A 144,179-nucleotide genomic window follows, 5' to 3' on the forward strand; every position below is an offset into this window, starting at 1 on the left:
CCAAAAAATTGACAACTGCGTGGTGGGAAGAGTATTCGAGACCCTGAATGGATCTGATTATGTGAGTAATGGAGCATCACCTAGATGCCCCCTTCATCAAAGCTGGACTGGTTATTATGTTGGCGCAGCCATGCCTTGTGTAAGAGCTGCAGTAGCCGGTAAAACGGAGGAAAAACATCACACTGAGCCGACATTACTTTCGGCCTGCATGCTCTTACACAAGGCATGGCTGCGCCAACAGGTTATGGGCCCAGTAAAGAGTTGGGGAGCCGATGGAATTGTTTATGTTTTGACGGAGATGAAAAGAATTATGAACTGTGGGAAACAAAGTTCCTGGCACATTTGCGTCTGCTGGACCTGAAAGCCACCATCCTGGGTGCAGCTCCCGTTGCAGATGCAGACGGTGCTGAAGAAGACACCAGGAAAAATGAAGAGGCGTACGCAGTTCTAATTCAGCTGTTGGATGACAAAAGTTTATCTCTTGTAATGAGAGACGCTGCCGATGATGGCAGGAAAGCGCTGCAGATCCTGCGCGATCATTACGCAGGGAAGGGGAAGCCGCCCATAATCAGTTTGTACACGGAGCTGACTTCTCTCCAAAAAGGTGTGAATGAGAGCATCACAGACTATATAATCCGTGCAGAGACTGCCATCACAGCGCTGCTTAATGCAGGAGAGACACTGAGTGACGGTTTGTTGACCGCAATGATTTTAAAAGGCCTGCCTGATGTATTCAAACCATTCTCTGTTCACGTTACGCAGAGTGATGAAACACTGACATTTGCCGAGTTTAAAACCAAACTCAGGAGCTATGTGTTACGGGGGGGAGCTGGGGAACCCAAGCGCAGACTCACAGAAACTGACAGACGAATGAATAACTGAAAGAGATTTATTTCACAAAATAACTAATCAATACAGGAACACAGAACTGAACTGGGGGGGAGAACCAAACCAAAACTACTAAACTCTAACAACAAACTCTATGACTATAAAAACGGAAATCTACAAACTGAACCGACTAAACAAAACTAAGCTAAAGAGGGATACTCACAAAATGGGGAAACTGATAACCGAGGGGAAAACAGACTAAACCAAACCACTAACAAACACTATGAATTTGAGAACAGAAGATCACGAAACTAGAACAAACAAAACTAAGCAAAGGAGGGATACTCACAAAAATGGGGGAACTGAACAGAAGGGGTAGGGAAGCAGGCTCGGGGAATCTGGGGTGAACGGAGATGAGACTGGAGCTACTGGCTGGGGACAAAACAGGGCTAGCAAGAATCCAAAAGAACTGCTGAGTCCAAGTGAGGGAAATCCAGAGGAGGGGAAAAACAGAGTCCAAAAACAGAGTGCAAAAACAGAGTCCAAGAACAGAGGGTCGTGGGTCATGTGGGTCGATGATCCGGCAGGGAGTGAATGAACGGGCAGAGCTTAAATAGGTGGAGGTGAGGTGGAGAACAGGTGAATGGTGTGAACTGATTGCTGCAGCTGAAACTCATTGAAGCAATCAGCAAGACAGAGTGCAGGCAGGTGAAGCAGGTGAAGCAGGAGGGTGAGAGACAGGGAGAGAGAGAGACACATGAGGGAGAGGTGACAGACAGACAGAGGGAGCCAAAGAGAGACAGGTCAACACAGAAACAAATCATGACTCAGGGGAGAAAGGAGGAAAGAGAGGAAAAAGGGAAAGAAGGGCAGGGGCTAGAGCAGGATCCTAACACTATGAAAGTACAGAGAAGTTTGGTGCTTCTTGCTCAGGAGAAGACAGCGTGATGAAGGTGAAAGGAAGAGACAACTGAAGCGCGAAACTCACCTGTTTCACCTGCGGGCTGAAGGGGCACAAAGCCGCTGAGTGCGCGTCAGCTGTAGAGCGCAGGGAGCAGAGACAGCGGTGTAGCCTTTGTAAAAGCGTCACGCACAAGGATGCAAACTGTCGGCGGAGAAAACGGGACAAGGTGAAGCAAGCGGTGGACGAGGAGGACCACACGTTCGCATTCAAGGTGCAGTTGGATGCCGCCGCCCCGGTTAGCGCAGTGAGGATTAAGGGCCTCATGGTCGACTCTGGAGCGACGAAGCATATTATCACGGACATGGAGAGGTTCGAGGAGTTTGACCCAAGCTTTCAGCCGCAAAGCCATATTCTGGAGTTGGCTGATGGAGAACGTGCAAGCAGGATTGCGCTGAAGAAGGGCACCGCCAAAGTGCGCATGAGAGACAGTAAAGGCCGCGACGTGGTTCTGATGCTGAAGGAGGCGCTCTACGTCCCATCATTTCATCAGGACATCTTTTCCGTCAAAGCGGCAACAGCACAAGGAACGACTGTCATCTTCAAAGAGGGACAGAACCGACTCATCCATAAAAACGGTACGACTTTTGATATTAACACACAAGACAGACTGTTTTATTTAAGTACTCTGGAAAGTGACACTGATCAATGTAGTGTGTGTTATGATGTTCAGACGTGGCATGAAATATTGGGTCACTGTAATTATGATGACGTGTTAAAGCTGGAAAGTGTCACAGAAGGTATGAAAATCAAAGGGAAAGATGAGAAGTCCAATCTGAAATGTGAAGTGTGTATCAAAGGTAAATTTGCACAGAGCAGAAATACGGCACCAGATGAAAAAGCTAAAGAGGTTCTCGAGCTTGTTCATACAGACCTGGCTGGGCCGATAGAGCCAGCTGGTAAAGATGGTATCAGATTTGCTATTGCATTTACAGATGATTATTCTGGAGCTATTTTCACATATTTCCTAAAAGCTAAGAGTGATACTGTTAAAGCCACAGAGAGATTCATTGCTGATGTTGCACCTTATGGAAAAATCAAATGCATAAGGTCGGATAATGGAACAGAGTTCATATCATCAGCGTTTCAGTCACTACTCTGTCAAAATGCCATCAGACATGAAACCTCAGCTCCTTGCTCGCCCCATCAAAATGGGACAGCTGAAAGAGCATGGAGGACCTTGTTTGAAATGGCAAGATGTATGTTGATAGAGAGCAAATTACCAAAACAGTTGTGGCCATATGCAGTACAGACTGCTGCTATAGTCAGAAATAGGTGTTACAACAGAAGGCTTGAACAAACCCCCTATTACTTGTTAACTGGGAAGAAACCTGACATGTCCAAAATGAGAGCATTTGGCTCAGAATGTTTTGCATACAAATATGACAAGAAAAAGTTGGACACACGTTGTGAAAAAGGAATCTTTGTTGGTTACGACAAAAACAGTCCTGCATTTTTAGTGTTTTATCCAGACACTGGTAAAGTAATGAAAAACAGGCTTGTAAAGTTCGTGACAAAGAGAACAAATGAATGTGACACTCAGACAGATAAAGATGTACGATATTTTTGAACATAGGAAAAGAGCTGAGATTCAGCCATCTAAACCGGATGTGACTAATGTGATCCCTCAAGAAGTTAAACTAGAAGTGTGTCAATCTAATACCAACTTACAAAGTAAAGATGAGAGTTGCCGTAGTGCTTGTTACCCAAAAAGAGAGAGGAAACCCCCACAGTATTATACTGATTGTGATTATGAACTGAAATTTGAGGAAGACCAATCATTGACTAATATTGACTATTGCTATCGTTTGACTTGTGATGTTCCCCTGACACTGCAGGAAGCTTTGAGCTCTTCAAAATCAGAGCAGTGGGCTAAAGCTATGAAGGACGAGATTGACTCTCTGATAGAGAATGATACCTTCATATTAACACCCTTAACTGAAGGCAATCATGCAGTGGTGGGCAGATGGGTCTACGCAGTCAAAGAAAATCCAGTTGAGACAATTTACAAAGCAAGATATGTGGCAAAAGGTTATAGTCAAGTGGCTGGTATTGATTATAATGAAACTTTCTCACCTACTGCTGATATGACTTCTGTACGTATACTAATGCAGCTTGCAGCTCAGTACGATTTAGAGCTACATCAGATGGATGTTAAAACTGCATATTTACATGCTCCTATAGATTGTGAAATTTATATGGAGCAGCCTGAAGGGTTTGAGATGAAGTCGAAAACAGGAGAGAAATTGGTGTGTAGGCTCAACAAGTCACTATATGGTCTGAAGCAGTCAGGACGAAATTGGAATAAGATGCTCCATGATTTCCTAATTGAAAATGGTTTTGTCCAGAATACAGCAGACTATTGTGCTTACAGTAAGCATTCAGAAAGTGAAAGCATCATATTGATCATTTGGGTTGATGACCTCATTCTTGCAGCGAGTCATGGTCAAATACTCAAAAGTGTGAAGGAAATGTTGGGTGCAAAATTCAAAATTAAAGATCTTGGGAAACTAAGGCATTTCCTTGGCATTGATTTTGCCCAGACAAAAGGGGAATTAAAAATGAATCAAAAGAGATACATAACCAAAATTTTGGAAAGATTTGAAATGACTCATTGCAAACCAAGAGTGACACCATGTGAAATGAAAATGAAATTTGACAGCGAGGGTGAATCTACTGATCCGAAGAAGTATCGTGAAGTGGTTGGCAGTTTAATCTATCTAATGACATCAACTCAACCAGATTTGAGTTTTGTTGTTAGTAAATTGTCACAGTACCTTTCTGAACCGAAACAACAACATTGGGTTGCAGCTAAGCATGTGTTAAGATATTTAAAAGGCACTGTGGACTAGGAATTGTGTTACAGGAAACAAGAAAATCTTGCACTTTTGGCTTATTCTGATGCAGACTGGGCAGCTGACCAGAATGACTGGCGCAGTGTGACTGGTTACTGCTTTACTTTGTCTGAGAGTGGGCCTGTTATTTCCTGGAAGTCAAAGAAGCAGCCCACAGTAGCTTTATCCACATGTGAAGCTGAATACATGGCTTTGTCAGCTACAGCGCAGGAGAGTCTATACCTTGTACATTTGTTGGCAGGAATGGACAATGAGATGAACTATACTCCTGTTACTGTTTTTGAAGACAATCAAGGTGCTATTGCCCTTTCAAAGAACCCGGTATGTCGCCAACGTTGCAAGCACATTGATATTCGATATCATTTTGTCAGATCTGTTGTTGGTGATGGCAAAATTACTCTTCAATACTGTCCTACAGATAGAATGGTGGCAGACATTTTTACGAAACCTGTAACTAAAATAAGAATGGATAAATTTGTACCTTTTCTATTTGGTGTATAAAGATGTGGTATTGTAAACGGAATTTGTATTGTATATGGATTTGATGCACTGTAATGTACCCTAGTCAATTAAGGAACAAGTGGGGGTGTTGTGATGTTGATCTGTTTGTCCTCAATTGACCTACTTTTGGGTGTGGGCGGGGTTACACACCGGTGCGCAATTTTCAATAAATGGCTGCAGCTCATTCACGAAATCGGAGCATGCAGGCCAAAAGTAATGTCGGCTCAGTGTGATGTTTTTCCTCCGTTTTACCGGATACTCCAGCTCAAGGCATGGCTGCGCCAACATATTATGGCGTGTGGACATATAACTGCGATGAGCTGAAGGCCAACATGACAGTGAAAGGGATTTTACAAGCCTGGAGAGAGGAACATATACGCGGAGCGAGAGCTCCACTTGGTGGGGGCTGCAGAAACAAGAAATTATGGACTGGGTCATCCCGTGCCTGGGGGAAACTAGCGATTATTGGGTGAAGTATCAATATTTGGCTACAGTTTACTCCAAGGACCGAGACATCTGGCCTGGCATGTGGAGCAGACCAGACCCCTACGTCAGCCCGCGACCATGGAGTATGGTGTGTGACAGAGCTAACACCACATGTGTGGTCAGTTTGGCACGGAGACACTGCGGAGAGGTGTCAGGCTGGCCTGAACACTGCCAGCAGCATTATGGTGAGGAATATGGGATGCATGGGCTGGAGGTAAGATGGGTGAGAGGTGGCAGAGACGGCATATGGAGGAGATCGATGCCAGCGCAGGTTGGATGTACTAAAGCTATTTTGGGACATCAGATGAAAGGAAGAAAGGATGTAAACGGGGAAATAATCCCCTATGTGGCCGACCCTACTATTTTTTTAGCAGAAGGACATGCTTTTAGACAAAGCCTCTGTGAAGGAAAAGAAACCACAGGGTTTGAGTGGGTGGGCCCAAATCGGATTTACAATAACGAGACCTGCCATTCACCTCCAGAGCACTGGATGCGCTGTGGGACCGGTGAGAAGAAACATGAATGCCGCTGGTATGAGATAGCAGGGACTGTGGTGGCTGGGACCTTCATTACAGCAGTGACCGGGGTGACGGAGAGTATTGAAGAAGGATTTTTTGTACTAGGCGGCTGGATGAAGAACTTGTTCGCCTGGTTGTGGCCATATTTTCTGATGATACTCCGAGTAATCATTACAGCAGTGATGGGCTATGCTGTAGTGAAAGCGGGGGCACGAGCAACCTTTGGTTCCTGCGCCAGGGGCAGGATCTATAAACCCCCTTTTCGACCGGGCTGGAGCCCGTTCGCAGTTGGAGCCGGCGCCCGACTTGGCGCCGGTTTTTTGTATTTCGACCACCGGAGCTGCGGCTCCGGGCTCCAAAAACTGGGGCCGTTTCGGGCACCAACTCGTTGCTGGGCCAGAGGTGGCCAGAGTTGAGAGCCGAGCACGTCACGGGCAGAGGGCGGGGTGACATCTAAAAACATCTAAAAAGATAAACATAGATATGATCATCAACTTATTGCGTGTGTTTAACCGCTAAGTAATCAATGCAAGCGTAGTCGAAGCTAAGTAGCTAAGCTAACGCTAGCACGTTTACTGTTAAGTATCCAAACGTCTTTGATAATTACCTTTCTTCTCAAACGTGATCGCCGGGCATTGGAACGGCGACGCCGATGAGTAACCCCTAACAGAAGGTTTTGCTGTTCAGCGATGGCGAGACACACTAGCAAAGCCATGAACACCACTCCAATGAAGTCCTCCATTGTTATTGTGTGGGTTTCCGTACGGCGTGAACGCTGTAAAACGGCTACGTATGCAGTATGTACACACGTTTTGTGGTGGCGCAATGACGCAGCTCCAACTTTGCTCCTTGAGTGGAAACACAAACCCGTTCTGGGGCGGCACGAGATTTGAACCAAAAAAAGCACTGGCTCTCAACTTTAAACCAACCTAGCACCTGGTGCTCTTTGGTCGAAAAGGGGCTTAAGAGGAAGAGGGAGGAGCGCCTCCTCCCCCCCAGCCTCCCGGGAGGGAGGTTACTGGAGTTATAAAAATAAAACGTTCACCGGAGCGCCCTGAGCATCTAATCGGCCTGGGGGTCCTGAAGCAAGAGCATCACTTAAAGAACATTGGAGAAGAGGGGAAAATTATTGTTATTTTTTTCCCCTTTTTTCCTCTACAGCCATGACTACTGAGGCATACCAGAACCCAGATTCAACTCGATATAATGTGAGTATGTCAAACTCCACCTGTTATCCTGTTGTTATATGCTACAGAAGGGCAGTGAGAGAGTGTGTGGAGTTTTGGGCGATTGAGGTGACCTGGTTCATCTACTGCTGTGTGGGGGACTGGGCCCTTGACCAGCCGCTGAGAATCCTCTCACTCCTCCTGGGATGTGTGGAGACCACCGTTGAGAATATCTACTGCGGGCGGGGGGAGAGAACCATGTCCATGTTTATGACTTACCTCCTGGGGCGCACACAGATTCGCTGTGACCGAGAAGGGATCCTGAAGGGGGCAGCAATAATTGTGTGGATGGGATTAAGTTTTTCCACGCTGTTTTGGGAAAGGATGATTTGGATTAATGCTGTTTACGAGGGGACATTGGTCATCTTCCTCCTGGGTTACCTGATATCACTGGCTCTGACAAAGATGAGGATCTCTTCGCATGAGGGAAAGAATGGCTGCCGGTGATCTCAAGCAGGGGGTGTCAAAGATCATAGAGGTATGAGATCCCTGAGTCAGCCATAGGTGCGGGCTTCTGGCAGAATAACAGATAAATGAGGGGGCACAGTATGATATTATAACCTGTGATTTACCATTAATTAATGCTCTAACATAATAAATGTGTGTAAACTAACCAAATGCCTATATTTTTATATATATACGATCTTTATTTGAAACAGCGTAGAAATCAGAAGAGTATCTCACTGTGAAAGATGATGAGTTGATTATTTTTTGAATGTCTTTTTTATACAATCTTTATTTGAAACAGCGTAGAAATCAGAAGCGTACCTCACCGGGAACAGTGGTGAGTTGATTATTTTTGAATATGTCTCATTTTTACAATCTTTATTTTGAATAGTGTAAAAATCAGAGGAGTGGGGAGTTGATTATTTTAATACTTGTCTTTTATAATGTTGGTATAGGAAGTAACCACATGGGGCAGCAACTCACTGTAGGAAGTGAGGCCTAGGGTTACCAAAAGAAATGTGTTAAGGTTTTTTATTACTGTGAAAATGGAAATGCTTTTAAGGTTTTGATTACTACGAAATAGAGATGTTTACAGAAGAGTTTGATCACCCTGTGAAACTGGGAGGTTGTTGACTTGAAGGTGAAGCGAGAAGACGAGACAAACTTGGGCCACCGCACAAGTTAATAAGCTGTTTATATTTTGGGGGTTTTAGCGTAAGTCTGTGCTCACTGTGCAGAGATGTACAGTGTGGTGTCAGTGATTATTAGGCGCTGACATCAGCTTCTCCTGTTCCCTGACCGGAGGTCTGCTCTTAGCTGTGGATGGAACAAATACAGTAATAGAAAGTTGAGACTGGGTGAAGGGGCCAAACAGTCCAAGCAGGTGGTTTTGGTTCCTCCAGAGCACGCAGAGGCCATGAGGTCGGTGGATGGGAGCAGTGCACAAGTAAACAGGGGGATGAACGCTGTCACCACGTATGTAAATTAAGAGTACTGTCATCACGTATGCAAACTGGATGCTGACATCGCATATGTAAATTCTGGAGAGAGAGGTTATGCTATAAAATGCACCTGCTGGAAAGAATTGTTGGGAGAGTTACGAGGTAGTCGCTGGATGCAAGCCAGGCAGCAATGCTCTGAGCATGGGGGATTTTACCACGTAACTTGGAAGAGAATTCAACACGATCTGTAAAGGAATAACTTTTCCACGGGAATTATGGATTTAAGGACTGCTCCTTCTGCACTGTTTGAGGATTACGAAAGACTGTGATCTAAAAATAACGCTGACTGAAGGAATATTACTGAACTCTATGATTTCCAAAGGATTAACTCCAGAGTGGATTATAAAAAAGTTTTTATTGGGCCAAACAACATAAAGGATACCAGCAGATCTAAATCGGGACTGAACTCTCTCTCTACCTCCTCCCTGGAGCAGAGCCCAGTGGCTCGTCGGTCTTCAGGTGAGCAGCCGGTGAGGCCACACTCTCTGCTCTCCCCCTCCAAATTACATAGTCTGGGTTATTATTGCTCTTCTTAGATAAAAGCATAGTTCCAGTTAGGAGTCATATTAGAGGATTTTTATAAGAATTAATGTTTAATTGGTTGTCTGATGGGCTATTGCTATTTCACTGCTGAAATTTTATAATAAAGCATTTATCCTGCAATTAAAGTTAACAGATTGGAAATTCTATTTATTTTCATCATGATGATGAATTAACCACATATATCTTCTCAGTTTGTAAAAAGTCAGGTTATTGTGTGCATTACATCTAAACAGGTTCTGTCAGATTACCTAGTTGTTGGGGCCGAGGGTGGCCTTTTTTAAACTTATCCTTGGGGTTATCCGTTCCTTAACCTCTAAATTTAAACCTAGCAATTTACCAAGTGCAGAATCCGATGAGAGAAAAGCTGCCGTTAACAGACGTGACTGGTAATTAATTTGACCATTCGAAAGTGGCTACTCAGTTGAGTTAGTTATCAGAGGAAGCAGGATAGGCGTCTGGAGGGAGGCAGTTAGAAGCTAGGCGAATTTTCTCGCTTACCAGCTTAAACGTTCCTCAGATCCCATCTGGGTTGTACCATATGGGCCGCGGGAACCGGACCCGTTAGATGGAGAGCTGGTCCAGTAATTCTCTGATAGTTAATTAATTAATTTAATTAATTTAGGAGGTTACTGGCCCTAGGATTCAACACAATACAATAAAAGAAATAAGATAAATATAAATTAACAGTACAATAAAAATAAATAAATAAAAATTAACAATACCATAAAAAGAAATAAAATAAATAAAAATTAACAATACAATAAAAAAGAAATAAAATGAATAGAAATTAGCGATACAATAAAAATTACTAAAATAAATAAAATTAACAACACAATAAAAATTAACTCAATAATGTTTTTCCTCAACAACATCTCCATGACTTAAACACATTGTGACCAGAACGTTCCACCTTTGTTAATATTTCATATTAGATGAACATTTTATAAAAATCACCAAAGGCCTCACTCACAATTGGAAAACACTCTTTAAATGTAGTTTTGAGAACGTTCCTACTTTGTAATCATAGAACATAATCTGTGTTCCTGACTACATCTTCTGAATGTTGACGCTAAAAGAATCATATTAACTTTACAGGAACATTACTTCTAATGAAAATATTTGTAAAACTTAGTTTAAACATTAGACTAAAACATGATTAGAACCTGCAGCTAATGTTATCCAGAGTGGTGGGAACGTTCTCCTGTGGAGCTTCAGTACTTCACCCTCCACTATGTTTCATGTTTCAGAATGGGAAGCGCCTTTATAGAAGTGGCAGGAAGTGGATTCAGGCTGATCCTGGTTCTGGAGAGACCGGTTCCCTCCGGAGGGCAGCGGAGGTTTGCCGGAGGGCAGCGGAGGTTTGCTGGAGGAGGCGGAGGCCAAAGTAGGCTGTTGGGAGAATCCTGTTTCTGAGGTTTTAGTTTAACTCACAGTAGAAAATTCTGAACTGTTTATCACAAGTTTACAAAACCTCACGTCCTCGCTAATGTTAGAAGTATACATGGTACCATCATCTTCCTAAGTCTGAGCACACTCATGCAGGCTTTGAAAAATGAAGGAACTTACATTAAGCAAACTCACTTGTATAAAGTAAAGTTTTAAAATACACGTCGACCTGTCATCGACCCGAGTCTGCACAGAGTCTGGTGACTTCAAAATGACTACATTTAGGGACTCGCATCTCTCCAAGGCTGCATTAACTCCACAGACTTGAGGAGATCACGAAGTTTCAGTTGGACCCTCATGTATTCGCCGATGCAGAAAGAACAAGTCTTCTTCCCAAGTCTGTTCAAAGTCTTGTACACTTTGGCAGGTGATGAAATTTACGAATTCTTAAGTACTCACCGATGTTGAAGGTATACGTCGTACTGTCATCTTACCAAGTCTGCACAAACTCTGGTAGACTTCGGAAAATGCCGAACGTTACATTAAATGGACTCATTTATACTCGTAGACGCAGGAAGTGTACATCCTATCGTCCTCTCCCAAAGTCTGTACAAACTCTTAAAATCTGGACGGTACGACTTCAATTGTCTGCATCACTGAGTACGAGGAAATCCATGTAACATAACTTTCGGCATTTTTTAAAGTGATAAAATTTCCCTTCATCCAAGATGTATTTCCATCTTCTGAAGTCTGCACAGATTCTGGTAGGCTTGAGAAGTTTACGAAACATTCAAAACCTAACATACGTGCCGACGTTGAACGTATGTGTCGTACCATCATCTTCCCAAACTCTTGTGGACTTCTTGAAAGTCTGTCAGAATAACGGTCATCATTTTCCACTTAATGCTGCTCTGATGCTGTTTTCTGTCAAACCACAAGAACTCATGTTGTTTTTTTCTTCCTTCTCTCCTGCAGCCTCCATCCAGCCGTCCATGGAAAGGGGATCTCTCTTTGAATTGCCTTTCCTGAGGTTTCTCCCAATCTTCCATGGGGAGTTTTTTCTCGTCTTCATAGAGAGGTTGGGCTCTTACATTTTTTTAACCAAACTGTATTGAACAAATTTATACACAACGGCACAAAGTCATTTCAAAAAGACATTTTCCAGCAATAACACAGGTTGAACATCCTCAGATGTTATTACATTAGGTATTATACACATTATATACATTAACATGTTATACACGTTGCAGACCACAGACGTAATCAGACTGGGTCAAGACGTGATCGTCTGTCAATAAAACTTGTAATATCTCAAACTATGAGATGACTTTGTATTATGGGAGATGCTAAATTATTAATTGCCATTTTTCATTATATTTAATCAAATTTAGCCCTCAAAGGAAATACAAAGAACTATAAAGACTTGAACAAAAAATACACATTTTTAGTGATGAAAGGACTCAAAAAACAAAAAATGAAAATATGTGATATTCTATATTTAAATTTATACCTGTTCTTATCTTTCTGTTCCATGTTGAGTAGAATAAAGCAGATGAATAATAAACAGCTGATATAATGTATGTTTGTAAAGAAGAACTCAGAGTCAGGATTTTTAGCCACAGCCCTTTATTCTTCTCCATCACACACAAGATGAAGGAAGTTCTCATTTCATCACTACAACAGGACTTAAACACTCAAATCAGGATCAAGTCTGGCTGCACAAAAACCTGATTTTCACTGGACAATAATGTGTAAAAGTCTGTCAGCAGTTTGTAGATTCACTGCTTCCTCTCTCATTTCACACTTTGTGCAGCTCAAATGCTTTTAGTTCAAGTGAGCATCAGAGGAACACCACATCCTGATTTTCACTCTCAACATTTGACTGGAAAAAGACGCAAACACCACATTTGGCTCCTGAAATAATCACAACTTCCATCTTTGAAGCGGAACAAGTTTACAAGGAATCATTTAGAAGGATTTCACAAAGAAACACATTTAATCCATGAATGTGAAAACATGTTTCTGAGGGACAGACTCATGGAGAGACTCAACTATCTGTTTAACACTGTTTCTCTACCAGGAGGAGACTCTGGAGACTCAACTCAGCACAGAAACACTGAGGAACCAGACAGCCAGGAGGAGAACCAGAATCCAGGATAGAGAGGTTGAGTGAATGTGGTGTTGAAGGTGTGGAGGTGGATCAGAGAGTCAGAGGAGACTCTGTAGAAGGACAGAGTTCCAGCAGGAACGTCCACATAAACTGAAACTCTGTGAGAGTCTGAGGAGGAGCTGATGGATGTTTGACTGTCATTGTGCCAGACAGAGTAACCAACATCAGAGTAACCATAACGATCAGAACAGCTCAGACTCCAGGACTGATCATTATTTCCAAACCCACAGTCAACACTGCGTCCTTTCCTTCTGATTTCTCTGTAACTCACTGATATATGAACCTTTCCTCTCCACTCCACCTCCCAGTAACAACGACCAGTCAGACCAGTTGTACACAGCAGCTGAGGCCAGTAGTCAAACCTGTCTGGATGATCAGGATACGACTGATCCTCCTCCACAAATGTCACCTTCCTGTTGTCAGACAGTTTGAGGTTTCTGTGTACTGTGTTTGTGTCGACTGTGAGTTGACAGGAATCTGATGGAGAGAACAAACACAACACAGCTGCAGTTATTGATGGATCATGTGATCAGTATTAAACCTTTGATGATGACCTCAGAGATGTGACACTTTGAAGATGCTTGAATGTGCTGCTTTGTTTCCATCAATCCATTAAAACACACTTACACTTCCTCAGACCTGGTGTCAACCATCGGACTCCAGCAGGCGTTACCCTGAAAGGAGGAGGACAGTCAGAGCAGCAGCGACTCTTTCAGCAGCACACATGGACGTTACATGGCTCTCACACTGTTCCACTGATAAAGGACCAGTCAAACATGGAGACACAGACACCTGAATGCAGCATCTCTAAAGTCCTGTCCTGTGCTCATCATGTTCCAACTCAGTTTACACTCATTATTCAGCTTTACTCATTTATGCTTCCTCTTTTCATGGAGCTATGCTAACAGTTTACCCTGCTTCCTGTCTTTCAGCTAAGCTAGGCTAACAGTTTATCCTCCTTCCTGTCTTTGAGCCAGGCTAGGCTAACAGTTTATCCCGCTTCCTGTCTTTCTGCAAAGCTAGGCTAACAGTTTTCCCTGCTTCCTGTCTTTGAGCTAAGCTAGGCTAACAGTTTCCTCTGCTTCAGTCTTTGTGCTAAGCTAGGCTAACAGTTTATCCTGCTTCCTGTCTTTGAGCTAAGCTAGGCTAACAGTTTATTCTGCTTCCTGTCTTTGAGCTAAGCTAGGCTAACAGTTTACCCTGCTTCCTGTCTTTGAACTAAGCTAATCTAACAGTTTATCCTGCTTCCTGTCTTTGAGCTAAGCTAGGCTAACAGTTTATCCTGCTTCCTGTCTTTGAACTAAGCTAGGCTAACAGTTTATCCTGCTTCCTGTCTTTCTGTGAAGCTAGGCTAACAGTTTTCCCTGCTTCCTGTCTTTGAGCTAAGCTAGGCTAACAGTTTCCTCTGCTTCCAGTCTTTGTGCTAAGCTAGTGTTATCGACCCAGTTCCATCAGCTTCTGAACCGTAGTTGGACAGCCTCGGGTAAACGCTAGCTCACTTAGATTAGCATGAATCGCTGTTGGTAACAAATTGTATTCAGAGTCCAGACCAACTCTGCGGTGGAGAACGAGGAACTTTATTCAAGCTCTGCAGCACACTGTACACACACTCAGCTTCTCCAGAACACACTTGGATCTACTTCCTGTTTGGACCATAACATGCGCTGTGACTGCAGCTGACCCGTACACATCACCCTTCTTCAGCTTCACTGTTCTTCTTCCTTCCTACCGCTGCAGCACTTCCTCTGACGTCTCACACACCCTGAAACCTACCGATGGAAAGGGGCAGGCTTGGCCTGCAACACTAGGATGATAGTTTGAGAGTGTCTGTCTGTCTGTACCTGAGAGTGTCTATCTGTCTGTACCTGAGAGTGTCTGTCTGTCTGTACCTGAGAATTTCCAGTCTACAGTCTGGATCTTCCACTTTAGCCCTCAGCTTCTTCTCTCCTGAGTCTCCTGGATGGTTGTAGCTCAGGTCTAGCTCTCTCAGATTTGAGGTCTTGAAGCTCAGAGCTGAGGCCAGAGAAGCACAGCCTTCTTCTGTGACCAGACAGCCTGACAGCCTGCACACACAAAACAACACAAACCTGACGGACAACACTTGGCTGGATGTTTCTCACTCTTTCTTTTCTTCTTTGTCTTTCAGCTACATTTTGCTGCACATTTCATGCGTCTCATGCAAATCAACAATCTCAACAATGATTAGTGGGATTTAATCATGTCAAAAATAAACCCTGACAAAGTCCTGCACAAGTTCAGTAAAAGCTCATTTGATGAATCCCATCAGCAGAAATGATTCTACTCAGGTTAGCTGTTTATCCACTGATAGAAATCACATCAGTTTCAAAGTGTGAGTCCTGACCTGAGAGCTTCCAATTTACAGTGTGGACTCTCCAGTCCAGCAGAAAGACTCTCCACTCCTGAATCCTGCAGGTTGTTGTTACTCAGGTCCAGCTCTGTCACACTGGAGGACTGGGAGCTGAGGACTGAGGACAGAGCTCCACAGCTTCTCTCTGACAGATTACAACCACTCAGTCTGAAGAGGCCAAGAGAAGAAAAGAAGTAATACATTAAGTACAGTATGTTCTGTCCTGTTGAAAAGACAGCAGTGAATTCAACAACAAATACATCCCACTATGTCCAGAATACAGCAGCGCTGAGGACAGTCCTCTGCAATATTATTTAAATGTGAAAATAATCCAAAGTGTAGCACATTACAGTAATCAGATTACTTTGAAGCTCAGCAGTAAAGTATTTGATCTGATTAAAAAACAAACTGACAGTTTAGATTTACTAAATGAAGAACACAGGCCAAACATCAAGAAATGAATCCAATAAAGGTCAGTACATCTTTCATTACTGTCATTAGAATGTTGGATTTTTTCACTACTTTCTATGTCCACCTTTATTTCTGATGACACATTTAATCCTTCTCAAATAGTCAACTTGATGCTGATGGCAGCGATTAAATCACTGTCAGACTTGGTTACATCTCGTATGTTGTTGCAGAACAAATGTCTTCTGATCTCCAGTCCTTGTTCTTCAGGTTCCTTCACTTCGACTTGTGTTGCTGAGACTCATGCTTTGCTTTTCACTGACACATGAATCCCACTGGAACCAAACTAAGGATCTCCAAACTCGTGTTTAAACTGTTTATCTCCACTCTTGATGAAGTCTGGACTCCTCATAGTGTCACTGAGCTGGACTCTTCATTCTCTCTCAGTCTCAGGAGACACTCTGCTGCCCAGTGATTGGCTCTCAGTCCCTACAGTCTAAAAGGAACCAACAACCTTTTAACAGCCTCACATCTGAAAAGGGTCTTAGGATCCCTATGAGGGTGTTGCTCCTCTTCAGGGAGAGCAGAGAGACCATGAACCTCACCACAGGTGGGATGGATGTCCTATCCTTCACCAACACTTCAGCTGATGGGACTCAGCTGCAGGAAGACTGAACTAACCTTACCCACAGACCAGAGGACATGAGGCAACTGCTTATCAACAGTCACGATGACTGTCCTCACCTACAGGGCTGCTGCTGCTTCACTCCATCATTTCTGACAGACCTGGAGTCCTGGAAGCTGCTGTTCCAGGAAGTCTTTCCAAAAATCTTCAGCCAGTATCTGAGTATGTTGTCATGTTCTTCAACCCAAAATCTCAGTTCCTCATAAACCACCTGAGGTAGGGACGTGTCCTGCCGCCCAATGAAGACAGAGTTGAGAGCGATGGGATCAGGGTCCATAACGTCTGAGGAGGTGAACCCAAGAGGATCTGAACTGAGGATTCCTTTGATCTCAGTGAAGACAGAAGGCAACACTGCTTCAGTGGCTGTTTGGGCTCCAAAGGTGAGAAGGAATTGGACCTGAACCTCAAACAAGAATGGACCTGAACCTCAAACAAGAATGGAAACTTCTCAAAGACAGAAAAACACCCCAGATCAGATCACTAACATTACAGATACCTATAAATCCACTCCTCTGTTACATCTGGGATTGTCAGACCATCTATGTGTTCCCGTGATCCCAGAATGTAAACCAGTGATCTGAAGACAGGGACCATCCATAGAAACAGTTCAGTGTGACTAAAGAAGCCACCTCAGCCCTGCAGGGCTGCTTTAATGTCAACCACTGGGAGGTATTTGAGGAGGGAACATGGAGGGAAACACAGCAGCTGCTCTCTCAGATATAAACTGTTGTGCTGAGAATGTGACTGGAACAAAATCTGTTCAAGCGTTTCCAAAGCAGAAACTGTGGCCCAACAGTGAAGTGTGAACCCTGCTGAGAGAACGAGGCTCTGCCTTCAAACCAGGAACCATCAAACCAACAACGAGACACAGTGGAGCCTGAAGAGGATCATCAGAGACAGAGCACAGATACAAACAGCACATAGAGAAACCTTTTCATAACAGCAGCTTCATGTGGCAGGAGATAAAGACTTTCATTGGTTACAAGGACAGCTACACAGCCACAAACCTACAGACAGAACTCTCTCAACCTCTTTGTTCACTTTGACAAATTAACAGAGACGACAGCATCTATCCTGCACAACCAGAAAAAAATAACCCCATAAAACTCATAAAACTGCAACAACATCTGGACAGACCCATCCTGCACAGAGTCGACACGAGGAGAGTGTCTGGTCCAGATGGAGTCTCTGGACGGATTCTTAAGGCCGATGCAGAACAGTTCGCAGAAGTATTTACCACCATCTTCAAACTCTCACCTCAACAGTCTGTAGTCCACACTTGCCTTAAATGTCCCCAAGAAAATCATAGAGAACTGCCTGAACAACTATCCCCAGTTGCTGGAACCCCCATCATCACCAGATGTTTCAGAGACTGATCCTCCTTCATATTAAATCTGCCATCCCTGCTGAGCTCAATCAGTTTGCATTTCAGGTCAACAGAACAACAGAGGATCCAATCAGAACAGCTCTCCACACAGCCCTGACACATCTGGACCAAAAGAACACACATGGAAGGATGCTGCTTGTGGATTTGAACTCAGCATTTACCACAATATTCCACACAAACTGGTCCAGAAACTGTGCAGTCTGGACTTCAGGAGTTTAATGTGCACATGGATGCTGGACTTCCTGAGAAACTGACTTCAGAACATCAGGTGGAGCACCAGATCTCATCTACTCTCATCCTGAACACTGGAACATCTCAGGGGTTTGTGTCCTCAGACTGATGCTAGACTTCCTCTTCACACATTACTGCTCCTCCATCCACCCCAACAACACCATCCTCTAAATGTCTGATGATACCTCCATAGTAGGACTGATAATGGACAAGAATGAGACAGCCTGCAGGGAGGAGGTTCATCATCTCACACAATGATGATCTGATAACAGTCTGGATGGAAACACAACAAAAACCAAGGAGTTACAGTGAATTTCAGCAGATTAAAGCACACCAAGTCCTCTGCCCTCTGTATCCACAGGAGGAGGTAGAGATAATATGGTGCTTTCTTTCATCTTTCATGTCTTCAGTCCACATCTCTGTGTAACAGGGTCAGTGGTGCAGCAGTGGTCTATTCTATACAATAATACAATAATAAATATAATATACCATATATATGTTATTTTATTGTTATGTGTATTGTTATAATTATACAAAGTTTGTTCTGCCTCTCAGTTGTTGTGTGGAACCTTTGCTGGGGTTTCCTGTACCCATACGTACACTTTTAGCCGCCCCACCCCGTCCTATAAAGGAGTTTTTCCCGCCTTAACTCTCCCCTTTTGTTTGTTCAGAGAGAGAGGTAAGCCAGACTGTGCTGTTGTAATTTGTGTGTTTTAATGTCATATAATTCTACTTATCAGTTCACTTTCCCAAACTAGTATGGTTCGATGTTGTTTAACTTCTGTAGGAGAACAAGACTTGTAAATTGAAGGAAGTTGTGTGTTTTTTATTGGCTGTCAAGGCTGTAATCATTGGAGAGCGCCTTTAAAAAAAGTACTATGTCTCAGCTAACTAAACAATGCAGAGAAGAGAAACTACTGGTTACATCTGCTGATCAAACTGGTCCATGAAGATCTCCCATCAGGTGCTGGAGGCCCAACAGAGACTGTAAACCAGACTCACCTCCCTCACCACCTCAGACCAACTTCTTTAGGTGGACCACAGAAAACCTCCTGGTCTCCTGCTACATGGTGTGGTTCAGCAGCTATGCAGCAGAAGATCTATTCTACAATACAATATAATACAATGACTATTAATCCCCGAAGAGAAATTCAATTGTCTGGTCTCATCTGTTTACTTTTGAATTCAATAGTCTGATTGTTGATGGCAAGAAAGATTTTCTGAAGCTTTCAGTCCTGCAGTGCAGGGATAGGAGCCATGCACCACCGATGTTTTGTTGTTCATTGAGGCAGATATGAAATGGATGATCCAGGTTTGTCAAAATGGCCTCCATCTTTTTCAGTGCCTGTCTCTCCACCTCATCCTCCAATGAGTTCAATCTGATTCCACCCACAGAGCCAGCTCTTTTAATCAGTTTGTTCAGACACCTTGCATCCTTGTTTTTTATACTGCCTCCCCAGCAGACTGCAGCATAAAACAGGACACTTGCTACCACAGACTGATAAAACATCTGCAGCATCTTACTGCAGATGTCTAATGATCGAAGTCTTCTGAGGAAAAAAAGTCAGCTCTGGCCCTTTTTGTAGATGAAGTCTACATCTTTAGACCAGACTAACTTATTATCAAGGTGGACACCTAAATATTTATACGATGTCACCACCTCAATGTCCACATCGCAAGTGTTCACTGACTGAAAAGGGGGTTTGGATCTGCGGAAATCGATGATCATTTCCTTTGTCTTTGAAGTGTTGAGTAGCAGGCAGTTTTCGTGACTCCAGTTACTGAAGGCATTTATCACATCCCTGTATTCAGCTTCATGTCCATTTCTGATACATGCCACAATAGCAGTGTCATCAGAGTATTTCTGAATGTGGCAGGACTCAGTGCTGTATTTGAAGTCTGATGTATACAGTGTGAACAGGAATGGAGCCAGGACTGTTCCTTGTGGAGCCCAGTTCCCCAGCCTGACAAACTGTGGCCTTCCTGTCACGTAATCTATGATCCAAGAAACACAGGAAGGATCCACTGCCAACTCTGTGAGCTTGTCTTTGAGTATGGCGGGTTGGATGGAGTTGAATGTGTTTGAAAAATCAAAGAACAGGATTCTCACATAAACTCCAGGTTCCTCCAGATGACCCAGAGGAGACAGAGCATAGTGAAGCATGAAGAGGATGGCATCATCCACTCCAATGTGTTCTTTGTATGTGTAGCAGAATTAATGCTGCATCCTCTTTGGGTCGGCTGTGTTATGCTACTGTCACATAATGACCGTGACTTGCTTTGACCAATCATGACAGGAGGACGCACTATAAAGCTGGGCAAGGGTTACTCACCTTTCTCTTGCTGCGACGTCAGGGGCACGCCCCGCTTCCTGTTTGCCTCACTTCCTGTTTACCGTTGCCAACAGGTATGGTAGTAGTTGCTGCATTGTTTGCCCTTTGTTTAAGGCTGTGTTCATTTGTAGTGGTTATAGTAGCCGTTTATATTTATAGAGTCACTGTTGGGCGTCCATAGCCAGAGAGCTGAGCCGCTTGCCGGCTGCTGTACGTCCAGTTCGAGCTGTGAGCCGCTCGCGGGCCATTACTGGTAGGTTCCCTTTGATGGCTATCCCGTGACGTGTTTATGTTGCATGTGTGTAACAGCTTGTCATTTTAGGCTGTTACCGTGGCTGCCGGTTGCTCCCCGTTCCCTCGTGGCGGACAGAATTTACTGATTGGCGGGCCGCCGTTTGTCTGGAGCTGTGCTGGCTACACTGGGTCATAAACGCAGGAGACGCTGCTGCTTTGCCTCCGTGGGTTTGTCTCGCAGACGTGGGTCTGCTTTGCCGACGCTTACCGATCGGCTTTGTCTTCTTTTAGTCTGTTATCTGCTTTTGTGTTGGTGCTGTGGGTGTTAGGTTGCTTCCAGCTTGTCTCTGTGGCTGCTGACCAACCGTTGTACATGCTGCTTATTTTAATGTTCAGAGTGCATGTGTGAAAATAGGGTTTAATGTTTTTCTTTTGTCCTTGTGTTTTTTTTTTTGTTTTTTTTTTTGGAGTATTTACTGCAGTCACGTGGCCATTTGTGTCTGTTAGGTATTTTCTTTGTTTGATTTTATGATTTGTTTGTCACGTGACTGCACCTGATTAGTCGTTTTGTATTATCAGTGGATTTTGTTTAAGTATAAGTTAGTGATTATTCATCAGTCCTTTAATTGAATGTTTCAGTTTTGATAAACTTTTTTTTTGGTTATTATGTTAAGTAGTTTTCTTCAGTGTTTGTAATTGTTATTTTGTTAACTGATTTATGGAACCCGGTTAATGACTGTTCCCTTCCCTTTGTGATTTGCAGAAGTTGTGGGCCTGCGGTGGTGGGGACTGATGTCTTTGGGTGTCTTCCTGTTTGGTGTGCTGCTCATCCCCTGGTTGTTTTTTGTTTTTTTTTTTTTTGATTTCTTCACTCAGGGGTGTGTGTGTGTGTGTGTGTGTGTGTGCGCGCGCGCGCATGTTCACGTGTGAGTGGGGTGACTTCTCCTGGGCTCCCTTGTGATGCCCGTTGGCCCAAACCTCCACCAGAGAGCCCCCAGCTCTGAATAGTCCCCAAACCCCTCATTTAACAATCCCGTGTGAATGGATGTTTTTAAGAATTGGTTTTAAAATGAGTATTTTTGATATTAAATAAAATTGGTATCTTTTCGCCTGCACTGGAATCATGTCTCCTGCCCGATCAGTGGAACGAACCTGAGTTGCCTTCTCGTTAGTAGTGGTTATAATTCCCTGGGTGAAAGTCCCAGGGTGGCGTTGTTTGGCCGGTGTCCACATTCAGTAATTGCAGCACGCTAGTTTATCCCCGGATCCCTCCGCTGGCCACATATGCAAACTGCAGGGAATTGAGTTTGTCTTTGACCTCAAGCCCCAGTAGGCGTAGAATCAGCCGCTGCAGAATTTTCATGATGTGTGAGGTAAGGGCAATAGGTCTGTAGTCATTTAGTTCAGCCGGACATTTGATTTTTGGTACCGGTACAATGCAGGATGTTTTCCATAGAGCAGGCACCTGCCCCAGCTGTAGACTCAGGTTGAAGATCCGGTGGAGAGGTTGACACAGTTGTGCAACACTTTAAGTCTTTAAGCAGCCTTGGACACACACCATCTGGGCCAGCTTCCTTCCCAGAGCAAAGTCTCTCAAGCTCCAACATCAGCCCTGTCTCTGTGACAGAGAAGGGTACAGGTGCTAGAAGGGAAGTGGCTGCAGCTGTGGAGACGTGTAAGAGATGGAGAAGGAGAAGATGGAGCTATAGTGGGGATTTCCATATGTTGAGGAGAAGAAGGAGGAGCAGCAGTGGAAGTAGGTGTGTCCACAGTGTCAAATCTGTTGAAGAACAGGTCGAGTTTGTCAGCTCTTTCTACATCACCCACTATTGGCTCCCTTTTCTTTTTATTGTTGTGTCCAGAGATGGTACCGATTCCTCTCCACACATCACGAATGTTGCTGTGTTGAAAATTCCTCTTTATCTTCTTTTTGTATTTTGTATTCTAGCTTTGCCATCTTCAGTCTCCTCTTCAACTCATGTTGCGCTTCTTTGTCACCATCTCGAAAAACTTGTTTTTTCTGGTTGAGGATTGCCTTTATGTCGCTTGTGATCCAGGGTTTGTTATTGGGGAAACGGTGAACAGTCTTTGCAGGTATGACTGTGTCTCTACAGAAGTTGATGTACTCATTAACACAATCAACCTGTCTGTCAATGTTCATATTGTCCTCATCTGTTTCCAGCAGCACATTCCAGTCTGTTGATTCAAAGCAGTCCCTTAGACCTTCACTAGCTTGAGGAGTCCATCTTCTGATTTTGACTTTAGTTGCAGGCTGTCTCAGCACACAAGGTTTGTAACAGGTCTGCAGATAAACCAAGTTATGACCTGACCTGCCCAGTGGTGGTATGGCAGTAGCTCTGTAAGCTTCTTTGACATTGGCATACAGCAGGGCTAGGGTTTTATTTTCTCTGGTAGGGCAGTTAACAAACTGTGTAAATCCAGTCAGGTGAGAGGAGAGGCTGACATGATTGTAGTCTCCTGATATTATTACAAGTGCCTCAGGATGTTGAGTCTGTATCCTAGCAACAGTATAATGCAAAACATCACATGGAACCAAGTCAGTTGCCTTGGGTGGGATGTATACAAGTATTGTTGTGACGTGACTGAACTCCCTTGGAACATAATATGGCCGAAGGGCAGCTGCCAACAGTTCAATATCTGGACAACACAATTTCTCCTGAACAGTTCTATTATACTATTCTATTCTGTCAAACAGTGGAAACTAAAACAGAATGCAGAACCAAAACTTCACAGGTTCTTACAGGTTCTGCTTCTGTGATGCAGGTTCCAGGTTGTTCAGTTCCTGTAGTGGAAGAGGCCTCATTAAGAGAAACTCGTGCTAAAGGTCAGTAACACAACTGATCTGAGTCATACAAATACAGAAAACCTCCCACCTCAGCTGTTCTGCTCATTATGAATAAAAACACATTTTAAATGGTCATCAGATGAACAGGTTGATGAGTCCTGACCTGAGAGCTTCCAGTTTACAGTGTGGACTCTTCAGTCCAGCAGAAAGACTCTCCACTCCTGAATCCTGCAGGTTGTTGTTAGTCAGGTCCAGCTCTGTCACACTGGAGGACTGGGAGCTGAGGACTGAGGACAGAGCTCCACAGCTTCTCTCTGACAGATTACAGCTACTCAGTCTGAAGAGACAAAGAGAAGAAAAGAAGTAATACATTAAGTACAGTATGTTCTGTCCTGTTGAAAAGACAGCAGTGAATTCAACAACAAATACATCCCACTATGTCCAGAATACAGCAGCACTGAGGACATCCATCCATTATCTATACACCGCTTAATCCTCACTAGGGTCGCGGGGGGGCTGGAGCCTATCCCAGCTGACTCGGGCGAAGGCAGGGGACACCCTAGACAGGTCACCAGTCTGTCGCAGGGCTACATATATAGACAAACAAGCACTCACACATTCACACCTACGGGCAATTTAGAATGCTCAATTAACCTCAGCATATTTTTGGACTGTGGGAGGAAGCCGGAGTACCTGGAGAAAACCCACGCATGCACAGGGAGAACATGCAAACTCCATGCAGAAAGATCCCGGGAAAGCCGGAATGCGAACCAGGGATCTTCTAGCTGCAAGGCGAAAGTGCTAACCACTACGCCACTGTGCAGCCCATGCACTGAGGACAGTCCTCTGCAAAAATATTTAAATTTGAAAATAATCCAAAGTGGAGCACATTACAGTAATCAGATTACTTTGAAGCTCAGCAGTAAAGTATTTGATCTGATTAAAAAACAAACTGACAGTTTAGATTTACTAAATGAAGAATACAGGCCAAACAGCAAGAAATGAATCCCATAAATGTCAGTACATCTTTCATTACTGTCATTAGAATGTTGGATTTTTTCACTACTTTCTATGTCCACCTTTATTTTTGATGACACATTTAATCCTCCTCAGCATGAAGTAACCACATTTCTGCAGAGATTTTCCACCGTCTTCAGAGACTATGTCTTCATCTGCTCTTTGTTGGAGGGTTTGAGTTGCTCTACCTTTGTCTTTAAAATACCCCAAAGTTGGTCTGTTGGATTCAAATCAGGACACACACTTGGACAAGTCACAGTTTGGACTTTTTCCTTCTTTACAATTTGAAAAATAGTCAACTTGATGCTGATGGCAGCGATTAAATCACTGTCAGACTTGGTTACATCTCTGATATTGTTACAGAACAAACGTCTTCTGATCTCCAGTCCTTGTTCTTCAGGTTCCTTCACTTCTACTTGTGCTGTTGAGACTCATGCTTTGCTTTTCACTGACACATGAATCCCACTGGAACCAAACTAAGGATCTCCAAACTCATGTGTTTAAACTGTTTATCTCCACTCTTGATGAAGTCTGGACTCCTCATAGTGTCAGTGAGCTGGACACTTCATTCTCTCTCAGTCTCAGGAGACACTCTGCTGCCCAGTGATTGGCTCTCAGTCCCTACAGTCTGAAAGGAACCAACAACCTTTTAACAGCCTCACATCTGAAAAGGGTCATAGGGTCCCTATGAGGGTGTAGCTCCTCTTCAGGGAGAGCAGAGAGACCATGAACCTCACCACAGGTGGGATGGATGTTCTATCCTTCATCCTTCAAAACATTTTGTTTTTGGCTGTCAAGGCTGTAATCAATGGAGATTGCCTTCAAAAAAGGTCTATGTCTTGGCTAACTAAACAACGCAGAGAAGACAAACCACTGGTTACATCTACTGATCAAACTGGTCCTCAAAGATCTTCCATCAGATGGTGGAGGGAAAACAGAAAACCTCCTGGTCTCCTGCTACATGGTGTGGTTCAGCAGCTATGCAGCAGAAGATCTATTCTACAATACAATATAATACAATGACTATTAATCCCCGAAGAGAAATTCAATTGTCTGGTCTCATCTGTTTACTTTTGAATTCAATAGTCTGATTGTTGATGGCAAGAAAGATTTTCTGAAGCTTTCAGTCCTGCAGTGCAGGGATAGGAGCCATGCACCACCGATGTTTTGTTGTTCATTGAGGCAGATATGAAGTGGATGATCCAGGTTTGTCAAAATGGCCTCCATCTTTTTCAGTGCCTGTCTCTCCACCTCATCCTCCAATGAGTTCAATCTGATTCCACCCACAGAGCCAGCTCTTTTAATCAGTTTGTTCAGACACCTTGCATCCTTGTTTTTTATACTGCCTCCCCAGCAGACTGCAGCATAAAACAGGACACTTGCTACCACAGACTGATAAAACATCTGCAGCATCTTACTGCAGATGTCTAATGATCGAAGTCTTCTGAGGAAAAAAAGTCAGCTCTGGCCCTTTTTGTAGATGAAGTCTACATCTTTAGACCAGACTAACTTATTATCAAGGTGGACACCTAAATATTTATACGATGTCACCACCTCGATGTCCACATCGCAAGTGTTCACTGACTGAAAAGGGGGTTTGGATCTGCGGAAATCGATGATCATTTCCTTTGTCTTTGAGGTGTTGAGTAGCAGGCAGTTTTCGTGACTCCAGTTACTGAAGGCATTTATCACATCCCTGTATTCAGCTTCATGTCCATTTCTGATACATGCCACAATAGCAGTGTCATCAGAGTATTTCTGAATGTGGCAGGACTCAGTGCTGTATTTGAAGTCTGATGTATACAGTGTGAACAGGAATGGAGCCAGGACTGTTCCTTGTGGAGCCCAGTTCCTCAGCCTGACAAACTGTGGCCTTCCTGTCAGGTAATCTATGATCCAAGAAACACAGGAAGGATCCACTGCCAACTCTGTGAGCTTGTCTTTGAGTATGGCGGGTTGGATGGAGTTGAATGCGTTTGAAAAATCAAAGAACAGGATTCTCACATAAACTCCAGGTTCCTCCAGATGACCCAGAGGAGACAGAGCATAGTGAAGCATGAAGAGGATGGCATCATCCACTCCAATGTGTTCTTTGTATGTGTAGCAGAATGAATGCTGCATCCTCTTTGGGTCGGCTGTGTTATGCTACTGTCACATAATGACCGTGACTTGCTTTGACCAATCATGACAGGAGGACGCACTATAAAGCTGGGCAAGGGTTACTCACCGTTCTCTTGCTGCGACGTCAGGGGCACGCCCCGCTTCCTGTTTGCCTCACTTCCTGTTTACCGTTGCCAACAGGTATGGTAGCAGTTGCTGCATTGTTTGCCCTTTGTTTAAGGCTGTGTTCATTTGTAGTGGTTATAGTAGCCGTTTATATTTATAGAGTCACTGTTGGGCGTCCATAGCCAGAGAGCTGAGCCGCTTGCCGGCTGCTGTACGTCCAGTTCGAGCTGTGAGCCGCTCGCGGGCCATTACTGGTAGGTTCCCTTTGATGGCTATCCCGTGACGTGTTTATGTTGCATGTGTGTAACAGCTTGTCATTTTAGGCTGTTACCGTGGCTACCGGTTGCTCCCCGTTCCCTCGTGGCGGACAGAATTTACTGATTGGCGGGCCGCCGTTTGTCTGGAGCTGTGCTGGCTACACTGGGTCATAAACGCAGGAGATGCTGCTGCTTTGCCTCCGTGGGTTTGTCTCGCAGACGTGGGTCTGCTTTGCCGACGCTTACCGATCGGCTTTGTCTTCTTTTAGTCTGTTATCTGCTTTTGTGTTGGTGCTGTGGGTGTTAGGCTGCTTCCAGCTTGTCTCTGTGGCTGCTGACCAACCGTTGTACATGCTGCTTATTTTAATGTTCAGAGTGCATGTGTGAAAATAGGGTTTAATGTTTTTCTTTTCTCCTTGTGTTTTTTTTTTTTTTTGGAGTATTTACTGCAGTCACGTGGCCATTTGTGTCTGTTAGGTATTTTCTTTGTTTGATTTTATGATTTGTTTGTCACGTGACTGCACCTGATTAGTCGTTTTGTATTATCAGTGGATTTTGTTTAAGTATAAGTTAGTGATTATTCATCAGTCCTTTAATTGAATGTTTCAGTTTTGATAAACTTGTTTTTTTGGTTATTATGTTAAGTAGTTTTCTTCAGTGTTTGTAATTGTTATTTTGTTAACTGATTTATGGAACCCGGTTAATGACTGTTCCCTTCCCTTTGTGATTTGCAGAAGTTGTGGGCCTGCGGTGGTGGGGACTGATGTCTTCGGGTGTCTTCCTGTTTGGTGTGCTGCTCATCCCCTGGTTGTTTTTTTTTTTTTTTTGATTTCTTCACTCAGGGGTGTGTGTGTGTGTGTGTGTGTGTGTGTGTGTGTGTGTGTGTGTGTGTGTGTGTGTGTGTGTGTGTGTGTGTGTGTGTGTGTGTGTGTGTGTGTGTGTGTGTGTGTGTGTGCGTGCGTGCGCGCGCGCGCGCGCATGTTCACGTGTGAGTGGGGTGACTTCTCCTGGGCTCCCTTGTGATGCCCGTTGGCCCAAACCTCCACCAGAGAGCCCCCAGCTCTGAATAGTCCCCAAACCCCTCATTTAACAATCCCGTGTGAATGGATGTTTTTAAGAATTGGTTTTAAAATGAGTATTTTTGATATTAAATAAAATTGGCATCTTTTCGCCTGCACTGGAATCATGTCTCCTGCCCGATCAGTGGAACGAACCTGAGTTGCCTTCTCGTTAGTAGTGGTTATAATTCCCTGGGTGAAAGTCCCAGGGTGGCGTTGTTTGGCCGGTGTCCACATTCAGTAATTGTAGCACGCTAGTTTATCCCCGGATCCCTCCGCTGGCCACATATGCAAACTGCAGGGAATTGAGTTTGTCTTTGACCTCAAGCCCCAGTAGGCGTAGAATCAGCCGCTGCAGAATTTTCATGATGTGTGAGGTAAGGGCAATAGGTCTGTAGTCATTTAGTTCAGCCGGACATTTGATTTTTGGTACCGGTACAATGCAGGATGTTTTCCATAGAGCAGGCACCTGCCCCAGCTGTAGACTCAGGTTGAAGATCCGGTGGAGAGGTTGACACAGTTGTGCAGCACTTTAAGTCTTTAAGCAGCCTTGGACACACACCATCTGGGCCAGCTTCCTTCCCAGAGCAAAGTCTCTCAAGCTCCAACATCAGCCCTGTCTCTGTGACAGAGAAGGGTACAGGTGCTAGAAGGGAAGTGGCTGCAGCTGTGGAGACGTGTAAGAGATGGAGAAGGAGAAGATGGAGCTATAGTGGGGATTTCCATATGTTGAGGAGAAGAAGGAGGAGCAGCAGTGGAAGTAGGTGTGTCCACAGTGTCAAATCTGTTGAAGAACAGGTCGAGTTCGTCAGCTCTTTCTACATCACCCACTATTGGCTCCCTTTTCTTTTTATTGTTGTGTCCAGAGATGGTACCGATTCCTCTCCACACATCACGAATGTTGCTGTGTTGAAAATTCCTCTTTATCTTCTTTTTGTATTCTAGCTTTGCCATCTTCAGTCTCCTCTTCAACTCATGTTGCGCTTCTTTGAGCCCGTTCTTTGTCACCGTCTCGAAAAACTTGTTTTTTCTGGTTGAGGATTGCCTTTATGTCGCTTGTGATCCAGGGTTTGTTATTGGGGAAACGGTGAACAGTCTTTGCAGGTATGACTGTGTCTCTACAGAAGTTGATGTACTCAGTAACACAATCAACCTGTCTGTCAATGTTCATACTGTCCTCATCTGTTTCCAGCAGCACATTCCAGTCTGTTGATTCAAAGCAGTCCCTTAGACCTTCACTAGCTTGAGGAGTCCATCTTCTGATTTTGACTTTAGTTGCAGGCTGTCTCAGCACACAAGGTTTGTAACAGGTCTGCAGATAAACCAAGTTATGACCTGACCTGCCCAGTGGTGGTATGGCAGTAGCTCTGTAAGCTTCTTTGACATTGGCATACAGCAGGGCTAGGGTTTTATTTTCTCTGGTAGGGCAGTTAACAAACTGTGTAAATCCAGTCAGGTGAGAGGAGAGGCTGACATGATTGTAGTCTCCTGATATTATTACAAGTGCCTCAGGATGTTGAGTCTGTATCCTAGCAACAGTATAATGCAAAACATCACATGGAACCAAGTCAGTTGCCTTGGGTGGGATGTATACAAGTATTGTTGTGACGTGACTGAACTCCCTTGGAACATAATATGGCCGAAGGGCAGCTGCCAACAGTTCAATATCTGGACAACACAATTTCTCCTGAACAGTTCTATTATACTATTCTATTCTGTCAAACAGTGGAAACTAAAACAGAATGCAGAACCAAAACTTCACAGGTTCTTACAGGTTCTGCTTCTGTGATGCAGGTTCCAGGTTGTTCAGTTCCTGTAGTGGAAGAGGCCTCATTAAGAGAAACTAGTGCTAAAGGTCAGTAACACAACTGATCTGAGTCATACAAATACAGAAAACCTCCCACCTCAGCTGTTCTGCTCATTATGAATAAAAACACATTTTAAATGGTCATCAGATGAACAGGTTGATGAGTCCTGACCTGAGAGCTTCCAGTTTACAGTGTGGACTCTTCAGTCCAGCAGAAAGACTCTCCACTCCTGAATCCTGCAGGTTGTTGTTAGTCAGGTCCAGCTCTGTCACACTGGAGGACTGGGAGCTGAGGACTGAGGACAGAGCTCCACAGCTTCTCTCTGACAGATTACAGCTACTCAGTCTGAAGAGACAAAGAGAAGAAAAGAAGTAATACATTAAGTACAGTATGTTCTGTCCTGTTGAAAAGACAGCAGTGAATTCAACAACAAATACATCCCACTATGTCCAGAATACAGCAGCACTGAGGACATCCATCCATTATCTATACACCGCTTAATCCTCACTAGGGTCGCGGGGGGGCTGGAGCCTATCCCAGCTGACTCGGGCGAAGGCAGGGGACACCCTAGACAGGTCACCAGTCTGTCGCAGGGCTACATATATAGACAAACAAGCACTCACACATTCACACCTACGGGCAATTTAGAATGCTCAATTAACCTCAGCATATTTTTGGACTGTGGGAGGAAGCCGGAGTACCTGGAGAAAACCCACGCATGCACAGGGAGAACATGCAAACTCCATGCAGAAAGATCCCGGGAAAGCCGGAATGCGAACCAGGGATCTTCTAGCTGCAAGGCGAAAGTGCTAACCACTACGCCACTGTGCAGCCCATGCACTGAGGACAGTCCTCTGCAAAAATATTTAAATTTGAAAATAATCCAAAGTGGAGCACATTACAGTAATCAGATTACTTTGAAGCTCAGCAGTAAAGTATTTGATCTGATTAAAAAACAAACTGACAGTTTAGATTTACTAAATGAAGAATACAGGCCAAACAGCAAGAAATGAATCCCATAAATGTCAGTACATCTTTCATTACTGTCATTAGAATGTTGGATTTTTTCACTACTTTCTATGTCCACCTTTATTTTTGATGACACATTTAATCCTCCTCAGCATGAAGTAACCACATTTCTGCAGAGATTTTCCACCGTCTTCAGAGACTATGTCTTCATCTGCTCTTTGTTGGAGGGTTTGAGTTGCTCTACCTTTGTCTTTAAAATACCCCAAAGTTGGTCTGTTGGATTCAAATCAGGACACACACTTGGACAAGTCACAGTTTGGACTTTTTCCTTCTTTACAATCTGAAAAATAGTCAACTTGATGCTGATGGCAGCGATTAAATCACTGTCAGACTTGGTTACATCTCTGATATTGTTACAGAACAAACGTCTTCTGATCTCCAGTCCTTGTTCTTCAGGTTCCTTCACTTCTACTTGTGCTGTTGAGACTCATGCTTTGCTTTTCACTGACACATGAATCCCACTGGAACCAAACTAAGGATCTCCAAACTCATGTGTTTAAACTGTTTATCTCCACTCTTGATGAAGTCTGGACTCCTCATAGTGTCAGTGAGCTGGACACTTCATTCTCTCTCAGTCTCAGGAGACACTCTGCTGCCCAGTGATTGGCTCTCAGTCCCTACAGTCTGAAAGGAACCAACAACCTTTTAACAGCCTCACATCTGAAAAGGGTCATAGGGTCCCTATGAGGGTGTAGCTCCTCTTCAGGGAGAGCAGAGAGACCATGAACCTCACCACAGGTGGGATGGATGTTCTATCCTTCATCCTTCAACACATTTTGTTTTTGGCTGTCAAGGCTGTAATCAATGGAGATTGCCTTCAAAAAAGGTCTATGTCTTGGCTAACTAAACAACGCAGAGAAGACAAACCACTGGTTACATCTACTGATCAAACTGGTCCTCAAAGATCTTCCATCAGATGGTGGAGGGAAAACAGAAAACCTCCTGGTCTCCTGCTACATGGTGTGGTTCAGCAGCTATGCAGCAGAAGATCTATTCTACAATACAATATAATACAATGACTATTAATCCCCGAAGAGAAATTCAATTGTCTGGTCTCATCTGTTTACTTTTGAATTCAATAGTCTGATTGTTGATGGCAAGAAAGATTTTCTGAAGCTTTCAGTCCTGCAGTGCAGGGATAGGAGCCATGCACCACCGATGTTTTGTTGTTCATTGAGGCAGATATGAAGTGGATGATCCAGGTTTGTCAAAATGGCCTCCATCTTTTTCAGTGCCTGTCTCTCCACCTCATCCTCCAATGAGTTCAATCTGATTCCACCCACAGAGCCAGCTCTTTTAATCAGTTTGTTCAGACACCTTGCATCCTTGTTTTTTATACTGCCTCCCCAGCAGACTGCAGCATAAAACAGGACACTTGCTACCACAGACTGATAAAACATCTGCAGCATCTTACTGCAGATGTCTAATGATCGAAGTCTTCTGAGGAAAAAAAGTCAGCTCTGGCCCTTTTTGTAGATGAAGTCTACATCTTTAGACCAGACTAACTTATTATCAAGGTGGACACCTAAATATTTATACGATGTCACCACCTCGATGTCCACATCGCAAGTGTTCACTGACTGAAAAGGGGGTTTGGATCTGCGGAAATCGATGATCATTTCCTTTGTCTTTGAGGTGTTGAGTAGCAGGCAGTTTTCGTGACTCCAGTTACTGAAGGCATTTATCACATCCCTGTATTCAGCTTCATGTCCATTTCTGATACATGCCACAATAGCAGTGTCATCAGAGTATTTCTGAATGTGGCAGGACTCAGTGCTGTATTTGAAGTCTGATGTATACAGTGTGAACAGGAATGGAGCCAGGACTGTTCCTTGTGGAGCCCAGTTCCTCAGCCTGACAAACTGTGGCCTTCCTGTCAGGTAATCTATGATCCAAGAAACACAGGAAGGATCCACTGCCAACTCTGTGAGCTTGTCTTTGAGTATGGCGGGTTGGATGGAGTTGAATGCGTTTGAAAAATCAAAGAACAGGATTCTCACATAAACTCCAGGTTCCTCCAGATGACCCAGAGGAGACAGAGCATAGTGAAGCATGAAGAGGATGGCATCATCCACTCCAATGTGTTCTTTGTATGTGTAGCAGAATGAATGCTGCATCCTCTTTGGGTCGGCTGTGTTATGCTACTGTCACATAATGACCGTGACTTGCTTTGACCAATCATGACAGGAGGACGCACTATAAAGCTGGGCAAGGGTTACTCACCGTTCTCTTGCTGCGACGTCAGGGGCACGCCCCGCTTCCTGTTTGCCTCACTTCCTGTTTACCGTTGCCAACAGGTATGGTAGCAGTTGCTGCATTGTTTGCCCTTTGTTTAAGGCTGTGTTCATTTGTAGTGGTTATAGTAGCCGTTTATATTTATAGAGTCACTGTTGGGCGTCCATAGCCAGAGAGCTGAGCCGCTTGCCGGCTGCTGTACGTCCAGTTCGAGCTGTGAGCCGCTCGCGGGCCATTACTGGTAGGTTCCCTTTGATGGCTATCCCGTGACGTGTTTATGTTGCATGTGTGTAACAGCTTGTCATTTTAGGCTGTTACCGTGGCTACCGGTTGCTCCCCGTTCCCTCGTGGCGGACAGAATTTACTGATTGGCGGGCCGCCGTTTGTCTGGAGCTGTGCTGGCTACACTGGGTCATAAACGCAGGAGATGCTGCTGCTTTGCCTCCGTGGGTTTGTCTCGCAGACGTGGGTCTGCTTTGCCGACGCTTACCGATCGGCTTTGTCTTCTTTTAGTCTGTTATCTGCTTTTGTGTTGGTGCTGTGGGTGTTAGGCTGCTTCCAGCTTGTCTCTGTGGCTGCTGACCAACCGTTGTACATGCTGCTTATTTTAATGTTCAGAGTGCATGTGTGAAAATAGGGTTTAATGTTTTTCTTTTCTCCTTGTGTTTTTTTTTTTTTTTGGAGTATTTACTGCAGTCACGTGGCCATTTGTGTCTGTTAGGTATTTTCTTTGTTTGATTTTATGATTTGTTTGTCACGTGACTGCACCTGATTAGTCGTTTTGTATTATCAGTGGATTTTGTTTAAGTATAAGTTAGTGATTATTCATCAGTCCTTTAATTGAATGTTTCAGTTTTGATAAACTTGTTTTTTTGGTTATTATGTTAAGTAGTTTTCTTCAGTGTTTGTAATTGTTATTTTGTTAACTGATTTATGGAACCCGGTTAATGACTGTTCCCTTCCCTTTGTGATTTGCAGAAGTTGTGGGCCTGCGGTGGTGGGGACTGATGTCTTCGGGTGTCTTCCTGTTTGGTGTGCTGCTCATCCCCTGGTTGTTTTTTTTTTTTTTTTGATTTCTTCACTCAGGGGTGTGTGTGTGTGTGTGTGTGTGTGTGTGTGTGTGTGTGTGTGTGTGTGTGTGTGTGTGTGTGTGTGTGTGTGTGTGTGTGTGTGTGTGTGTGTGTGTGTGTGTGTGTGCGTGCGTGCGCGCGCGCGCGCGCATGTTCACGTGTGAGTGGGGTGACTTCTCCTGGGCTCCCTTGTGATGCCCGTTGGCCCAAACCTCCACCAGAGAGCCCCCAGCTCTGAATAGTCCCCAAACCCCTCATTTAACAATCCCGTGTGAATGGATGTTTTTAAGAATTGGTTTTAAAATGAGTATTTTTGATATTAAATAAAATTGGCATCTTTTCGCCTGCACTGGAATCATGTCTCCTGCCCGATCAGTGGAACGAACCTGAGTTGCCTTCTCGTTAGTAGTGGTTATAATTCCCTGGGTGAAAGTCCCAGGGTGGCGTTGTTTGGCCGGTGTCCACATTCAGTAATTGTAGCACGCTAGTTTATCCCCGGATCCCTCCGCTGGCCACATATGCAAACTGCAGGGAATTGAGTTTGTCTTTGACCTCAAGCCCCAGTAGGCGTAGAATCAGCCGCTGCAGAATTTTCATGATGTGTGAGGTAAGGGCAATAGGTCTGTAGTCATTTAGTTCAGCCGGACATTTGATTTTTGGTACCGGTACAATGCAGGATGTTTTCCATAGAGCAGGCACCTGCCCCAGCTGTAGACTCAGGTTGAAGATCCGGTGGAGAGGTTGACACAGTTGTGCAGCACTTTAAGTCTTTAAGCAGCCTTGGACACACACCATCTGGGCCAGCTTCCTTCCCAGAGCAAAGTCTCTCAAGCTCCAACATCAGCCCTGTCTCTGTGACAGAGAAGGGTACAGGTGCTAGAAGGGAAGTGGCTGCAGCTGTGGAGACGTGTAAGAGATGGAGAAGGAGAAGATGGAGCTATAGTGGGGATTTCCATATGTTGAGGAGAAGAAGGAGGAGCAGCAGTGGAAGTAGGTGTGTCCACAGTGTCAAATCTGTTGAAGAACAGGTCGAGTTCGTCAGCTCTTTCTACATCACCCACTATTGGCTCCCTTTTCTTTTTATTGTTGTGTCCAGAGATGGTACCGATTCCTCTCCACACATCACGAATGTTGCTGTGTTGAAAATTCCTCTTTATCTTCTTTTTGTATTCTAGCTTTGCCATCTTCAGTCTCCTCTTCAACTCATGTTGCGCTTCTTTGAGCCCGTTCTTTGTCACCGTCTCGAAAAACTTGTTTTTTCTGGTTGAGGATTGCCTTTATGTCGCTTGTGATCCAGGGTTTGTTATTGGGGAAACGGTGAACAGTCTTTGCAGGTATGACTGTGTCTCTACAGAAGTTGATGTACTCAGTAACACAATCAACCTGTCTGTCAATGTTCATACTGTCCTCATCTGTTTCCAGCAGCACATTCCAGTCTGTTGATTCAAAGCAGTCCCTTAGACCTTCACTAGCTTGAGGAGTCCATCTTCTGATTTTGACTTTAGTTGCAGGCTGTCTCAGCACACAAGGTTTGTAACAGGTCTGCAGATAAACCAAGTTATGACCTGACCTGCCCAGTGGTGGTATGGCAGTAGCTCTGTAAGCTTCTTTGACATTGGCATACAGCAGGGCTAGGGTTTTATTTTCTCTGGTAGGGCAGTTAACAAACTGTGTAAATCCAGTCAGGTGAGAGGAGAGGCTGACATGATTGTAGTCTCCTGATATTATTACAAGTGCCTCAGGATGTTGAGTCTGTATCCTAGCAACAGTATAATGCAAAACATCACATGGAACCAAGTCAGTTGCCTTGGGTGGGATGTATACAAGTATTGTTGTGACGTGACTGAACTCCCTTGGAACATAATATGGCCGAAGGGCAGCTGCCAACAGTTCAATATCTGGACAACACAATTTCTCCTGAACAGTTCTATTATACTATTCTATTCTGTCAAACAGTGGAAACTAAAACAGAATGCAGAACCAAAACTTCACAGGTTCTTACAGGTTCTGCTTCTGTGATGCAGGTTCCAGGTTGTTCAGTTCCTGTAGTGGAAGAGGCCTCATTAAGAGAAACTAGTGCTAAAGGTCAGTAACACAACTGATCTGAGTCATACAAATACAGAAAACCTCCCACCTCAGCTGTTCTGCTCATTATGAATAAAAACACATTTTAAATGGTCATCAGATGAACAGGTTGATGAGTCCTGACCTGAGAGCTTCCAGTTTACAGTGTGGACTCTTCAGTCCAGCAGAAAGACTCTCCACTCCTGAATCCTGCAGGTTGTTGTTAGTCAGGTCCAGCTCTGTCACACTGGAGGACTGGGAGCTGAGGACTGAGGACAGAGCTCCACAGCTTCTCTCTGACAGATTACAGCTACTCAGTCTGAAGAGACAAAGAGAAGAAAAGAAGTAATACATTAAGTACAGTATGTTCTGTCCTGTTGAAAAGACAGCAGTGAATTCAACAACAAATACATCCCACTATGTCCAGAATACAGCAGCACTGAGGACATCCATCCATTATCTATACACCGCTTAATCCTCACTAGGGTCGCGGGGGGGCTGGAGCCTATCCCAGCTGACTCGGGCGAAGGCAGGGGACACCCTAGACAGGTCACCAGTCTGTCGCAGGGCTACATATATAGACAAACAAGCACTCACACATTCACACCTACGGGCAATTTAGAATGCTCAATTAACCTCAGCATATTTTTGGACTGTGGGAGGAAGCCGGAGTACCTGGAGAAAACCCACGCATGCACAGGGAGAACATGCAAACTCCATGCAGAAAGATCCCGGGAAAGCCGGAATGCGAACCAGGGATCTTCTAGCTGCAAGGCGAAAGTGCTAACCACTACGCCACTGTGCAGCCCATGCACTGAGGACAGTCCTCTGCAAAAATATTTAAATTTGAAAATAATCCAAAGTGGAGCACATTACAGTAATCAGATTACTTTGAAGCTCAGCAGTAAAGTATTTGATCTGATTAAAAAACAAACTGACAGTTTAGATTTACTAAATGAAGAATACAGGCCAAACAGCAAGAAATGAATCCCATAAATGTCAGTACATCTTTCATTACTGTCATTAGAATGTTGGATTTTTTCACTACTTTCTATGTCCACCTTTATTTTTGATGACACATTTAATCCTCCTCAGCATGAAGTAACCACATTTCTGCAGAGATTTTCCACCGTCTTCAGAGACTATGTCTTCATCTGCTCTTTGTTGGAGGGTTTGAGTTGCTCTACCTTTGTCTTTAAAATACCCCAAAGTTGGTCTGTTGGATTCAAATCAGGACACACACTTGGACAAGTCACAGTTTGGACTTTTTCCTTCTTTACAATCTGAAAAATAGTCAACTTGATGCTGATGGCAGCGATTAAATCACTGTCAGACTTGGTTACATCTCTGATATTGTTACAGAACAAACGTCTTCTGATCTCCAGTCCTTGTTCTTCAGGTTCCTTCACTTCTACTTGTGCTGTTGAGACTCATGCTTTGCTTTTCACTGACACATGAATCCCACTGGAACCAAACTAAGGATCTCCAAACTCATGTGTTTAAACTGTTTATCTCCACTCTTGATGAAGTCTGGACTCCTCATAGTGTCAGTGAGCTGGACACTTCATTCTCTCTCAGTCTCAGGAGACACTCTGCTGCCCAGTGATTGGCTCTCAGTCCCTACAGTCTGAAAGGAACCAACAACCTTTTAACAGCCTCACATCTGAAAAGGGTCATAGGGTCCCTATGAGGGTGTAGCTCCTCTTCAGGGAGAGCAGAGAGACCATGAACCTCACCACAGGTGGGATGGATGTTCTATCCTTCATCCTTCAACACATTTTGTTTTTGGCTGTCAAGGCTGTAATCAATGGAGATTGCCTTCAAAAAAGGTCTATGTCTTGGCTAACTAAACAACGCAGAGAAGACAAACCACTGGTTACATCTACTGATCAAACTGGTCCTCAAAGATCTTCCATCAGATGGTGGAGGGAAAACAGAAAACCTCCTGGTCTCCTGCTACATGGTGTGGTTCAGCAGCTATGCAGCAGAAGATCTATTCTACAATACAATATAATACAATGACTATTAATCCCCGAAGAGAAATTCAATTGTCTGGTCTCATCTGTTTACTTTTGAATTCAATAGTCTGATTGTTGATGGCAAGAAAGATTTTCTGAAGCTTTCAGTCCTGCATTGCAGGGATAGGAGCCATGCACCACCGATGTTTTGTTGTTCATTGAGGCAGATATGAAGTGGATGATCCAGGTTTGTCAAAATGGCCTCCATCTTTTTCAGTGCCTGTCTCTCCACCTCATCCTCCAATGAGTTCAATCTGATTCCACCCACAGAGCCAGCTCTTTTAATCAGTTTGTTCAGACACCTTGCATCCTTGTTTTTTATACTGCCTCCCCAGCAGACTGCAGCATAAAACAGGACACTTGCTACCACAGACTGATAAAACATCTGCAGCATCTTACTGCAGATGTCTAATGATCGAAGTCTTCTGAGGAAAAAAAGTCAGCTCTGGCCCTTTTTGTAGATGAAGTCTACATCTTTAGACCAGACTAACTTATTATCAAGGTGGACACCTAAATATTTATATGATGTCACCACCTCGATGTCCACATCGCAAGTGTTCACTGACTGAAAAGGGGGTTTGGATCTGCGGAAATCGATGATCATTTCCTTTGTCTTTGAGGTGTTGAGTAGCAGGCAGTTTTCGTGACTCCAGTTACTGAAGGCATTTATCACATCCCTGTATTCAGCTTCATGTCCATTTCTGATACATGCCACAATAGCAGTGTCATCAGAGTATTTCTGAATGTGGCAGGACTCAGTGCTGTATTTGAAGTCTGATGTATACAGTGTGAACAGGAATGGAGCCAGGACTGTTCCTTGTGGAGCCCAGTTCCCCAGCCTGACAAACTGTGGCCTTCCTGTCAGGTAATCTATGATCCAAGAAACACAGGAAGGATCCACTGCCAACTCTGTGAGCTTGTCTTTGAGTATGGCGGGTTGGATGGAGTTGAATGCGTTTGAAAAATCAAAGAACAGGATTCTCACATAAACTCCAGGTTCCTCCAGATGACCCAGAGGAGACAGAGCATAGTGAAGCATGAAGAGGATGGCATCATCCACTCCAATGTGTTCTTTGTATGTGTAGCAGAATGAATGCTGCATCCTCTTTGGGTCGGCTGTGTTATGCTACTGTCACATAATGACCGTGACTTGCTTTGACCAATCATGACAGGAGGACGCACTATAAAGCTGGGCAAGGGTTACTCACCGTTCTCTTGCTGCGACGTCAGGGGCACGCCCCGCTTCCTGTTTGCCTCACTTCCTGTTTACCGTTGCCAACAGGTATGGTAGCAGTTGCTGCATTGTTTGCCCTTTGTTTAAGGCTGTGTTCATTTGTAGTGGTTATAGTAGCCGTTTATATTTATAGAGTCACTGTTGGGCGTCCATAGCGAGAGAGCTGAGCCGCTTGCCGGCTGCTGTACGTCCAGTTCGAGCTGTGAGCCGCTCGCGGGCCATTACTGGTAGGTTCCCTTTGATGGCTATCCCGTGACGTGTTTATGTTGCATGTGTGTAACAGCTTGTCATTTTAGGCTGTTACCGTGGCTATCGGTTGCTCCCCGTTCCCTCGTGGCGGACAGAATTTACTGATTGGCGGGCCGCCGTTTGTCTGGAGCTGTGCTGGCTACACTGGGTCATAAACGCAGGAGATGCTGCTGCTTTGCCTCCGTGGGTTTGTCTCGCAGACGTGGGTCTGCTTTGCCGACGCTTACCGATCGGCTTTGTCTTCTTTTAGTCTGTTATCTGCTTTTGTGTTGGTGCTGTGGGTGTTGGGCTGCTTCCAGCTTGTCTCTGTGGCTGCTGACCAACCGTTGTACATGCTGCTTATTTTAATGTTCAGAGTGCATGTGTGAAAATAGGGTTTAATGTTTTTCTTTTCTCCTTGTGTTTTTTTTTTTTTGGAGTATTTACTGCAGTCACGTGGCCATTTGTGTCTGTTAGGTATTTTCTTTGTTTGATTTTATGATTTGTTTGTCACGTGACTGCACCTGATTAGTCGTTTTGTATTATCAGTGGATTTTGTTTAAGTATAAGTTAGTGATTATTCATCAGTCCTTTAATTGAATGTTTCAGTTTTGATAAACTTGTTTTTTTGGTTATTATGTTAAGTAGTTTTCTTCAGTGTTTGTAATTGTTATTTTGTTAACTGATTTATGGAACCCGGTTAATGACTGTTCCCTTCCCTTTGTGATTTGCAGAAGTTGTGGGCCTGCGGTGATGGGGACTGATGTCTTCGGGTGTCTTCCTGTTTGGTGTGCTGCTCATCCCCTGGTTGTTTTTTTTTTTTTTTTGATTTCTTCACTCAGAGGTGTGTGTGTGTGTGTGTGTGTGTGTGTGTGTGTGTGTGTGTGTGTGTGTGTGTGTGCGTGTGTGCGCGTGTGCGCGCGCGCGTGTATGTGCATGTGCATGTGCATGTTCACGTGTGAGTGGGGTGACTTCTCCTGGGCTCCCTTGTGATGCCCGTTGGCCCAAACCTCCACCAGAGAGCCCCCAGCTCTGAATAGTCCCCAAACCCCTCATTTAACAATCCCGTGTGAATGGATGTTTTTAAGAATTGGTTTTAAAATGAGTATTTTTGATATTAAATAAAATTGGTATCTTTTCGCCTGCACTGGAATCATGTCTCCTGCCCGATCAGTGGAACGAACCTGAGTTGCCTTCTCGTTAGTAGTGGTTATAATTCCCTGGGTGAAAGTCCCAGGGTGGCGTTGTTTGGCCGGTGTCCACATTCAGTAATTGTAGCACGCTAGTTTATCCCCGGATCCCTCCGCTGGCCACATATGCAAACTGCAGGGAATTGAGTTTGTCTTTGACCTCAAGCCCCAGTAGGCGTAGAATCAGCCGCTGCAGAATTTTCATGATGTGTGAGGTAAGGGCAATAGGTCTGTAGTCATTTAGTTCAGCCGGACATTTGATTTTTGGTACCGGTACAATGCAGGATGTTTTCCATAGAGCAGGCACCTGCCCCAGCTGTAGACTCAGGTTGAAGATCCGGTGGAGAGGTTGACACAGTTGTGCAGCACTTTAAGTCTTTAAGCAGCCTTGGACACACACCATCTGGGCCAGCTTCCTTCCCAGAGCAAAGTCTCTCAAGCTCCAACATCAGCCCTGTCTCTGTGACAGAGAAGGGTACAGGTGCTAGAAGGGAAGTGGCTGCAGCTGTGGAGACGTGTAAGAGATGGAGAAGGAGAAGATGGAGCTATAGTGGGGATTTCCATATGTTGAGGAGAAGAAGGAGGAGCAGCAGTGGAAGTAGGTGTGTCCACAGTGTCAAATCTGTTGAAGAACAGGTCGAGTTCGTCAGCTCTTTCTACATCACCCACTATTGGCTCCCTTTTCTTTTTATTGTTGTGTCCAGAGATGGTACCGATTCCTCTCCACACATCACGAATGTTGCTGTGTTGAAAATTCCTCTTTATCTTCTTTTTGTATTCTAGCTTTGCCATCTTCAGTCTCCTCTTCAACTCATGTTGCGCTTCTTTGAGCCCGTTCTTTGTCACCGTCTCGAAAAACTTGTTTTTTCTGGTTGAGGATTGCCTTTATGTCGCTTGTGATCCAGGGTTTGTTATTGGGGAAACGGTGAACAGTCTTTGCAGGTATGACTGTGTCTCTACAGAAGTTGATGTACTCATTAACACAATCAACCTGTCTGTCAATGTTCATATTGTCCTCATCTGTTTCCAGCAGCACATTCCAGTCTGTTGATTCAAAGCAGTCCCTTAGACCTTCACTAGCTTGAGGAGTCCATCTTCTGATTTTGACTTTAGTTGCAGGCTGTCTCAGCACACAAGGTTTGTAACAGGTCTGCAGATAAACCAAGTTATGACCTGACCTGCCCAGTGGTGGTATGGCAGTAGCTCTGTAAGCTTCTTTGACATTGGCATACAGCAGGGCTAGGGTTTTATTTTCTCTGGTAGGGCAGTTAACAAACTGTGTAAATCCAGTCAGGTGAGAGGAGAGGCTGACATGATTGTAGTCTCCTGATATTATTACAAGTGCCTCAGGATGTTGAGTCTGTATCCTAGCAACAGTATAATGCAAAACATCACATGGAACCAAGTCAGTTGCCTTGGGTGGGATGTATACAAGTATTGTTGTGACGTGACTGAACTCCCTTGGAACATAATATGGCCGAAGGGCAGCTGCCAACAGTTCAATATCTGGACAACACAATTTCTCCTGAACAGTTCTATTATACTATTCTATTCTGTCAAACAGTGGAAACTAAAACAGAATGCAGAACCAAAACTTCACAGGTTCTTACAGGTTCTGCTTCTGTGATGCAGGTTCCAGGTTGTTCAGTTCCTGTAGTGGAAGAGGCCTCATTAAGAGAAACTAGTGCTAAAGGTCAGTAACACAACTGATCTGAGTCATACAAATACAGAAAACCTCCCACCTCAGCTGTTCTGCTCATGAATAAAAACACATTTTAAATGGTCATCAGATGAACAGGTTGATGAGTCCTGACCTGAGAGCTTCCAGTTTACAGTGTGGACTCTTCAGTCCAGCAGAAAGACTCTCCACTCCTGAATCCTGCAGGTTGTTGTTAGTCAGGTCCAGCTCTGTCACACTGGAGGACTGGGAGCTGAGGACTGAGGACAGAGCTCCACAGCTTCTCTCTGACAGATTACAGCTACTCAGTCTGAAGAGACAAAGAGAAGAAAAGAAGTAATACATTAAGTACAGTATGTTCTGTCCTGTTGAAAAGACAGCAGTGAATTCAACAACAAATACATCCCACTATGTCCAGAATACAGCAGCACTGAGGACAGTCCTCTGCAAAAATATTTAAATTTGAAAATAATCCAAAGTGGAGCACATTACAGTAATCAGATTACTTTGAAGCTCAGCAGTAAAGTATTTTATCTGATTAAAAAACAAACTGACAGTTTAGATTTACTAAATGAAGAATACAGGCCAAACAGCAAGAAATGAATCCAATAAATGTCAGTACATCTTTCATTACTGTCATTAGAATGTTGGATTTTTTTCACTACTTTCTATGTCCACCTTTATTTTTGATGACACATTTAATCCTCCTCAAAATAGTCAACTTGATGCTGATGGCAGTGATTAAATCACTGTCAGACTTGGTTACATCTCTGATATTGTTACAGAACAAACATCTTCTGATCTCCAGTCCTTGTTCTTCAGGTTACTTCACTTCTACTTGTGCTGTTGAGACTCATGCTTTGCTTTTCACTGACACATGAATCCCACTGGAACCAAACTAAGGATCTCCAAACTCATGTGTTTCAACTGTTTATCTCCACTCTTGATGAAGTCTGGACTCCTCATAGCGTCAGTGAGCTGGACTCTTCATTCTCTCTCAGTCTCAGGAGACACTCTGTTGCCCAGTGATTGGCTCTCAGTCCCTACAGTCTGAAAGGAACCAACAACCTTTTAACAGCCTCACATCTGAAAAGGGTCATAGGATCCCTATGAGGGTGTTGCTCCTCTTCAGGGAAAGCAGAGAGACCATGAACCTCACCACAGGTGGCATGGATGTTCTATCCTTCACCAACACTTCAGTTGATGGGACTCAGCCATCAGCAGCAGGAAGACTGGACTGACCTTACCCACAGACCAGAGGACATGAGGACACTGCTTATCAACAGTCATGATGACTGTCCTCACCTGCAGGGCTGCTGCTGCTTCACTCCATCATTTCTGACAGACCTGGAGTCCTGGAAGCTGCTGTTCCAGGAAGTCTTTCCAAAAATCTTCAGCCAGTATCTGAGTATGTTGTCATGTTCTTCAACCCAAAATCTCAGTTCCTCATAAACCACCTGAGGTAGGGACGTGTCCTGCTGCCCAGTGAAGACAGATTTGGGAGCGATGGGATCAGGGTCCACAACATCTGAGGAGGTGAACCCAAGAGGATCTGAACTGAGGATCCCTTTGATCTCAGTGAAGACAGAAGGCAACACTGCTTCAGTGGTTGGGCTCCAAAGGTGAGAAGGAATTAGACCTGAACCTCAAATAAGAATGGAAAATTCTCAAAGACAGAAAAACACTCAGAACGTAAACCAGTGATCTGAAGACAGGGACCATCCATAGAAACAGTTCAGTGTGACTAAATAAGCCACCTCAGCCCTGCAGGGCTGCTTTAATGTCAACCACTGGGAGGTATTTGAGGAGGGAACATGGAGGGAAACACAGCAGCTGCTCTCTCAGATATAAACTGTTGTGCTGAGAATGTGACTGGAACAAAATCTGTTCAAGTGTTTCCAAAGCAGAAACTGTGGCCCAACAGTGAAGTGTGAACCCTGCTGAGAGAACGAGGCTCTGCCTTCAAACCAGGAACCATCAAACCAACAACGAGACACAGTGGAGCCTGAAGAGGATCATCAGAGACAGAGCACAGATACAAACAGCACATAGAGAAACCTTTTCATAACAGCAGCTTCATGTGGCAGGAGATAATGTACACATGGATGCTGGACTTCCTGAGAAACTGACATCAGAACATCAGGTGGAGCACCAGATCTCATCTACTCTCACCCTGAACACTGGAACATCTCAGGACTTTGTGTCCTCAGACTGATGCTAGACTTCCTCTTCACACATTACTGCTCCTCCATCCACCCCAACAACACCATCCTCTAAATGTCTGATGATACCTCCATAGTAGGACTGATAATGGACAAGAATGAGACAGCCTGCAGGGAGGAGGTTCATCATCTCACACAATGATGATCTGATAACAGTCTGGATGGAAACACAACAAAAACCAAGGAGTTACAGTGAATTTCAGCAGATTAAAGCACACCAAGTCCTCTGCCCTGTGTATCCACAGGAGGAGGTAGAGATAATATGGTGCTTTCTTTCATCTTTCATGTCTTCAGTCCACATCTCTGTGTAACAGGGTCAGTGGTGCAGCAGTGGTCTATTCTATACAATAATACAATAATAAATATAATATACCATATATATGTTATTTTATTGTTATGTGTATTGTTAGAATTTTACAAAGTTTGTTCTGCCTCTCAGTTGTTGTGTGGAACCTTTGCTGGGGGGTCCTGTACCCCTACGTACACTTTTAGCTGCCCCACCCCGTTCTATAAAGGAGTTTTCCTGCCTTAACTCTCCCCTTTTGTTTATGTGTTCAGAGGTAAGGCAGATTGTGCTTTTGTATTTTGTGTGTTTTAATTTCATATAATTCTATTTATAAGTTCACTTTCCCAATCTAGTTTGGTTCTATATTGTTTAATTTCTGTAGGAGAACAAGACTTGTAAACTGATGGAATATCTTGTGTGCTTTTTTTATTGGCTGTCAAGGCTATAATCAATGGAGATTGCCTTTAAAAAAGGTCTATGTCTTGGCTAACTAAACAACGCAGAGAAGAGAAACCACTGGTTACATCTGCTGATCAAACTGGTCCATGAAGATTAGAGGTAGACCGATATATCGGCCGGCCGATATTTTGGGCCGATATATGGACTTTTTTCAATATCGGCCATCGGCCGATATTTACAAATAAAAAGCCGATTTGTCATCAGGCACCGTACGGGCAGCTGCCGCGACCGCTTTTCCCTTAGAATGACCCCCGGCACTCAGAGAGCGGAGCATGAGCAGAGTGAGTGAGCCAGGCAACAACAACGTCATAGGGCGGGACGTAGTAGGGACCAATGAGACGCTCAGAAACGTATCAAATTTTGACAGGTCCCAATCAGAAGTTGCCACGTCACAAGGGGGCGGGACTTTGTCCTATGGGGTCCAATGAGAGGCTGCCATGTCATAGCGTCCCTCCCTTAGCCCCACCCCATCCCCCATATTTGTCGTTTTTTTAGTTTTTTAAAAAGGGAAATGATGCAATTTAAAATGCTGGAAATGATTGTTTCAAAAAAAAAAAAAAGGATTTATAAAACAATAATCATAAAATTCCAGTGCGACGGTCATCCAATGAGGTGTGAGAGGAAGGGTGAATGACAACCAATGAGGTGTGAGGGGAAAGGTGAATGAGAACCAATGAGAAGAAGAGTATGGGGTCTTCTTCATATATAAAAGACAGTAGGCCTCTCCATAGGCCACACCATTGAATAGAACTCACCATGGCTCAGAAAATGTTGGATGTCCGGGGGTATGCAGTTCCCCAAGCGAGCGCCGGCAAAGCTGAGGCCTGGAATGGCTGGTGACATATGCTCCTGTTAAGCGCTGAAGACAGAATGTGCGTCTCCTTCTCACCATGCCCGGGTCAAGAAAGGAGAGGAGAAGGGGTGATCAAAGTGAAGCGAAACAACAGATCGGGCTATGGATCCATTTCCACCTTGACCTTACAGGCCACTACCATGGTCGTAAATGATTGGCTACATGAAGTACAATGCCCTGAGGTCAAACTACATGATAGCACACGCACGCACATACACACACACGTCACCTGAGCTCTTGAATGCATCTTGATTCAGGATTCCCTTAAACTGTTCATAAATGGTTCAACATGCAAGGTTGAGCTAAACAACACATTGGAGGAATGACAAAAAAACACATAAATCAGAGATCGAGAGTATCCGTGTGACATGCAGATACTTTATGGACCTGACAGAGGCAGACATTTCGGCTCCCAGACTCTGAAGACAGAGTAGGGTCAAACTCTGGCCATAGCAAAACATGCACAGTTTTGTCTCATGAGATTATTAAAGCCTTTCTCTACGGTCCTTTAAAATACAAACATTCAAAATGAACAATTTGTGCCTCATCAGAGAACATGATCGTGTACTTGTTTTCCCTTTAATCTTCAATAATGCTCATTCTGTGGAGATGAAACTCTGAGGTGCTTTACAGACCCTGATGTAAGCCTCTTGTTTGTGTTTTTTTTTAAACAGCAACTTTATAATTCCTTGGGCAAGGCCCAACTTCAAGTACTGAGCTTCTCTTAAAACCAATGTGACAGAGCAGCTACAATAAAGACATTTCACTGCCTACAAACTCATGTTTCATTCCGTGACATATATCTCAATAATGGAAAGAGACAATAATGTGATGTTTGGTCTCATTTGAAAGCTCTCGTTAGGTTGATAAGAAGTCAGAAATCATATACTTATTTGAGTACAGAGTGTAGCAAGACCGTTAAAATATCCAAGTCTGGAATAAACTACCTCTGCAGACCTGATTGATCCTTGAGGACAAAGGAAAAAAAAAAAAAACAGCAGCACCCACCCTCTTTCTTCACAATAAATCACCAGTCACTTGAATGCCTCTTGACTCATTATTCTCTAAAACTAAGTACATGATGGATGGACACAGTAGGCTCAGTTCCATTTTTTTAATTTCAAGAAAAACTCCATCCATCCATCCATTATCTATACACCGCTTAATCCTCATTAGGGTCGCGGGGGGGGCTGGAGCCTATCCCAGCTGACTCGGGCGAAGGCAGGGGACACCCTAGACAGATCGCCAGTCTGTCGCAGGGCTACATACAAAGACAAACAATCACTCTCACATTCACACCTACGGACAATTTAGAATGATCAATTAACCTCAGCATATTTTTGGACTGTGGGAGGAAGCTGGAGTACCCGGAGAAAACCCACGCATGCACAGGGAGAACATGCAAACTCCATGCAGAAAGATCCCGGGAAAGCCGGGACGCGAACCAGGGATCTTCTTGCTGCAAGGCGAAAGTGCTAACCACTACACCACTGTGCAGCCCCTAGAAAAACTCCAATTAACGATATTTTAAACAAAAACAAAACAAACAAAAAAACCTGTTTCTATTTTTCACTGAAGCTACAGTTGCTGCAATACCTATTGTCTCTGGTGAGTATCTTTAAAGCCATGTTTTCAAATATTTATCGATTATAAAAATGATAGAGAATAATAAGTTTCATATTGTGGAATGACTGTGTTTTATTTATATGCATACATCTTTTCAGTATCGTTAAATTTTTTTGTTTCTTTGTTTTTACCTTTAAGTGGTCCCAGAGGATTTTTGGGACATTAACTTTTCCCAGTCCGATTATGGTAATTTTCATTCTTTTTTTTTCATGAATATTCATTCTTCAAACCCTTCCCTGCAGGGTTATATATGTGTTTATATGTTGCTATCTATTTGCAGACTTTCCGGTCCGAGCTCAGAGCACATTGAAGACCCACAATCCGACCGTTTTTTCCGGGGGGTTACATTCAATCTCCCTGGTTCAGAACCCTTCAACTCGCTCTCCTCAAGCTAAATCAGGACTGCGAGCAGGCCGGATGCCCATGACCAGACATCAGCTTCATGTTCTTGAGGAGACCGCTCCAGAAGAGATCTCAACAGTGACCCATAGTGATTCAAAGATCCCTCAACAGCTGAGGAACAGCTCTTTGGATGGATCCGCTCCCGCAGACCGGTTAAGCAGCTCCAAAGCAGGGCCTGGTCTACCACCACCGTCATCACCGGCAGGCCTCACTGTCCCAGAAGTCACTCAACAGCCTGAGGCCTTACTGGGAGGATCAGAAGCTGCAACCTGCTAAGCAGCTCTGACTCAAACAGCTCTGTAGCAGGGATCGGTTTGCCTCCACCATTCTCCAACAGCCAAGTGTCGGGACCACAGACAACAGGGCCTGGAGGTAGTCAGGAGCCAATGCTCGGAGAGATTGCAGATTGTGACGCCCCGGTAAGTGATTTTATCATTATTTTCTATTGTGAAAATTTGTTCATATGGGGAAAATTTGTTCATATGGCCTGCATGTGACCCTATCTGCCTCCAAATCCTAAATAAAATTTTATTTAAAAATTTTTTTAAAACATTTCTCATGTTCTGCAAAGACTTGCCACGGGTCCCTTCTGAAGCTGCAGCTCCTGTGACTCCACCTCCCCCGCAATCATCATCTCCCCCAGAGCAAGCTGCTTCACCCTCTGCACGTCGATCAAAGAGGCAGCAAACTGTCACCATTAGGAGACAGGTCAGACATTTGTCTCTTCATTTTGACCCTTTTTATTATTTGACTTTTGATTCAAATAGGGTGATTGTAAAAACAAACAAACAAGCAAAAAACGTGTGTTTCAGATTAAAGTAGTTTTTCCTTTTCACAGACTTTGGGAAGGAACCGCAGAAGGAACCACAAATGGAACCTCAGAGTGCCACCTTGACGAAGACAACCCCTGCAAAGCAGAGACCGTCGCACGCATAATCAGCTGACAAGACTAAGACTCCAAGTGTTTCATCAAGTGAGTCGGCAACTGATCTCCTCCATTTTAACCATCAGTAAAATTTTGTTCAGTAAGATGTGACATACTTTATCATGAATCAAAACCTGATTCCTCCTGAATTACTGAGATTAATAGAAGGCTTAAACCAATTAGCAGATGATGAGTTTCTTCACCAGTCTAACATTTCCCCATCTGAATTACTAAACTAGATCGAAGTCTTAAGCAATGATGAGTTTCTTCAGCGGTATGACATAGTCCCGTCTGAGTTTCAAACAGTCATAGAAGGCCTAAACCAACTCGCTGATCAACAATCCATACCAACCAATGATGACAGTTTTCAGCAAAACTGTAACATCCTGCCTGAATTACTTACTGCAATAAACAGTATAAATCTAAAAATAAATTCCACAAAACACAGCCCATCCGCCGTTGACCACTCTCCTGAGTTGATCCTCACACAGCAACCTGGTCAGATTGGTATAGCTGTTTATGATGTACATAGAGGTTTTGATGAAATAAACCGAGCTCTTGAAAACTGTAACCGCAGCCCACTCTCAGATTCACAGCAATCAAATGAATCTGTGTTACCCATCCAAAATGCTGATCAAATTCAACTAAATGCTGACCCACAAGAGGGGGGTAATTTGAGACAGGAGGCTGAAACCTCCTCAAATCTTTCTCAAAATCTGAGGCCCGTCAACAAAACCACACAAGATCGTTTTAACAATGTGGAAATGAGACGCATTCTGCCCCCCCAGAAATCCTCCTGATCTCACTCAGTTTTATAAGGGTGTCATGGCCAACCTTCACGATCTAGCCGAAAGAGTTAAATCACAGGCTAGACGCGGAGACGTTGTGCAACTGGAGATCATCGGGGAGAATGTGCGAGACCACGTGTCCATTACCGCCGCTGAGGATGGTGATGGTATCTTACCTGCATTTGAAGGCCTACTAGAGCAGTTGGTACAATCTAATACGGACATTACCGGAGACTCACAGTTAGAATTGGTTGTTCAGGTGGTGCAAAACCCCCGAGGCAGTGGTAAATGGAAGATAGAAAAAACATTAGACTGTGAAATCATCCAAAAGAAAAACGTCAACTGTATGTAGTACAAAACACAAATGATCAGCTCTGCTTCGCCATTAACCTGGTTCATCTGAGGGACCCTAAAATCACCGATAGTCAAGCGTTAGAACAAGGAAAAGTGTTGCAGCATCTCGCGGGTCTGAGTGATCAGACTGCCGTCACCCTAAGTGACATTTCTAAATTTGAAGCAATTGTAAAGCGTAAAATTGTAGTGTTTAGCAGACATTCTACTGGTCGAGCCCTCTACCCCTTCCAAACTACCTTCCCCGATCGCCGTAATCCGTTGTTTCTAATTCTGTTTCAAAACCACTACTACGGCATAAAAAATCTGAAAGCTTTTCTCGGAGTAACGTACGTTTGTGGTTATTGTTATATGAGCTATCACCATCCCCACACACACCAGTGCAGGAGTTACTGTTCCGTTTGTAACGATCCTGCCTGTACACAGCAACGGCTCAACTTGATGGTCTGTGCACACTGTAACAGAACCTGCCGTACAAACATCTGTTATGCTAAACACAAAGAGCCTACAGACAGACCAAAACTCAATCAGAAACTCAGCAACTGCGATCTGTTTAAAAAATGCCTCAAATGTAAAAGGGTCTACACCAGTACAGAAGGCAAAAAGCACAATTGCGTGCCAAATAAATGCAAGATTTGCAGACAAAAACTCCCTCTCGACTCTGACATAACCAGCAGCAATCATCTGTGTTACATGCAACCATTACCCGCTGCTAAAGAGCACAGTGACAACATTATCTTTTATGATTTTGAAACATTTGTCAAGGAAACTGGGGGAAGGAGATCGTGAGATCGCGAGATTCAGTGAGAGTGATGAAATTCAACATGGCGGCTCCCAGCTGCTAGATGAGAAGTAAACAAATCGCCGCTATCTCGACGTATTTGTATTAAAAAAATAAATAAAAAAACAACAACCTAACTAAATAGCCTGCTCAAGATCGGAAACGGTAGTGCTCACAGTGGAGGACCTTGAGAAATTTATTGACGACTACTTCGTCCGGTGCACGATGGAAGACGCCAACCCGAGCAAGAGAAAGAAGGCAGACTCTTCGACAGACACACAAGACTTGGAGGTCACGGATATCCAGGTAAGTGTTCTCGAGTCAATTAATAAGAAGCTCGATATCCTTAGTTTGCTTCACCAGGAGATAAAAGACCTGAAAGCAAGCCTGGAGTTCACCCACCAGCAGATAGAGGATCTGCAGAGGGACAACACCGAACTCCGGTCCACACTGACAGCGGTCACTTCAGAGGTGTGTACACTTAAAAAAGAAAACAAAACCCTGAGGGAGACCGTCCTGGACATCCAGTCGAGGAGCATGCGGGACAACCTGATCTTTTCTGGTATCCCTGAGTCCACACCGGATAACCCAGAGACCCTTGTTAAAAACTTCATGGTGTCGGCGCTTAAAATCCCTGCGGAAACTGTTAAAAACATCACTTTCCACCGCGTCCACCGGCTCGGACCCCGAGGAGGAAACCGACACCGTCCTATCATTGCAAAGTTCGAGCACTTCCAGCAGAAAGTGCTCGTAAGAAGCAAAGGACGGGAGCTGAAAGGCACGTCGTTCGGGATGAACGACCAGTTTCCCAGGGAAATCAACGAGAGGCGCAAAGTATTATACCCCATCATGAAAGAACACAGACAGAAAGGTAAACGGACTGCACTGGTTGTGGACAAACTATACATAGATGGGCAGCTATTTCGGGAACCCTCCATTACCACCTGGCTCTTCTAAAAAAAAAAAAAAAAAAAAAATGGCTTAAACGTTTAATATATCATTTAGTCATTTATGTTAGAAAATGTTATTAAAAAAAAAAAAGTCACAGGTGTAAATGTCTCACTCTCCTAACCTACACTCCCCACTGGAGAACCCCCTCCTCCTTCTACTTTTCTCTCTCTCCCTCTCTATATGTCTCCCTTTAGCTCTCTCCCCCTCTCACACACTCACCCCCCACACTCTCACTCACACTCTATGTACTCCCCATGTTTATTGTGCTTGTATGTTTTATAATGTGTTTGTTGATAGTTTTTCAGGCAATGATGTGCTATTATATAATGTATATATAGATCCTGACCTGCTGTATACATCTCTCTCCAACACTCACAGCTCACAGACAGCAACAGACAGCTCACAAGGACACACACAGATGTTATATTACATTACTACATACTCAGTGACAGAACATCTTCTCTCTCTATGTTCAAGTTTAATATCGTAGCCTGGAATGTTCATGGCATACGCTCACAAACAAAAAGAGTTAAAATCATGGACTATGTCTCTAAATTAAAAGCAGATATTTTGCTCCTTCAAGAAACACATTTACTACAGTCGGAAGAAAAATGTTTATCAGACTCGAATTATAGTATCATCTTTTCATCTTGTTATAACAGCAGACAAAGAGGGGTCTCCATTCTAGTCCATAAGAGAATTCCATTCACTTTAAACAGTACAGTAACGGACTCAGAGGGCAGATATATTATTATCCAGGCAACAATCTTTAATAAATTATATTCTATTGTAAACCTCTATGCTCCGAATAATGATGATCCAGCCTTCTTTCACACTGTTTTCTCTCACTTAGCAGACTTATCTGCTAACTCAATAACTATTATCGGTGGTGACTTCAACATAGTTTTAAACCCTTCAGTAGATCGATCTAATAGTCCAATACACGTAAAACAGTCACAATCAGTTAAAGTCATACATGACTATATGAAAGATTTCGGACTAGACGACGTCTGGAGACTCAAAAACCCAACAAAGAGGGACTATACGTTTTTCTCTGCGGTACACAAAACATTTTCAAGAATTGACTTTTTCCTCTTAAATAACTCTATCGCACATAAAGTCACTACTAAAATCCACCCAATCATTATCAGCGACCACGCACCAATATCACTCAGCCTGCAAACAGATTCCATCCCTAAACCTCCTCAGACTTGGCGCCTCAACATCTCTCTACTCAAAGACCCAGAATTTGATCGAGTAATAAGGAGTGAGTGGGCAGACTTTCTAAAAAACAATGACTCTGTTGACTTACCCCCATCTTTGCTTTGGGAAACTGGAAAGGCCGTAATCAGAGGTAAAATAATATCATACTCCTCATACAAGAAAAAAAAAGATCTACAAACAGAGAAAGAAATTGAAGAAAAAATTAAACAACTTACAGAGAATTATGCAATAAACCCAAGTGATCAATTATGGTCCGAACTACAAAATGCAAAACTAAACCTCGATAATATCCTATCCAAGAAAACAGAGTTTTTATTACAACAGCTAAGATATAATGATTTCGAACACAATAATAAATCAGGAAAATTTCTGGCGAACCAACTCCAGCGCAATAAAGAAAAATCCTTCATAACAGCAATTCAGGATCCCTCAGGAAAATATACTCAGTCACCTCAGGAAATCAACCAGACCTTCTATAATTATTACCAGAGTTTATACTCAGCAGCAGTTAACCCAAACATAGAAGATATAGATAATTTTCTCAACAATTTAAACATGCCCAAACTAACGTCAAATTACAGAGACATATTAGATGCTCCATTGACTATGAAAGAATTACAATGTGCATTAGACAGTATGCCAGCAGGCAAGGCACCTGGTCCTGATGGTTTCCCTGCTGAATTTCTTAAACATTTTTGGTCAATGTTAGCACCCCTTTTCTTCAGGACAGTGACAGAGATTAAAAATAATGGTTATATCAGTCCGCACATGAATACAGCTGCAATTAAATTATTATTGAAACCAGACAAAGATCCTACGCTTCCCTCTAGCTATCGACCTCTGTCACTAATCAACACCGACATCAAAATTATCTCAAAAGCTCTCGCCTCTAGGCTGGAGAAAATCATCCCATCAATAATTCACAGCGATCAAACAGGATTTATAAATGGCCGACACTCCACCAACAATATCAGAAGACTTCTAAATCTAATCTCTTTGACGCAACGCCACAACAAAGAAGCTATTGTTATGTCACTGGACGCAGAAAAAGCCTTTGACAAAGTTAATTGGTCCTTTCTCTTTGCTGTGCTCCACAAATTTGGCTTCGGAGAATCATTTATCCAGTGGGTATCAGCTCTGTACAACTCACCCAAGGCTACAGTCACCACTAATGGGATCACTTCACAAAGCTTCAGTCTGCAAAGGGGAACAAGACAGGGATGCCCACTCTCTCCCTTATTGTTTGCGATCTTTATCGAACCATTAGCAACAGCTGTACGTCAGAACACCGATATCAAAGGTATCTGCGCTCTGGAGTCTGAACATAAAATTAACCTATACGCAGATGACATTTTACTTTATCTACAAGAACCCAAAACTTCAGTAAAGGAAGTATTTAACCTCATCACAACCTTCTCGCGTCTTTCAGACTACTCCGTCAACTGGTCAAAATCAATTATATTACCTTTAACAGAAAACTCGTGGAAGCCCGCAGCCCAAAACTCGCATTATTCTTTTCCTACTGGCAACATCAGATATCTGGGCATAAATATTTCCTCCAAACTCTCAGAATTAGTTCACCTGAACTTCACTCCACTTTTGGACAAAGTCTGTGATGATCTGAGGCGTTGGAACAACCTCCCCATCTCCCTTTTGGGACGAATAGCTACAGTCAAAATGAAAATATTACCTAAAATCAACTATCTTTTCTCCATGATTCCATTTAAACCCACATCAAAGTGGTTCCAATCGTTAGACTCCGCTATTGGTAAATTCTACTCAAAGAATAAAAAGGCTAAAATCAGTTTGACTACCCTCCAGAAGAATAAATCCGAAGGGGGACTGGAGGCTCCCAACTTCATGTATTATTATTTATCCAACCAAATACAATATCTCACCAAATGGATACATCCACATGAAGAATATAACTCCTGGCTAGAACTAGAACAGTTAGATTGTAACCAGATCAAAATCTCTGACCTTCCCTTTATCTCTTCTGCCCTTAAACATCACTCCTGCTTCAAGAACCCTATGATCGCTTCCACCTTGTCTGCTTGGTGGAAAGCACTGGAAATCACAGGCTCTCAATTAAAACCCAGTATACTCTCCCCAATCTGGCACAACCCTGATTTTGCAAACAACAAAATAGCTCTTTATTTCAGCACATGGGCAGAGAGAGGAGTCACTCACCTCCATCACCTTCTGGATGATAACACATTTAGGACATATATAAACTTATTCCAAACATTTGAAATAAGAAATGGAAATTTTCTTCAGTACCTACAGGTAAAGAAGACTATTACAAGTAGAATTCCATCGCTTCAGACTACTTTACAGCCAACGGATTTACAGCCACCTGAATTTGTCGACTACATTGTGAAACTCTCTCCAAGAAATAAGAAGAATCTCTCAAAAATTTATAGTTTACTCTCAAAGACACACTCTATACACCTACCAACTCAAAAATGGGAAAAAGACGTATCCAAATCTTTTGACTCTGACTTTTGGACCCAAATCTGTGAAAACACATTTAAAATGACTAAAAACACCAACTTACAATTGATCCAATTTAAGGTGCTTCACAGAACACATATAACACAATATAAACTGTATAAAATGGGCTTCTCACGCTCAGACACATGTACGCAATGCACCCAAAACATGACGGACACTTACTTTCACGCTCTGTGGCTTTGTACACCCGTCTATCAATTCTGGGTAACAATCACGCAGAAACTCTCCAATATTTTGGACTGCGGGATTCCACATTCCCCGAACGTTTGCCTAATTGGTGATCTAACGCAAACAGCCCTTCCAGACATTCATATCCAACCCACACTTGCAGCTATCGCCATCGCCAAAAAAACTATTTTAGTTAACTGGAAAGATAAGAAAGCCCTCAACATCATCCATTGGCTGAACCTCCTCACAGAACACATTTCACTTGAGAGAATATCTGCTATCAGAAAAAACCAATTGGACTCCTTCAAAGAAAAATGGTCTCCATTTATTAAATCAATAAATATTAATCTATAGCCTCCGCTTGTATGTGGGCGTATGCCACTTCCCTCATAAAATTGTAATTATTATTCTGTCTGTGTGTATGGTCTGACTTCTGTCTGCTTTATTTCAGTTTATTAACCCTCTACCTTTTTAAGTAGGATGGCACCATGGACTTCAAGGCTGTGTGCATGCACTGGTGGTGTCCCTTCCCTATTGCTCTTGGGGTCGCTCTCTGGCTCTGCGGGGCCGGCGTGGCTCGGACCCCTCTGCCTGGGGGTGGGTGTCCCCGGTGTCTCTCCCTTTGAGCCCTGGGTCTGCTGGGTCTGTGCGCTCTCCCGGGGCCTTGGGGGTGGCGGCGGCTGGTCTCTTCTGGGGCGCCCTGGCTGGCCCTGGGGTTTGGGGTGGGTCGGCCCTCCGGTCGCTCCCCTGTCCTTTCCTGCTCTGCTTCCCTCCTCCTCCCTCCTCTCCTGCCTGGCCGCTCGTCCTCGTCCCTCTCCCTCCCCTGGGGGGGCTGGGGGCCCTCCGCTGCCTGGGGGTCTGGCATGGGGGCCGGGTGGTCTCTCTGGGGGGGTGGCTCTGGCTCATCCAGGCACAGGCCTTGGTACTTGCCTGTGTGCCGCCACTGGAGATAAGTTTCTGCTGGCTGGGGGCTTCTGTCCGGGCCCGGTGCTGTCCTTGGGTGTGGTGGGGTGGGTGGGGTCTCGGTGGTGCTGCGGGGTGGGTGCCCTGCATCCTGGACGTGCCGGCTCCGGGGCGGGCGTGGGGGCTCATGGCCCTTGCTTCCTAGTGGTGCGGCCTGGTCCTCCCTCCGGGGCAGGGTGCTGCATGCGGCTGGCCCGTGGTGGGGCTGTGGCGTCTGCCGGGGCGCTGCGACTTCTGGGGGTTTCGGTGCTGGCCGGGCCAGTCGGGTTCGTGTGGGCCCACCTCGGCCTCTTGCCTCCGGGCTCTGGGGGCCCTCTGCATCAGTACCGGTGGTCTTACTACCTGTCTCCCCCGCTGCTCTCTCCTCATGGGCCGGATGTGATTATGTGTGAAGTATGTGAAGTGCACAGTAAGAGGCAGTCTGGTGTGGACCAGACACATCACTGTATATAGTTACTCTTAGGCACATATAGGGACACAACAGCTAGGGCCCCGAGAGCAGGTGGGGGCAGGAATGATGGGCTCTGTGGTGGGGTGGATGGCAGGGCTCTACGGCCTTGTCTCTTCCCCATCACCCTCTTGCTTGCCTCCCCTGCTCTCTAATTTCTTTTTAATGCACCACACACACTCACACCTTGGGGGTAGGTCTGGGACGGCTCGGGGAACTTGGGCCAGGGTAGGCTGCAGAGTAGCCATCCTCTGTGGTCCTCTGGCCCGCCCCCTGGACGCCTCGCCCAGCCTCCCCACTTTTAATGCACCACATGACACTCAGGGTTACACTATCACGGTGCAGGGATAATGTCTCCAGTCTGGGATCGGGAGACATATTAATAGGGAGTAATGGGGGAGATTTCACCAATATGGCCTCGCTGGTGGGACCCGGCCCCCTTATGGCTATGGGGTGGCGGGGGTGGACCATCATCCGTGTTGCTGTGGCTGGGGGGTCCCCGGGACCTGGGGGCTGTGGTCGGGGGGGGTTCTCCTGCGTGCCCGACGGGTCCGGGCAGGTGCGATGGCTCTTGGTGGGCTGCGGGGGCTGGATTGGCCGTCCTGGTGGGCGCTGTAGCTGTACTGCGGGCTGGTGGCATGTGGTGGCTCTGTCCTGGTGGGTTGTCAGGGCGCATTGCGGGGGGTGGGGGCCCTGGGTGTACTGCGCTCACCTGGGGCCTGGTGCGGGGGGTATGTGGGGTGCCTCCCTGTCGGCGTCGCCGGGCCCCACCACACTGTCCATTTTTACCCTCTGGACTCGCATCGGGTCCCGGCTCCGATTTCCTCTGGCCGGCTCCCGGTGGTGGCCTGCCTTGTGATGGGCTGGTTGCCGCCCCTTCGGTGGGCCGCTCGGCCCCTGTGTCTGGCTTCCTGGCTGTGTGGGGCCGTTGGCCCCCTCGGGGGAGGGAGGGGGGATGGGGGTGGGCGGGTCGGGTGGTGGGGTGGGGGGTTCGGTGGGGGCTGGGGTGGGCGGGGTTGGGGTTTGGGTGGCGGGTGGGTCCTCGTGCCCCGGGCCGCCTGGGTCGGTCTGGGCGCGCAGGGGGTGTCGGTAGCTGCTCCCTCTTGTTCTCCGGGTCCGTGTCGTTCACGGTGGCCCCGGTGGCTCTCTGGGGGCGCCACCCTGTGGCTCCTACTGCCTGGGGGGAGGGGTGCCCTGTTGGCTTGGCCCTCCCTTGCCGTGATTGCTGTTCTGGGCTTCGGGGTTCTTCACACTTGCATGTTTGATCAGGTCTCACCAGCAAATGAGTCCCATTTCAGCAAATGATGGGTCCCGCCAGAATGTGCTGAGAATCTCTCCAGTCTCTACCCTAAACTCATTCTCTCTTGCACTAGCATCCTCTTCTGGCCTATTCTATTCTATTCTATACTATCAAGACACCCACAATTATGGTGCTCAGTACCGTTTGTTCATTTATTATTGAATCTCTTTTTCTTTTGTGTTGGTTTGGTTTTCTTTTTTCAAATTTTTATTTTTTTTTCTATTGATGGACAGTTAGTAGTTGGGAATAACACACCACCTTACAATCTTTAATTGCAATAGCAACGCCTGTTATTTTCTATCCCTGTTCATCCTGTTCGTCCTGTTCGTCCTGTCCAGTCTTTGTTTCCCCCACACATCACTGAGGTGTAGCACTGCCCTCCCTGGCTCATAATAGGGAATTCTAATAAAGAAGGTCTGCTTAGCTTTCAGGGAGGGCCGGTGATGGTCACACACATGCACTAAATATTAAAATATTTGGTTGCAAGACTAAAATATGCATCAATCTCATATAATGTTGACTCCCCTTTTGTGGAGTTAAACAATGAGAACAAATGCAGACAAAAAAAAAAAAAAAAGAAGACTTCTAAATCTAATCTCTTTGACACAACGCCACAACAAAGAAGCTATTGTTATGTCACTGGACGCAGAAAAAGCCTTTGACAAAGTCAATTGGTCCTTTCTCTTTGCTGTGCTCCACAAATTTGGCTTCGGAGAATCGTTTGTCCAGTGGGTATCAGCTCTGTACAACTCACCCAAGGCTACAGTCACCACTAATGGGATCACTTCACAAAGCTTCAATCTGCAAAGGGGAACGAGACAGGGATGCCCACTCTCTCCCTTATTGTTTGCGATCTTTATCAAACCACTAGCAACAGCTGTACGTCAGAACACCGATATCAAAGGTATCTGCGCTCTGGAGTCTGAACATAAAATTAACCTATACGCAGATGACATTTTACTTTATCTACAAGAACCCAAAACTTCAGTAAAGGAAGTATTTAACCTCATCACAACCTTCTCGCGTCTTTCAGACTACTCCGTCAACTGGTCAAAATCAATTATATTACCTTTAACAGAAAACTCGTGGAATCCCGCAGTCCAAAACTCGCATTATTCTTTTCCTACTGGCAACATCCGATATCTGGGCATAAATATTTCCTCCAAACTCTCAGAATTAGTTCACCTGAACTTCACTCCACTTTTGGACAAAGTCTGTGATGATCTGAGGCGTTGGAACAACCTCCCCATCTCCCTTCTGGGATGAATAGCTACAGTCAAAATGAAAATATTACCTAAAATCAATTATCTCTTCTCCAGGATTCCATTTAAACCCACATCAAAGTGGTTCCAATCGTTAGACTCTGCTATTGGTAAATTCTACTCAAAGAATAAAAAGGCTAAAATCAGTTTGCCTACCCTCCAGAAGAATAAATCCGAAGGGGGACTGGAGGCTCCCAACTTCATGTATTATTATTTATCCAACCAAAAAACAATATCTCACCAAATGGATACATCCACATGAAGAATATAACTCCTGGCTGGAACTAGAACAGTTAGATTGTAACCAGATCAAAATCTCTGACCTTCCCTTTATCACTTCTGCCCTTAAACATCATTCCTGCTTCAAGAACCCTATGATCGCTTCCACCTTGTCTGCTTGGTGGAAAGCACTGGAAATCACAGGCTCCCAATTAAAACCCAATATACTCTCCCCAATCTGGCACAACCCTGATTTTGCAAACAACAAAATAGCTCTTTATTTCAGCACATGGGCAGAGAGAGGAGTCACTCACCCGATCAGTTAAACAGGCTTACCCAACCAGAGTCATCCATCAGACAGATGGCTGAGGCTGATTTGGATGAGAAAATGAGAGCCGTACTCAATACACCGGGGCTGAGTTCTTATGAAAAAGTGAAGAAGTATGAGGCGCTGCTCCAGAGATATTTGACCTTGATCAAGCAGGGTCAGAAAGATGAGCGTCGGGTGACTCTTACTCTGCAGCCCTCATCTGAGGACCCTGAGCCTGTTCAACCTCACGCTCCAGCTCCGCCTGAATCTGACTCTGCAGATTTGGATGAAGTAGCCGTAGAGCTATTAAAAAGCCTGCCTGTGCATGATGGCAAAAATGCACGGTACATCATGCAGAAATTATCAAGGAGCAACGGGGGCTGGATGGAAAGAGGCGAATTTCTTTATCGGGGAAATGTGGTGAAAGGGTTGCATATAATTGATGTATTAAAAAAACCTCTCAATCTCTTATAAAAAAAAAACATCAGACCCCTCCCAGAGGCTGGAACAGTTTCCTCAGTGTGCTGGTAGAACTCAATATTCCCTTATCCTCGGTCAATAGCCGTCAAGCTCGTGATCAGTACCATTGTCTCAAAATGAATGCTATTTCTGAAACACCCCGACGGAATGAGCCGGAAGAAGAAGAAGAAGAAGAAGAAGAAACTGCTGCCAGGGTGCATTACTTTGAAAAACCTCAGAGAGGTAAAAAGAAGAAAGTAACCCTCTCTCCTCGTTGGATCAACTTCACCTCCTAAACTTTTACCACAGACCAGTTTGATTTTTCATAATAAAATGTTTATTGATTGCATTTTCATGTTTACAGCATTTTTGGTTTTTTTTGACGTCACGACATAATTCACTGACTAACAAAGGTTCAACATAAAATATATTTATGAAAAAAGAAAAAACATGTAACTATAGAAATACAATATATTTCTGAAGAAACAAAAATAAAAATAAACCTCAGAAAGGTAAAAGGAAAAAAACATGGAACTATCGAAATAAAAGATATTTTTGAAGAAAAACATGAGACTTCATAAGTTGTAACAACATCTAAACATTTGTAATGAGCATACTCCATGATGAAAAGGCTTGAACATCGACGTCTGATGCAGCATTGGTTTTTTTTTTCACAAAGTTAGACACGGCAAGATCATTTTTGAACACATCATGATGATAGAGACTCAATACTTTTTCATAAGATAAACCACAGGCTCGATGACAGAGGTAACAAATGCAGTGCTGCCCACAAACGGTGGACAGAGAGTGCTGAAGCTGGCGGTCATGGTACAGAATTTTTTTAGATCGGTTTTGCAGAAACTGTAAAATGCTGGCGGGGTAATGATCAAAATCTGGTGAGAAACCGTAATAATCAAAAAAGGTCGCTACTTTATCCTCTTCCAGAGTTAAGGATAACCGGTGCTCTCTGGGCATGTGTGACGGGTGAGTGTTGACAATGAAGTAAGCGGGTGGCTGAAATTTGCGGGTGAGTAACGCTAGCAGAGGACCAGACACTACAGAAGAGGTCTCCCAATAAACGATGTAAAAGATCCTCCAGCTGGTGATTATTCATCTTTACTTTCTGACAAAGACGTTGTTTTTTAATAATAATCTACCAGCACCTGTCGTTTAGAATTGATCTCCAGAACAGAGTCATAACAGGTGTACACAATGAGGGTGGTGGTGTGTGGCAGGGGGACTCTGAATCTCATCTCCAGTCTCAAATTTCCGCTAGAAACAGGAGACAGTGCGTCGCTGTTTTCGGTCGGGTTCAGGGTGAACACAAACAGAGAATACCCATTGTTAAATTCCTGACGGTTGATGCCCAGAGGTAAATCTTTGAGGTGCCGCCCCGTAGCGGCAAACACGTTATAGAACTCTCTGACTGCATTACCCCGTTCAAATTGGGGTTGGAAGGCTTTAGCGAGGATCTGTCTTCCATCCTGACAGAGAGCCAGGTACTCCACATCATTGTGTTTCAAATTAAAGGGTGACAGGTCTCTGGTCCCTGTGAAGGCATCGTGGTGCACCATACCCAAAACCACGTATTTTGGCATGGTCCCCAAAAACAGATTTTCTTGGTTACAGATTCTGGAATTCTCTGGGATGGAGAAAGTCTTGACGGTCACGCATGAAAGGGGATAGAGAATGTTGCTTTTCATTAAAGTCGCTGCATGACCCAAAGAACGGCTGGGGAAACGGTCACTTTTTTGACATACAGGGAGGCGGCTGTTATCTTCAGGCGAAAATGGGAGTCGCGAGCCCCCATCAAGCAGAAGGAGTCACTGCTGTGGATCACTTTGATTCTCAAATCGACTGAGTTTAGCAGCAATCTCTCACAGAAAAATATGTCCCCTTGAAAAGGACCCAACAGGTCTACTTCTGCGGAGTTGGCGGTGAAGCCTGCTCTCTGAGAGAATCCTGTGTTTGGACCGTTGACAGTCACTGCAGAGTCCATAGCCCCTGCCATGTCTTTGTAAAACAGGCCGGCGCTGAATTGACTCTTTAACATGTCTTCAGAAAACTTGAGCAGAGTCTCAATCATGGCTCTGTAGGGGTGCGTAGAGCTAGATTGTGAAATCAATCTATCCCCCAGAATCACATCGCACTGGCTGAAAATGGTATTGAGAGGATAATTGATGAGACCCACCGCTGCGTCAGCAGCAATGTTGGAGCCATCCGCGTTGGCGATTTTGACACGGAGGTACAGCAAGGTGTTGTTCAGGTCCAGATACTTCTCACCGTCTCCAGGGATGAAGAACTCGATGGGAGAGTTATCGCCTAACGCAGAGAGGGGTAGACATTCTTGATATTTTTTATCCTCGATGGATAATTGCGTCATAGGTGCTGAAAATAAATCCAGCTCTGCCAGGGTACACTCGGGGGATTTCTGGTGTAAAAGAGCCATATTTGTTAATTTATTTTTAATTTTTTTCTTTTGTCAGATCACTTCTGGTTAAAATATGTCGGAGTTCCGGACAGGCCTCTTCTTCTTGGACCTTGTGTTGCCAACTGATTTCCTCCTCAAACGCAGCGCACATTTTTTTATGGGAGGAGAAAATGCGTTCACCGGGCGGGCGCTTTCTTTTTCTGCGTGATAAGACCATAATCCCTGCAGAACCCTCCTGGTTCTGTTTGTTCATCCCGTTTTCCTGCTGCCCGGTAAGCCACGTCGGAGACGATGTTAGTAGCGGCCGTTTTCAGGTGCGGTTTAGCAATGTCAAAACCTTTTTTCACCAGCGGAGTCATGAAACAAAACAATTTGGAAAACAAAGACCCTATACCCCATCCGTACATCACCGGGGCTCCATAAAACCTCAGTAGAGATCCTGCCGCTTGACTCTCATAATACCTGATGAAGCGATGAGGATCTGCCGTCCAGTGTAGCTGAGCCATGCCCTTCTACAAAGAATGCCGAACAGGTTTAAAGTGGAGCTTGATGATACACTTTCCAAAGATAAAGTCCACACACCTGTTTCGATCCGTTTTAATCTAAATGCGAATGGTTTTGATGTAATTTTTAGACAGCGGTATGTAGTGTATTGTGTTATACCTGAGGCTCACCACATCTCCAAAAGTACCTTTAATGTTGACAGTGGCCAGGAACGGCGAGTAGCTGTCGCCGACTGCTTGATACTGAATGATGTCTGTGTAAATGTACAGATTATATATCCCGGTTTTCATGTTCCAGGGGTAGGGAGCCGAGTGGTTGGAGAGGGTCCACCACTCATTCACTTTTAGTCCTAACATGTAGGCCAAGGGAGGGTACGTGCAGATTCTGTGAAGACCCGCACCTTTGAAATTGATGCATTTGGTCACGTTGTTGTATGTAGCATCATACTTTCTGAGTGCTGTGACCACATGCTCGGGGCCGTTCATAATATCCTCCTCGACTGAATTTCACAATCCTCAATGGCTGTGGTTCATCAATCACTTTGTTCAGTTCAAAATAGGAAATGGTTGGTAAATTGTACCAGGTGTAAGAGAAGATGATTTCGCACAGACTTACCACCCAGTCATCGTTCAGTTCAAGGGGTTTGGCTAAGTCCACCGTGTAACAAGAAGTGGTATTTGATTTAAATAATTCTTTGCTAGCGTTGGAAGGTAGAGTCACGTAAAATCCCTTGCTAGCTGTGTGCTCCATCTTGCACCCGAGGAATGCCCGCTGCAGCCTCTCTGTACAAGGCTTTTATGCTTTCATCACGTCCGAAGCCTTGACCCAGCTGTTGAACTTTTCCGGCCAATTTTTCCAGTGCATTAGAACCTGTTTTTCACCTTTGACAACCCTTCGTTTTAAGATTTTTTCCACTTGAAACATTTTGTCTTTGGTTATTTTTACTTTTTGCAACTCAGCTTCATAAAAAGATCCCTGGATGGGTTCACTGTAATAATTTGTAGATTTGTAGACTGGGGGTGTACGTGGAATACAGTCAGACACTGTAAAGATTTCATCTGTAAAATTCTGCTCATATTTTTTATCAAACACGTCTCTCAACTTGGATATCCTGACGAGAGCCCCCTTCTCAAAGTTCATCTTTAATTTCTTCTGATGACGGGAGGAAACAGTACCGTATAGGTGGCGAAATACCTGGCCGGTGTTTTGGGAGGTCACCTCCATCGGCGTCATTTTTATACTTTTATTGTAACTGTGGTTGTAGCTTCTCACCAGTTCAGGTAATACATCGAGGTAACGTCTGGTGTTGTGAGCCGTAAAATATCTCCACATTCTAGTTTTCAGAGTGCGATTAAATCTATCCAACACTGAGGCCTTTAGGTCACTGGCTGTGGCAAAATGTACAATCCTGTGTTTATTTGTCAGTCTTAAAACTCTTGTTAAAAAACTCTTTTCCGGTGTCAGTCTGTAACTTTTCTGGGGTTTGGCTGTCTTTTAAGATGGATTCAAAAACCTTAAGCACTTCAGCAGCAGTCTTTTTCGTTAGGACATGTACATGGGCTCTTTTGGAAAATATATCTATGACGGTCAGTAAATACTTGTAACCATCGTTATGATCAGCCAGGGCTTGCATGTCACACAGGTCGGCTTGAAACTGGTTCAGAGGCTTAGTGACAAACACTCTGTTTCCGGTGAACCGCACTCTGGCTGGTTTGTGTAAAGTATAACTGTTTCATCTCGTACACCCTGTCAGAGACGTTCTACTCCTCCCAAGCTACCGGGATGGGAAGGATTGTAACACACTTTTTTCATAACCCTTTTCTCAGTCATCCTGTGTTCTGAAACCTGTACGGTTGAACTGAAAAAAACTGGTACGAGAGAGGTTCTTTATTTGTTTCCAAAAATACTTCATTGATCATGTTAAAAAAAACAGATTTTTAAAAAAATTATGGATATAAGTTGAATGCAAAAATAAAGAAAAGCTGCATATGGATACAATAAAGTGAGATACATCTTTGCGTAAGGAGCATGAAAAAGAAAATATTTAAGGATACATCAACAGAGTAAAAAACACTATAAACTGATCAGGCTCATATCTTTAAAGCTTGGTCTAACAATGACATATCAAAAGCACGTTCTAAGACACATTGTACTCCTCTCAGTTCCAAAAAGATATTCACGGGTGAGTTGTTTTGCAAACGGTAACATACCACATCAATAAACAATGTGTACAGAGAGAATAAATGAGAAGACTCCACTTCAGCAGAGTCCATAGTCCATTCTTGAATTATTTTTCTAAAAGTTTCTGACACAGGTCCATTAATTCCTGCAGTGTTTTGTACAGTTATTTCCTAGGGTGTATGCACGGAGTGTGACCGCGCCATGCTGAAAATGTTTTCCAGTCTTTTAACTTCCACACTTCTGGTACCGGTGATCGTGTCTGTGTATGTTGAAACTCTGTTTTTAATCGCTTGATCCAAAAGATCTATCCAGCAAAGATTGTCTGTCTCTGGTTTTCTTCAAACATTTCCCATGATCAGGAGGTAGTACTGTTCCACAATTCAGTCCCCATCCGCAGTTGCCCAATTTTCACCACGTCCTCCCCGATCAGATCGTCGTACATCTCACTGATGGGAATGTGGAACTTTTTCGCTGTTTTCAGCTCATACAGAAGAATCTCACAGCTCGAACTCTGGCATCATCAGCTGGGATTCTGCGGATGTTCAGAAGGTGTTGAATGGTCGGGATTAAACGAGGAATGAAAAGCCTCCCCATCAGCCTGTGAAAGTGGAGCTGAAGGTAGTCATCGCCCAATGTCTCCAGACACTCATGCTGTCTCTGACTGGTATGGTTGACCTGACAGCCATAGCAGCACTCGTATCTGTAGCTGTGGAGAGTAAGGTTCAGCAGATGAAACACAACCATTTTGATGCTGCTGATGAGCATCGATGACACCTAGCTGTCCACGTCATCCTCGGGGCTCGCAGCTGACGCTGGTGGTGGTGGCGCTGCTGCTTCAGGGGCTGCTGCTGTTGGTGCTGCTGCTGCCGCTTCTGGGGCTGTTGTTGGGGCTACTGCTGGGGCTGCTGCTGCTGCTGCCACTTCTGGGGCTGCTGTTGGGGCTACTGCTGGGGCTGCTGCTACTGCTGGGGCTGCCGCTTCTGGGGCTTCTGCTGGGGCTTCTCCTGGGGCTTTTGCTGGGTATCCAGGAGGAGCTGGCTCAGAACAGCCCGCAAAGAGGGTTGGCATGCTGGGTTCCGGAGAGCTGTCGAGCTCCATCAAATCCTCCTCCTCCGAGTCAGCAGAACCAAAGAGCCTTCTGGGATGCGGGTACCACGCTGGCTGCATAGCGGTCGTTGTGAGACGCTTTTGGGGCTGCTGTTGCTGCTGGTTGACCGCGCTCATGTTGATCAGTAGGCAAGTTGCAAGTCTCTGTGATCATCGGTTCCACTAACCATCTTTATAACACATAGGGGTGGGCAGTGATGATGTAGTGACCAGAAAAAGAGGCGTGACTGAAAAGTAGAGGTCGTGACCTTAGAATGATAGTTTTTTTTTTGACAGATAGAGTATCCCTCCAACTCCGACAGTTAGAAAAGAGAGTGGTGATCTTTTCAGCTGCCTTCTCAATCCATGAGCCAACGGCAAGACCAGTACAGTATGGAATACCCCACAGTCAGCGTTATAACTCTCCAAAACAAAGAACTCTGCTGGTTTCTTCTTTCCCATTGATTGGAGGGTGGTTCTGAAGTACCATCTACCAGACACCATGACTTTGGATTGCCAGACCGCGCTGAAGACCACTCTTTTCAGGAGCACCTCCGTACAAGCGGGGAGGTTTTCCAACCTTGGTCGTTCAGAGGGTACAGGCTCGGCTATATTTTCCTGAGAAGTCGCTCAGAGATGCTGCTGAATGACCATCTTCAGCATGCTCCAGTCGTTGGAGGTCAGCATGGCTGAGACGGCTGGAGGCCTTGGCGTTTCACCCTCCTCCAGCTGACAGAAGCAGAGCTCCCCCTGTCTTGAAAACGTAGCCCCAGGATCCAGGCATTCCGTGGGGTTTGAGAGGTCGTTCCTCCTCCAGAGACTCGGCCGGGGGCACCTGGGTCCGCTGGAGGTACATCATGGTTCTCCTAGGACCTCGTAGTATCGAGGACATCTCACGGAAGATGGTGATGGGCGTCTCGCTGATGACCGCCGGCTCTGGACACGGCAGGGCCTCAGAGTTGCCACTGCCACTCGCTTGGGGAACCACATACCCCTGGACATCCAACATTTTCTGAGCCATGGTGAATTCTATTCACCGTTGTGGCCTATGGAGAGGCCTACCGGCTTTGATATATGAAGAAGACCCCATACTCCTCTTCTCATTGGTTCTCATTCACCCTTCCCCTCACACCTCATTGGATGACAGTAGCACGGGAATTTTATGATGATTGTTTTATAAATCTTTTTTTTTTTTTAAACAATCATTTCCGACATAAAATTGCATCATTTCCTTTTTAAAAAAATAAAAGACTACAAATATGGCGGATGGGGTGGGGGAGGGACTCTATGATGTGGCACTCTCTCATTGGACCCTATACTGTAGCCCGCCTTATGATGGGCAGCCTCACATTGGACCCCATAGGACAAAGTCCCGCCCCTTGTGACGTGGCAACTTCTGATTGGGACCTGTAAAAATTTGATGAGAAGTTTCCGAGTGTCTCACTGGTCCCTACTATGTCCCACTCTATGACGTAGCAGCCTCTGATTGGACGCCATCAGTCCAAGTCCTGACCCCTCGTGACGTGGCAGCTTCTGATTGGGACCTGTCAAAATTTGATGAGAGGCGTCCCATATTACTCTCTCCCATCAGGTGGTGGAGGCCCAACAGAGACTGTAAACCAGACTCACCTCCTTCAACACCTGCAGACCAACTTCTTTAGGTCGACCACAGAAAACCTCCTGGTCTCCTGCTACATGGTGTGGTTCAGCAGCTGTGCAGCAGAAGATCTATTCTATTCTATTCTCTCTGTCAAACAGTGGAAACTAAAACAGAACCTGGAACCAAGACTTCACAGGTTCTTACAGGTTCTGCTTCTGTGATGCAGGTTCCAGGTTGTTCAGTTCCTGTAGTGGAAGAGGCCTCATTAAGAGAAACTAGTGCTAAAGGTCAGTAACATAACTGATCTGAGTCATACAAATACAGAAAACCTCCCTCAGCTGTTCTGCTCATTATGAATAAAAACACATTTTAAATGGTCATCAGTTGAACAGGTTGATGAGTCCTGACCTGAGAGCTTCCAGTTTACAGTGTGGACTCTCCAGTCCAGCAGAAAGGCTCTCCACTCCTGAATCCTGCAGGTTGTTGTTAGTCAGGTCCAGCTCTGTCACACTGGAGGACTGGGAGCTGAGGACTGAGGACAGAGCTCCACAGCTTCTCTCTGACAGATTACAGTTATTAAGTCTGAAGAGACAAACACAAGAAATGAAGTAATACATTAAGTTCAGTATTTTCTGTCCTACTGAAAAGACAGCAGTCAATTTAACAACAAATACATCCCACTATGTCCAGAATACAGCAGCGGTGAGGACAGTCCTCTGCAATATTATTTAATGTGAAAATAATCCAAAGTGTAGTACATTACAGTAATCGGATTACTTTGAAGCTGAGCAGTAAAGTATTTGATGTGGTTAAAAAACAAACTGACAGTTTAGATTTACTAAATGAAGAATACAGGCCAAACAGCATGAGATGAATCCAATAAAGGTCAGTACATCTTTCATGACTGTCATTAGAATGTTGGATTTTTTCACCACTTTCTATGTCCACCTTTATTTTTGAAGATGGATTTAATCCTCCTCAGCATGAAGAAACCACATTTCTGCAGAGATGTTCCACCATCTTCAGAGATTATGTCTTCATCTGCTCTTTGTTGGAGGGTTTGTGTTGCTCTACCTTTGTCTTTAAAATACCCCAAAGTTGGTCTGTTGGATTCACATCAGGTCACATATTTGGACAAGTCACAGTTTGGACTTTTTCCTTCTTTACTATCTGAAAACTAGTCAATTTCATGCTGATGGCAGCGATGAAATCACTGTCAGACTCGGTTACATCTCTGATGTTGTTACAGAACAAACGTCTTCTGATCTCCAGTCCTTGTTCTTCAGGTTCCTTCACTTCTGATCTGATGTAAGACTTCCTGTTTCCGGCAGTGACATGTGGTAGGAGACAAAGAGACTCTACAAAACCAACCAAAAGGCTCTTTAAATGTAACAAGATATTACGAAGAAAGTTAAATCGATGAAAACGCGTCAAGGTGGGAGAAAGAAAAAGTGTTCGAAGATGAAAGAAGCCAGTGAAGAGCCGCAGTTGACGGTGGAAAGTCAGTCGCCGCCGCGACGTGTTCGACTTGCTGGGAGAAATACGCTCACTCAGGCAAGAACACAAACAAGCCGCGACTGAAAATAAGCAGAGAAAAGAGAAAAGAGAAAAACGTGTGGAGAAAAGTATTGGCGAGGTCATAACACGATTGTCTGTGGTTGAAACAAGAATTTCGGAGGTAGAGGACCGTGTGGGACAAACAGAGGACCGAACCACACAATTAGAGAGAGTTGTGATTTCTCTTCTTCAAAACCAGGACAAACTGATGGTTAAGTGTAATGACCTGGAGGCACGAGCGAGGCGCAAAAACATTAGGATACACGGTGTGCCCGAGGGATCAGAAAAGGATGATGTGGTGGGGTTTGTAAAGGATCTGATTTCCACCAAACTAAAACTACAAAATGTGCTGGATGTGGACATCGAGAGAGCGCACCGCGTGGGCAGCGTGGCGCAGAGAAGGTCCAGCTCAAGACCCACGGTTGCACCGAGAGCAATTATTGTGCGCTTTTGGAACTATCGAGTGAAAGAAAGCGTCATCCAAATGGCGTGGAAACAGAAGACCATATACAACGGGCAAGAAATCTATTTCAATCTGGATTATACGGCGGAAACTCAAAAGCAAAGGATACGGGTATGTGATGTCGTCAAGCAACTGAGACAGAGAGGCGTGAAAGCGCAGATGAGATACCCAGCCCAACTGAAGATCCTGGGAGACAACGGGAATGGGACAAAGACATTTGCACGACTTAAGGACGCAACAGAAAGGTTAAGAGAGCTGGACATTATTATAGAAGAAGACGACGAGACAAAAGTTAAAGGAAGAACTGAGCCTGAGCTGGAAGACTGTGAAGGGCCATAAATAGCCCAAACGCGGAATGAACTACAAACAGTAGGTCCCGTGTGTCGGCATACGAGCCTAATGTGACCTTTCTCCCACCAAGACGAGGTAACTTTAAGTTGACCATATGGGGTACATATGTGTAAAGTATAGAGCCATATAGATATTTCTATGATTTTTGGCTCAGGTATACGAAAAGTTGGTTGCAGAGTCTAATTACTGCTGCTCTAATTGAGTACTAGGCAACTATAACTAAGTAAAAGTTGCAAGTGCACTTCGTGCAATCCTCTGTTTATTAGAGGATTTTTTTCTTTGGAAGTTAATAAAGGGAACTAAAAGCAGACACTTTTATTTTTGTATTTTTTGTTTTTGTTTAAGTAGTAAGTTAATTTTATATTTGTGATTTGTGGATATGGAAAAACATTTTACTTTGTGTTGGGGATAAATGTAGAATAGGATATACTGTCAGTGCTTTGTACAAAAGAAGATGGATAGGTTAAAAATATTTTCTTATAATGTCCATGGTTTTAACAACCCAATTAAAAAAAGAAGATTCTCACACAGTTAAAAAGATTAAACTGCTCCATAGCACTAATACAAGAGACACATTTGGGGGATGAAGAGCATATAAAATTGCAAAGAGGTTGGGTAAAAGAAGTATATTATTCATCATATGGAAAAAGAAGGGGGGTAGCAATATTGGTAAAGAAAGGAGTAACTTTAGTGACAGAAAAAATTATACAAGATTCAAAGGGACGATATGTGATGATAGTGGGCCAGATTAATGGGAAATGTATTTCATTGTTAAATATATATGCACCAAATGAGGAGAATGGTTTATTTTTTGAAACTGTGGCAAATTTAATTATTCAAGAAGGAAAGGGAATTTTGGTAATTGGAGGCGATTTTAATACAATACAAAATGGTAAACTAGACAGACTACCTTCAGAAAAAGGATCAATATCAAAAAGATCTAGAATACTAAACAATATAATAAAGGATATTGGTTTGATAGATACATGGAGGATGAGTAATCAAGCAGAGAAAGAATTTACATTTTATTCAAGCGCTCATAATAGTTATTCAAGAATAGATTTTATTTTTATGTCCCGACAAGATGCACATAAAGTAATAAACAGTGGAATCGAGCCAATAACTCTGAGTGATCATGCACCTATTTACACTACAATAGAACTGGATCAAAATTCCTTTTCCTTCAAATATTGGAGACTTAATGTGTCAATTTTAGCTGACAATGCAGTAGTTAAGGAATTAAAAGAAGAATTTACTAAATATGTGGAAAACAATGATAATGGTGAGGTAAATTTAACTACTTTATGGGAATGTGGGAAAGCGGTAATAAGAGGGAAATGCATGGAGATTACTTCAAGGATTAAAAAAAAAGAGAGCACGAGCAAAAACAACTGGAAAGGGAAATAAAACGATTAGAGTTTGAACATGCAAAAACATTAAAAAAATCAGTTTTGTCAGAGTTAAAAGCTAAAAGAGATAAATTAGACCAAATGATGACATTCAAAGCAGAAAATGCTCTAAGATTTATAAAACAAACATATTATGAAAAAGGGGACAAAGCAAATAAGTTATTAGCCTTTCAACTTAGAAAGAAGCAGTCGGAACATGTAATAACAAAAATAAAACATCCGATAACTAAAGAGATTAAAAGAAAACCATTTGATATTGCTAACACTTTTGCAGATTATTATAAAGAATTATATAATGACAAAGAGCAAGATACATTTGATCGAAAATTAAAAGACTTTATGAGCAGGTTTAACCTACCAACACTGACACCTGAGCAAGCAAGGGAGATGACAGACCAAATTAGTTTGAAGGAAATTATAGACACAATAACAAATCTAAAGAATAATAAAAGTCCGGGAACTGATGGAATACCGGGGGAATTTTACAAATGTCTGAAGGAAGAAATTGCACCAACATTAAAAAAGGTGTATAATTATGTATTAGAATCCGGAAACACTCCAACTTCATGGTCTGAGGCTGTCATCTCTATACTGCATAAAGAGGGTAAAGATCCTGCCATGTGCGAAAACTACCGTCAGGTTAGTCTACTGTGTAATGACTTAAAGATACTTACAAGTATTATGGCAAGTAGAGTACAGAAGTGTATTTCATCATTGATTAAACCAGATCAAACAGGTTTTATACCTGGGAGACAAGCTGCTAATAATATCAGAAGGACATTAAACCTTATAGCACATGCAAAAGCAAGCTCAGATACAAATTTACTTTTAAGTCTAGATGCACACAAAGCCTTCGATTGTGTAAAACAGCAGTATCTTTACTATGTTTTGACAGTGTTTGGATTCCACCCGAAATTTGTAAAATGGGTTAAACTTGTTTATAAAAATCCAAAATCCAAAATAAGAGTTAACGGATGCTGTTCCGACTCCTTTTTTCCTTTGAAGAGAGGAGTAAGACAAGGCGATTGTTTAAGCCCACTTTTATTTGCACTAAGTATTGAACCCTTAGCGGAATATATCAGACAAAATCAAAAAATTAAGGGAATTAGAGATGAAGGCGGTATGGAATCAAAAATCTCACTATTTGCGGATGATATTCTCATGTACATAAGCAATCCAGAAACTACTCTCCCTACTGTGAACACTGTTCTGAAAGAATATGGGGAAATATCAGGGTATTTGAATAATGAAACAAAGTCAGTCGCTATGGTTATTTCAGGAGAATGCTCGGTAAAAGTAAAAAATGAAATGAAATTCAAATGGACAGAAGAAGGGTTTCGATATTTGGGCATTATGATCACTAAGAACCTATCACATTTACAAAAGGCCAACTACGATAAAATAATGAATGAGATAAGTAATGATTTAACAAGATGGGGTTTACTTCCTTTAACATTAATGGGACGAATTGAGGTAATAAGAATGAACGTCTTACCTAGACTTTTATTTTTGTTTCAATCGCTTCCCATCCTGCTCCCAAACGTTTTGTTTACAAAGATAGATAAAATTATTTCAAAATTTATCTGGAAAAATCAAAAGCCAAGAATACGATACAAGTCACTACAGAGTTCTAAAGAAAAAGGTGGATTAAACCTACCAGATATTAAAAAATACTATTGGGCAGCACAATTAAGAGTCATAAAGATATGGATTGATAATGAACAGGAGACTGGATGGAGGGAGATGGAACAACACTCTTGTCCCAAGATTTTACTGGAATCGTTGCCATTTGTGACAAAGAAAATATTTAAAGATTTAAAAATTAAAAATGAATGGGTTAAAGGAACATTAAAGGTCTGGTCTACTGTAAAAAGAAAATTAAGAATGTCAAATTCAATTTGTAGAGCCACCAAAATAGATCAAAATCCAGATTTTAAACCATCAATGGAAGGAGGATTTACTAAATGGAAAGAAAAAGGTTTGATATATCTTGGACAACTTTTTGAGGGGGAACATATGAAATCTTTTGAACAATTAAAAAGAGAATTCAGTCTATCTGCACAAGATTTTTATAGATTTCTACAAATTAGAAACTATCTGTATAAACATGAAGATTGGAATTATTTGTGTAAAAAAACAAATTATCTGGAAGAATTACTAATGAAAAATATAAGGAATACAAAACATATTTCAAACATTTATAAAGCTTTACAAGCAGAATCTGAAGATAATAATATAGATATTAAAGAAAAGTGGGAAAGACAAAACGATATTAGTATAACACAGGAACAATGGGAAGAATCATTTACAATGGGTCATACGATATTGAGCAGTGCTATATGGCGAGAGTTCGAATGGAAAACTAAAATGCAATATTTTATTGTTCCAACAGATAAATCAAAATATCATGGAAACTCTGATAAATGTTGGAGAGGATGTGATCAAAGGGGAAATTACGCACATATATTCTGGCACTGCCCCATAATACAAGATTACTGGGAAAAGGTTCAAAGTAAAATTGAAAATATTTGTGATGAAAAATTATTAGATCTAAAACTATGTATGTTGGGTATTAAACCTCAACTGACAACAAAAAATATCAAAATTATATTAATATTATGTACAATAGCAAAGAAAATGATAACCACCTCATGGCTTAAGCCACAACCCCCTTGCCCAGATCAGTGGTGGGAAAGAGTAATAAATGTGATGGAAATGGAAAGAGTGACGGCGAGACTAAGGTTTCAAACAAAAAAATTTGAATCTATATGGGCACCGGTCATAAGAGAAAATACATGTTGAAGTAGAACCTACCTAAAAATGTTTGTTTCACCTATCCTAATGAAATGTATTTATTTATTCAAGTATATATTTTTATGTTTTCCCTAAATACTAGTATGTTTGTTGTTTTTTTTTTTTTGCTTTGTTTTGTTTTTAATATATATATATAGAATTTTCATTTTTGGTATTTAAGCTGAAAACAACATGTTAGAAGTATAAAGTTTAAACATTATTTAGGGCACAAACGGGTGAAAAGAAAAAAAAAGAAGTAAAAAGAATAGAGAAATATATATATAAAATAAAGTTGCCAAAATGTGAAGGTACATGTGGATGGACATGTGCACATATGGGTGGGTGCGCACCTGAAGATCCACATGCATTTCTATATATGTCTGCAAATATATATAATTAGAAAAGGGTGAAGATGGGTATGTATATGTCGGTACGCCTATGTATGTGTTTGTGTGAGTATATATATGTATATGTGTGTGTGCATAGAAGGGCGCAGGGGTTGAGATGCATGTGAATATATAAATATGTCAATACATGTAAGAACTGTAACTGTATATTGCTTATATAGATATGTAAATGTACGGCACTTGAGAATATATGTCTGTAGGTGTACGGAAATATACATGGTTAATAAGATGTGTTTAAAAAAAAGGGAAGAAGAAAAAAAAAGAGAAAAGAAAAGGAAATGGCAACATAACGAAAATCAACAATAAATATATATAAACCAGGTTCCTTCACTTCTACTTGTGCTGTTGAGACTCATGCTTTGGTTTTCACTGACACATGAATCCCACTGGAACCAAACTAAGGATCTCCAAACTCAGGTGTTTAAACTGTTTATCTCCACTCTTGATGAAGTCTGGACTCCTCATAGCATCAGTGAGCTGGACTCTTCATTCTCTCTCAGTCTCAGGAGACACTCTGTTGCCCAGTGATTGGCTCTCAGTCCCTACAGTCTGAAAGGAACCAACAACCTTTTAACAGCCTCACATCTGAAAAGGATCACAGGATCCCTATGAGGGTGTTGCTCCTCTTCAAGGAGAGCAGAGAGACCATGAACCTCACCACAGGTGGGATGGATGTTCTATCCTTCACCAACACTTCAGTTGATGGGACTCAGCCATCAGCAGCAGGAAGACTGGACTGACCTTACCCACAGACCAGAGGACATGAGGACACTGCTTATCAACAGTCATGATGACTGTCCTCACCTGCAGGGTTGCTGCTTCACTCCATCATTTCTGACAGACCTGTAGTCCTGGAAGCTGCTGTTGCAGGAAGTCTTTCCAAAAATCTTCAGCCAGTATCTGAGTATGTTGTCATGTTCCTCAACCCAAAATCTCAGTTCCTCATAAACCACCTGAGGTAGGGACGTGTCCTGCCGCCCAGTGAAGACAGAGTTGGGAGTGATGGGATCAGACTCCACAACATCCGAGGAGGTGAAGCCAGTAAATTTAAACACAAGACACTTCTGCTTCAAACAAGAAGGATGTGCACTCAATGAAGGACCTAGTATCCCTGACCTATCACTATATACACCAGTGAGTAGTGATTCCTAACACATCTCTGGGGGTCATCAAGTGGAAACCTCCCTTCAACAGTGTTTCACCTATTTAGTCCCACAACACCTCCAGGAGGCTAGACGGTGAACTCTGGCACCCCAGATTCACTCCCCCTAGTGCCAGCTCACACTGCTCCTACACAATCCAAACAGCACTGCCACGTTCAACTGACCCAGGCCCGTTTAGGAGATACTCCAGGTAGCGAGCAGTGCTATTGCTGCCAGTTAGCTAGTGCAAGATGCTGAATACCTAGTGACAACTGCTAAAAACTGACAAAGAAACTATACTTATGAACTCTTCAAACCTGCTAGTGCTAACTTTAAACGCTAATGCTAGCTGTAAGACTACTACCATGTCCACAACAAACTTACCACTGACTACACTATACAAGCCAGCTCACCAAACTTGTTCATGCTACATGGTAATGCTAACCACTAATTGCTAAAATACTTCCCTACATAATCAAAGCTCACCACAGACAGAGATTATACAAGCAGACTTCCCCTAAGACGCAAGTACCAATTGCTAACTGCTACTTGCTAATGCTATCTAAAAAGAAAAAACAAAAAAAGGACAAAGACACAGCCACTACTTTACACCACAAACCTACTTGAGATGGCCGCATGGTCCCAGAGAGACTCCAACAGGCCACTCCCCCACCTTATCTCCACTTCCTCTTTCTGGATCTCTGCCCATTGGGAGAAGGAAAAGAAGGCGGAGAAAGCAGAGTGAAGGAGAGGGCTTGTCCTCTGCCTCCACCTTCTCCCTCTCTACCTTTATTTCACCTCCTAAATATTGTTATTACTCCTAATCCATATCCACTGACTATATCTAGCAGCCACATCTGCCATGTCCCTCACCATCTTCCTCAGACTCTGTCCTGCACTCCCAGCTCCCTCAGAAGTGAAATAGCTGACCCTGCAACAAAGTCCCTACACCCAACTTAAACTGGGCGAACTCTGGTTCTCCATCCCCTCTGCTCATTTTCTATCTTTAAGTCTGCATATTTAGCCTTCTTTCTCTCATAAGCTGCCTCCACTGAATTTTCCCACGGGACTGTTAATGAAATACAGTGGTCCTTCACTATATCGCGGTTCACTTTTCGCGGTCTCACTGTATCACAAATTTTTGGATTGGGTTTGATTCCGCGGTTGTTTCACTATATCGCGGAATTTTGTGGTACAGATACCATTTCAGTAACTGTTATTGTAGCAAATTGCATTGAAAACTAACACTAAGAAGCATATACCTGCTTCTTACACACTATATCACCACTAGATGCTTTTATTTTGACACAGACAACATAAATGTAGCAGGAAGTCATCAAACACACTACACTTCATACTCATGGTCCACAAAAACACAATAAAACACAAATACTAAGAAGACTGGAACACTAACATAAACCACAATAATGACATTTAAACCGCCAACACCCCGAACTCCCATGGTGCACTGCAGCACAACAGTTTAGTCATAGCGACCGGCTCTGCCATCGCGTAGCGTACAGCGCTGGACTCTGATTGTCTCAGAGACCATAGCATCAGTCTCCTCCGTCTCCCCTGAGTATAGTGCATATATTATATTATGTTATGTTATGTTATGTTATGTTATGTTATGTTATGTTATGTTATGTTATGTTATATTATATTATATTATATTATATTATATTATATATGGTATAGCGGCATTCAGCATCTGGCCTGTCCGTCTCACACAGACGTCTGATCGCTGCATAGCTTTGCTCTGCAGTGATGTGAGGTGTGTGGGGAGGATTTATAAAGCCTTAACATATATAACAACAAGAAAAACACTCAGAGAGCGCAATACTCCGCCAAGACTGTTCATTCTCTGACCTGGCGCTGAACACAGGCATGTTTTATGCATGTGTGCATGAATCGGCTGACCTAAATATGTAGGAGGACATATGTGATGGGACTCACAAACACCCCCACAATTTAATCAATTGTTCCTTGTATCAATTCCGATAAGTTGGCACAGGTGGATTTGTAGTAGGATCACATGATTGTCAGCAGGGAACTGACGCAGCGTTCACTTGTTGTCATGGTTACAGTGACGCCGTGCTGGCCACTATAACTCACAATGGGAAATCTTTAACAAATCCAGACAATAAGTCGCATCACTGTCAAAATCTAATCACTTGGTCCTTGTGTCATTTCTGACCTTAACTAAAAATTCCATCCAAATTTGTTGGTCTGTTTGTGAGTAATGTTGCACAGGATGGAGAGATTCACAGAGAAACGTACTGATCATCACATAACTCCACCGCTCCTTGGCGGAATAACAATAAAATAAAAATATTGTAGCATTGGATTTGTGCATGACTGGATTCATTTGCATTTATTTTGGTGTTAATTTATGTTGTGCCTTGGATCTTATTTAGTTGATTATTTGGTCAGATATTTCATTGTTTTGTGTTTGCTTATTGCCCTGCTGTCCCAGATGTTGGTTCCGCATTCCTATTGTTTTTGGTACAGCTGATTTAATTGTGGTACAGCGGGAGAGCCAGTAAGAGCACGGTCTGTGTTTGTTGTGCTGAGCAGTGAATAAAACCTGCAGAAAACTGTCCTGTCCTGCTGGGGATGTTTAGCATGGAAGACAGCAAAAGACATGAGCATAAAAACGCAAAATAATTATACTCGGCCTGATCCACAGCCCTGGAGATGGGTGAGTTGATCAATATTTAAGGGCTACCATATGGTCGATACTTTTCGTCTATCGTGGGGAAGTTTGGAACGTAACCCCCGCGATAGATGAGGGAACACTGTACAGTCTTTCCTTCACAGACCACAAAACAATATCTGGCCTCAGATTCCTTGGATAACAACAAGCTTTCCTCCTAAATCTACCTGCAATTCCCAATTACAGGCTCCTACCAGGCAGCCACGCCCCCGCCTCCTTCCTGATTTAAGGCCCCTATCCTTCTCCCCATCTGCAACAAATTTCTCCACTAACCTCTCCTTAGAACCTCCAGAATTCGCCTGCTTTCTCCTCTCTTCAGTTCCTGCAGCTAAGCTTCTCAGCACCTGATTATGCCACCATATATACCAGCCTTGTGATAAGCTCATTCTACAACCAGACAAAATATGCTGTAAGCTTGCAGTACCTGAGCACAGCGGGCACGATTGGTCACCATCTACCCAGAGTCTTAGGTTCTGGGGGGTTGGCAACACATTGTATGTTGCCCCTATTAGAAATGTAATACGGCTTTCTTCCATACTCCACAGGTCCCTCCGGCGAAGCGTCCTCTTCTCAACACCTTCCCAGTTCAACCACTGCCCCTGCTCTAAATGCTAACCAACTGCCTTTGCCCCCTTTAACAGTTTCTCTTGTCTACGCATGTGTTCCATTACCAGCTTTCTTTTCTCCTTTGGACCTGGTGGATTTACATGCTGGTTTACCTGGGCCAAACTGAATATTACTTATTATTTCTGCATGCCTAAGAGCTGCCTCTGCCCCCTGCATTGCTGCTCTCGGGTCCCATTTCCTCCTCGTAGGATTTGGAACCACATTGCTAACCAAAATGTCCTTAATCCGAGACAATAAGAGCTCTGTCCTAACCTTGGTGAATTTAAACTCCTCTGTTAGACTGGATACTGGCAGCTAAAGTATCCCTTTCCCATACAAAGCTACACTGCTTAAGCACCTGGAAACACCCAACCATTTCTTAATATAAGAACTAACTCTCCGTCTCTCTCCTTTCCATTCTCTCTACAATGAATAATGGAACTTCATAAATGGACATTGGCCACATTAATGTAGGATATAAGCCAAACTGCAAGCACCACAACTTCAGTTTTCCTGGGAGCCCTGATTAATCTATTCTATCCAGCCCTTCTGCAACATTCTTTTAAAATTGCATAACTTGTTCCTTATCATTCAGGTTCACATTATACCACCTTCCTAAGCTCTTGACTGACTTCTCCCTAATTGTAGGAATTTCCTCACCATCTATGAAAAACTTCTGATCACTTACTTTCCCTCTGTATATCGAAATACTGCTCGATTTACCAGACTTGATCCTCATACTAGCCCATTTCAGATTCCTATTTATTCTATCTAACAACCTCTTTGTACATGGCATTGTTGTAGTTATCAGTGTCATATCATCCATATAAGCTCTAATTGGTGGAAGACACATTCCATTCTGCCGTCTCTCTCCACCTACGACCCACTTGGAAGCCCTGATAATTAACTCCATAGCCACTGTGAAAGCTAACGGTGAAACTTTACATCCTGCCATAATACCAACCTCCAATCTTTGCCAGCCTGTTGGAAAATCTCCCGTACTTGCTCATAATCCGATGTCCTGGAAATCTGCTTTCACCAGGTTACCAACCATCTCCAGCACTTTAAAGTAGTGAGAGGAACTCCAAGTAAGGCTACGCGGCACTGACCCGAACGCATTAGCCAGATCTAAAAACACAACATTCAAATTTTTCCTCTTCCTCTTAGCTTTCTGAATCTGATGCCAAATCATGCTATTCTGCTCCAAGCATCCACAAAATTCCAGTATCCCTGCTTTCTGCACTGTAGAATCTATCAGACCATTCCTCACGAAGTAACTAGCCAACCTCTGCGCTACAATACTGAAGACAATTTTTCCCCTCAACATTTAGGAGAGAAATCATCCAAAACTGGCTGAGGTCTGATGACTCCTCCTCCTTAGGGATGAAAACACCTCCCATCCTATGCCATGCTCTTGGAATACTTTGTTTCTCCCAGACTGTTCTCAGATGTCTCCACAGTATCCTTAAGATGCCAGGTGCACTCTTGTAGATCCTGTAGGGGACTCCATTAGGCCCTGGGGCTGATGAAGTCTTTGCACGCCTGACCACCTCCACAACTTCTCTCCATCTCTGTAGGCTAACATACATCTCCTGATACATTTCCCCCAATGGTGGCATGTCACGTGGAAGACCTATGTTCCTATTCTCCTCTGAATCTGAATATGTCAACCTCAAATACTCTTCAACCTCTGACTTTGCTGCCTGAAATTGCCATCCTTCTTCCTGATTGAACATGCCCTTCACAAACTTAAAAGGGTTCCTAAAAAATGATAACATTCATTGCACATTCATTGTTCTTTCTCTTCTCCCTAAGGTGTTCTGCCCTTCTGAGGACTGCTAACCTGCTTCTCAGTTCCTCCTGCAACACATTAATTCCCTCCCTTTCTTCTTCTGATGCCTCCCTCCACTGCTTCCTTAACTGCCTCCTTTCCATTACTAACCTGTCTACTTCTCTTTGGGGCCTAGACCTTTCTATCTGCACCTTCTCACCACTGCTTTCAGCAAACACCTTAAATCTCTCTAGACCATAAGAGCAGATAAAGAGAATTTGAACTGAGGATGTCTTTGATCTCAATGAAGACAGAAGGCAACACTGCTTCAGTGGCTGTTTGGGCTCCAGTGGTGAGAAGGAATTGGACCTGAACCTCAAACAAGAATGTAAACAACAGTCCAACCGTCCACCAGCTGAACTGCACTGAGTTCAGTCATTGAACAAACTGAACATTCTACAGTTTTAATTTAGCAGACGCTTTTATCCAAAGCAATTAACATCTGAGAGTAGAAACAACACAAGCAAGGATCTAGTCAGGAGAAAACAACCTGGAGAAGATCCATAAAACAAGTTCAAGTGTGAACATGAAATGTTTGTTCTGGTGTTTCCTCTTCATCAACATCTATCTGAAACATCCTATTTTGTTAAACAGTGGAAACTAAAACAGAACCTGGAACCAAGTCTTCACAGGTTCTTACAGGTTCTGCTTCTGTGATGCAGGTTCCAGGTTGTTCAGTTCCTGTAGTGGAAGAGGCCTCATTAAGAGAAACTAGTGCTAAAGTCAGTAACAAAACTGATCTGAGTCATACAAATACAGAAAACCTCCCACCTCAGCTGTTCTGCTCATCATGAATAAAAACACATTTTAAATGGTCAACAGTTGAACAGGTTGATGAGTCCTGACCTGAGAGCTTCAAGTTTACAGTGTGGACTCTCCAGTCCAGCAGAAAGACTCTCCACTCCTGAATCCTGCAGGTTGTTGTTAGTCAGGTCCAGCTCTGTCACACTGGAGGACTGGGAGCTGAGGACTGAGGACAGAGCTCCACAGCTTCTCTCTGACAGATTACAGCCACTCACTCTGAAGAGACAAATAGCAGATTATACTGATGAAACAGCAGCAAAATGAAAAAGAATCTTCAGTCTCCAACTACTTACACAATTTTCTTGGAGGCTTTGACCACTGGCAGCAGCCTCAGAAGAGCCTCCTCTGAAGCAGAGTATTTCTTCAGGTCAAACACGTCCAGATCTTCTCCTGATGACAGTAAGATGAAGACCAGAGCTGACCACTGAGCAGGAGACAGTTCATCTGTGGACAGACGTCCTGATCTCAGGGACTGTTGGATCTCCTCCACTAGAGAAACATCCTTCAGTTCATTCAGACAGTGGAACAGATTGATGCTTCTCTCTGCAGACACATCCTTACTGATCTTCTCCTTGATGTATTCCACTGTTTTCTGATTGGTCTTTGAGCTACTTCCTGTCTGTGTCAGCAGGCCTGGTAGGAGATTCTGATTGGTCGACAGTGACAGACCCAGGAGGAAGCGCAGGAACAAGTCCAGGTGTCCGTTTGGACTCTGTAAGGCCTCGTCCACAACTGTCTGGTAGAAAACTGTTGAATAACTTTGGAACATATCAGACCAACGGGATGTTGTTTGTTGTTTTTCCAACAGGTTGATTCCAGAGTTGATGAAGGTCAGATGGATATGAAGAGCAGCCAGAAACTCGTGAACACTCAGATGGACGAAGCTGAACATCTTGTCTTCCTGTTTCCGTCTTCGCTCTGCTTTGAAGATCTCTGTGAACACTCCTGAGTACACTGAGGCTTCCCTCACATCGATGCCACTTTTTCTCAGATCTTTCTCATAGAAGATCAGGTTGCCCTTTTGCAGCTGTTCAAAAGCCAGTTTAGCTAATGACTTCATGGACTGAATGCACTTCTCTGGACCGTACTTTTCTTTTGTTTGATCAATCTGAAATCTTAGAAACTCTGCGTACATCTCAGTCAGGGTTCTGGGCAGTTCTCCTCCTGCTCTGGTTCTCAGCAGCTCCTCCAGAACTGTAGCAGTGATCCAGCAGAACACTGGGATGTAGCACATGATGTGGAGGCTTCGTGATGTCTTCATGTGGGAGATGATGCTGCTGGTCTGCTCCTTGAATCTCTTCCTGAAGTACTCCTCCTTCTGTGAGTCGGTGAACCCTCTGACCTCCGTCACCATGTCCACACAGTCAGGAGGGATCTGATTGGCTGCTGCAGGTCGTGTGGTTATCCAGAGGCGAGCTGAGCGCAACAGTTTTCCACTGATCAGTCCCCTCAGCAGGACTTCTATTTTTGTTGACTTTGTTACGTCCACGGAGGGAATGTTGTTGACATCAAAGTCCAAATGAAGGCGATTCTCATCCAGTCCATCAAACACAAACAGCAGTTTGAATCTGCTCTTTTTGTAGCTGCTGTTTCCTGATGACTGCAGAGCTGTAAAGATGTAATTCAGAGCCTCCACTGTGACATCTTCAGTTTCTGGGATACAGAAATGAATGAGCTCTGCCAAACCAAACTTTTTTCCCTGCAGTGAATTCAGGGCACGGAAAGTGAATGGGAAAATAAGATGCACATCTTGATTGGTTCTTTCTTCGGCCCAGTCCAACATAAACTTGCGCACAAGGAATGTTTTTCCAATCCCTGCAATCCCATTGGTCAGCACTGTTCTGATGGGTATGTCTTTTCCAGAAGGATGCTTGAAAATGTCTCTGGGTTGGATCTGTGTCTCTGTGTCTGATGGCTTCCCCATATTCTCAATCTGTCGGACCTCATGCTGTGTGTTGATGTGCACATCCCGGCCAGCTGTGATGTACAGCTCTGTGTAGATATCAATCAGAAGCTGCTTATCTGCTTCCCACCCCTCTGTTGTAACCTTAAACGTGTGCTGGAAGTTTGACTGAAGCTTCTGTTGGTAATATTTGATGGGATGTGGTTCTGGTACCGGAACAGTCTCATCTGTGTCAAACATGAACGTAACAGTGTGAGAAAACATAAGCAACTAAGCAACTACAAAGAGGCTGGACTTCTAATTAGCCACCTATAACATCTGATGGTCATAAAAAGTTGGGCAAATGTGTGTGTGAGATTTTTCTAAATTTATTCCTGGGGGTTTCATCCTAAACTCTACACATAATGCAGCAACTTACCCTGATCATTCAGAGGAAAGTGACTGAAAAAACTGACTGAAAGGGCAACTCAGCTAAAGGGCTACCCAGATGGTTAACTATAGAGGCGGTCAGAAGGTAGGTGGGTTACCTTAAGTCCAGATTAAGCTGTTCTTAGGGTTCCTATTAGAGCAAGACCCTTTAGACCAGGGGTGTCAAACTCAAATACACAGTGGGCAAAAATTTAAAGCTTGGACAAAGTCGTGGGCCAACATTGATATTCACTGAAAAAGTCTTCCTCCAAATATAACAATAAACCTTTTCATATGGACCCAAACAGGTTCTGCTTCAACACTGAATATGGAACAAGCAAAGCTTAAAACTGTACAATATACAGTTCGACATAAAAATAAGAACAGGTATAAATTTAAAGATAGAATATCATATATTTTCAAATTTTGTTTTGTTTTTAGAGTCCTTTCATGACTTAAAATGTGTATTTTTTGCTTGAGTCTTTATAGTTTTTTATATTGGTTTTGAAGGCTACATTTTAAAAAAAATATATATATAATTAAAAATGGTGACAAAAAGTTCAGAACTAAATAATTTATCATCTCCCATAATGCAAAGTCACTTCAGCTCACCTTTTAGGCTCTGAATCAGAGAAAGCAGCAATTTCTCATCAATTCTGTCCAATGCTTTAATAAGTAATTTTTCAGATCACCCCTGTTATTGAAATGTTTTCCATCATTATGAACTTTTCTTGCCATAAATCCCCAGAATTTTCTGATGGGATTAAGGTCTGGGGACTTGGCAGCCGGTTCATCACATCTATATCACTCTTTCCAAAGTATTCTGGGGTCTTCTGTGATTTGTGGCATGGTGCGTTGTCTTACTGATAGATCCATTTTTCATTTTGAGAAAAAATAAGTGGTTCAATGTTTTTTCATAAGTTTTATATAAGATTCTGAATTTACTGTTTCATCAACAAATTCTAAACAGATTTTATTTTTTCCAGAAAAAGGCTCCCAGACCATAAAGCTCCCATAACCCTAGCTTTTAATAAAGCTTTTAAGAAGCCATCTGACACTCTTGTGAGAACTTTGCAGACCACTCCAGAACCAAAATCAAGGACATCAGATCCAGCCTTTTATCCCAACAAGTTTTACCTGTTACCACACCTGATCTGCTGTCTTTGCCTGAGGAAGCACTGAAGAGTTTTGCCCTGGTTGATGCAAGGACACATAGCTGAGTTTTCTCCCAAGTAAACCCAACAACCTGCCTTTTAGATCCAATTCCCACACCACTCTTAAAATCATTTTATGGATTCTTTGAGGAACAGTTTTTAAACATAATGAATTGCTCTCTTCAGACGGGTGTCTTCCCCACTGCCTTTAAAACGGCAGTGGTGAAGCCCCTTCTGAAGAAGAGCAATTTAGATCCCAACGTTTTTCATAACTACCGTCCTGTATTCAACTTACCATTTTAAAATAAAATTTTAGAAAAACTGGATTTTAACCAAGTCAATCACTTTTTAAACACAATTAACATTTTAGAAAAACATCAGTCTGGTTTTAGGATGAACCACAGTATAGAGACAGCACTTTTAAAGATTTTAAACAACATCAGGTGGAATTTGGATAATAAAAAACTAACAGTGTTGGTTCTACTGGATCTAAGTGCTGCTTTTGATACAGTAGACCATCATATTTTATTAAACAGACTCAAACACCTGGTCGGCCTCTCTGGTACTGTTTTTAACTGGTTCGATTCCTACCTCACAGACCGATGTTTTTATCTAAGAGAATTAGCTGTAGCTAAAACTCTACATGCAACACATCGGATTCATGAACTCTATTGAAGCTATGTTAATTGTATTGTCCCTATTAAATAAACAATTAAAAAAACAAAAGTATGGACATGTGTTCCTCAGGAACCCATGAAATTAGGTATGGGGCTCCCCAAGGGTCAATTTTAGGTCCCATTCTTTTTAATCTTTATATGCTTCCTCTTGGGGATGTCATCAGGAGACACGGCATCAGTTTCCATCGCGATGCTGATGATACACAGCTGTACATTGCCGTGTCTCCCGATGACACAGGGCCAATAGATACCCTTTAAACTGTATTTTAGACATCAAGTCATGGATGGCAGTGAACTTCCTACAGCTCAACCAGGACAAAACTGAGGTTTTAGTTTTAAGTCCTGAAGGCCAGAGAGAGAAATTTTTATCTAAATTACAAGATTTTAAACCAGCAAAATTTGTAAAAAACCTGGGCGTGATTTTCGACTCTGAGCTGAATTTTATCCCACATATTAAAAATATAACAAAAATAGGTTTTTACCATCTGAAGAATATAGCCAGAGTCCGTCCGTTTCTCTCTCAGGCCAGCATGGAGGTGCTAATTCATGCTTTTATCTCTTCTCGTTTAGACTATTGTAATGCCCTGCTCTCTGGTCTTCCCAAAAACAGTATTTTAAATCTACAATTATTGCAAAACTCAGCCGCATGCGTGCTGATGAGGACTAGAGGGCGGGAACACATTACACCAGTTTTAAAGTTGCTGCATTGGCTCCCCGTCCACTTCAGGATCGATTTTAAGGTTCTTTTATTAGTTTTTAAAAGTCTTAACGGCCTTGCGCCTTCTTATTTTTCTGATCTTCTTTTAACATATCGACCCTCACGGATCCTGAGGTCCTCCGGCAGTGGCCTTTTATCCAAACCACAAGCCAGGACAAAAACCCATGGTGAGGCAGCATTTAGCCACTATGGCCCCCGCCTGTGGAACAGCCTGCCGGAGAACCTCAGGACTGCAGAGACTGTCAATGTTTTTAAAAGAAGGTTAAAGACTCACCTCTTTAATCAGGCTTTTAATTAATCTTTCCAATCCTTCTTATGTTCTTATCATTCTCGATTTATTATCTTATGTATTTTTACTCTTTTAATTTTCCACCCTTTACTTATCTTATAGGTCTTTTATTCTATCTTATAGTTTTAAATTTTTAGTTATTTAACTCCAGTGTTTTCCTCAGGGGGGTCCTCCACACTGGGGGCTGTATGCGGTCTGCTGCTGGGGGTGCTGTCCATGGGTCCCTTCGGCCCGGCTGGTTGGGGGGCTCCCCACCTCGGTGTGGGGGTCTCCCTGTCTGTTGGGGTTGGGGGGTCCGGGTGCCGGCGCCCCCAGGGGGTCATGGCCTGCGACTCCTCCCAGTGTGGACGACCCCAATGGTGGCACTTTCCACAGTCGTCAGTGCCATGCCATGTCTCCCTACAGTCAGTGGTGAGAGTGTGTGTGCTTGTGTAGTTGTGTGCATATATGTATGTATGGAGGGAGGGAGGGATGTGTTTTCTTGTTTTTAATGTTTTTAAATGTTGTAAAGCACTTTGTGTTGCATTTTTAACTGTATGAAAAGTGTTCTATAAATAAAGTTTGATTGATTGATAGCTACCTCTTGCTAAAAATTTGTTTCTCAGCATCGATATGATGCCAGTAGAATTTAAACCCACCAGGACTATCGAGATTATATTTTTTTCATCTGAAAAAATAATATTTTCCTATTCATCTCTGTAAATTAAATTTTTTTTAGCCTATTCAATTCTAGAAATGTTCTGCTTGGCCGTTAAAGGAGGTTTTCTGCACATTTTGGTGTATTTTAAACCTATGATGGTCTAAATTCTTTGAATAGACCTTGTGCTGTAATCAATGCCTAACTTAGTTTTTATTTTCATTGCAGTGGTTGATTTTTCTTGAGCAAGATCAAAGATTTTTTAATACATGTTTTTCCAATTTTATTTGGTCTACCTGTGGGTTTTAAACTATTATAACTTTCTTTTTTTATTCAATAAATTATTAATAACACATTTTGATCTTCGTGTTTGTTTGCTTATTTGTTGATAAGTGTAATTTAATTTTTCGTGTTGAATAATCACAGATTTTTCTTCTTTGGACAAGGTTTATCCTCTTCACATGGCAAAAATGAATTGTAGAAATTAAAATAGAAGAAATATCTTTTGTAAAGCAGTAAAATTAATGTTTTAATTTTTTTTCTTATTTTTTGTCACCATTTTTAATTATAATCCATTAAATTAAGCCCTAAAAGCAAATATAAAGAACTATAAACACTAGAACAAAAACATACATATTTTTAGTCGTGAAAAGACTCAAAAAAACTTGAAAATATATGATATTCTATATTTTAATTTATATCTGTTCTTAATATTACAGTCAGCGACTGAGTAAAACATGAACAATATAAAGTTATGAACTTTAACTTCTTTCAAACCGATTTTTCTCGAAACAATTAAAAAAAATACACTGTGAGGCCAAAGTGTGACCGTTAGAAAAACGTAAAACTACTAATATCCATAGATATGCAGTCTATGCTACGATCCCAGTTTAACCACTATAGAACCATCAGGGCCAGCGGCAGACAAGGCTGCTCTCGGCGGCTACAGTGAGGCTGACTGTCCGGTCATAGCCGTCTAACCTGGATGTTCACATCTCTGAAACAATAGGAGTACATTTCTGATCAGGCTTTATCTTGATAAATTGACCACAGATTGGGTTATTGGTTTTTTGGCTGCCTCATGTCCACTCAAGTCTGGTCTGATGCAGTCTCCATAATTCGGCCGGAGCCAGAACACATCCGGGTGTTTCATCTGTTCTCTGCCAGATGCGTTCTTTGAACTGGATCAGTACTTGGTCTCTGACTGATGATGTTTCACAAGTACGTGAGAACGAAGTACACATTTTGACAAACAGCTGGTGTTTATGGGTCTTGTCCTGATTGACGCGATAAAACACCAGCAGAGCATTCTGGGATTTGTAGTAATAGCGCTACATGCGCTATATAATACCGGCGGGCCGGCTCTGGTAGTTATTTAGTATTGCCTCGTGGGCCAAATATGATTACATTGCGGGCATAATCTGGCCCACGGGCCAGAGTTTGACACCTGTGCTTTAGACAATAGAACCTAAAAACAGAGAGCTGGACCAGCAGCCCTGTTCTGGGCTCACTGGGGCCCTTATCAGTACACTACCAGTCAAAACTTTTAGAATGCCCCAATTTTTCCAGTTTTTCATTGAAATTAAAGTAGTTCAAGTCCAATGAGTAGCTTGAAATGGTACAAAGGTAAGTGGTGAACTGCCAGAGGTTAAAGGTTTGTGATTTGGAATGCAACTGCTTCAACAACATTGTTCTGCCCTTACTGAGAGCTGATTGGTCAGCTTCCCTCTGGTTGTAAACTGCAGGACCACTCCCAGCTAAACAGTATGAATGAAGAATCTTCAGAAACTGTCTGATCGGCTCATAATTTGGTGAGGACAGGTGGGACATGCTTTGCTTCCACAGAAGGTCAGCTCATACAAAACTAATTTTGGTGTTATATCAAGATATAAACAGCAGGGGGCAGCATTCAGTCAATAGGGTTGATCAGTAGATTTTACAGAGGAACTGACCTTACATGTGGACTCAGGAAAAACTGACAGAACCTGAACTCTATCAAACTGTAGCAGCACCATCATGCATCTTTCTGACTGTAATGACATCATGTTGTTCTTGTCTTGTGACTGACCTTCTGGTCCTGAGCTGCTGGCAGGAAACCTCTGCAGCAGATCATTCCTGGAGATCTTCTCTAAAACCACCCTGGTCATCTGCACAGCTCTCTGAAGTCCATAAGTCTCCACCATCACATCCACAGTTTTACACCTGTTTGGTGTCTGTAGTCGACTCTTTTTGATGGCTGGAAGGTCTTGAACATTGTTGGGTTTCTGCAGGAACCACTGGAATGTAGACAGCTCCTCATCATCCAGATCATCCAGGATGTTCAAGAGCACCTCTGATGTCATCGTGTCTCCCTGATGAAGTCAAAGAAAATGTCAGCAGTTAATGAACAGTTGTGTTGTTGGTGTGGTGGCGGTTGTTGTGTAGCGGCAGGACTGCAGTTAATCCTACAGAATCACTGACAGCAACACTGAGGGGAACCAGCAGGGGGCGCTCACTGCTGTCTGTTAAATATTACTCATGGAAGTCACTCTGCAGTCACTGGACCACAACACAAAGATGATCCCACATTATTACACTTTGACCAACAGAGGCTCCAAATAAACATGAACTCTGATCCTTCACAGAACAAGTCCAGGATCAGAGTCAGAATGGAGTCCAGGATCAGAGCCTCATATCAGGGTTTTATACTTTTATACTGAGCCTGTTCAGAGTCCAGACCAAACACTGACTGCTACTAAACAGCTCATTACTGCAAGAAATGTCTCTCATGGACTCCACATACATTTCATTCTTCAACTTTTCAACAAAACACAAACTTCTGTGAGGATTCTTCTCACATTTCTCCTGACAGTAATAAAAGCTGTTCTCTTGGATTTCTTTCTGCTCTATTTGACTATATTTCAGTGTTTTCAGTCTGTTTGAGTCCTTTTAGACGGTCACTTGTGATCAGCTGATTTCTACGCAGCAGCAGCAAACTGATGCTGATTTCCATGAGACTTGATGTCAAATGGAGGCTGAAGCATGAAAACAGCTCTGAGGTCTGGACTACCAAGCAGGATCTGAGCTCATGGAGGGAACTTCAGCTTTAACTCTGGTGTTCCGGACTTTTCAGGATGCTGGTTCACTTCTTAGCAGGTTCATCACCATGGTAACTGATGCTGAACCAGATAACAGATCAACTAAAACACCTCCTACTGACCAATAAGCTCTCTGGAAACATCTCCATCCTTCCTGAAGATGCTGCAGAGCTCAGTGTGCAGATAGTGAGACGGGAAGATCAGAGTTTTTACAGCTGCAAGTGATTTCAGAGACATTTCATAGTTCTGTATGTCTTTGTAGAGGCATAGAATCCTAAAACAGGAAGTGATGAAACACCAAAACCTTTCAGCTGATTGTTGATTGATCAGATTTACAGTCAGTCTACTGATCAGATCAATGATGGCTTTTATTGGCTCTTTGCTCCAGTGACTGTGTAACATTAGATTTGTGTATAATTATATTCATTTGCTTAATTTTGTTGATTATTTTGGTATTAATTTATGGTGTGTCTTATGTAACCTGTGTGGTTTTCACTCACTGCCTTGTGTCTGATGAAATAAAGTGATTCTCAGAACCAGGTCTGTTCTCTGGATCACTTTTATTTTCTGGCCATGCAGGTTACGACTCCGTTAGAATAAAAAAAAAAAAAAAATCACACATAAGCTGGTGTGCTCTCAGCGGTGAATCTCCTCTCTCTGGCCATATAAAAATATACATGTACAAAAATATAGAAAATAACCAATGTCTAACAAAAGAAACAACTATACAACATACTGATCAAAATAAATTAAGAAAAATAAATATTAATGCAGACATAATATTTAGAAAAATAATCTCAAATAAATAAAATATTTCAACAGCAAAATAAATAAAAAAGCATCCAGAAACTTATCTGTTTTATCCAACACATTACAGAACAAAACAAGTAACATAATAACAGCTATTCTCTTACCTGTTTGACGAAAAAAAATCACATGAGCTGGTGTGCTCGACAGCCACGTTCAGACTGATAAGGGAGGCTAACTGTGAGCACTAGCCTAGCAGTTAGCTTTACACCCATCCTTGTGATATGGACACTCAGACAGGTGATCTGTTTCCTGGAACCAGTCAGGACTCCACCTATGAGGACGCAGCAGGCAGAGTTTCACAATAAGAGCACATTTTACAGGCTGATTCCCACTCATTTCATGTGACGGATTATTTCAACATTCAACCTTTTTCATGTCTCTCAACATCCAACATAACTTCTACAAACCCTGTGGTTCACGAAAGCAGAAACTCCCATCAGGCTGTAAATCCCTGACAGTTAACATTCCCTAGAATGGAATCACTGATACACTTCTGAACTACATCCCTAAACTGAACTACATCAGTTTAGGGACGTTTCTCCTCAAACTTCATACACATTCACAGATTTTAGCTAACGGACAACTTTTTAGTCCCATGAAGGAGCGAACATGGAGCTGTGGAGCCACATTTCTGCTGCTGGAACTAAACTAACGGCAGCTACAAACAGGGTCAGGTCTACTAACTTTTCTAGTCATTTTATTCTGATTTGTCACAAAGTTTAAGTCATTTTGGACAAAATTTAAGAATTGTTTGACATATTTTAACTAGTTTTAACTTATTTTGAGCTATTTTAAACAAATCTTGAATGATTTTGAGTAATTTTCGTTGAATTTCAAACTCATTCCAGATCACATTCAGACAGTTTAAAGTCATTTTGGAAAAAAATTTGAGTTATTTTGGAACTTTTTAATTCACTTTGGAGTAGTTTTGAGTTATTTTGGACCAACTCTGGACTCATCTGACCACAGAGTCTTCTTCCACTTCCTGGCTGTCCAGTTCTTGTGTTCTTGGTCCAACAACACCGGGCTAACCTCTGTCTCTCATTGGTCAGGGGCTTCTTGACAGCATTGTACGACCTTCAGCCATGATCTAAAAGTCTGGTGGAACACTGGACACCAGTTTGGTTTGACCACTGCTGCTTAAGTTCCTGTCATGTCATTGGCTGGTTTTCCATGTGGATCAGGATGAGGTCGTTTCTTGCTGAAGAAACTCTTGGACCTCCAGATGTTGGTTTGTCTTCCAGCTGTTGGTTGGTCTGTATTTCTGCAGAGTGAATCCAACTGCTGAAGGACTGCATCTGCACTTCCTGTTCATATGGTTACAGCTGCACTTCCTGTCTGAGAATCTGTGTCTTCACTCATGTTTCCTGTGTTAGGTTCTCTGTTTTAGTCATTTTTATCTCTGAAGAACTTTCTGATGTGCTGCTTTATAAAGACATGAAGCACAGAATCTAAAATTGTGTCTTTTAATAAAAAGCAGGACCTTCAATAGTGGATCACTAGAACCAAAATGACCCAAAACTCAACATGGAACCAATCAGTTTACAGTTTTTAATGTCTTTTTTAGGATGTGTTTAGTATTCTGGCTGTGACTGAACTAAAAGAAATTACACTTGAAGACCTCAGAGGGATTCTTAATGCAGTATTTCACAAATGCATGGGGAGTCCCAAAACTTTTTTCCACCACTGTTTGTTCCACACAATGTTCTTGCTACGTATGTTGTTGAAAAATCAAATGTTCAAAGCATTTCCATCCTACAACTGTTGCACTGAAGTTCTGCTAATAAGAACAACTCATGTTTAGAACTGCCTGACAAATGCAAATAATATTTACTGATAAAACACATTGATTTCAGCACTATTTGCATCAGTTTGATAACTCCTGCTGGTTGGGAACACCCCAACATGTCTGAAGATTTGGTTTTAGGGGAAAAACAAAAAAACGATTTAATGTTTTAATTGTGCCAAAACAACATTGTTTTTGAGTTAAAATACGATGAATGATTCAATCAGTTTTATGTTCTATAGATATATAAAAGATAAAAAACAGTTTAAAGTGTTTTACTCACATTCAGACGGAGAAAAGAAGCTGCGACATGAAGACGGTAAAAGCAGAACTAATTTGAGGAACAGGTAGGGCCGTGACGTCACTGTTGTCAGGGCAACGAAGCAGGAAACAGATTTCTACATGATCTGACAACACCACTTCCTTCATTCAGACACCTGCCTCTGGATTTGAACTTCTTAGAGTTCACTCACACACAAGACCTTGTGTTTTTAAAGGCTTCATCGAACCAAGTAGAAGTTTGTCCAGCTATTTGAAATGCACAGCTACACCATCTTATCAGCTCAGAAAAAGAAAACAGGAATCAGTACATTGCAACTGTGCACTTTGAGACAGGAGCAGCTGGGAGACAAAGAATGCTCACATCCCCAGAACACCTTTACAACTTACTGGAATTTACAGTTTTTCTCAGTCGCTTTGGTTCATTTCTCAGATCAGAACTGAAATTCTCAAAATTACTTGTTCAATCTTCACATCATTGTGTCACTTGTGCACATCAAAAAAGCAGTTTCTCATTTCTTTGAACAAGTTGCAAATGCTTTGGTTCATCCATGCAAATGATTCTGTACAATTCTCTGCTGTTTCCTACATTATCAGCTGCTTATGTCATGTTGATCAGAATGTATTCTAATGGGTCTCTGTTGAATAGTCTCACTGCCCAGTTAGGCATTAGTTCATCACATCAGTCTTTACATGCAGAATGGTTCAACAAGTTGTCATAATGTCAGGATGTTTCTAGACTTTTCCAGTAGACTTTTTTTTTTTTTTTTTTTTTTAAAATCTGTCCTGAATTGATAAATTGCTCCCAGGTGAATCTTGACTTTCTCTAACAAAGGGAAATGTGTGAAGGGTTAGAGTTTTCTGAAATCGCTCAAAGACAAGAGAAGATATTCGTGAAGTGGATGAGAATTTGTATCCCAACAGACAGGAACGTCTGAATAACCCAGAGAGGTTTTAGTTGCCAGCTGTCTCCAGAGAATGAGCAACAGCGTCCTGTGCAGGTTGTGAGGAGATGTAAAAAGCTTACAGCACCTGGTATTCCCAGGTGGTCTCCCATCTAAGCAGAGCCGTAGCTTGCCATTAGGCAAGGCAGGCAATTGCTTGGGGCCCCCTAGCTAGGAAGGGCCCCACGTGGGCCAACAGAATTGACACAAACAGCGACAGAATACATTCACTAGAAAGCTGCAGTTACAAGGTGCAATGACAACCGCCCGTCGCAGAGCCCCTGAAGGGGCCCCCTCTGCCTTGAGTCAAACTCGCCCCTCCCTCACCTCCTTCTCTCTGTCAGACAGAGGGAGAGGGGGAGAGAGAGGTGGTAGTAGACGCTGCTCTGACCAGCCTAAATGACAGGTTTTCAAGACTTAAAGATGTTTATGACCTTTATGGCTTTCTTTTGTCAAAGGAGGAAATGTCTGCAGCTATTCAAAATGACACCCTGACAGAAAAGTGCAAAAAATTTGAAAAAGCACTTCATGACATAGATTGTGACGATTTAATACTGGAGGTCAGAGCTGCATATCATGCATTTCCTGATAATGTAACTTCCCCAAGAGAAATGCTTGACTATATTTACAAAGAGCAGCTTCTGGATCTGTATGCAAATCTCAGTATTGCCTTTCGACTTATTTGACACTTACTTATTGACACTGCCCATCACTGTTGCCTCTGGCGAGAGAAGCTTTTCATCACTCAAGTTGATAAAAAATTATCTCAGATCAACTATGTCTCAGGAAAGGCTTTCAGGATTAGCTTTAATTTCGATTGAGCACAAGGTAGGACGATCATTGAATTTAGAAGACATGGTCACTGCATTTGCACAAGCCAAGGCTAGAAAGCAACACTGGTAGGTTTTTGTTTTTATAAAAAAAATCCAAAAGGCTCATGTGCACTTTTATATACACTTTTCTGTGTTTCTTACACGTTGCATTTCAGGAACCTGTGCACATACTTGATTAATATTTATTTTTTTATTTGATTATGTGGTTTGCTTTTATTGTTGTGGTGTTTATAGTTTTTTTATAGTTTTTCTTTTCTAAAAGCATTTTAAAAACTGTGACACTTTACAAACAAACATATATTTATTTATCTTGTTCTTATTCTTGTTGAATTTGCCAGGGTACTAGATTTTCAGTGTTATTGTCTTAATCACTTAATGTTTACACTCAATGTTTACATTTTTTGAGTACATGCTAAAATAAAAACTACATGCATATAACAACTTCTTTGACCTGTGGCAATTCCTTATAATGGCAAAGTATAATTTATTACACCCCATATTTCCATCAGTACTTCAGAGGGCCCCCTGTTACTTTTTGCTTGGGGCCCCAGGGAACCCTTGCTACGGCACTGCATCTAAGTACTAACCAGGCCCGACCCTGCTTAGTTTCCGAGATCAGACGAGATCGGGCATATTCAGGCTGGTATGGCGGTAAGTGATGGACTGGGTAACTAACCACAGTTTTATAGATGCTGTGACAAGACATGGCGTTCTATTTTCTTTTTTTTTTTTCTTTTTTTAGTTGCGTCTTTTTCTTTTTTTCCCCCTGTAGAGCTTCTTAAACAAACACTAAAATTGAGTGAAAATGTCCATTGCAGGAGCCTGTGAAGTATCTGATCTGGTGTGGGTTCTGGTGGTTGTTGACCATAGAGTGAACTTTTAACTAACAGGTGGTAGTAAGTACTGAGGAATGTGTTTTCGGCTCCAGAAATCCTATGCTGTGTTGACTTTGGGGTCCACTGTTAACCGATAGCTGATTTGTGACCCTTAGGAATGCACAGAAGGGGAGTCTTGTCTGAGGAGTTGTCACTCTTTAGTGGGGTTGTAAACCAGATGCTGTAATTCTATACGTTGCCAGAAGGTATAAAAACTGACCGTTGGTCTTTGTTCGAGGAGGATCATTGGGTGACATCCTTCCAGACAACTCTTGTCTGTACGATACTGTTCTTTCTTTTAATAAAGTTCTTATTAAGAAAGTCGGTGTCAACGGGCGTTTCTTCTCCACCTGCACATCATGGACATCAGAGAAACAATGACAAATTTGTGGCGTCACGAACAGGATCAGATGCAGGATTCGTCGGCAGCTGACAGCTCCCTTGGTCGCTCTTCACCGTCCTGATTCGACGCGTCAGGTGAGCTGGTTTCTCACTATATTGGGACGCTGATTTGCTCATGGGGGCTGTGGGCTTTTGCTGATGTGCTGCACTGTTAGAATTATGTGCGCTGATGTCCTGTGATGTGTTGGTGTTTGGAGCGATGTTCCGTCTAAATTGGGGTTAATTGCGCATAATTAGGTAAAGTGGGGATAGAATAGAGTAGATAGATAAATGTTGGGATAAGAGAAATAGAAGTTGAAGTGAGATATATAAATGTTGAAGTGAGACCGTAGGAAAACAGTATAGAAACCAAAGCAGTAAATTTTATCCCTGGCCAGGGTTAGTGATTGGCATAATAGAGAATAGGGAAAAAGAGAAGAGAAGAGGATAGAGTTTGAGAAAAGAGACAAAAATAGAGGGCTCGAGGAGCCTATGAATAGATGTGTTTTTACTGAGTTGAAATGGTAAGCAGTTAAGGACAAGCCGCAGATTTGGATAAAGTCCTCAGGGAGGCAGTTGGCCATTAAAAAAAAAAAAGAAACCTGTTTTTGTATGGGTTAGTGCATAGAACTGGGGGTGTAGATTTTAATTCAATTGTAGATAAGTTCCCACTCGATTTATAAGTAGACGTACTGTAAACGAAGCAGCTTTTCAATTGAGTATTTTACACCCCAAAATTACATTTTATACAAGAGTGTATAATTACAAATTATACACCCTTATAAATTTAGATGATAAGACAAAGAGTAAAAGTCAAACAAGCGGCTCAAGCATGCTTTTAGGATATGTGTGAATGACTTGGTTCCGGGATCGAAGGTTGACTGTGTTTTTGGATGATGTTAAATAGGCCTATATGTTTTATTTTATGGATCTGATTTGTTTGTTTGTGGGTTGATTGATTGCTTCTGGTTTGTGCTTGCGCCAGTAGCTGCGTCTGTGCCTTGCCAGCGCTCTGTCTTAGCTGCCCCCGCCCTGCGTGTGTGCGTGTGCTGCTGTTGTGTGTGAAAGACTGGTATGTGTTGTAATGTGTGAATGGATTATATAAGAGATTTCTTGTTAATGAATATATACATATAGGTTGGGATTTAACCATTTAGAAGGCGAGACATTGTCGTTTCTTTAGTGTTAAAATTTATTAGCCTTTTTGTCTGCTAACACATATATGAGCCACATTGAGGACTTTCTGTAACATTGCTAATATAATCAAATAAATGAGCCTGATAAAGGACTATTGTGAACCGATAATGTGTATGAGCCTCATGGTGGACGTTTATATATTTGATGAGACATATGAGCCTTGCTGAGTCCGAGAGACCAGTGAGGACATTCTGTTTGCATAAGCATAACTAAATATTTTAGAGGGGAAAACACGCACAGGGAAAGAAAACCAATAAAGTTCTTTAGGGTCAGATGGTACATTTTGATTTTGTGGATGGTACTGGTGGAATGATTGGTTGATTGTGTGGTCTGTAATCTCGCATTCTCTTCTCTCTCTTTCTGGATGAGAGAAAAAGAGAACTGTGGTTGAGAACTTACAGTTGGATTTGAGCGCACTTCAATACTCCCTCGTTTGATTTTAAATCAATAATACATAATATAAATACAATTATGATATATGTTTAGAATGAATATAAAATGAAACTAAGGGATTTATTTGTAGAATAATATGATAGATACGATAGGTTTGTGCCTATTAATTGTTTATAGAGAGACTTTGAAGGGAACATTCCCATTGTGATAGATTAAAATAATATCAATGTTGGTGAATAATGTGTACAAATTCTGTTGAATTGTTTATTATATGATGATTTAAAGTGAATATAAGACATTGAACTTTTGTTCTGTTTCTCTTTCCTTTCTTTTATTTGATTGTGATGAATGTGAGTTGGGGAAGACGGATGGGGAACCACATGATTGTGTTCAGGAAGCAGAGAAATACTCAAGGCTCAGGTCTGATTTGCAAGCTTTTCCATTGCATGAGCCAGACTTGGAGTACTGGACTGATGGATCCTGTTATCGAACAGGAGACAAATTGTGTGCTGGTTATGCAGTAGTGAAATTTCAGGGGAATGGATTTGTTGTTGAGGTAGCGGAGGTAATACCACAACCTGCCTCTGCACAGCTGGCTGAACTTGTGGGGCTGACTGAAGCATGTTTGTTGGCAGAAGACAAGCGGGTGACGATATACACAGATTCAGCCTATGCTCATAATGTGTGTCACTTGTTTGGAGCAGTGTGGAAGAATCGAGGATTCAAGAAGACAGATGGTCCTCCTATACAACATCACGCTCAGATTATGAAGTTGCTGCATGCAATGATGAGGCCTAAGGAAATAGCAATAGCTAAGTGTGCAGCACATAAAAGTGACATTTCAAGGGTCACACAAGGTGACAAAGCGGCCGATGAAGCAGCCAAGGCAGTTATAGGAGCAGATAAAATGGGTAGAGTTCTTCTGGTTTCCCATGAAGTGGACTTGGAGGATAATATCACACTCAGAGATGTGATTTTGATGCAAGAAGCTGCATCTGCCATAGACAAACAACTTTGGTTGGACCGAGGTGCCACCCAGGATTCCACCGGTCTATGGAGAAATCATGAGGGGTTGATGGTGGCACCGCCAGATCTGTTGGGTCTGATGATTCATGAAGCGCATGGACCAGCTCATGTTGCAAGGGGGGAAGTTAGGAGAAAGATCACGAAAGAGTATGGGTTTTGGGCACCATACTTGCTTGAGCAGATTGATTATGTCATAGGCAGATGTATTATTTGTCTAAAACATAATGTTAGGAGGGGAGTGATGGTTCCTCCTGGGCACATTCCAACTCCATAGGGCCCAATGCGTGAGCTAGTTGTGGACTTTGTTGACATGATAAGACCGGTGGGAGGAAAGAGATACATGCTAGTCGTGGTTGACAGGTTTTCACGTTGGCCTGAGGCGTGTCCAACCAAGCAAAAGGATGCTCAGTCTGTTGCTAAGTTCTTGTGCCGTGAGGTCATAAGTAGGTGGGGACTTCCAGATCGAATATCTTCAGACAATGGGAAGGAGTTAGTGGATAAAACGGTGAGACTAATCCTACAAAAATTGGGAATTAAACAATGTCTGGGTGCCGTTTATCATCCGCAAAGCCAAGGTATTTGTGAGAAAATGAATGGTGTGTTGAAAAATCGCATTGTCAAAATCTGTCAACACACAGGTTTGAACTGGGTAGCGGCACTTCCATTAGCATTAATGGTGTGTCGTTCAAGCGAGCTCCGTGATTTGCGTATGACACCTCATGAGTTGGCTACGAGAAGACGGATGCCAACACCTTGTTTGCGCACAAGCAGAAAGGGTCCGAGTTTGGAACTTTTGGAAGATGAAATGCGAGCGTACGTTAAGTACATGGCTGCTTTGCATAAGTGAATATCCATGTATGTTTCTGACAGGCAAAAACAGGAGGAGGCGCAAGAGAAGCTCGATGAGCAAAAGAAGGACGTGGTGCAGCCTGGAGACAAGGTATTCGTGAAGGTGTTTAAGAGGAAGTGGCTTCACGAACGCCGTGAGGGACCATTTGAAGTTGTTCGCAGCACTGGAACTGCGGTACAGGTTGAAGGGTCCCCGACGTGGTATCACTTATCGCATTGTGTTAAAGCACATAAGGCAGAGGTACCACGATTACAGAGCAGAGATGATGAGGACTCAAGAGTACCAGGAGAATCTGCTGAAGAAGCAGTGGTACATGAGGACCTCCAAGGTCACACTCCAGACGGAGAGGTGGATGTTCTTGATGATTTTGAGCATACTTTTGATGATGCCGGAGATGACTTTTCAGTCAATGGACAGGAAAGGAGATTTGAGGACGTTGACTTACAACACGTCCCAGAAACAGCAGAATCTGTTTCTCAAGAATGTGAGTCAAAGACTCCAGAGGGCTGTGCCGCCTCTCCAGGAGGGTCAGCGGAACCACTTGGATCGAGGAGCCCAAGGCCAGTTCGGAGAAAGGTTAGACCTAGACGTTATGAGGACTAGGATTGAAGCGACCCTGAGGAAGTCTGTTCGGCTTCCATGTCAGTGTATTGAGGGATATTAAGTTCAGTGGGAAGATAATCATGGTAAAATTCTTGATTTGTCAGATACATCACCCTCAGGAAAGTTTGTGTTCAATAATGACCCCAAGAGGTTGAAGATGGGAGGAGACTGTAGTATTTATCTACGTAGATTTCAGTTAGAGGATCAGGGTGATTATAGATGTTCTCACCATGAATCACAGGAGCATGGTGTGCAGTTAAAGTTGGGGGCTAGTGTGGTGACTTTAGTGGAGATAAATGAGAGTAGGAATAAAGAATCCCAAGTTGTTGAAGAACCACAAATGGTGACAACTATGGGACCAACTCTTCTGCCAAAAGTTAACAAAGTAAAGCAGACATCTACTTCTTTGGTTCCGAAGGCTGCTGATGCATTACATTTAACCACAGTTGTGTCTACTCCAGTTACTACTATGGTAGGGGAGAGTGTGACAAAACCGAAGGTAACAACATCTACATTGCGTTTAGAGCCCGCAAAGATGACACCGATACCTGTTGCTATATCTATGACGCCCACGACATTGAAGGATGTAGTGGATGTGAAGCGAAAGTCCCAGATAGAGTTGAAGGATGAATTGTCTAACAATAGTAAGCAAGTAGACAATCGAGAGCCAATTGTTTGAGAACGATGATGTAGATTCATTGAAGACAGTTCAGATGAACGTATCAGAGGTACATAATGATGGTTGGATATCGGAAGATGGGACTGAGGCTTTGCGTACATTACGGAAGAGAGACACTAACTGGAAGGCGTATGGTTTTGACTCCTCAGTGATGAAAATTGCAGACCCATGGGCAAGTAGGAATTTGTGGTTTCAGCAGGTGACCCATTCTGTGAGATCTATTAGTAGGCTAAATTGTCCATGTCTGGTGAAAATTCCATCTCCAGGCACATGGCCTTCGATTTTGGAGACGGTGCCGAATCCGTTGGCGGCTCCATGTCAATCGAATGCATTAACATGGTTGTCTTATCAACAGGGGTCACCGGCAGCTGCCCTGAAGGCTTTGTGGGGGACTTTATTTCAGCCAGGTTCTATTTGTTCTTGGCTGAGGACATTGCCATATGTGAATTTGATGGACCAACATGAGAATGTACTGACAGCACTCCCTGACGCATTAGATGTGAAACCTGTGAGAGCTTTTGGTTGTTTCTGTTCCAGTAAGACATATATGGGATCTGGAATGTTTATGGGAATATCTCGCTGTAATGAATATAGGATGCATTTGGGTAAGGGTAAACTTATAAATCCTCATGAATTGTTTCCTGTAACTTTCCGTTTGCCCTATAACCAAAATAAGACTGTGTGGGTGCTTGATCGTCCTTTGCCTGCGAACGTTACTGTAGGAAATTTTAAGGATATTTGGTGGGTTTGTGGTGACAAGGCGTATTTGTTTTTGCCAAATGGATGGACAGGGTGTTGTTATATGGCAACATTGAAACTCCCGTATGAGGTTTTGGCTGTCAAGGACACTAATGCAACTGACAAAGTTCAGCCTGATGTTGCTCCTACAATTAGGAAGAGAAGAGAGTTGGCGCAGTTTCATAGTTTGGAATCCTACCATTGGAGGATAAGTTTGGGTGAAAAATGGGGTATAGGACTCCTTCCGTGGTATGGTGTTACGTTTTTGGCTGATCATATTGATAATATCACTTATACCCTGCAGGGTTTTGCGAATGAGACTATAAGAGGGTTTGGTTATTTGTCGAATGCTCAGAGGAGTCATAGACTGACATTGTTGAAACATGATATGGCTTTGGACTATATTTTGGCCAGACAGGGTGGTTTGTGTGTGGCTTTGAATTTAACTGGGGATGCTTGTTACACGTTGGTTCCAGATACTTCTGATAATATCACTAGTGTGATAGATGCGTTGCAAGCCATTAGGGATGCGTTTGGTCCATCGGAAGGTGCTGGATGGTCTGCTAATGCTTGGCTGGAGGACCAATTGGGTCCAATGGGAGCTATTCTACTTCAAATTTTGATAGCAGTTCTTTTGTCATTGTGTGTGATGTTTTGTTTCTGTACGTTGTTGTTGACCTTTGCGAAGGCTATGATATTGAGATGGGTTGGTGTTGTGATGCCAGGTGACAACATTCAGATGCTGTTATTGAGTGGGGCTTCCTTGAGTGAAGATGAGGCAGATGTCATGGAGAGTCGGATGGTGGATAAATATCCCTTTTGACTGTCTCTTTTGGTGTGTATCTACTTTTTCTTTTTGTAGTTCTTTAAAGGGGGAAATGGGACTTATGGTTTTTGATTTGATTTTTTTGAATTTTGAATTTTTTACTTTTTATCCTTTAGTATATTGCAATATATTATACTGTGTTTGATGTGTTTGTTGTTGCAAGATACTGGTTGGTGTGTTTTGTCTTCTTCCCAGGACTATCTGGGAAATCGAGTAAAGAGCGGCTGTCGTTCAGAGATCTCTACAGCCAAATGGACTCATATGCTTGAATATGGACAATGCAATGGAGGAAGAATCCGGAGTGAGGACATTACAGTGATGGCATACTACGACTGGAACTGTTGATGGATGACAGTTTGATATATTCATGTTTTCATGTATGCCTATTGTATGGATTCTGTTTTCATATGTAATCTGTTGTTATTATTGGATGCTTATTCTTGTTTACATTTTTATATTATGAGTTAGTGATACTATTAATATGTTAGTTTTTGAGTTTTATGCCTATATGACTGATATGAGGTGTTTATGACAGGGGGTTCATTACTTGGATGTTTTCTCTTAGGAGGTGAGTACGTTGGGATCTCAGGTGTTTTCTTTTTTTTTCGACTGTTTAGGGGCAGTAATGCTAGGCAGGGTCAGGTCCATTGAAGGGTACGATGGGTCGACCAGCCTGACATTGGATGTTTTTGATTTTATTTTTGGGATTCCCATGTGTATTCCCTTCTATTTGTTTACATACTTGTTTGAACCTTTTGTCTAATTGGCTTGGAGTACTATATGTGGTCGCCTCGGGCAGAGGGACCGTGAGAGAATTTTCCTGTCTTGTTTGTTCGATGGGTGATTTGGAAAGATAGCTGCCGGGCAGGTTTTTCGCTCTCACACTCCGTTAAATTGTTATACTGTTGAGTTTATGCTGTGATTAGCACGGCTAAATAGGAATTGTCATGTATACTATGTAATCGATACTATGGTGATGTTTTCGACGCTTTGTCAGCGCCGAAGGGGGGAAATATGAAGTATCTGATCTGGTGTGGGTTCTGGTGGTTGTTGACCATAGAGTGAACTTTTAACTAACAGGTGGTAGTAAGTACTGAGGAATGTGTTTTCGGCTCCAGAAATCCTATGCTGTGTTGACTTTGGGGTCCACTGTTAACCTATAGCTGATTTGTGACCCTTAGGAATGCACAGAAGGGGAGTCTTGTCTGAGGAGTTGTCACTCTTCAGTGGGGTTGTAAACCAGATGCTGTAATTCTATACGTTGCCAGAAGGTATAAAAACTGACCGTTGGTCTTTGTTCGAGGAGGATCATTGGGTGACATCCTTCCAGACAACTCTTGTCTGTACGATACTGTTCTTTCTTTTAATAAAGTTCTTATTAAGAAAGTCAGTGTCAACGGGCGTTTCTTCTCCACCTGCACATCACGGACATCAGAGAAACAATGACACCTGTCTCTGCGACACTGTTGTACATGGTGTGATGTGAGGTGATTTATCGTCGCTGACGTGTTTTTGTGTCACAAACGTTTTCATGTTGGGCTGAAGGTGATGCTACTATCAATACCTTGTTGTGTAACGGCGGCTCTTTACAGCCATGGTGGACAAAGTGTGTGAGCATGTTGAGAGCTTCTTGTCACGTTCACATGGACATCGGGACTCAGGGGATGGTGATGACGGACAGGTAGAAAAGGCCCGTAAGCGAGTACTGCTGTCGCTTACGGCCATATCAGCCTATGTGTGCATGTGCAGTCCAACCAGGAAGTAAGAGAGACCAGTGAGGAAAACCAAACAATTGTTCTGTGGAAATTGTCATTGAGGTGATTTGGAGCGTTTTTTAGACACAAATTGAGTTTTTTACAACCCCCAGCAGTGGAAACACTGTTTGGGGGTTACGTTTTTGAGTTGATTTTTGTTTTTTGATGGACTTTGAGAGAGCGACACATCAAAGGGTGAGCATGGTGGTGGGGCGGAATGACAGCACGGCTAAGGACAATACGAATGAAACGGCTCAGGAGAAAGGACTCGGACGAATGGACACTGAAGCAGAGAACGGCAAGATTGAATGGGTAAAGAACACGGAACGGCAGACGACTACAAGAAGATTTGTAGAAAAAGAAGGAATGAAGGAGGGAGAGAGGCTGGCGGCGGTGGTGACAGACGTGAAAGCAGGAGAACAGAGACGACAGCAGGAGAAGACGATGATTTACAACAAAAAACTGACTTGTCAAATTGAACTGATTGGAGAGGAGAAGGTGACTGTAATGGAGCTGCTTAGGATTATCCGAGAGCTGTGTGGTGGACTGATGGCATGCAGGCAACTATCGGCATCCAAATATGAAGTGACGATGACCATTGAGGCAGGATTCAAGCGGCTGCTGAACGGGTTTAAGATTGGATCAACTGTTGTCATGGCTAAAGAGCTAACAAATGACGAGCTAGTTGTTTCGTTCCTTGCACTGCCAGCATACATCACTGATGAGGAAATCATTGACAAACTGGTCGGCTGGGGGGTGACAGCTGTATCACCGATAAAGAGGAGGATGTGGCCCGGCACAAACATAGCAGATGGGACGAGGTTTGTTAAAGTTAAATTCACTGATAATGTGCAGTCTCTACCATATTCAGCTAAATTTATGACTGTAACAGGACCAGAATATGTACGTGTGATACATGATAGACAGGTAAAGGTGTGTAGATTGTGTATTCAGCCGGGCCACATCCTCAGAGAGTGTCCTGATTTTAAATGTCATGTGTGTGGGGAGCAGGGTCATTACGCTAAGGAGTGTGACATGAGAACGAGGGTGAGGCGATGCGAGCTGTGTCATAACCAACTTGCAAATTGTATATGCAACAAAAGTGAAAATGATGTTACAGAGAACTCCGTTTCTGAGTCGGAGGATGGAGGAATGTGTGTGAGTGACCAGGATGAAGAGGGACTGAACAGCCAAGAATGAGAGCAACTGGGTATGACACTCACCGATGCGATGGGCTCCGGAGGCGTGGGGGTTCCCGGTCCTGCACGAGCGAGGGACGCTCAGCCGGAGAGCCTGAACCGGGAGGAGGCGGTGAAGAAACTGGCTTCTGAGGAGCCACAGTGTGCTCTGAATGGAGTGGATGAGACGGAAGAAATGCCTGATGACACTGTCCCCGAGTCACAGTCTCAAATTCCGCCGGGCCAAGGTGGAGCTGAGCGGAACCCGGTCATGAGGCTGTCATCCTCTGACTCGGAAATGGACCTCTTGGAGGTAACCCAGTTAAGAAAACGGCTAAATGAATCTAGGCAGCCAAAGACAGTTAAGAAAACAAAGAGTAAAAAACGGTTGTGACATGGCCAGTAAACTCATCCCCGTTCTCTGTCCACTCCCTTATGCTGCAGCTCATATCTTTCAATGCATGTGGGCTCCGCACAGAAGTCAAGCGAGCAGATGTGCTAAAGGAGGGGAGAGGAAAAATCATGTGCCTGCAAGAAACCAAGTGGGATGAGGGGCTAGTGGAGAAAGTGCAGAAAGAATGGAAGGGTGGAATATATACATCTAATGGGACAGGCACAGCCAGAGGGGTAGCAATTCTAGTCCCAGAGCAGCTGAAAGAAACAGTTAAATTAATATACAAGGAAAAGGAGGGGAGAATAATAATAATAGATTTTCAACATAATAATGAAAACTATCGATTAATTAACATACACTGTCCCAATATAGAAGGGGGGAGGAAAGATTTTGTCAGGGGTTTAAATAAATGGGTGACTAATATAACAAACTGTTTAATAGTGGGAGATTTTAACGTGTTTAACAAAACTAGACAGTGCAAAAAACAACATACAAAAATGATACAAGCAGGACTGAGTTGAACAAACTGATGAAACGTAATAATCTTATAGATATCTGGAGAAACCTAAACCCATTTAAATCGCAGTATTCAAGGCAGCAGGTAGTGGAAGGGAAATTAAAACAAACAAGAATTGATCTATGTCTGACTTCACCTGAAATAACCAAAACTGTAAGTGGGGTCAGGTACAAGAACAACTCATGGTCAGATACATGGAGGTGGAAATGGGTGGACAAGGGAGGGCCAGGAATGGAGGCTCCTGGTGTCTGAACAACATTGGAAGACCCAAAATTTACAGCAAAAATGAGGAGGATGCTAACAAATATAACAGATGAAATCAGATATACAGAAGACACATTTTCATAGTGGGAGGGAGTGAAGGAAAGAATTTTAAAAAACTGTATAAATTACAGTAAACAGAAAAGGTGGGAAGAGAATAAGGAGGAATACAGAATAAGGCAACAAATCAACACTGAACTGGAAAAAATAGATGAAAATGCAGATCACAATATAACAAACTATTTACGCCTAAAGAAAGAATTAGAAAAAATTGAAACGAAAAAATGTAAAGGGGCAATAATTAGAAGCAAAGCAAAATATGCCATTGAGGGGGAAAGGTGCACAGGTTATTTTCTAGGCTTGGAAAAAAGAAAACAAGAAAAGTGCTACATCCATGAACTAATAAACAGTGAGGTACATGATTTTTATCAGGAACTCTTTGCCAGTGAGGGTGTGAATGAGGAAGCTCTTGAGGAAGCTCTTGGGACCCTGAGCAGCTGACTTCCTCCTGAGGAGGCTGAATGGTGTGACTCACCCCTGGTTTTAGGAGAGGTGGAGGCAGCCATCGGTGGACTTGGGAGGAACAAAAGCCCTGGCTCGGACGGTATTACTGCTGACTTTTACATCTCTTTCAGAGACCTGCTGGCCCCAGTCCTTCTCTCCCTCTACCAAAGTATGGAGGAGCAGAGGTCAACCCCCAGAACCTTGACGCTAGGATTGGTAAGTCTGGTGTACAAACAGAGAGGGGACAGAGCCTGCCTGAAGAACTACAGACCGATCAGTCTACTCAACACAGACTACAAAATACTAGCAAAAATATTAGCAAACAGGTTGAAAAATGTCATACATCACATAGGAGGAGACACACAGTCATACAGCATACCAGGAAGAGAAATTTCAGACACAATACTCACAGTTAAACGCGGGGTGCAGCAGTTACAACAGGAGGGGGGGATTTACATCACTGTAGATTTCAACAAAGCATTTGACAGAGTGGAACACACATTTTTATGGAGGTTAATGAGGACACTGGGGTTGAGGAGCAGGTACATGGGCTGGTTACAATTATTATACAACAATGCACACAGTCAAATAAAATGCAATGGGTTCTGAATGAAACCAATCCAACTCCAATGCTCAATCAGGCAGGGCTGTCCTCTCTCTGCGCTTTTGTACAGTTTGGCGGCCGAGCCACTGGCCAAGCTGATTATCACAGACAGGCACATAACGGGGATCATAACACCAGCACAAAGACACATTAAAATAGTACAATTTGCAGATGACACAAACTTATTTCTCAAGAACTCAGAACAGGTGGACAGTGTAATCACCAAGTGTTAACACCAAGGCTCAGGTGCTAGCACAGCCGGTCTTCCGCAACCCGGACATTATGCACCAGGGGAGGCCCCTCCTAGGTGGTTCCCTCGAGGCTGCAAGCCTGATTACCATCGGTCACCTTAGTAAAGAAGTGAAGCTCAGACTTCTAAATGTTCTTTTCATTCACTGCTGGAGCAGCTGATTAAAAGCAGCCCAGCAAGTGATCCTGCAGGTAAAAAGGTGTCACCGAGTCTTTTTATTCACTTCCAACCAAAGTCCATCTGCTCTTCTATTTCTGCATGGAATGAAGCTTTTTTTTTTTTTAAAGTTATTTTTTTTGGCCTTTTATCGGCTTTTATTGGATAGGTGCAGTGTGAGAGAGACAGGAAACAGGAGAAGAGTCAGGGGAAGACATGCAGCAAAGGGCCGCGAGCGGGAATCGAACCCGGTCCAGCTGCGTCGGGGACCAGCCCCTGTACATGGGTCGCCCGCTCAACGCGTTGAGCTATACGGGCGCCCGCATGGAATGAAGCTTTAAAATGGTCCAATAGTCAAATCCCAGACATTGAGACTCTGCACATGTTGACAGTAAAATGCTGCTACAGTCATGGCAGCTGCTTTGATTGTAAAGCAGTTTACTGCAAGGATCTGAAATCTTTTTAAAGACCCCCACTAGTAAAAATCACTTTAAAACCTTGTTCAAACGTCCAGATTTAGTTTTCTATGTGCAAGAAGAGACATCAGAAGTGAAATAAGCAGTCAAAGGTCAGATGTAGTGTAGAGTTCCATCTAAGACATTGAAAGGCATGAATTCTAGAAAATACTTGTAAATATGTAAATCTGACACAGAGAGATGAGATGAAAATAATCTAGATAAAAACAGTTGTGATGGTAGAAAGTGCTGCAGAATGAAATAAGTGAAGACAGACTGATCAGTGGTGCATTAATACTGAGACAGAGGAAAGCTGGATCCTGTCCTGTGTGTTGGACAGCAATGATGGGCTGGAAACCAGCACTAATATCTGACCTGAGCTGAGAAACTCTGTCCAGCGTAGAGAGGATGGACCGTGTTCCCTCCACTGGGATGGAAGTCCACCGGAGGTCCACTTTACTCTCACTTCACCCTCACTGTGTCTGAGGGTGAAGAGCAGAGCAGCAGAGTCCACTGAGTCCAGCTCTCTGCAGCTCAGGTTGATCACATGATCCAGTGACCTCAGCAAACTGGGGACCATGTGACTGGCGTGAGCTCTATACAGCTCTCTGATGTAAGTCATCACCAAGCTGGGACTGGGCCTGAAAGCATCCAGAGCATTTACAAGGACACTTTAAAGAGCTCACAAAGTGCTGATGAAAGATGAGTCACATCAGTTGACAGAGAAACCATGAAAGAAGACCAACTGTGATCCTGGTAAGAGGTCAGAAATCCAAAGCCACCACCTTTTAATCACAATCCTGCCCAGAAAGGGAAGCAGACGAGCGGCGCTCTCCTGGAAGAAGAGGTTCTTCCTCAGGTTCACAGTGATAGTCTGAGCTGGAGACTGCTGCAGCAGATAGTGAAGAAGCTCCCAGTTCAGGCAGCAGGAGGTCAGGTCTCCAGAAACCACACTCAACAAGGACAACGTCAAGTCCTGGACTTCATGGACCAGGACTCAGTCTGCAGATTTCAGCACAATAATGAGTCTATCTGTTAAAGTGTTCTATGCTTTGTTTGGTTCAGAAGGTTGAGGAAGGATATCTACTTAATGGTTGGAGGACCATGGTGAAGCAGCAGTGGAATGAGACACTGAGCAGGGATGCAGGACTCAGTGAGGACCAACTGTCTGAACAGGATCTCAGCAGGGAAGATAAACTACTGACAACCTTCAACAACTTTCTCTCTGATGCTTGATCTTTCTGAACTACAAGACAAAGATCTTCAACAGTCAAAGGACACATCAGTTTACTTCTTCTGACCCACTGAAACAGGACCAAGACCATGGCATTGGAAAGCCTGAAAACCAAAGAGAAAAACTAAAGAGCCACCATCAGTGACTAGAGATTTAAAATGGACCAAGGTAAAAGTCAGTGAAAGACAACAAGAGACAGGAAGTGTTGAAATGCTCACCTCAGACTGTAGTTGTGTTGGGTTTGTGAAGAGCAGTGAGGTTCTTCTGACAGACATCTTCTTTGCTGTGAGGCTGAGATCCACTCTGGAACCACACAGTTGAAGAACTCTCCCCACAGAGCAGCAGGTCAAAATATGAGACAAAACTACGACAAATAAGTTTTTAAAAAAATGACCAAAATATGAGATAAAACTACCACAAATATGGATAAAATGACCAAAATATTGAGTGATTCTTTCAGGTCTGTCAGGCAAAATTAGATCTATTTGTGAAAAAATGTCAGTTGCTCTTCATGATGTGTCCAAACAACATGTAAATAATCACAAATCATGAGTAAATAAACAAGTAAACATGATTTAAAAGAAAGAGTGGTGAAATGTTTTAGATTTTTATGTTAAATGACTGATGACCACCAAAATAGTAAATCTATTTGTAGAAACATCTTTCTCTCAGTATTCTGTCAAATGTATTGTGTGACCAATAATAATGATTTCTTGGATTTTAAATGTATTTTTTTAGAACCCTGTTCCATGTAGAGTAGAATACAGCAGATGACTAATAAACAGCTGATATAATGTATGTTTGTAATGAAGAACTCAGAGTCAGGATTTTTAGCCACAGCCCTTTATTCTTCTCCATCACACACAAGATGAAGGAAGTTCTCATTTCATCACAAGAACAGGACTGAAACACTCAAATCAGGATCAAGTCTGGCTGCACAAAAACTTGATTTTCACTGGACAATAATGTGTGAAAGTCTGTCAGCAGTTTGTAGATTCACTGCTTCCTCTCTCATTTCACACTTTGTGCAGCTCAAATGCTTTTTGTTCAAGTGAGCATCAGAGGAACACCACATCCTGATTTTCACTCTCAACATTTGACTGGAAAAAGACGCAAACACCACATTTGGCTCCTGGAATAATCACAACTTCCATCTTTGAAGAGGAACAAGTTTACAAGGAATCATTTAGAAGGATTTCACAAAGAAACACATTTAATCCATGAATGTGAAAACATGTTTCTGAGGGACAGAGTCATGGAGAGACTCAACTATATGTTCAACACTGTTTCTCTACCAGGAAGAGACTCTGGAGACTGAACTCAGCACAGAAACACTGACGAACCACACAACAAAAACCTAAATCCAGGATAGAGAGGTTGAGTGAATGTGGTGTTGAAGGTGTGGAGGTGGATCAGAGAGTCAGAGGAGACTCTGTAGAAGGACAGAGTTCCAGCATCAACATCCACATAAACTGAAACTCTATGAGAGACTGAGGAGGACCTGATGGGTGTTTGACTGTTATTGTGTCTGACAGAGTAACCATCATCAGAGCAGATCAGACTCCAGGACTGATCATTAAATCCAAACAGACAGTCATTACTGACTCCTTTCCTTCTGATTTCTCTGTAACTGACAGATACATTAATCTCCCCTCTCCACTCCACCTCCCAGTAACAGCGACCAGTCAGACCAGTTCGACACAACAGTTGAGACCACCATTCAAACCTGTCTGGATGATCAGGATACGACTGATCCTCCTCCACAGATGTCACCTTCCTGTTGTTGCCAGACAGTTTGAGTTTTCTGCTTACTGTGTTTGTGTCGACTGTGAGCTGACAGGAATCTGATGGAGAGAACAAACACAACACAGCTGCAGTTATTGATGGATCATGTGATCAGTATTAAACCTTTGATGATGACCTCAGAGATGTGACACTTTGAAGATGCTTGAATGTGCTGCTTTGTTTCCATCAATCTATTAAAACACACTTACATTTCCTCAGACCTGGTGTCAACCATCGGACTCCAGCAGGCGTTATCCTGAAAGGAGGAGGACAGTCAGAGCAGCAGCGACTCTTTCAGCAGCACACATGGACGTTACATGGCTCTCACACTGTTCCACTGATAAAGGACCAGTCCAACATGGAGACACAGACACCTGAATGCAGCATCTCTAAAGTCCTGTCCTGTGCTCGTCATGTTCCAGCTCAGTTTACACTCATTATTCAGCTTTACTCATTTATGCTTCCTCTTTTCATGGAGCTAGGCTAACAGTTTACCCTGCTTCCTGTCTTTGAGCTAAGCTTGGCTAACAGTTTACCCTGCTTCCTGTCTTTGAACTAAGCTAATCTAACAGTTTATCCTGCTTCCTGTCTTTGAGCTAAGCTAGGCTAACAGTTTACCCTGCTTCCTGTCTTTGAACTAAGCTAGGCTAACAGTTTATCCTGCTTCCAGTCTTTGAGCTAAGCTAGGCTAACAGTTTACCCTGCTCCCAGTCGTTGAGCTAAGCTAGGCTAACAGGTTCCCCTTTCATGTCATGGTGCGTAGCTGACCTAACAGTATTTTTCTACTTCCACTCTTTGTTGTGAGCTGGGCTAATAATTTCCTGAGAGTGTCTGTCTGTCTGTACCTGAGAGTGTCTGTCTGTCTGTACCTGAGAGTTTCCAGTCCACAGTCTGGATCCTCCACTTTAGCTCTCAGCATCTTCTCTCCTGAGTCTCCTGGATGGTTGTAGCTCAGGTCCAGCTCTCTCAGATTTGAGGGATTCAGTCTCAGAGCTGAGGCCAGAGAAGCACAGCCTTCCTCTGTGACCAGACAGCCTGACAGCCTGCACACACAAAACAACACAAACCTGACGGACAACACTTGACTGGATGTTTCTCACTCTTTGTGTTCTTCTTTGTCTTCCAGATACATTTTGCAGCACATTTCATCTGTCTCAAGCAAATCAACAATCTCAACAATGATTAGTGGGATTTAATCATGTCAAAAATAAACCCTGACAAAGTCCTGCACAAGTTCAGTAAAAGCTGATGAAGAAAATAGCACACCTTTTGGTACTAGTGTCACGTGTCACCCCCTGCATTCCATTTCCAATGATTATCCACAATTCTGCTATCTTTGTTTATTGTTACCGTCTGTCAGACACCCCCCCGCCCCCAAGCTTTTGCTGTAACACCTTTCCATTTGCATCTGTATGCCAGATCCTTTGATTGAATTGCTCTTTGTCCTTTTTGTCTCACCGTCTGTTAACCAGCTATACGCAAATTAACCACTATTCACCCTTGTGTTTACATACGGTCCCTCCCTACCCTCTGATCTACCTTCTGACATCCCTATAAAAGGGGTACTCTCAGAATGCTCTGGGTGGGCTTACCTTCACAGGCTCATGTTCTGTGTTGGTCAGCCCACCGTATGCCGGAATACCAATAAACACCCCACTACAGCAAACTTTGCAGAACTAAGAGTGAAATGTCTTCAACAAAGCTCATTTGATGAATCCCATCAGCAGAAATGATTCTACTCAGGTTAGCCGTTTCTCCACTAATAGAAATCACATCAGTTTCAAAGTGTGAGTCCTGACCTGAGAGCTTCCAGTTTACAGTGTGGACTCTCCAGTCCAGCAGAAAGACTCTCCACTCCTGAATCCTGCAGGTTGTTGTTAGTCAGGTCCAGCTCTGTCACACTGGAGGACTGGGAGCTGAGGACTGAGGACAGAGCTCCACAGCTTCTCTCTGACAGATTACAGTTACTCAGTCTGAAGAGACAAAGAGAAGAAAAGAAGTAATACATTAAGTCCAGCATTTTCTGTCCTGTTGAAAAGACAGTAGTGAATTTAACAACAAATACATCCCACTATGTCCAGAATACAGCAGCGTTGAAGACAGTCCTCTGCAATATTATTTAAATGTGAGAATAATCCAAAGTGTAGCACATTACAGTAATCAGATTACTTTGAAGCTGAGCGGTAAAGTATTTAATCTGATTAAAAAAGAAACTGACAGTTTAGATTTACTAAATGAAGAATACAGGACAAACATCAAGAAATGAATCCAATAAAGGTCAGTACATCTTTCATTACTGTCATTAGAATGTTTTTGATGATTTTTTCACTACTTTCTATGTCCACCTTTATTTTTGACGACACATTTAATCCTCCTCAGCATGAAGAAACCACATTTCTGCAGAGATGTTCCACCATCTTCAGAGACTATGTCTTCATCTGCTCTCTGTTGGAGGGTTTGTGTTGCTCTACCTTTGTCTTTAAAATACCCCAAAGTTGGTCTGTTGGATTCAAATCAGGACACACACTTGGACAAGTCACAGTTTGGACTTCTTCCTTCTTTACAGTCTGAAAAATAGTCAACTTGATGCTGATGGCAGCGATTAAATTACTGTCAGACTCGGTTACATCTCTGATGTTGTTACAGATCAAACGTCTTCTGATCTCCAGTCCTTGTTCTTCAGGTTCCTTCAGTTCTGTTTGTGCTGTTGAGACTGTAGTGGACACAGTTTGGCTTTCTTTGGAATGCCAAGGAAGAGGTCAAACCCAAATCCTTGTTGTTTAGGTTCTGGACCTAGACCCCACAAAAATCTGCCACGGAACAGGGTTCTCAGGAAGAAACTCAATTACTGTCAGAGGTGAATTACAGCAGAAGACTGTTGTGATCAACCTCACCATTTGCAATTCTCTGGAGCAAATGGTGCTACCTTCATTTCTTCACAGTATGAGTGTGAATTTCAGACCTCCTGTGGAGGGATGAAACTACAGGTCAATAAGACTTTGGAAGATCACAACTTCAAAGAAACAGTGGCTCTCATGTCGTGGTGAATGCTTATTCATCCCCCTTCTTAGGAATGCAGACATCCTAGCCTCCCCTGCAAGCAGAACAGCTGATAAGAGGAAGCCATAAAACTGGTGTCACTATTAGAAGAGGATCTGAACTAAGACTCACATTTTTACACTGAAATAAACACGGACTCAATAACTATTCTTCTGATCTCTGTTTTGTGTATTTTGGTACAGTGATCCCTCGTCTATCGTGAGGGTTACGTTCCAGACTTTCCCGCAATAGATGAAAATCCGCGAAGTAGCGACCAAATTGTAAATATTGGTTGACTCCAGGGCTGTGGGTCAGGCGGGTTACAATTATTTTGTAACCCGCTCATATGCTCATATCTTTTGCTGTCTTCCATACTAAACAACCCCAGCAGGACAGGACAGTTTTCTACAGGTTTTATTCACCGCTCAGCACAACAAACATGGACCGCTCTTATTGGCTCTCCCGCTGTACCACAATTAAATCAAGCAGGGCAATAAGCAAACACAAAAGAATAAAATACCTGACCAAATAATCAATGAAATAAGATCCAAGGCACATGAATAAGCACCAAAATGATAAACAAAATTGAGTAAATGCAAATGAACACAATCATACACAAATCGGATGCTACAATATTCATTTTGTTTTTACTCCACCAAGGAATCCAGCAGAGTTATGTGATGATCAGCATTTCTCTGTGAATCTGTCCGTCCTGTACAACATTACTCAAAAACAGGCAAACGGATTTGGATGAATTTTCAGGGAAGGTCAGAAATGACACAAGGACCAAGTGGTTAGATTTTGGCAGTGATGCAGCTTATAGTCTGGATTTGTTAAAGATTTCCCATTGTGAAATATAGTGGCCAGCATGGCGTCACTGTAACCATGACAATAAGTGAACGCTGCCTCAACTCCCCGCTGACGATCGTGTGATCCTACTACAAATCCATCATTTCCGATAAGTCGGCAACGATACAAGGAACAATTGATTGATTGATTAAATTGTGGGGGTGTTTTAGTCCCATCACATATGTCCCGCTACATATTTAGGTCATGTGATTCACGCACACATACATAACACACGCCTGTGTTCAGCGCCAGGTCAGAGAATGAACAGTCTTGGCAGAGTATCAAGCTCTGAGTGCTTTTCTTGTTGATGTGTATTTTAAGGCTTTACAAATCCTCTCCACACAACTCACATCACTGCAGAGCAACACTATGCAGCGATCAGACGTCTGTGTGAGACGGACAGGCCAGATACTGAATGCCGCTGTACCATATGTGCTATATTCAGGGGAGACGGAGGAGACTGATGCTACGGTCTCTGAGCCAATCAGAGCCCAGCGTTGAAGGCTACGCATTTTATTTACATTAAATATTCTTTTAATCTAGTTTATATTTTTTAACATATTTTTGTATATTGTTTTCAAATTTTTAGGCTAGAAAATGCTTATTTAACCACAAAAATGATTAACATAATGTAACGATGAAAGAGCTGGTCACTGCGACTGAACTGTGGTGCTGCAATGCATCATGGGAGTTCAGGGTGTTGGGGGTTTAAATGTCATTATTGTGGTTTATGTTAGTGTTACAGTGTTACTAGTGTTTGTGTTTTATTGTGTTTTGTGGTTTAGTCAGCCTAGTTAATTTGATTAAGTGTTATGTTGTCAGGACTGTGAGTGTGTAGTGAGTTTGATGACTTCCTGCCACATTTATATTGTAGTCTGTGTCAAAATAAAAGCATCCAATAGTTAAACAGTGCATAAAAAGCAGTCATCTGTTGTCTGCTGTTATTTTCCGATGCAACTTGCCACAATAATAAATAAAGAAAAAATATTTGTCCCGCAGAATCCTGCGAAATAGCGAAACATCCATGGAACCAAACCTAACTTAAAAATCTGCGATACACTGAGACAGCGACAAGTGAACCGCGATATAGTGAGGGACCACTGTACACCAAAGTCCCAATCAGAAGTTCCCTTATCAGCCATCCAAAAATTACATCTGTAGATGATATGGTTACAAAGTTATGGTTTTACTGAAATATTCAAATTTCTTGCATGGACCCACAGCGCCACCTAGCGACATTGGATAGCCCAGCGATGTCAAGATGAAATCACTAAAAACAACCGTATCACCATTGATTAAAAGTGTAAAAATGAGAAGTTGGTAACGTTTACAACTGTACACATTAAATGTACCACATACCCTCACAATAACATATATCCAGATTCAGATTCACTTTATTGTCATTGCAACAAGTGCAACGAAAGGTAAGGTGCAGGCCATACCGTGCAAAATACAAAATATATATAAAGGCTTTGTAAGAATAAAAACAAAAACACAAAATGACAAGATAGATTTTAAATTAAAAAGGCACCGTTAAAACACGGGTTGAGGTATTTACATAAGAGCAGAGAAAAACTATATATTCTAAATATCTAAGCATATTTTATATCTAGTTTTTGTCTAGCATAGCCTACTTTATTTTTTAGATCATGTACATCCTTGATGTTTTATTCGGTGTTGATGGGTCATGGTGAGAGATGGACAGATCGTGTTTGCGCCCATAATATCTTATGTTTTAATTCGATTTAAGAAATGCAGTTTTCCCTCCGTCTGAGAACAAAGAGAGAGGAGTTAGATTACACCAAATTTGCAGCAAACTTCTCTCCACACCTTGGCATACGCCCAAACACCAACTCAGGGGATAAAACCCAAACACCGCCTTTGTTCGCTCTGTTCTCTTCCTGTACGCTCATCCTTACACCGCTACTCTTGACACCTCGTCTCAGTTTTTCTCTGTCTTGATATGTATCACTCTTTAACTTTTTCATCTCTTGAATTTGTACTTCGTTTCGGCAGTCCCTCTTTGTCTCATTTTTGTCACGCTTTTATAATTTTGCAACATATTTAGACATTGCTCACTTTTGTTCTATGCCTGAGCTTATATGCTTTAATCCTCTTTTTGACAAGCCAAAAAGAAACAATAGAAATAATTTTTTCTTTTTCTAAATTCCACCATGCCTTCACTCCATTTTCACAACTCTTTGTATTACCTGGCTAATGCCAACAGAAAATAAAACGAGAGTCACCGTTAAACAAGTTATTTGTCCATCAAACCTGAAGACCGTGCACTGAACACCGGCTGCCTAACGACACCCGTCACCTGCGTACCAACATCAGACGTCTGCTGGTAGACCTCTGACACTACGTCGTGAGAGCTCCAACAGCAGAACTCGATGCCTAGGGGACCATATGACGCTTCAGGACAGACAACCTGGATCCGTCGTGAGGAAGTTTCCGGCTTCCCACCATGTTTCAGCCAACGGAGACTCTGATCCGATCAGCACTGCACACAGTAGGCAAAGCCAACCTCTCTTATCTGCTCCTGATTGGGTTGATGTTGTAATAACATGATGATAGTTAAATTTATCCACTCCTAAACATATTGATCGTAACCCAGATCATAGATTCATTGTGCTAGATCGTCCGCTATTTAACCTCCTTCACCTCAATCCTCTTCCTTGAGTCATTTAATCTGATTTCACACATTAACCACAGACACACACACACACACACACACACACACACACACACACACACACACACACACACACACACACACACACACACACACACACACACACACACACACACACACACACACACACACACACACACACACACACACACACACACACACACACACAATTTTTTTTTCACTGTTTACAGCTCACTTGTATTGTCTTAGTAGAATAGTTAATAAATGTTTTTCATTTAGACCAATTCATGGTCTTGTGCTTTTCTTTGTGTGGGAACTGAGGTCAATTTAATCAGAATTCTGGTCTTTCAGATATCAGACCAATCATTTTAATCAAAGTGTCTTTGAGACTTCATTTAAACTGATAATTTACTCAGACAAACCGAGGGTGGTGTCCCTTCACAAACGAGTGCAACTTCATTGAAAAAACTGAACATTCTACAGTTTCATTTATCAGACGCTTTTATCCAAAGAGACAAACATCTGAGAGTAGAAACAACACAAGCAAGGATCTAGTCAGGAGAAAACAACCTGGAGAAGAACCATAAAACAAGTTAAAGTGTGAACATGAGATGTTTGTTCTGGTGTTTTCTTTTCATCAACGTGTATCTGAAACATTCTATTTTGTAAAACAGTGGAAACTAAAACAGAACCTGGAACCAAGACTTCACAGGTTCTTACAGGTTCTGGTTCTGTGATGCAGGTTCCAGGTTGTTCAGTTCCTGTAGTGGAAGAGGCCTCATTAAGAGAAACTAGTGCTAAAGGTCAGGAACACAACTGATCTGAGTCATACAAATACAGAAAACCTCCCATCTCAGCTGTTCTGCTCATCATGAATAAAAGCACATTTTAAATGGTCATCAGTTGAACAGGTTGATGAGTCCTGACCTGAGAGCTTCCAGTTTACAGTGTGGACTCTCCAGTCCAGCAGAAAGACTCTCCACTCCTGAATCCTGTAGGTTGTTGTTACTCAGGTCCAGCTCTGTCACACTGGAGGACTGGGAGCTGAGGACTGAGGACAGAGCTCCACAGCTTCTTTCTGACAGATTACAGCCACTCAGTCTGAAGAGACAAAAAGCAGATTATACCGATGAAACAGCAGCAAAATGAAAAAGTATCTTCAGTCTTCAACTACTTACACAACTTTGTTGGAGGTTTTGACCACTGGCAGCAGCCTCAGAAGAACCTCCTCTGAACCAGAGTTCTTCATGTCAAACACGTCCAGATCTTCTCCTGATGACAGTAAGATGAAGCCCAGAGCTGACCAATGAGCAAGAGACAGATAAGCTGAAAGACATCCTGATCTCAGGTACTGTTGGATCTCCTCCACTAGAGAAACATCGTTCAGTTCATTCAGACAGTGGAACAGATTGATGCTTCTCTCTACAGACACATTCTCACTGATCTTCTCCTTGATGTACTCCACTGTTTCCTGATTGGTCTGTGAGCTACTTCCTGTCTGTGTCAGCAGACCTCGTAGGAGATTCTGATTGGTCGGCAGTGACAGACCCAGGAGGAAGCGCAGGAACAAGTCCAGGTGTCCGTTTGGACTCTGTAAGGCCTCGTCCACAGCTCTCTGGTGGAGATGTTTTAGTTCAGGTTTCTTTAGAAATACTTTCAGCTTCTTGAAGGCAGTTTGTTCTTTTTCCAGCAAGTTGATTCCAGAGTTGATGAAGGTCAGATGGACGTGAAGAGCAGCCAGAAACTCCTGGACACTCAGATGGATGAAACTGAACATCTTGTTTTCCTGTTTCCGTCCACGCTCTTCTTTGAAGATCTCTGTGAACACTCCTGAGTACACTGAGGCTTCCCTTACATCGATGCCGCTTTCTCTCAGATCTTTCTCATAGAAGATCAGGTTGCCCTTTTGCAGCTGTTCAAAAGCCAGTTTAGCTAATGACTTAATGGACTGAATGCACTTCTTTGGACCATACTTTGCTTTTGTGTGATCAATCTGAAATCTTAGAAACTCTGTGTACATCTCAGTCAGGGTTCTGGGCAGATCTCCTCCCTCTCTGGTTCTCAGCAGCTCCTCCAGAACTGTAGCAGTGATCCAGCAGAACACTGGGATGTGGCACATGATGTGGAGGCTTCGTGACTTCTTCATGTGGGAGATGATGCTGCTGGTCTGCTCCTTGAATCTCTTCTTGAAGTACTCCTCCTTCTGTGGGTTGGTGAACCCTCTGACCTCTGTTGTATTGTTGACAAGGTTTTGAGGGATCTGACTGGCTGCTGCAGGTCGTGTGGTTATCCAGAGGCGAGCTGAGCGCAACAGTTTTCCACTGATCAGTCCCCTCAGCAGGACTTCTATTTTCGTTGACTTTGTTACATCCACTGAGCGAATGTTGTTGACATCAAAGTCCAGATGAAGGCGACTCTCATCCAGTCCATCAAACACAAACAGCAGTTTGAATCTGCTCTTCTTGTAGCTGCTGGTTCCTGATGACTGCAGAGCTGTAAAGATGTAATTCAGAGCCTCCACTGTGATGTCGTTAGTTTCTGGGATACAGAAATGAATGAGCTCTGCCAAACCAAACTCTTGTCCTTGCAGTGAATTCAGGGCACGGAAAGTGAATGGGAAAATAAGATGCACGTCTTGATTGGTTCTTTCTTCAGCCCAGTCCAACACAAACTTGTGCACAAGGAATGTTTTTCCAATCCCTGCAATCCCATTGGTCAGCACTGTTCTGATGGGTATGTCTTTTCCAGAGGGATGCTTGAAAATGTCTCTGGGTAGGATCTGTGTCTCTGTGTCTGATGGCTTCCACACCTTGTCAATCTGTAGGACCTCATGCTGTGTGTTGACGTGCACGTCCCGGCCAGCTGTGATGTACAGCTCTGTGTAGATATCAACCAGACGCTCCTCATCTGCTGCCCACCCCTCTGTTGTAACCTTAAACGTGTCCTGGAAGGTTGATTGAAGCTTCTCTTGGTAATATCTGATGGGACGTGGTTCTGGTACCGGAACAGTCTCATCTGTGTCAAACATGAAGGCAACAGTGTGAGGTGTGTGTCTACAGAAACCTCTGTTGTTGTTGAAAAACACAAGCAAGTAAGCAACTCCAAAGAGGCTGGACATCTAATTAGCCACCTATAACACCTGAGGCTCATAAAAACTTGGACAATTGTGTGTGCTATCCTTAGAGTTCCTATTATGGCAAGACATTTTAGTCAATAGAACCTAAAAACAGAGAGCTGGACCAAAATACACTACCTGTCAAATGTTTTAGAATGCCCCAATTTTTCAATTTTTTTTCTTGAAATTCAAGTAGTTCATGTCCAATGAGTCGCTTGAAATGGTGGAAAGGTAAGTGGTAAACTGCCAGAGGTCTAAAAAAAAAAAAAGGTAAGGTTTCCTAAAACTGAAAAATAATGTACATTTCAGAATTATACAAAAAGACCCTTTTCAGGGAACAAGAAATGTGTAAACAACTTAAAGCTGTTCTGCAGCAATGGAGGTTGCTCAAGCGTTGAAAGTTGGTGCTACCAAATCCTACAGGTGTCCCAACTTTTCTAGATTCCTTCCAACCCCCTCTGTCTGCATAAAGTAGTGTTGGAACACACCGTGGAACCCTCCAGAGCATTATTTGAACAGTATTGTACTGCAGAAAGTAGTGTGTTGCTACAAAAAAGGAGAGGACAATGCAATTAACAATAGAAGAGAGACAGACCATCATAACACTTAAAATGTAGGTCTTTCCTACAGAGAAACTAAAGACAGTAGAGGTGTCAGGGAGTACAGTTTTCTTCACCATCAAAAGGGTCAAAAACCATCTTAAAATGGGCACCAGTTTAGAAAATTGGATTTGAGGATCACCAGCCACAAAACTGACCGTTATGCTACAGCTACAACCTGCTGCCTCATGCAACTCCATAGACAACCACTGTTCTGTGTTGTACAAAACAACATGCTGAAACTCAGCTTCCATTTCAGGCATGAGGAACTGCTGCCATCTTTCTTTACAGACTAAAGAATCGATCAGTTTTACCTTCAGTCTGAGGAAGAGGAGGCTGAATCTGAGAGGAGGAAGGTTCTCTGTTCTCTGAAGTCTCCCCAACATCACTGACATGAACTGACAGACAGACAGAGATCACGTTATATTCTCCACTGCCTACTGCTTTCATTTATTTCAGCTACAACAGACTTAGAAGGGACTTTATGTTGACATTTGTTGATGAGTTTATGGTGTTGATTAACTCTGGCTTTCTGACACCAAACTGCTCCTTCAAAGTAAAACCTGATGTTACTCTGACATTAGTCTGACATATCCAGACCATTCTGAAGAACAGAGTGTTCTGGCTTCACCTCATTATCATTCTGCTATAGAGGGAAGAAGGGCTGCCTTTTTAAAGCAGCCACAGTCATTCAGGGTGGAGCTAAGCCCAGGATGCAGCAACAGTGTCCCCTTAAAATAGTCAGCCAAACATGGCTGCCTTATTGCTCCATCCAAACCCTCTGAAGACTTGACATTTTCAGTGTGGTAGGTCGCTGGAAGGTTGTTGCTGGGTTAAAAGTATAACATAATGTTACATAGTACTACATACTAACATCCCAGATGGTACACACAGAAAAAGATGTAGTACGTCCCAGTACATATTATGTTAAATGTAGTATGTCAGAAATACCCAGATGTCCGACCACATTCAAACTGATTTTGTAGAATGCAAACTAATGTGTTTTTCTGGCCGTTCTGACCCACATTCTATGAACAGTCACAGCACTTAACAGTGTGTCGTGGAAATAGAAATAAGTTTGAACTGCTGAGAGCTCACAGTCAGATGACACCACATTACTACAGACTGGGATAGTCAGAGTTTAAGGCACCATATTATGTAGTATGTTCTAATTGGATGCCCACTGCAGGACACAGTGAATACTTTGTGAGGTCAACTTTAGCATGTATTTAAATTTAAAGGTTTGTGATTTGGAATGCAGCTGCTTCAACAACATTGCCCTGCCCTTACTGAGAGCTGATTGGTCAGCTTCCCTCTGGTTGAAAACTGCAGGACCACTCCCAGCTAAACAATATGAATGAAGAATCTTCAGAAACTGTCTGATTGGCTCATAATTTGGTGAGGACAGGTGGGACATGCTTTGCTTCCACAGAAGGTCAGCTCATACAGAACTAATTTTGGTGTTCTATCAAGGTTTAATAAGCAAGGGGCAGCATTCAGTCAGTAGGGTTGATCAGTAGATTTTACAGAGGAACTGACCTTACATGTGGACTCAGGACAAACTGACAGAACCTGAACTCTATCAAACTGTAGCAGCAACATCATGCATTTTTCTGACTGTAATGATATCATGTTGTTCTTGTCTTGTGACTGACCTTCTGGTCCTGAGCTGCTGGCAGGCAACCTCTGCAGCAGATCATTCCTGGAGATCTTCTCTAAAACCACCCTGGTCACCTGCACAGCTCTCTGAAGTCCATAAGTCTCCACCATCACATCCACAGTTTTACACCTGTCTAGTGTCTGTAGTCGGCTCTTTGTGATGGCTGGGAGGCCTTGAACATTGTTGGGTTTCTGCAGGAACCACTGGAATTTAGACAGCTGCTCATCATCCAGATCATCCAGGATGTTCAAGAGCACCTCTGACGTCATCGTGTCTCCCTGATAAAGTCAAAGAATATGTCAGCAGTTAATGAACAGTTGTGTTGTTGGAGTGGTGGAGGTTGTTGTGTAGCAGCAGGACTGCAGTTAATCCTACAGGATCACTGACAGCAACACTGAGGGGAACCAGCAGGGGGCGCTCACTGCTGTCTGTTAAATATTACTCATGGAAGTCACTCTGCAGTCACTGGACCACAACAGAAAGATGATCCCACATTATTACACTTTGACCAACAGAGGTTCCAAATAAACATGAACTCTGATCCTTCACAGAACAAGTCCAGGATCAGAGTCAGACTGGAGTCCAGGATCAGAGCCTCATATCAGGGTTTTTACTTTTATACTGAGCCCGTTCAGAGTCCAGATTAAACACTGACTGCTACTAAACAGCTCATTACTGCAAGAACTGTCTCTGATGGACTAGTAGAATGAAAAACTTAACTGGGATTTCTAGCCAGGATATAGATAAAGCAATATCTGGCCTCATTGCCAGTAAATCGCCAGGTTCTAAATGTGGATCTGGACAAGTGGGTCTTGCTTACCCTCAACATCAGCAAGAGAATAAGGTTGATTAAAATGATAACCTTCCAGAATGAGTCTATCTACTACTCTCTGACCTGGAGGGGTTCTGTTGGAAGTCATTGATGGACTTTTTTAGAACATCAAAGCACAAATCCAAAATGAATAAGACTCAGTTAGCTGGAGGGAGTGTGGATCAATGCCAGCAGACCACGCTAAGTATTCTGGTTATATTCACATATTAGACCTCTCTGGGAAACCCTGAGTGGTCTGCTGTCCAGGATTCTTCATCATGTTCCTCTGCGTCCCTTCTACAGCTTTATGAAAAAGAGACGTTTAACCTCCAAAAAAACCTTCTGAGCTGCATCCAAAAAAGCCAGAACCAGATGCTGGGAGCAGAGAGACCCCCCAACTATGGAGCTTTTTATCAGAACTGTCAACCACAGACCTCCATGGAGATCAGGACTTCTAGCCTTCATCTACAAAGAGACAAAGGGAAAGAAGTCTGGAAGAAATGGGACTGTTACCTGTTGGACGCTGGCATTGAAGAAGAAGCTGAGAGCTGTATTGGAACTTCTATTTGTCTGAGAAGATACTCAGATCTGACCTCCCTGTATTTTGTGTTGGAACTAGTTATGTTCTCCATACAAAAGTCTAAAAATGAAACTTTTAAAAACAGAAATGTGTAAAGTTGTTCCCACTGACTTGTAGCTTCTGAACAATCTGAGAGTCCGTCTACTGAGAGCTTTGAATGATGTTTCTCTGTTCAGGTTTTCCTTGTGACTGTTTAACAGCTGAAAGCATCAAACTTTCTGACAGCCAGAAGAATGAATCTAAACCACACATTCATTTCATAGAAGAAACAACTGGACACTGAAAGATGAACAATAAGATCAGGATTATTGGAAATGTGTGCAGCTTGAGGATCATGTGTAATATTCAATTACTTCCTCAGTATCTTCACCACTTTGACTTCTGACTTTTCTATTCTCCTCTGATTTCAGCTCAATTCTTTGGATTCTCAGTGTGGCGAGTGTAGTAGCAGCAAGCTAGGAGGGCTGCAGAATAAGGGGAGCGCTTAGAGCTAGGGCCAGGGTCAAATTGCCACCTTGTGGGGGGGGGGGGACACCCCCAAGGACAGTTCTACCTCTTAATAATTTATCTGAGGCACACAGGTCCGTATACCACCAGGCAAGAGACGTGGTCGCTCAATTAAGTAATCAAATTTTATTGACAATCAAGTTAAAATCAATTAAAACAACTAAATAAAACAAAGGGAGGGAGGTGCAAAGGGGCAGAGGCTGTTGCTTACCATGTGGCAGGATATATCACCGGAGGGGAGGAACAGGGCCCAGGGAGAGGTCACCAGCTGAATAAAATCGCACACACACACACGTGATGGATTAAATAAAAAATACCCAGGGTTCACACATCACACGGGGAGGGATACCACCACCGACGACACCACGTTCCCTGCCACAGGTGCTCAGCCTCTGAAACCAAACAAAAGGGGGATTAGTGGGAACACAAAATAAACAATAAACAAAGTAAGAAATTAAACTATAAACAAGAACAAAAATCCTATAAACTAAACATCACAAAAGAAACATTTAAACCCAGAATACAAAATACCAAAAAAAATACCAAGAATCACGGACATTTAAAGTTCAAAGTAAAAAAAGAAACTAAACCAATCCTTTAGACACAGCTAACCAAATAACAAATAAAATAGAAAATTGATCTTAATTAATCAAACCAATATAGGCCATAAGGCCAAACAAAAAGAAACTAAACCCCAAATAATATCCACCCATAAAGCTGTGTCCCCACGTGGACACAACTAAAAACACAAAGAGTACAAATGTTAAAAACAAGAAGATAAATATTCAATTCCAAAGGAAATCCAACTCCCAAGCTGCCTGGTCTAACCCGGCCGACGCCGAGGGGAAGCAGACCAGGCCGATGAGACAGAGAAATAACGGAGGCTAGCTGCAGTTAGCCGTATAGCAAGCCCATCACAGATACATGGCCAAAGTGGAGCAAAACAACAGCAAGGCAAAACAGTAGCGGGTCCTTGGCGCTGCCACTCTCGGGCAGCTGCGTGGCACACACACACATACACACAAGGGAGAGCACGTCAGGAGCCGCTCCAGCCGCTGTAGCTTCCGTTGGTAACACTAAACGTAGCTACCCGACGCCAATCAAGATAACACGCCGAAAGTTCTAAACACCGGTAACAAACCAGGGCGAGCAACCGGAAGGGGGCGTGGCTTCAGCCTCAGCGAGAGAGAGAGAGAGAGAGAACGTATAGGGGGCCGCTCCCCAGCTTTTATAGCTGGTGGGCGTGCCCCGATTGGCTTATGGCCCCGTGCAGCCCAGAAGAACACAGACACTGACCTTGGGCAGGACTATCCTGCTACATCAGTAATATTTCATCTTGATTTCTGATCGCTTTTGTCGACTCATTTTGTTTTCTCAACATCTGCCACCAGAATGTCCTTCTTCAGGTTAATGATTTTCTATCTGGTCCAGGATCAGAGCCTCATATCAGGGTTTTATAGTTTTATACTGAGTCTGTTCAGAGTCCAGACCAAACACTGACTGCTACTAAACAGCTCATTACTGCAAGAAATGTCTCTCATGGACTCCACATACATTTCAGGCAGATCCAGATGCTGATTAGACAGCAGGATTATTGCTCAGGTGTGCCTCTGTAGTATCTGATCTGATATGAGTTCTGATAGTTGTTGACCATAAGATGACCTTTTAACTAACAGATGGTAGTAAGTACTGAGGTATGGGTTTTCGGCTCCAGAAATCCTATGCTTTGTTGACCTTGGGGTCCACTGTTAACCTATAGCTGATTTGTGACCCTTAGGAATGCACAGAAGGGGAGTCTTGTCTGAGGAGTTGTCACTCTTTAGTGGGGATGTAAACCAGATGTTGTAATTCTATCCTTTACCAGAGGGTATAAAATGACCACCAGCCCTTTGTTCAAGTGGGATTTTCATATTGGCTGGGAAACTCTCCACAGGCAGACAATGGTGCCTGTTCAGATGCTGTCTTATTTATGTAATAAATTATATCAAAAAAGTAACAGTGTCAATGGACGTTTTCTTCAACATCTACACATCCATGAGGTTTAAGAGAAACTACGACAAAAAGTGGCGACGAGGATGGGATCAGTTTGTGGTCTCCTTTGAGGTCACCGACAGCTCCAGCGCACTTTTCCACCGCTTCAAAGGAGGAGAAGAGAGAAAGGACTGGTCAGAGAGAGAGAGTGAGTATGTTTCTCTCACAATGTGAGGTGCTGGTTGGTGCGTGGAAGCTGGGGGTGTTTGGCTGCACTGTAAAGGATCATGTGTGCATATGCCAGGATGTGTTGAGGTTTAGGATAGCGTTCGGTCTAAATTGGGGGGTTTATTGCGCATAGATAGATAAAAGTTGAGTTGACAAAGAGTTTATTGAGTTAAAGAGAGAAAAAGTATAGAGAGAGAGAGTTTAGAAGAGAAGAGATGATGCTGCAGCAATAGAGTAGAGAAGAGTAATAGAAGTTGAAGAGGTAAATGTAGAATAGCGGAACTAGTAACGATGGAGCAAGCTAAATAACCATGCAAGTTTAATGAGACAGGCCTGAATCTTGTTAAGGGTAAGACGTGTAAATTAGATGCTTTAAGTGAAAGTTGGCTTTTTAGTAGTCGAATTGGTGTTTAGAAAAAAAAGAGGACAGAGTGGATTTTACCTTTGGGGCCCAGAGGTCAATTGGCAAAGTGAAAATATAGAGAGGAAGAGATGAAATGAAGAGAGACCAAGAGAAGAAGAGGAAAAGAGGCCTAAAAGAAATAGAGTTTGAGAAGAAGAGGAATGAGGATGACAAGGGAAGCCGCAGATTTGGACAAAGCCCTCTGGGAGGCAGGTAGCACTGGCCACAAACCCTGTTATGTGAATAGCCTACATGTAATGGGTCAGTTCATTGAACTGGGGGTGCAAGTTTTAATTCAGTCGTAGATGAAGTTCCCACTCGATTTATAAGTAGACGTACTGTAAACGAAGCAGCTTTTCGATTGAATATTTACGCCTCAAGGTAGCACAAATTTAGATGATAAGAGAAAGAGAGACTTGAAGGAGCGGCTTAAGCATGCTTTTAGGATTTGTGTGAATGACTTGATGCTGGGATTGGATGCTGAGAGTGTTGTGGATGAGGTTGAGTAGGCCTATGTGTTTTATTTTGTGAGGTTGATTTGTTTGATAGTGTATTGAATGTGTGTGCTTTATTCTGTGAGTTTGTGTCGGCGCCTATGTCTGCATCTGGGTCTGGGTCTGGAGTGCACGCCAGCCCCTCCCTGATGTGTGTCTGTCTCTGTGTGTGTCCGTCTCTGTGTGTGTCTGTCTCTGTGTGTGTGGGAGATCTCTGAGATGGGGCAGGTCCCTGTGGTGTTTGTTGGGGAGAAATGTGGCCAAAATGAAACAGATAATGAATACATAGATGAATATATAGGGGATATTTCTGATTGAGTCGACTTTTGTAACTGATATGGATATATATATATATATATATATGTATATATACATATATATATATATATATATATATATATATATATATATATATATATATATATATATATATATATATATATATAGAGAGAGAGAGAGAGAGAGAGAGAGAGAGAGAGAGAGAATAGACTTCTTTATTAAGTAGATAGATATAGAGAGGTTGTGGCCTCCTTAGTGTTAAATACCTATGATCCCTTCTGCAGGGGGGACATTTATGAGTTTGCTGAATCCTTATGAGCCTTATGAGAGGACTGTTGTGAATTGATAATATATCTGAGCCTTAGGGTGGATGTGTATACATCTGATGAATATATGGGAGCCTTTGCTAAGACTGAGGAGAAGTAGAGACTCTTGAGGGACTTTATTAGTTGGGGGACAATTAAATGATCTAAATGTTGACAGAGATGAGTGCAAATTGCAATGAGTTGTTTTTTGGGTGATGTGGAAGATTGTGATGGTGATCATATGACATTAACCCTTTGTTTTGTTTTTCCAATGTTTTTCCTGTGATGTGTGAGAATTGTGGAGGAGACTGAGGAGATGGAATGAGTCTGAATTCCGATCCTCCAAGAGGACAGATGAGAGGACAGCTGATGGTGCTCTGCACGAGCTGAGGCTTTGCGGATGACAACATGTGTGGCTCTGGTGTCTGACGTCATCAAGGCTAGTGTGATTTTATCCACAAACTGTTTTTGATGTTATTTTGCTTATGCACATATACGTTTATTGCTGATATTGGGGACACATATTTAGTCTGTTCACATATCGGCCCACAGTGTTTCCTTTAGTTTGGGGTCAATGAAGCACATCTGTGTATACATACAGGGGATGTTTCAGTTATTGGAGAGGAAGCTTGGCAACAGACTGACCATCTGAAGCATTTAATTGAATAGTGGATCATTAGTGATTTAGAGGATTGTTGAACATTTGTAGAGAGGCTGCTTTGGCTTGAAGGCTGTTGAGTGCATGATGTCAAAGATGGAGTGTGAAGTTAGGAGAGTGATTACACCGGTTGATGAAGTCCAAAAGAACAATCCGCTTGTTCGAGGTATTGCAGAGATGTCAGGGAAGTGGAGCAAGCGATGGCCTGATATCGACCGACCTTGGCCAGTAGAGGGGACTCTCAATCCTGATGTGATAGAGACGATGCAGGTGCTGGTGTCCACCCATAAAGCGGGCCAGAAGAAAGGGAAGAAAGGACAGAGACGCATGGAGAAGAGACAGATGGAGCTGGGTATGCTGAAGTTGTTTGAAAATGAAGGACAGAAGTTGTTGAAGGCTGTGAAGGAAAGGAGAGAGCAGAATGTCAAGGCAGCAGAGCAGCTAGTGGAGAAGATTGATGCACCTTTTTCACATGTGGCTTCGATGAAGAAGCCCCCACCCAAGGAGAAGGAGGTGAAGTTTGCTGATGTTTATCCACAGCTCCCAGTGCTCAGAAAGGGGGGTGACTGTTGCATCAGAGATGAGGCTGTTGGAGGATATGATCCAGTAGTGAGAAGGATTTTGGCTAAAGCAGAGAAGAGAGGTGATGAGAGAGTGCAGAGAGGAGGTCTAGGAGAGGAGGAGACTGATGAGAGTGAGGATGGAGACAGTGATGGAGATTCTGAGAGTGAGAGACAGTGGGTTTTAAGAGAAGTTGAGAGTAGGAGAGGAAAGGTGTCAGATAAGATGTGTCCAGTGGTTGTTAGAGGCCAGAATCTGGAATACAAGCCTTGGCAGAATACTGATACGTCAGATATACTTGAGAAGTTGCCGACTCTTCATGATGGGGCATATCCTTGGATTTCGAAGCTTGAGGAGGTCCTAGTGGGAACACAACCTGCCATGGGAGACATTAAGCGACTCTTAGCTAGTCTCCTGGGTGTTCCTGCGATGGAGGAGATCCTACAACAGGTGGGTCTTAACAGATATGTGGCAACTGCGGTGAATGATGCAGATCTCTTTGCTGCAAGTAGAGGTAGGATGTGGAGAGCGTTGAAAGATATGTTCCCAACGAATATACATCCTGATAATATTTTGGTTGAGCCACTGGGTCCGGAGGAGAATCCGAGGGCCTATGTGTCCAGGGCTCATCAGATGTGGAGAAATGTCACAGGAAATGACCCAGATGTGAACCAGATGGAGAAGTTGATTCTGCGAGGTAAAATACAGAGGGGGCTGCCCCTACCAGTGAGGAGTAAATTGGCAGAAGTGGTTTCTCTGGGGAGCATGACGAGAGCTGCCTACACAGATCATGTGGCTCATCTGGTGGAGCTACACAGGAAGAAGGAGCGTGCTCAGAAACAGCAGGATGAGGAGGTGCTTAGGAAACTACATCAGATGCAGCTGGAGGAATCTAGGAGAGAGGCTTGTAGTGAGTAGTGGTTATAGAGAAGTGAGTCTGAACCCTGAGAGCAACATACATCTACAGTCAGTGAAACAGCCAGAGGATTCTTATGGTGTGATAGATGATTTGAGTATATAGTGCCTGATTTTGTAGTAGATTTTTCAGTATTTCAGTAAGTGTGGAGAAATTACATAGTTCTCATATTTGTAATACATATTGGAAGATGACTTGGATACTCAGTCTGTTGCTAAATTGTTGCTAAGTGTTTGTTAGGTTGGTTGTTAAGTTTGATGTTTGGGGTGTCACTTAAAATAGAGATGTCCAAACCTTAAGGGGATTTAGTTTGATCAAAGGGGGGACTGCAAGATGTCTGTTGATAATCTGGTAATAAAGTGAATTGCAATGTATGATGTTGTTGGTTGCAAGATACTGGTGGATGATTTGTTTCTTCCTAGAACACTAAGGGGAGAGAGTGGCTGTGGTGCAGAGATTCCTGCAGCCGAGTGGATTCAGATGTTCACATGTGGACAATGGAATGGACAATGAGAAAGGAGGGAGAATCCTGAATGAGGACATTGCAGTGGCCTACTACGACCAGATGCTGCTGCTGAAGAGCGACAGTTTGATATATTGATGTGTTTTCATGTATGCTTACAGGATTGGATGTTGTTTCATCATGTATGATCTGTTTTATTATTAGATGTTTACTCTTGCTTACATTTTCCTACATAGGGGAAATATTTGAATTGTGATAATGCTAGTATGTTTAGTTTTGGGGGATTCTATAACTCTATGATGGATGTGAGCTGTTTATGATAAGGGGATGTTTTCTCCTAGGAGGTGAGTACATTGGGATCTCAGGTGTTTTGTTTTTTTCGATTGTTTAGGGACAGTGATGTTAGGCAGGAAGAGGTCCACTGAAGGGTACGATGGGTCGACCAGCCTGACTTTGGACACTTTTTGAGTTTTATTTCTGTGACTCCCAAATGTATTTGCTTCCACTTATTTCACAGAATCCTTTGAACCTCTTTTCTGATTGGCTTGGAGTACCATATGTGGTCGCCTAGGCAGAGGGACCGTGGGAGAATTTTCCTGTCTTGATTGTTTGATGGATAATTAGGGAAAGCTAGCTGCCAGGCAGGTTTTTCGCTCTCACACTACATAAATTTACTATGTTGCTGAGCTTGTGCCATGATTAGCATGGACAGAAGAAATGTCATAAACATTCTGTGTGTGATTCTTCTGTACTCAATATTACGATAATTAGCGAGACAAATGTCTCGAAGGGGGGATGATGTAGTTTCTGATCTGATATGAGTTCTGATAGTTGTTGACCATAAGGTGACCTTTTAACTAACAGATGGTAGTAAGTACTGAGGTATGTGTTTTCGGCTCCAGAAATCCTATGCTTTGTTGACCTTGGGGTCCACTGTTAACCTATAGCTGATTTGTGACCCTTAGGAATGCACAGAAGGGGAGTCTTGTCTGAGGAGCTGTCACTCTTTAGTGGGGATGTAAACCAGATGTTGTAATTCTATCTTTTACCAGAGGGTATAAAATGACCACCAGCCCTTTGTTCAAGTGGGATTTTCATATTGGCTGGGAAACTCTCCACAGGCAGACCATGGTGCCTGTTCAGATGCTGTCTTATTTATGTAATAAATTATATCAAAAAAGTAACAGTGTCAATGGACGTTTTCTTCAACATCTACACATCCTTGAGGTTTAAGAGAAACTACGACACCTCAGGCTGGCCTCAATATAAGGACACTCTGAAATGTGCACTTTAACTGTACTGGGGGGTCAGAAAACCAGTCAGTATCTGGTGGGACCATTAGCCTCCCAGTGCAACACATCTCCTTGGCATAGAGCTGATCAGGTGATCAGCTGATTGTGGAAAAGCTGGTGTGGTGGGGGGGCAGCGATTGCCTGAAACGGACCAAAAATGCCATGAAGTGGTCGGGACACGATGGAGAAAATAAAATAGTGGAAATAAAGTACATTAATGTGTACAGTACCGTTACACACTGGTAATAGTACTGTTTAATGCATGTAATAGTACTACTACATGCAGAGTATAAGGATTGAAAATACTGTACTATTATATTATTATACTGCAGTATAAATATATACACAAACTGTATGCATCCGTTAAAATGTAATGAAAATACTCTCATTATTCATGTACTCTGTATATCCACTAACAGTCAACAGTTTGGACCTTGTAGATGAACACTGAAGACATCCAAACTATAAAAGAACACATATGGAACCATGTTGTAAACAAAAAACTGTTAATATTCAGTATTAATCTATAATGTAGAAAATAACACAAATAAATAAAAAGCATTGAATGAGAAGGAGTGTCCAAACTTTAGACTGGTAGAGAACTGATATACATGTACTCTGTGTACTGATATACATGTACTCTGTGTACTGATATACATGTACTCTGTGTGTAGTAGGATACACTACAAAAAAGGGTCGTCCAAATATAAGATATAAACACTAAATTTGAGAGGAAAATCACCTAAAACTAGTGAAATTATCTGTCCATGCAGTAAGTAAATTTTACTTGATAAGAAATCTTGAAATAAGATTTTAAAATCTAGAAATAAGGTCCCAGGTAAGTATCCAAAAAGATTAAAACAAGCTGAAAATGCTGATTTTCAGATCAAAATACTTGAAATCAGACATGATGTTGCCTAATAATAAATTAAAAATGCTAAATATGAGCATTGATTCTTTTTTAGTTTTTAATGTTCTTATTTCTAGCAAATCAAGGTTTAAAAACAGGAAAAACACGACTAATTTAAGTAAAGATTACTCAGTACTAGTGCAGTATAATTACACTGTGTCTTGATAGAAGTTGATTTATCTTGAAATAAACCTAAATCCAGATTAAAACTCAATCCAAAAATTTAAAGTTGGCTTTATTTGATGGTTACAGTCCAGAGGCAGACAGGAAAGCAGGAAGACATGCAATAAAGAGCCGTGAGCTGGAACCAAACCAGGTCACTGAGTTCATGGGACGGCACTCAACCAGCTGAGCTATCTGGACACCCATAAACCCAAAAACTTCTACAGATTTATGAAGATTCTACATCCTGACTGACTCCTGAAACCACAACCAGGACTGCATGTATGATCAGCATCAACATGTGACCAGAATTAGCTCTGACAGCAACATTTATTAGAATTACTGTCTCAAATATTGCTTTCTACATACAGTGCTAGCAAAGATTCCTTGTTGCTTCTCAGAATATAACGAACTGCTTGAATCATGTCAACATAAACATAGAATGTGTATCACATTGTACATTTGCAGCTTTCTGAGACTGTGGGTTGAAGTTGCAGGACCTAATCCTGTCCAGGACACTGAGCTGAGAGATGCTGAAAAGCTCATTGATCAAACATCGTACTACCCAGTCAGTTTAACAGCAGAGTTTATGTTTAGACTAAATACAACCTGGATGATGTCATTGACCTTCAAAACTGGAATGAAGAACCAAGATGAAGATGTGGTGATAACATGTGTTCTGTTCCTGTCTGTGTTGTAATAATAAATGGATCCAGATGTGATGTTACTCTTTAGTACAGCTTTGGAAATAAATGTGTTGATGTTGGTCCAACATCAGTGTTTGGAATAATTCTAATAATGTTGTTACTAGGCGGTCTTGAAACAAGTTTTTACAGCTAAAAATGGTCTGAAAAGATAAACTGTGGCATCAAACAGAGTCTCTGACAGTCATTTATCTTATTATGCAGGTAAAATAACTCATTTTAGGATTTACAAACTGAGGAAGAAATAAAAGACAAATAATCTTAAAGCAAGATTAATAATCTGACAAATTCTGCTCTTGCATCATAAATTATTCTCAAAACAAGATCAAGAAGACTTTTTGGCTAAATATAAGATTATAAGTCAAGGTTAGACAGTTAATTTTTGCAGTGTAGATGTACTCTGTGTGTAATAGGATACATGTACTCTGTGTGTAATAGGATACATGTACTCTGTGTGTAATAGGATACATGTACTCTGTGTGTAATAAGATTCATGTACTCTGTGTGTAATAGGATTCATGTACTCTTTGTGTAGTAGGATACATGTACTCTTTGTGTAGTAGGATACATGTACTCTGTGTGTAGTAGGATACGTGTACTCTGAACAATATCTGCCACCAGAATGTCCTTCTTCAGGTTAATGATTTTCTATCTGGTCCAGGATCAGAGCCTCATTTCAGGGTTTTATAGTTTTATACTGAGTCTGTTCAGAGTCCAGACCAAACACTGACTGCTACTAAACAGCTCATTACTGTAAGAAATGTCTCTCATGGACTCCACATACATTTCATTCTTCAACTTTTCAACAAAACACAAACTTCTGTGAGGATTCTTCTCACAACATTTCTCCTGACAGTAATAAAAGCTGTTCTCTTGGATTTCTTTCTGCTCTATTTGACTATATTTCAGTGTTTTCAGTCTGTTTCTGTCCTTTTAGACGGACTCTTGTGATCAGCTGATTTCTACGCAGCAGCAGCAGCAAACTGATGCTGATTTCCATGAGACTTGATGTCAAATGGAGGCTGAAGCATGAAAACAGCCCTGAGGTCTGGACTACCAAGCAGGATCTGAGCTCATGGAGGGAACTTCAGCTTTACTGTCGTGTCCTTTTGTTTCCTCAACAAGAATTTCCTTCAGCTTGAATGATTTTGCGTCTGAATCAAAGAGAATGAAAGTTCCACTTACTCAGCTTCTTCCCTCTGCAGCTCTCTGCTGTCTGGACCAGGTCTGAGAGAAAATCCTCCTCTGTGTCTGCAGGCTGCCGTCACTCTGAGACACAAAGAGCAAAGATCAGCTGCTGCGCCTTTAGATGACGTTAATATGAGACATGATGAAGCTGCAGCAGCTTCCTGGAAACAGCTGAGGACTAATACAGCTCCTCCTCTCTGACCACAGCCTCACTGTGTCCCTTATTTCTACACTGATCCTGCACACATTCACATGTTGATGAAGGAACTGATCAGCTCATCATCTCAAGGAGTTTTTATTGGGAATAAAATTCAATAACTTCACTCTGATGCACTGACAGATAAAGACACATGAAATGAAAGAAAATAAAAACACCAGGAGCTGAACTGAACCAGGAGCAGAACTAACTGTTGCTATGTTCACAGTCCAGCATGGAGTGAAGACTGAGGTCTGCTTTTATGGTCTGAGGAGTGGATTGGCTGAACCACTGCCACCTGCAGCCTCCTGCCCCATCTGCACCTGCTGATTCATGTCAGGAAGGGAGGGGTAGAGTACTGCCCCTATCTGGAGCCTGTTACCCCGGACGTGGCAAAAGGAGACAAAGAATGGTAAATAAAAACATGTAAATTAATATTTTTTTCCTTTGATTTTACTGCAATTTATCAAAACAGTGAAAATCTATGAAGGAACAGTCACATGGTTGAAACCTGACAGTTAATTATTCATTATTTACAGGATTTATTGTGTGAAACGACAATAAAACATCAAGTTAACCTTTGAGCTTTTCATGAGCGATGGGACCACAAACAGAGACGGACACATATCAGCTGTTCTGATCATTGACTGAGTTCTTCCATGGAACCATCTGGTGAAGATACTGCCACAAATATGTACAAAATGACCAAAATATGACTCAAAACTACCACAAATATGTATAAAATGACCAAAATATGAGATAAAACTATCAAAAATATGAATAAAATGACCAAAATATGAAATAAAACTACCAAAAATATGAATAAAATGACAAAAATATGACTCAAAATTACCATAAATATTTGTAATATTGGTTGATTGGTTGATAATGTATCAGTTTTATTATTGATCAGTTGCAGGGACAGAGATTTGTGTCTGAGTCTCTGCTGCCATCTAATGGTCCATCAACAACATGACTTTTCCCAGATTTAATCCAGAGAGTCCTGACTTGTTAGTTGGATGAGAGAGACTTCCAGCTAGATGGATCTCTGAGCAGCAACACTTTCCTGAAATCTTCAAACGGTCCCTCAGAGTTAGTTTCATCGAAAGGTGCTGCAGGAGGACGGCCTCTACAGCTGGAGCAGCACCCTGAGGATCCCTGCAGACCAGTGGAGGAAGGTGGGCTCTGGGAGCTGTGAGGCCACCCGGGGCTCCCAGACTCCACTCTCAGAGACACTGAGGCGAGACCAGTGTTCCCAGTCCTGACCTCACCCACTGGGAACATCTCACTGGTTCAACTCTGATGATCTCTTCTTTATTTGACGTATTTCAGTAACAGTATTTAGCAGCTTGATGCAGTGTTTCAACATTATTTCAGTGCTTCTAAATGAAAACATTTTTTTCTGCTGCAGTCATCAACTCTCTCTCTCTTTGTTGTTCTCTTCTTATAGTGATCGTGTTTTTCTAACTTTTGCAATTTTGATGATTTCAATAAAAATCTACTCATCAAGTCGTTTCTTTTCATGTGTTATTGTGACTTCGACTGAGTTTGGGGTTCCTATTTATACGTCCCATTACATCAGAAATAATGACTTAAAAAGGCTGTTTTTCAAATAAAGACAGAAAAGACAGTAAGAAAAAGAAACATCAAAAAAGGATTAGAATTATATAGTTTCTCATTCAACCATGAGGACAAATAAATCCATCCATTGCTCCAGATTTGTTGACACTATTTGGGAAAACATTTATTGTGCTTGAGTCTGGAAAATGATTACATTTTAATTAAATAATCAGATAGAAAATAATTATATTAAAGTGATTTTGAAGTGAAAATGTTTTATTGTGTTTAATGTATTTTTCTCAACTCATCTGCAGTAGATGTGCTTCGATCAGACGTCAAATGAGTTTTTCTTATTCCTATAAATACGCCTTTTTATTGGACAGTATTTTGCAAAACCTGAAGTAATTTGACTGTTTTCATGTTCTGCTGGTTTTCAGTGTTCAGTGCTGTGGCTGCATCCATGTTAACTGAGTTTTATGGTGTAAATATTGAGAATAATATGAGACTCTGATGGTGTCGATCTGGTCGGTAGTTTGGTTTGTTTTGTGTTGAATGAGGTGGAGTTAAATTTGAGCTGCTGTCTTTCCCTTAAAGAACCTTCTAGTTGGATCTTTCCTAACTAACTACTCCTACTACTACTACTGCAGTGGATGCATCGTCCTGACTTTGAAGCACAGAGGTGACATACTGATGGTATTTGATGGGAGAAAACTTTAAAAAGTGCATTCTGGGTAAACTTTCAAGACACAAGATAGTTGTAGCACTTGCTCCTTTTTTACCATACAAGAGCAAGGCCCTGGGTCCTTGATCACCAAGATGTTGTTTTATATCCCCTTTCTAAACTAAAAGTAAAGACGCAATACTCAAATAACTAAAATAGTAAACTTTTATATAGAACTGATTTTGGTGGAAATTTAATAAAATAAAATGAAAATCAACCAATACATCACATTAACATACACATAGGGCCCTTTATCAGCCTCAAATTAAACTAAAGCCGGCAAAATAAATAAAAACAAAGTTCAGGCCTGATTCCAGGGGTAGACTCCGGTCCTCGACTCCTCACAACCAGTCCCGAATGACTCCGGTCCTTCGCTCTTCTCAGCAGACAACAGCAGGTAAAAAGCTCCTCACCAATGTCCGTCCTCCTGCGCTTGACTCCTCTCGTTGCTCAAGAGAAAAAACCCAAAAGGCGGCTCACACGTGTAGCCAGGATGTCCTTGCTGTGCTAGTAAGGCTACCAGCTAGCCACGGCGTTCCGTGCGTCACTTCGACGACACAGTTTAAACCACACGGACGGGAAAACTGACGAACCGACGTCGGGTGGACAGTCGGACAGAGGTCTTCTCCACCATGTAACTGTTACTTTTACCACAAAGCTTACCACTGTCGGCTTTGCATTTCTCTCTAACTTTTGTTCTGCTGTCTCCCACGTCCGCTCTCCGCTTCCTTCTTCTTCTTTTTCTCTCCTCCACTCTTCACCCAGACCGCTCGATCCCCCTGCTGGTCACTTCACAAAACTACACCAGTCTTCCCAAATGAAGTGCAATATAAATATTTATATACATAACATGTTTAACAACACATACCAAGATAAACTTACACCATAGAAAATAAAATAACACATAATTTGTAAACATAAATACAACATTGAACATTTTAGAATCCCTGTTCTTTTCTATAAACAACAATGAAACTCAGTGTGTTACATCCTCCCCCTTCTAAATGTGTGGATGCCCTCATTCACTTTAAACCCTGTGTTTCATTTTAAGGAACATCAGCTGTGGTCAGACAAACCTATTTGCCTATTCTGATTACAATACCCCTATGTACTATAGTAATAGGTTGATCTCTAGCCTTACCCGGCTCATCGTAAGTGAGTCTAACTACTGGCTTCACTCGTCTTTTTGGCCTAACTTGTGGCTCTGAAATATCCCTTACATCTAGACCACTAACTGGTTCTCCTTCACTGGCTGTCTCTGATTCAGGACCCGTTTCCTCCCCAGCATCTGAACCCTGTTCTTGGTCCTCATCCTCTCCCTGACTGTCTCTTTCCTCCTCTACATACTCCTCCCTGACAGGTGCAGGCTCCTCATCATTAGAATCAAGACCATCTCTTCTGGCTCTCTTCTGTAGGAATCTATCCAGGTAAGTTTTGTATGTTCGGTGGGGTCTTTGAACACGACAGTCAACTGAAGAATCGCTTGACAAGTCCGTGTCTTCCTGTTCATGGATGGAAGGCTGCAACACTTTCCTTTGTTTTTTCTGTGTGTCTGCTCTTGTCTTAGGTTTTTGAAGCAACTTGTTCTCATCCTCCACCTTTGGCATCCTCACCAGCTGTCCAATGGGAAGGAGATGATCTCTGTGGAATGTTTTTAAGCAACCATTTCCACTCTCCGGTCGGATTCGGTACACTGGTAGATTTGGTAGTTTCTCCACCACTTCATATGGGACAGCGCTCCAACGGCTCTGAAGTTTGTGCTTCCCTTTGAGGCCAAGGTTTTTTAGTAACACTCTGTCACCTGGTTCCAGTGTCCAAGGAACGACTCTTTTATCATGGGACCTTTTGTTTCTCAGATGTGTCTTGTCAGCTGCAGCAGAAGCAAGTTGGAAGGCTTTTTTCAGGTCTTCTCTCAGTTTAGCCACATACCTAAGGTGATGGCCCACATTGCTTCCATCAGGTGATGTACCAAAACAAAGATCTACTGGAAGCCTGGCTTCCCTGCCGAACATCAGAAAATACGGTGAGAATCCGGTTGCGTCACACTTGGTACTATTGTAAGCGTGCACCAAGTATGGGATGTGCTGGCTCCATTGCTTCCTCTTCTCTTGACTGAGGGTGCCTAGCATAGAGAGAAGGGTTCGATTAAACCGCTCTGGTTGTGGGTCACCTTGAGGGTGATACGGGGTTGTACGTGATTTCCGTATTCCCATCATCTTCAGCATCTCTCGGATCAGACGACTTTCAAAATCCCTCCCTTGATCGGAGTGGATTCTTGCTGGCAGACCATAATGAACGAAAAACTTCTCCACTAGGATCTTAGCTACCGTGTGAGCTTTTTGGTTCCTAGCTGGAAAGGCTTGGGCATAACGCGTAAAATGATCTGTTATCACTAACACATTAGCCACACCTTTTGAGTCTGGTTCTACTGAAAGAAAGTCTATACAGACCAAATCCATTGGTCCACTGCTCACTATCTGGTGTAAAGGAGAGGCTCTCTGACCTGGAGTTTTACGTGTGATGCACTCTCCACAGTTCTTTATGTACTGTTCTATGTCTACTGCCATTTTGGGCCAATAGACCCTGGCTCTGATCAGGTCAAGAGTTCGTTCTAGACCTAAGTGTCCAAAATCATCATGCATGGATTTCAACACAGTGCTCCTAAACACCTCAGGAAGAACTAGCTGTGCGACCTCTTCGCCTGATTGCTTCTTGCTGAGACGATGGAGCAACCCATCCTTCATTGCTAGCTTCCCCATCTCTTTCTTAATTACTGCTAACTCTGGCCTAGCTGCAACTTCCTGGGACCAACGGCCCTGCCTCAATGCCTGGATTGCTGGTCCTATCACTGCATCACTAGCTTGAGCATCTACAATTTCTGAGCGGGTGAGCTGACCTAAAGAACACACATCTAAGCGAGTGGGAAAAGCAAAGATATCTGGGATACTCTCAGGAGTAGCTCCTAGCTGTTCTACATATGTAGGTGATGTAGTGTTTGAGTTCTGCAACACAGCACGTTTACAGATAGACTGAACACCTGCCAGAGGTATGGTCTCCCATTCCTCTGTCTCTTGTCTTGACAACAGATCTGCATCAACATTGTGTCGACCTGGTCTGTACAGAATGTCAAAGTTATACGTGGACAAAGAGGCCAGCCAGCGATGTCCAGTGGCATTGAGTTTCGCTGTGGTAAGCACATACGTGAGTGGATTGTTGTCAGTCCGTACAGTGAATCTGGCTCCGTATAAGTAGTCATGAAATTTATCCACGACTGCCCATTTCAGAGACAGGAACTCCAATTGGTGAATGGGGTAGTTCTTCTCTGACACTGTTAACTTTCTACTAGCGAAAGCTACAGGCTTCAATCCCTCAGGGTATTCCTGGTAAAGGACAGCGCCTAACCCGGACAGACAGGCATCAACATGTAGGACATATGGCTTGTTAGGATCAGCAAATGCCAGCACTGGAGCATGGGTGAGGCAATAGATGATTTTGTGGAACGCGTCGATGCACTCTTGGTCCCACCTCTCACCAAATGGCTCAGTCTCTTTGAGGTAGGTTTTCTGTTCTTTAGCAGATTTCTTGCCACGCTGTGTTGGAGCATAGCCTTTAGTTAGATCTGTGAGGGGTCTGACAATGGAGGAGTAGTTGGCTATGAATCTACGGTAGTAACCGCAGAATCCAAGAAACGACCTCAAGGACTTAAGGTCTGTGGGCTGTGGCCACGTGGTGACAGCCTCGATCTTGGCAGGATCGGTTGCTACACCTTCTGCTGAGACTATGTGTCCGACATATTTAACACTTGGTTGACAAAACTGACATTTGTCAATGGAAATCTTGAGTCCAACTTCACGCAGTCTGTCCAGGACCTTCAATAGTCTCTCCTCGTGTTCCTCCAATGTCCTCCCAAAGACGATCAGATCATCCAAGTAGACCAACACCTGGAGGAGGTTCATGTCACCCACAGCTTTTTCCATTAACCGTTGAAAGGTTGCTGGGGCCCCGGTGATGCCTTGTGGCATTCTCTCGAATTGGTAAAACCCCAGTGGGCAGATGAAAGCAGTCTTCTCTTTGTCTTGTTCTTTCATCGGGATCTGATAGTAACCACTCCTTAAATCTAGTACGGTGAACCAGCGACTTCCGGACAGGCAGTCCAGAGCATCGTCGATCCGAGGAGTGGTGTATTGATCCGGAATGGTGCGTCGATTGAGGGTGCGATAATCGATGCACATACGCACTTTCCCATTCTTTTTCCTAGCGATCACAATTGGTGATGCATAGGGGCTTCTCGACTCCTTG

At 42.9% G+C, this 144,179-nt stretch overlaps 3 protein-coding genes across 7 annotated transcripts in view; all 3 read right to left on the reverse strand.

The window, feature by feature from the left end:
* Positions 1-12,361: 12,361 nt before the first annotated feature.
* On the reverse strand, positions 12,362-96,957 carry LOC111579052 (NACHT, LRR and PYD domains-containing protein 12-like). Its single transcript, XM_035955556.2, has 13 exons — positions 92,656-96,957; positions 90,733-91,015; positions 83,172-85,008; positions 82,921-83,094; positions 69,208-69,381; positions 42,623-42,796; positions 36,284-36,457; positions 29,912-30,085; positions 23,538-23,711; positions 15,285-15,458; positions 14,812-14,985; positions 13,550-13,596; positions 12,362-13,399 (listed from the first exon to the last, which is right to left on the reverse strand). The coding sequence occupies exons 2-13, from the start codon at positions 91,004-91,006 to the stop codon at positions 12,855-12,857; spliced, it is 4,095 nt and encodes a 1,364-aa protein (XP_035811449.2). The 5' UTR covers positions 91,007-91,015; positions 92,656-96,957; the 3' UTR covers positions 12,362-12,854.
* Positions 96,958-112,095: 15,138 nt separating this feature from the next.
* Positions 112,096-144,179, reverse strand: part of LOC111571817 (NACHT, LRR and PYD domains-containing protein 3-like) — a 45,032-nt gene continuing 12,948 nt past the window's right edge. For 3 of the 5 annotated variants that reach the window (XM_055008669.1, XM_055008668.1, XM_055008667.1), the window contains 10 exons: positions 137,401-137,484; positions 127,081-127,261; positions 124,967-125,249; positions 123,626-123,709; positions 120,776-122,612; positions 120,525-120,698; positions 114,853-115,026; positions 113,923-114,096; positions 113,263-113,309; positions 112,096-113,112 (listed from right to left, as the gene is read on the reverse strand). In XM_055008669.1, coding sequence (XP_054864644.1) covers positions 112,589-113,112; positions 113,263-113,309; positions 113,923-114,096; positions 114,853-115,026; positions 120,525-120,698; positions 120,776-122,612; positions 123,626-123,709; positions 124,967-125,249; positions 127,081-127,083 — 3,300 coding nt within the window. In that variant the 5' untranslated portion in view covers positions 127,084-127,261; positions 137,401-137,484 and the 3' untranslated portion in view covers positions 112,096-112,588. Of the gene's footprint in view, positions 113,113-113,262; positions 113,310-113,922; positions 114,097-114,852; positions 115,027-120,524; positions 120,699-120,775; positions 122,613-123,625; positions 123,710-124,966; positions 125,250-127,080; positions 127,262-137,400; positions 137,485-137,811; positions 139,897-144,179 lie in introns of those variants that run through there. The other 2 variants (XM_055008671.1, XM_055008670.1) reach the window with 2 other exon arrangements.
* LOC118471094 (uncharacterized) overlaps positions 140,032-144,179 on the reverse strand; it is a 7,124-nt gene continuing 2,976 nt past the window's right edge. Inside the window, exon 1 of the mRNA XM_035953522.2 lies at positions 140,032-144,179. This exon is cut by the window's right edge and continues 2,976 nt beyond it. Coding sequence (XP_035809415.2) covers positions 140,957-144,179 — 3,223 coding nt within the window. The 3' untranslated portion in view covers positions 140,032-140,956.

This window comes from Amphiprion ocellaris, chromosome 24, assembly GCF_022539595.1.
Source record: "Amphiprion ocellaris isolate individual 3 ecotype Okinawa chromosome 24, ASM2253959v1, whole genome shotgun sequence".
Lineage (NCBI taxonomy): Eukaryota > Metazoa > Chordata > Actinopteri > Pomacentridae > Amphiprion > Amphiprion ocellaris.

What these genes read in the sequence shown, in the direction of transcription:
- LOC111579052 (XM_035955556.2), bottom strand. Translation starts at nt 91,006, where the DNA reads ATGACATCAGAGGTGCTCTTGAACATCCTGGATGATCTGGATGATGAG. An exon ending in AAAGCCTCCAAGAAAATTGT is followed by an intron (nt 83,095 to 83,171) that starts GTAAGTAGTTGG and finishes TTGTCTCTTCAG; the next exon opens with AGTGAGTGGCTGTAATCTGT. An exon ending in TGTAGACTGGAAATTCTCAG is followed by an intron (nt 13,597 to 14,811) that starts GTACAGACAGAC and finishes TCCTCCTTTCAG; the next exon opens with GGTAACGCCTGCTGGAGTCC.